Here is a 142,019-nt window from a genome sequence, read left to right as displayed (position 1 = left end):
TGACAAATTCCTCCTCTGGTTGCCACTGGGACATCTGCATTTTCTTTCATCAGAAGATACCCAGGGAAACTTATTAAAAAAAAAAAAAAAGACAAGACAGAGTTTCTCTATGTAGCTCTGGCTGTCCTGAACTCACTTGGTAGACCAGGCTGGCCTCGAACTCACAGAGACCCACCTGCTTCGGCCTCCCCAAGTGCTGGGATTTCAGGCATGGGTCACCACGCTCAGCTGAAGCTCTATTTTTTTACAAGTCTGTGTTTCAATAGTTTAACAATCAAAAAGACAAGTATGTATGTCTCTTTAAAACACTCATTCCTGCCTACACTTTCACCTCAATTTTATGGGCTCATTATGCAGCCTGGCTGACTTGGAACTTGCTCTGTAGACCAGGCTGGCCTCAAACTCATGGAGATCTGCCTGCCTCTACCTCCCAAGTGCTGGGATTAACTCATGCACCACTCCACCTGGCATAGAATTCTGAATACTAGATTCTCTATATCACTGCGTGCTTGAGTCACCTGAGGAATGTTAAAAAACAAAACAAAACAAAACAAAAAGCCAGTGCCTGGGTCCACCTCACCAGTAGAATGAAAGGATTTGGACACAAGTATTTTCTAAAACTCCCAAGTTCCATTTAAGGAGCTACCAGGGTTGAGCTCTGCCAGGAGGAAATTTTTTATTGGGTCATTCTTAGTTCAGACTCTAGAAGGTAGGGGCTGAGGGTCAGCTGACTACAGAGAGAGTAACACAGGGGAGAGCTATTTACACTGGGGGAGTGGTTCTGTTGTGGGGTGTCCACCAGAAGACTGCTGTGACACGGGCTTCAGCCAATAGAAAGGTTTTATTAGCAGGTTGGTGACTGCATTCCATGTTCAGGGTCCCAGGGTAGCCCTGAGCCTTTCTCAGGGTGAGCTTTTAAACACAAAAACCATATCCTGAGCCAGGTGTGGTAACAAACGCCTTTAATCCCAGTACTCAGGAGGCAGAGGTAGGCGGATCTTTGTGAGTTCGAGACCAGTCTAGTCTACAAAGTGAGTCCAGAACCATGTGGTGCTGGAAGCCTAGTTAAGCCATCTTCAAGAGCCATCTCTCCAGCCTCAAGGGCATTCCTGTTTGGAACCCTTCATGCATTTGTTTCTGAGTCGGCTGCTGCTATGTTCCAGAATGCCTCGAAGTCTAGAGGTTTGTGACTGATGACCGACCATTTCTCTGGGCTCCGGTCTAAGGACCATTTCTTTCCCTTAAGATTTATTTATTTTTATTTCATGTGTATTAGTGGTTTCCTTGCACACTTGTATGTGTACCATACGAATGCCCGGTACCCATGGACACCAAAAGATCCCCTAGAACTGGAATTACAAATGGTTTCTGAGCCACCATGTGGGTGCTAAGACCTGAACCCAGGTCCTCCGCAAGAGCAGCAAGCACTCTTAAGAATGGATGGAGTCAGCCGGGTGTAGTGGCGCACGCCTTTAATCCCAGAGCCCGGTAGGCAGAGGCAGGTGGATCTCTGTGGAGAGCCACAGATAGCAGCGCCCCCTGCTGCTTCCCTGGCGCAAGGCGCCCCTTTTTGCGCATGTGCAGTGAGCAAGCCCCTTATGCGCATGCCTGAAGGCATGGCGTGAGGTGGCATGATTCGAACAAGGCATAGCGTGAGGTGGTGTGATCTGAACAAGGCATAGCGTGAGGTGGCGTGATCCGAGCACACCAACCAAGAGTGACAACGTGGCAGTCTCTGATAGGACCAAGCACACTATAAAGGTTCTGTGGGAGCTTTTCCTGGGGTCACTCCGGTAGTCAAGGTTCCTGAATAAACTGCTGCGAGAAGGGTTCCCGGTGTTGGTGTCTTTCCTGCTGGTCGGGGGCAGCATGGACAGATCTCTGTGAGTTCAAGGCCAGCCTGGTCTACAAAGTGAGTCTAGGACAGCCAAGGCTACACAGAGAAACCCTGTCTCAACACCGCCCACTCCCCCTGCGCACCCCCTCCCAGACAAAAAAATTCCAGAAGTTGAGATCCTAATTCCACAGGTTTACCTCATGCTTAAGGTGGCAGGTGTTAGCCTGGGCTTCTAGAACATCCAACTAGTCAGCTATAAGTTAGTGTTCCTAATTTGTCAGAGAAGCTCCCAGAACTCAGGGGGGCAGTTGACTTGTGCTTACTGGTTTCTTATGAATGATCGTTTCCATTCATGAGGAAAGAAAATGAGAAAGGAAGGTTTTGTTATAAGAAGCAATGTGCACAGCAGAGTGTAGAGACGTGCCCTCCTGCTGCTGGTCCTGCTGGTCCCATGCTAGAGCCCCCGGCAACAGACTGTATTCAATTCTACGTTGTGCTGGCTGTCGGAATGCACTGGGCACTGGGCACTGGGCACATCTTTGAGCCCCAGTAAGTCACCACTTTGAAACTGTATGGTGACAAGATGCAACAAGGATCCAGATGTTCCTAGGAAAACTCTACCCAGTGACAGCAGAATGGGACATCCTCAGATGTGGGGAGACATTCTACTGGATGCTAACACAGCTGACATTATGAATACAAAAACTAAACCCCGTGAGTTAGACAGGAAAACCATCCTCACTTCAGTGTTTTATTCCTTTTTCAAAAACATATTTCCATTTCCACCTGGTAATAGTTTGTACTTTGATATCAATATTTTTTAGTCTTTATGATTGTTTTGGTATTATTACTATGAAAGCTTTTGTTTGTTTTTTCGAATCTCTGTATAGCCCTGGCTGTCCTGGAACTCACTTTGTAGACCAGGCTAACCTCAAACTCAGAGATCTGCCTGCCTCTGCGTCCTAAGTGCTGGGATTAAAAGTGCACACCACCACTTTGAAAGCTTTTCTTACTGTAAAGTACATAATTGTCTTCTATTTTTGAAATGCTAGGTTATCAGTTGAGCTATTGTGTGGCATACACACCAGCCTGGATAGACTTCTATGCTGGAACAAGAGTTTCTGACTAGCGCCCCGGGGACTGTGCCCCCTGGGGCAGACCCTGGGCACCCTGGGTTCTTTCCTGTCACCTTCCGTGATACCTGCTGATCTGCAGAAACACTCTCTACCAGGGACCCCACAGCCATCAGTCACTCTTGGCTAGAATCCTGAGTGGGCAACAGCAACCAAAGAACAAACACCCATTCAACAAAGATATGAGATCTAAGTCAAGAAATATTTTGTCCAGCAGTGGTGGCTCACGCCTTTAATCCCAACACTCAGAGGCAGAGGCAGATGCATCTCTGTGAGTTCAAAGGCAGCTTGGTCCAGGACAGCCAAGGCTAAATAGAGAAACCCTGTCTTGAAAAACCAAAGAAGAGGAGGAGGAGGAGGAGGAGGAGGAAAGAAAGAAAGAAAGAAAGAAAGACAGACAGACTTCAGATATTCTAAGTCCAGATGCCTACACCAGAGGCCCTATGGAAACAATTTCACTGAAGCACAAGACAAGGACTTCAGAAAGCAAGAATGAATGTGTTCAAGGTCCTTAAAGAAGATAAATGCCTAAAGGACGGCCTTGAAAATACAAACACTTGAATGAAATAATAATAAGTATTCAAGTCATTAAAGTAGAATTTAAGAAAGAAATAGAATCACTAAAGAAAACTCAACCTGAAATGACTCTGGGCCTGAAAAACTTGTGACGTCAAACAAAAACCTCAGAGATCCCTGCATCAATCTGTGTTCATCAAAGAAGGAGAAGTTCCTGCAGGAGACAAGAATTAGCACCAAAACCACATCCAGACCCTGTGCAGAGGGTAGGAACTGAACATTTTGTCCTAAGTAGGATGTCTTCATCCAAATCCCCGCCCATCCCCATGCCCCCATCCCTGACACACACAGACAGACAGACAGACACACACACACACATCCACGAGGCTCAGGCATCTGTTAGGAAGAGGAGAAGGTAGGACTCCAAGAGCCAGAGAGGTGGTAGATGACTCCACATGATTGATGCACATGAACTCACAGAAGCCAGACAGCACATGCTCAAGCCAGAGGGTCCCAGCACTGAGGGCAAAGTGGACACACCCACCTCTAACCAAAAACCTATTTGTAATTGATTCCTCCTAGTAAAAGGGGAAACCATTTTCTCCAGTGGAGTGCCACTGAATCCACTGGGAATAGCAGGCCCCACACCCCACACTCAGGAGCATTTGCCCAACACAAAATGATCTCCATGCGTTTTTGTGGGTTTTTTTATTTCTTGAGATTTAGCTTTGTGGGCTGGAGAGATGGCTCGGCCGTTAAAGGCTAGGCTCACAACCATAAATATAAGATTTAGTTTTGTGAGTATTACAGGTGCTAAAAGTGCATTTGTATGTTTTAAGAAGATGTGATGAGAAAAACTGTTAAAAATCATCTTGGACACTTGAAGTATTTTTTTAAAGTATTTTTGTCTTTTGGCTGGAAGAGGCGGTTCAGTGGTTGAGAGCAGTTCCTGCTTTTCCAGAAGACCTGTGCTCAGTTCCCAGCACCCATGTAAGGTGGCTGTCTGTAGCTCCAGGGGCACTCACAAACATCTTCCAGCCTCCGTGTCATACACGTGTGATAAACATATATGTACACATAAAAATAGGTTTTGGTTTGTTTTGGTTTTTGTTGTTGTTTGGTTTTTTTTGTTTTTGTTTTTTTGGGGGGTTGTTTTATTTTGTTTTGCTTTGTTTCTAGAGACAGGGTTTCTCTATGTTATCTTAGCCGTCCTGGACTTGCTTTATAGACCAGGCTGGCCTCGAACTCACAACGATGCGCCTGCCTCTGCTTCCCGAGTGCAGGGATTAAAGGCGTGCACTACCATGCCCAGCTCTAAAAATAGTTATATATATATATATCACAAAGATTTTTTTTAATTCCTAAGATGAAATATGACTGCCTAGTTTTTTATGTAAAATCATTAAGTTCAGAAGAGTGGCTGAGATGTCAGTCCAAAGGACCCAAGAGAAGGGCTGGCTTATACAGAGAAATGTCTTGCTCTGTCTGCTCTGCAAACCAAATATTAAGGATTGATTGGTTGGCATTGACTGCAGGAGGCGTGGGGATGGGAGGGGGGCTGGAGGGGGAAGGTTAGTCTCTGTGGTAGAGCATTGCCCAGCATGCTGGAGGCCTTGAGTTCCATTCCCCCCACCCCCACCCCCATCCCTCCACCCCCACACCCCTGCCCCCTGCATCACAGGGGGAAAAAGAAAGTTGATTGCAGGTGGCAGAAAGGACTTCCTGGAGGCTGTTTACCTTGGCAGTGGGAACAGGAACATGCCTGGGCAAGGGCTGCAAAGTTCAGTGTGAGATTAGTCCAGGAACACAGAGTACCTGGGTGGCCCCATCTCGAAGATAGCAACCAGACTTGATTTTGAACATGGGTCCAATTAGCCACCTGGGACCTTATTTGGAGATTCACGTAAAAGATGTTTCTGACTCGAGTGTAGACTGTGTGATCCAGTGTATTCTCAGACACCGAGTCAGAGGCCTTTGCTGCTGTGGTGGCCAAGGGTTAGTAGGTTTTTGCAACAGCCTCTCTGGTCCCTCCTAAAAGAATTGGGACACTTCTGATTATAGACTCTTACACTTGTGCAACAGGCAAGTGGTACCCAGATGTGAGTTGTCCCAGTACTAAGTAGGCAATAAAAATTAGGACAAAAGGCCCCAATGGAATAATTGAGCCTCTTGCTAAATAAAACAAAGCCCCCGGGAGACCTGCACACATAGACAGACGCAGAATTGCTGCTGAGTATCTTTTGTCTGGAGTGTTTAGCTTCCTCCTGGCTGCTGGGACACAGCTGGACACCAGTGTCCTCAAAGGCAGTGACCAGAGCATGTGTTCTCTTGGGTCACAAAGTCTGACACAAAGTGTCAGGATATAAGATGAGAGCAGCATCCCATAATTTTTCTGTTTTGTTTTGCTCTTTACTGTTTGTTTGTTTGTTTGTTTGTTTGTTTGTTTGTTTTAGGGACCCTCAGGAAAGTTTGTGTAAGGTGACATCATGTTTCTGGAGAGATGGCTTAGCAGTTAAGAGCACTTGCTGTTCTTCCAGAGGACCCACGTTCCCTATACCCACATCAGTGGCTCAAAGCCTCTTGTATCTCCAGTCCCAGAAGATACACTGCCCTCTTCCGGTTTCCTTGGTACCTGCATACATGTGGCAAGTACATACGTGGCGCGCGCGCGCGCGCGCACACACACACACACACACACACACACACACACACGCACACGCACACGCACACACACACACAGATGTTAAGGTGGGGGTGGCTGGAGAGATGGCTCAGCAGTTACGGTTGCTTCTTGCTCTTCCAGAGGATCTGAGTTCAATGTCATGAATTGACATGTTGTGAATTGCTAAACCTCTGAACAAAAGGTACTCAGAATGACCCCAAACTTTCCTAGCCCGTGTCAGGCAGCCCACAAGCATCTGCATCTCTAGTTCCAGGAAACCCAGCAGCTACTCCTGACCTCCCCAGGCACCTGCAGTCACGTACATACAACCACACAAAGACATACCCGTGCACACATTTTAAAAAATAGGATGACTCTTTTTTTTTTTAAGGTATTAGGCTGTGGGGAATTGTAAGCCAACCATTCTGCAGAGCCAGTTCAAACAGCAGACTCACCAACGCCAATCCCTGGGCTCCTGCCACGTGCCTCCACTCTTCCTAACAAATGACACAGCAAGATGAGCCGAAGGAAACCAAAGATGAGTCCTGAGAGAAAGAAAGGAGTCTGGAGTTCTCTATAGACCCCCTTTAGCCAAAAACGAACCCAAACCCTAGTTTCTCTCTCCTCATTCTAGTCTGCTTTCTATTTCTGTGATAAAATATTCTTCCCAAAAGCAAATTGGGCAAGAGAGGGTTATTTGGCCTGTACGTCCATGTCACAGTTTATCACTGAAGGCAGGAACTCAAGGCAGGAACCTGGCGTCCAGAATTGACCCAGTGGCCACAGAGAAAAGCTGCTTACTAACGTTACTTCCCATGGGTTTGCTCACCTGACTTTTTAAATTCAACCGAGGACCACCGGCCAGAGGGATGGCACAGCCCACAGTGGGCAGAGCCCTCTCCCAGCAGCCATTAGTTAAGAACAAAACAAACAAAAACCCTGTCCCACAGACTTGTCTATAGGCCAACCTCATAGTTATTTCCTCAGTGGAGGGATCCTCTTCCCAGATAGCCCTAGTTTGTGTCAAGTTAACAAAAAGCTAACCAGCAGCTGGGCAATGGAAGTGCACACCTTTACTTCCAGAGGCAGAGAGAGGCAGGCAGATCTCTGTGAGTTCAAGGCCAGCCTGGCCTATAGAGAGAGTTCCGGGACAGCCAGGACTATCCAGAAAAACCCCACCCTGGGGGGAGAAAGCCAACAGGCACTGGTCCTCATGGCAGGGTTTTAGGGGTGCTACCTGGTAAGAAGTGTTGCCCTTTGCCACTCTTTTGTCGGAGGCCCCAGATCTCAGCTGTAGCAAGCCCCAGGGCAAGCACTGCCCCAGTCTGTGAAAGCCCCATTGGGCTAGGAAAGTTTGGAGTCATTCTGAGTAACTTTTGTTCAGAGATTTAGCAATTCACAACTCTCTGGACAATAATTTTTAGTCAAGAAAATACGTTTGGAATGTAGCAGGTTGCTGATCAGGAGATGGGCTGGAGAGATAGCTCTGTGATTAAGAGCACCAGGTGCTCTTCCAAAGGACCCAGGTTCAATTTTCAGCACCTACATGGAAGGTGTCAGCTGTCTGTAACTCCAGTTCCAGAGGATCTGACACACATACAGACAGACATACATGCAGGTAAAACACCAGGGTACATAATGTATATATATATATATATATATAAGATCCGGGCACATACCTTTAATCCCAGCACTCTGGAAACAGAGGCAGGTGGATCTCTGTGAGTTTAAGGCCAGCTCTAGTCCACAGAGCAAGTTCTAGGACATCTGACTAGACAGAGAAACCCTGTCTCAGAAACCCCCTCCCAAAAAAAAAAAAAAAACAACACAAGACTGTAGACCATAGATTGGTCACTTCTCACTCACCTAATAGAGTCCTGTGCAAGATTTAATGGAAAATTAAATTAAGATCAATATGAAAAATTAAGATATTTATTTTCTATCTTGAAATAATGTCTCTAAGCCCTTTATCTGGAGTACAGGCAGTTTGGATTCGAGAGGACTTATGTGATGTAATCCAGCACTTCCAGACATACAAACAATCTCAAGGGGCTCTTGCAGACACTAATGTTATCACTCAAGCTGGTGCTGGAAGGCCTGGGAAAGCTGGGAGGTGAGACGGCTCTGTGGATAAAGGTGCTTAGAACCTTGATGATTGCTTAGAATCCTGATGATCTGAGTCTGACCCCTGTATTCCGTGATGGAAGGATTGAACGTACTCCTGAAAGTTGTCATCTGACCTCTATAAGTACATCATGGGCCACTTGTGCCCACACTGAAACACCCCTCCAATAATATCGATGCTGCTGCTGCTGATGATGATGATTATATTGTTTTATTTCTATTTAGTTATTTTAAAATAAGGCCTATCTATCCCTGGATATCCTGGACCTCTATATGTTGGACCAGTTTAAGCATAGAGTCCACCTGCCTCTGCCTCCCAAGTCCTGGGTTTAAAGGTATATAGTACCGTGTACAGATATTTATTCTTATTTTATGTATATGTGTTTGTGTGCTTACCTGTGTGCCTGCTGTCTCAAGAGGCACGAAAAGGGCTTCAGATCACATGGAAACTGGAGCTACAGATGGTTGTGAGGCACAGTGTGGGTGCCGGGAACGGAACCCAGGTCGTCTGCAAAGGTGACAAGCATTCCAAACTGCCGGGCCGTTCTTAACTGCTGACCCACCTTTGTAGCCCCAGGTTTAAAGAAGAAAGTTTTAAAATATAGAATACTTCATAAATTTGTATGACATCCTTACACAGGGGACATGTTAATCTCTATATTGTTCCAATTTTAGTATACGTGCTGCCAAAGTGAACACTAAAAAAAATTTTTTTCAGCCAGGTGCGGTGGCGCATGCCTGTAATCCCAGTACTCTAGGAGGCAGAGGCAGGCAGATCGCTGTGAGTTTGAAGCCAACCTGGTCTACAAAGTGATTCCAGGACAGCCAAGGCTACACAGAGAAACCCTGTCTCAAACAAATGAAAGAAAACACAGCAAAGACTGAGAAAGTAACCAAGGACCCACTTGTTTTATTTTATTTTACTGCTTTATTTTTGAGACAAGGTCTTTCTATATAGCTCAGACTGTAACAGGTCCCGCGTCCTTGGTGGAACCCCAGACCTTAGCACAACTGACTCCATGCTGGCGGTACCATTTGGGCTGTAGAACTCAGCACAAGGACTGCAGCACAACCTGCCAAAAGTGAAAACAAAGACCTAGTCCATCAAAGTCCATAGTTCTGGGAAAGTCTCTAAATGCACTAACTTTGCCTTTTGGTTTCAGTAATTCTGCTTCTGGTAACTTTTTTTAACTGAAGTGTGTCAGCTCAGAACATGGTTATTGTGCTTAAAAGCTCATCTTGAGAAAGGCTTGGGGCAACACTGGGATCTCAAACACCAAGTGTAGTTGCCAGCCAGCTAATAATGGCTCTCTGTTGGCTCAGCCCCATGTCTGAGCAGTTTTCTCTGCTGACTAGCCACAATGAGACTCAGGATCTCCAGCCTCCTGAATGTTGGAATTACAGCCTACACCTGGCATGGTTTCACTTCTTCTATTTGGTTTGTTGGTTGGTTTTGGTTTTTCGAGACAGGGTTTCTCTGTGTAGCCTTGGCTGTCCTGGACTCGCTTTGTAGACCAGGCTGGCTTCGAACTCACAGCGATATGCCCACCTCTGCTCCCGAGTACTGGGATTACAGGCATATATCACCTCGCCTGGCAGGATTCCACTTCTGATACCTAAAAATATCAGCCAAAAAAAAAAAAAAAAAACAAAACAAAACAAAAAACAAAAACAAAAAAACCCCAACTTCTCTAAATTTCCGAAAACGGAGATGTTTTATTTTACTAGTTTGACTACCTCTTTGTTTACTTATTTTGCAGCACCCAGAACTGAGCCTAGGATCTCCTGCATGCTAGGCAAAAGCTCCTCCTACTCACAGTTTTATTTTAAATAGCAGCTTGCAGCTGGGGAGATGAAGCAAAGCATGGGGACCTGAGTTTGGATCCCTTGTGCCCACCTGAAGCCAGGCATGGCAGTGTGGTCCCTCACTGATCCCAGTGCTGGGGGAGTGGAGGCCTTTGGGGGTAAGTTCCTAGTTACCAGCCTCTCCAAAAGCTCTGGGTTCAGTGAGAGATCCTCTCTGATAAAATAAGATAGTAAAGAGGGTGGCTAACTTTGATCTCTGGCCTCGAAACATGCTCATGCATGGACAGGCAAGCCTACAGGCTCGCGCATGAGCGTGACATCTACCAGGGGCCAGCTTGTGTAGAAAAAGTTTCTACACTGTCAGCAAACAGATCCAATACCTGGGGAACAGCCCTGATTGACATTTATAGTTGACTGCAAGTGGCAAAAAGAGCTTCTGGAAGCTGTTTATCTCAGAGTTGAGATAGGAACTCCTCTGAGCAAAGGCTGCAAGTTTCCGTTTGTGGCTCTTCCAGAACACTGTGTATGTGACCTCTCATTGGCAGATGGCTATCACACTTGGCCATTGAACTGAGACCAAATTAGCTACCTTGGACCCTTCTTGATTCAGCTCCTGTAAGCATTTATGTTGCAAATGGACAGATAGATTAGTAGCCGCACAAGGCAAGGTCTGGAAAGGTCTAAGTGCAGGAACTTTCCTTTCTATGGAACTGAGCTGTCAGTCTCCCAAGCAGTGGATGTATTCATGCCTCCCAGAAACACACTGACCTCAGTCTATTATCTGTCTGTCTGTCTATCTATCTATCTATCTATCTATCTATCCATCCATCTTGTGTACTGGATGCTTTTGTGTATCAACCTGACACAAGCTAGAGTCATCAAAGAGGAAGAAGCCTCAGTTGACGAAATGCCTCCATGGGCATTTTTCCAATTAGAGACCAACTGGTGAGGGCCCAGCCCACTGTGGGTGGTGCTCTCCCTAGGCTGGCTGTATAATATGCTGAGTTCTATAAGAAAGCAGGCTGAGCAAACTAGGGGAGGCACACCAGTAAACATCTCCCCTCCATGGCCTCTTCATTGGCTCCTGCCTCCAGGTTCCTGCCCTGTTCGAGTTCCTGTCCAGCTATTTAAAATAAAGCTGTGTGAGTGATGGAGCATTTTCCTAGTGTGCACGAGACCTAGATTCAATCCCCAGCGCCCACATGGCAGCTCACAACAGTCTTTAACTTCAGTTCCAGGGGATCCAGTGCCCTCTTCTGCCCTCCACAAGGACCAGGGATGCATGTGGTATGTAGACATACATGCAGGCAAAACACACATATACATAAAATAAATAATAAAAGAAATTTTAAAAGAGGAGCTAGAGAGATGGCTCAGTGGTTAAGAGCACTGGCTGCTCTTCCAGAGGACATGACTTCTATTCTCAGCAGCACCCACGTGGTGACTCACAGTGGGACATAATGGGATTCTGTGCCCTCTTTTAGTTTGTGGATGTACATGCAGACAAAGCACCCATACACATAAAATGAGTTAACTAGTTAAAAAAAGAAAGAAAGAAATCTAAACTTATAAGGCAGGATAGGTTTTTTTAGTTTGTTTTTTTTTTGGTGGGGGGGTGGCACTGAGTTTCACTGTGTCGTTTTGGCTGTCCTGAAACTCACTCTGTAGACCAGGCTGGCCTCAAATTTAGAAATCGGCCTGCCTCTGCCTCCCAACTCACACAGACAATGTGTGGAGAGCAGAAGACAACTTGTAGAAGTCATTTTTGTCTCCCTGGGCTTAAGCTTGGGTCACCAGGCTTGGAAGAAAGCTCTCTTACTCACTGAACCATGATAATCATTTGGGACTGGAGACTTGGATGATGAAAAGTTTCCAGAAATTCTCCAAATCATAAAACCGGAAAACTAGAGTACTCTTTGCAAGTAAAACCAGCTCACAGCTAGTTTCAATGCTGCACGCCTGTAATCCCAACACTCAGGGAGGCAGAGACAAGTAGATCGCTGTGAGTTTGAGGCAGCCTGGTCTACAAAGCAAGTCCAGGACAGCAAAGGCTACACAAAGAAATCCTGTCTCAAAAAAGGAAAACAAAAACAAACCAGCTCACAATCCAAAGGATCCATTTTCACTTCTTTCCTTTTTTTTTTTTTTTTTTTAATCTTTTTGAGTTTGTTTGTTTCTTTGTTTTTGTTTTTTCAAGACAGGGTTTTTCAAGACAGCCCTGGCTATCCTGGAACTCTCTGTTGAGGCTGGCCTCAAACACATAGCAATCCACCCACCTTTACCTCCCTGAGTGCTGGGATTAAAAGTGTATACCACCGTGCCCTGCCAAGACCTTTTTTCTTCATCAGTTCATCAATATGTATTCTTATCCACCAACATTTATGGGTCCGAGAAACAGATGAACTTGCACAGGTAGGACTGCCCTGCACTCTAAGCACAGGGATCCTCAAAGTTATGACAGGTGGCCCTTGGATTTACAAACCCACTGCTCCCTAAAAGAAATGAGGAGACAAAATGGTAAAGGAGAGAGAACTTACTCACAGTTTGGCTAAACCTGAAAAAGACCGTTAGCTTCTGTGTCAGTTTGAATGAGATGCCCCCCATAGTCTCGGACATTTGAATACTTGGTCCCCAGGTGGTGGCGCTGTTTGGAGCAGCTTAGGAGGTGTGGCCTTGCAGGAGGAAGCGTGTCACTGGGGCAGGCTTTTCCTCATCCGACTCTCAGCTTTCTCTTTCTTTAATGTTTGCCAGCTCGCTCCTGCTGTTACAGCTACTTATCCCTTGCAGCCAGCCCACCCTGTCATGATGGACTCCCTTTTTTTTTTTTTCAAGACAGGGTTTCTCTGTGTTATCTCGGCTGCCCTGGACTTGCTTTATGGATCAGGCTGGCCTTGAACTCACAGCGATCCACCTGCCTCTGCCTCCCAAGCATGGTGGACTCTTCTTACTCCTTTGGAACCTTAAACTCAAATAAGCCCTTTCATCAGTTGCCTTCCCTATGTGTTTTATCACAGCAATAAAAAAGTAACCAATACAGTTTCTTTTCACCTCTGCTGTAACAGTGTTACAATTTATAGAAAGGATGAAACAAAAGCCAGGAAGTATGCATATGTTAATTTAAGTTGTAAAACCCTGTGAAATTTTGTCTTGCAATGCTAGTTTCTCCTTTTGCAGGCATCAGGGCTTCAGCTTTTCCCTTCTTCCAGCTCGGGGTTCCTGGGAACATTTTAACTCTTTTGGGTCCGTATTAACCAACAGGTTCTGAAGAAGAGGAAGTCAAAACAAATCCACTCCAAAAAATGCATAAAACATGATGAAGAACACAAAAATACAGCATGACTACCATCCACAACTCATCAGAAACTGATTAACTCCCCTAGAAGGGAACACAAAGTTACAGAGCTATCTAGAATGTTTAAGAATACATTTGGCATGTTACAATCCAAAAGAATTATTGAACATATAGAAGAGTTAAACAAGCAGATGTGTGGATTTAGGAAATCTTTTCAAAACTTTGACAAAACAGTCTCCAAAGGGAATGTAGCAATTGGTAAATTGGAAATGAAAGTCCAAAATATGGGGATGGGGGTATTTAGCAAGGAGGTTGAAACACAAATGAATGATAACATCAATCAAATAAAAGCTACAACAGATACCATTATTAATAGACAATATCATGCAGAAGAATGGATTTCAGGCATAGAAGATCAGGTCAAGAAAATAATACAGACATACAGAAGGAAAAAAATTAAGGAGCATAAATGATATTTCCAAGAAGTCTGGCATACATTCAAAGGGAAAGCTGAGAATTAATGGTGTAGAAAGAGGAACAGAGGTAAAAATAAAATGGAATACACAGACTACTTTGTGTTCCAATTTTACAGAACAAAGCAGAAAGGATATAGAACTCCAAATAGACATGACCAGAGAAGAAATCCTTCATGACATTATAATCAAGATGTCAGAAACACAAATAATCCTAAAACAGCAGGAGAGAGGTAACAACTCGCATGCAAAGGTGGATATCAGAATGACCCAGACTTTTCATCAGTAACCATAAAAGACAGAAGCATGCTTGGAGTGAAATACTTCAATATCTAAAAGTAAAAAACTGTGACTTAAGAATGCTATACCGGCAGGGAGGTGGTGGCGCACGTCTTTAATCCCAGCACTTGGGAGGCAGAGGCAAGAGGATCTCTGTGAGTTCGAGGCCAGCCTGGTCTACAAAGCAAGTCCAGGACAGCCAAGGCTACACAGAGAAGCCTTGTCTCAAAAAAAAAAAAAAAAAAAAAAAAGAATGCTATACCAAGGCCAGGTATGGTGGTGCATGCCTTTAATCTCAGCACTCAGGAGGCAGAGGCAGGCCGACTGCCATGAGTTCGAGGTCAGCCTGACCTACAAAGGGAGTCTAGGACAGCCAGAGCTATTACATAGAGAAACCCTGTCTCAAAAACCAAAACAAAGCAAAAATAATGCTATACCAGCCAGGACGATGGCACACACCTGTAATCCCAGCACTCAGGGAGGCAGAGGCAGAGGCAGAGGCAGATGGATCTTTGTGAGTTTGAGGCAAGTCTGGTTTTCAAATCAAGTCCAGGACAGCCAAGGCTACACAGAGCAACTCTGTCTTGAAAAGAAAAAGATGCTATGCAAAACTATCTTTTAAATCGATGGAGAAATAAAAGCATTTCAAGACGAACACAAAGTAGGGTACTTCATGACAAGCAAGGCAACACTACAGCACTACTTAATAGGGAGGAAGACAAATAATAGTCTAAGAAAAATGTGTGTTAGGCTGTTCGTGGTGACAGCACATGCCTTTAGTCCCAGGACTGAAGAGGCAGATGGGTAGCTATGAGTGAGGCCAGTCTGGTCTACATAATGAGTTCAAGGCCAGTCTGATCTATATAATGAATTCTAGGCCAGCCAAAGCTACACGGGGAGACTCTATCTCAGAAACAAAAAACAAGAAAGAAAAAGATGTGTTAAACAGTACAGTTGGACTTAAAATTCTGCAAAAAGTATCTTAGTAGGTAAGTAAATGGATTTTGAGGGCTTGCATGATGGTTCAGCAGGTAAAGGTGCTTGCTGACAAGCCTGAAGACCTGGGTTCAATCCCCAGGATCCACAAGGAGAAAGGAGAGATAGTGGAAGTTGGTCTGATGTATTTTGATGCTAATTACTGGCTCTCAAGATCTGCTTGCTACCTTGTGTAACCTTGCCTTTCTGTTTGACCAATGATACCTGGACAGGGCTGGAAGAAGGTAGGCGAGGCAACAGTGCACTCCTGTGGGGAGGGAAGGATCTTGGGAAAGGAGGAGACAGCAAAGGAAGAGGAGAAGGAAGGAGGCCACCTCCATGGGTGAAGTGGAGTAAGAAGCACATGGCCAGCATGGATGGAGGATTTGGCTCAGATGACGAACATTAGCAAGTATTTGGGATTATGCATGGGAGGTAGCTCGATAGAAATTATTAGAAGCAGATGGCATGGGATGGGGGCAGGGAGATATGGAAGGTCGTTTAAGGGAGAAGGCTATTTTAAAATATAACAGGTGTCTGTGTTTTTATTGATTGATAGCAGGTTAGAAAATACCGTCATAATAACTATAGGGCTAATAATAAACATTATTAGACCATACCTTTAAATTAATAGCAACAGAGCTAACTCTCTCTCACAAGTTATTTTCTTAACTATTCATGAGATGGACACGTACACACATTCACAAACAAAAGTGTAACAGAGAGTGGGGCTGGAGGAAAGGGGAGAGGGAAAAAGAGAATGTTTTTTAAAATCTCAGATCTGACAGTAGATAGCATCTGGGGTGAATTTGTCATGGAAAATCCAGCCATAAAAATCTAATTTCTGGTTTCTTTTGAAAGGTACTTTTTAAAAAATTATGTATACAGTGTTCTGCCTGCATGTACACCTGCAGGCCAGAAGAGGGCATCAGATCACATTATAGATGGTTGTGAACCACTAGGTGGTTGCTGGGAATTGAACTCAGGACGTTTGGAAGAGTAGGTGGTACACTTAACCCCTGAGCCATCTCTCCAGCCCCTGAAAAGCATCTTTGAAAAAAACCACTTACTTTATGTGTATAACTTTTGCCTGCTTGTCCATATGTGTACCACATGCCTGCCTGGTGCTCATGGAAGCCAGAAGAAGCCAGAAGAGGGTTGGATCAGAGTTACAGACAGTTGTTAGCCATCATAGCTGCCATGTGGGTGCTGGGAACTGAACCCAAATCCTCCAGAAGAGCAGCAGTGCTTTTAACCACTGAGCTGTCTCCCCAGCCCTGTGAGTAAGAAAGAGGTATGTTTAACAGATTGTTTCAAAATGCAAATTTAAGGAAAATAACAGAAATGAACCAATAAATAAGAGAAAGAGGCACGGACAAGCTATATGTTTAAAAGCTTTTGTTGTTGCTGCTGCTTTAAAAACGAACATTTTTAGAATAAGAGAGAGGAGCTGAAGCAACAAGTCAGATTTCAGTCTCCCACAGCAGCCAGGAGCTCAGTGTGGTTAGGAACTCTCCCCTGGAGCCATGCTGTCCTGAAGGGCAAAGATGCAACTGACATTGGAGAAAACAAAATAACAAAGTAATTGAACATTTTCCTGATAACTGGCAACGAAAGCTTTCTTGAGGGTGCTGGAGATAAAATCAAAACCCTATGGCCTGTCACAAGTGTGTCTGGGGGCAGGGCTGGACGCTGAAGTATTATGTACCAATAGGCCCCAGGAAGACCATCAAAGACTCTACTCCCTTATTTGAAAACCCTTTGGGCATAGATTTGGGTTGGATAAAACTAAAGGAGATCTTGCAATTACAATGTGTAGCTGCCCTTGCACATGCGCAATGCCCTAACAAGCGCCACTGCAACTTTAAGAGTACAGGTCTAGCCAGCAAACTGTTCCAGGAAGGAACCACCCTAGGCTAGAACCAACCAAATACCTAGTGTCCCCAGATGTTACAGATTGATTAAGCATTTCGGTGTTAGACTCAACCAATCAATCCTCTAGCGCCAACCCAACTTGCTAAATGTCAACCAATCCTGTATCTGCCAAACTGGAAACTCCCATTCCTTGCTGTAACCACAATAAAATCCCTGCCTAACGATGGTTTGGGGTCTCTTACTCATCTGCTGCTTCAGTGAGGTTCGAGGGTCCCCGGGCTGGAGTTTGAACAAAGGCTACTTGCTTTTGCATATGGCTTCAGACTCCTGGTGGTTTGGGGAGGGGGGAGAATCTAGCGATCTGGGCATAACACTCCTACAAAGGACGAAGGGCTGGAGAGATGGCTTAGTGTTTAGGAGTGCTGACACTTCTGCTGAGCTTTGGATCTGAGCATCCACATCAGGCAGCTTTTGAACATCTGAAATTGCAGCTCCAAGGGATCTGACAACTCCTTCTGGTCTCTGCGGATACCTGGACACACATGTCTGCATACAGTCACATAAAGAAAATAGCTGGGCATGGCGGTGTACACTTTTAATCTCAGCACTTAGGGGTCTTAGGCAGGGGATGCAAATTTGAGACTGGCTGTTGTTGCAGGATATTTGATCCCATTGTGAACCCTGAGACTGTGAACTAAAAAAAATAACTTTTTTGTTGTAGTGTGACTCATGCCTAGCACACACCTTTAACCCAAGAGCTTGCTTGCTTTGGTTTTTTTGTTTGTTTGTTTGTTTGTTTGTTTGTTTTTGTTTTCCAGACAGGGTTCTCTGTGTAGCCTTGGCTGTCCTGGACTCGAATTTACAGTGATCCCCCTGCCTCTGCCTTCCTGAGTGCTGGGATTAAAGGCATACACCACCATGCCCAGCTAAACCAAGAGCTTTCCTTTTATCTGTTTACTGTAAACAATTACTTGTGGTATGGCTCAGTTCTAGCACACACCTTTTATCCAAGAGCTTTAAATAAAGTTAACCCTAGGTCAAGAGGCAGAGCAAGAAAGCAGCTGACAGGAAGTAAATAATGGAAAGGAGGGACACTGAGTTGAAGGGTATGTAAGACAGCGTGGAGAAGGAGAAAGGGCTTTTTCCTTCTGGGACATCAGGTGAGAAGGAAAGTCAGGGAATTTTTTTGTTTTTTATTTTTTGCTTTTAAACAACAAGCTATGCTACATCTTCAGTTCTAGGCGTTCCTGGGTCGCAGAGTAAAACTGTCTAGGAAAAATGGGGAGGACTAAGAGATGGCTCAATGCTCAGAGCATATAGTGCTTTTGCAGATAACCTGAGTTCAGTTCCCAGCTCACGGCCACCTGTAACACTAACTCCAGGAGATGCAACACCTTCCTCTGGCACATGTGTTTACACACACACACTTTAAAAATAAGAAAAATACAACAGTCTGTAACTCCTGTTCTAGGGGATCTGACCCCCTCACACATGCAGGTGAAATATCAATGTACATAAAATAAAAATAAATAAAAAAGAAAAGAAAAAGAAATCTTTTGTTTTGTTGTTGTTTTCAAGACAGGGATTCTCTGTGTATCCCTGGCTGGCCTGGCCTCACTTTGTAGACCAGGCTGGCCTTGAACTCACAGCGATTCACCTGACTCTGCCTCCTGAGTGCTGGGATTAAAGACATGCACTCCCACGTGCAGCCTTAAGAAAAAGAAATCTTAAAAGACAAAAAAAAAAAAAAAAAGCCATGTGTAGTGGTACATGATTTTAATTCCAGAACTTGGAAGGTGGAGGCCATCTTGGTCTATATAGTGAGTTCTAGGATAGCCAGGGCTACACAGAGAGACTCTCAGAAATAATAAGAGGAAGATGAGGAGGAAAAGGAAGAGAAAAGAAAAGCAAAAAAGACATTTTCTTAGTATGTGTAAGTATGTAATCCTTAGGACCACAAAAATAAATACATAAATAAGCAAGCAACCCAGGAGTAAGAGTAACTTCAGCACTGGGGACGTTGAGAAGGAAAGATAGTGGGTTCAAGGCTGGCCTAGGTTACATGTGGAAGTACTAGCTTGAGCAACATAGCTGTGTCAAAACAAGAAAATAGAAACAAAACTAACCAACCAAACAAAAATCCCCTTCTAAATCACTATAACTTTGTCCTTCAGCAGATTTGACAAAATACTTCAGACGTGGAGAAATGATGAATATACTTTGAACTTGAAGAGATAACTATGTGGAACTCAGAACACAAACCGCCCAGAGAGTGGGACCTTGGCATGCTGGCCACTTTGAGCTGAAGGACCTCAGATCACAGTTTCTCTCTACCCTCCTGTTTCCTACGCCCTTTTTCTTTTCCGAGACTCCAGGATTCCTCTTCCCCAAGGCAGTCGATGAAGACTGCAGTGATTTTTATATCTTTGGTATATATTGTGGTAGAAGGTTGGGACTTTAAAAATTGTTGAGTTGCTGGCTTAAGCTTTATAAAAATTTTTTTTCGATTACTTTTGACTAGGGATTAGGACAGAACTTCCAACAATTACTGAAGTGGCCCAAAACACGCATTTGCTATTTTGTATATGAAGCGGTGTCCTCAGCATTGGCAATCATAAAATCAAAGCATTGACTCTGAAAAAATGTTGATAATTTCTGTCCTACTTTGCTCCTCTGGTGCTGTGATAAAACACTGATCAGAAAAATCTTTGCTAGGGTCACTGTTGCTGGGATGAAATACCATGAGCAAAGCAAGTTGAGGAGGGAAGGATTTATTTGTCTTACCCTTCCCTATCACTGCTCATCACCAAAGGAAGTCAGGACAGGAACTCAATCAAGGCAGGAACCTGGAGGCAGGAGCTGATGCAGAGGCCATGGATAGTACCATGCACAATGGGCTGGGCCCCCCTCATCAACCACTAATTAAGAAAATTCTTCACAGGCTTGCCTACAGGCCAATCTTGTGGAGGCATTTTCTCAGTTGGGGCTCTAGCTTGTGTCAAGTTAACATAAAACTAGCCAGCACAGGAGCCAAACCTGGGGGGAAGAAAGGATCCACCACTGAGAGGAGTCAGGGCAGGAAGAAGCTGCTTGTTTTCTTGCTTTTAATGGCTTGCTTAGCTAGCTTGCTTTCTTTCTTTTTCCATATTCGAGACAGGGTTTCTCTGTATAATTGTTCTGGTTGTCCTGTCCTGGAACTCACTTTGTAGAACAGGGTGGTCTCAAATTCACAAAGATCTGCCTGCCTCCACCTCTCAAATGCTGGGATTATGGGCATGCACCATTGTGCCCAGATCTTTTCTTTTTAGACTTATTTTATATGTATGGTTGTGTGTGCCTGGTACCTGAGAAGAGGAGGTTAGAAATGGTGGATACCCTGGAACTTGAGTTACAGATAGTTGTGAGCCACTATATGGGTGCTAGGAATTCAGGTCCTCAGCAGGAGCCACAAGTGCTTGTTTGTTTGTTTGTTTATTGATTTATTCGTTTATTTATTGTGCATAGATAGGTGTGAGGGGTGTTAGAGCTCCTGGAACTGGGGTTTCAGACAGTTGCAAGCTGCCATGTGGGTTCTAGGAATTGAACCTGAGTCCAGCGCTCTTAACCACTGAGCCATCGCTCCAGCCCTGCCACAAGTGCTCTTAATAGCTAAGTTACCTCCTAGTACCTCAATTGCCTTCTTATACAACCCAGCACCACCTGCCTAGGAGTGGTACCACCCACGGTGGGCTGGGTCCTCCTACATCAATCCTTAATTAAGAGAAGGTTGCCTCAAAACAGCAACATTCTCTGGCAGTAAAGGTTTGTGAATTGAAAAGAGCTTAAGACACTCTGATTTAGTGTGCTGGTTAGTCTTTTGTCAACCTGGCACAAGCCAGGGTCATTTGGGAAGTGGGAACCTCTATTCAAAGAATGTTCCCACCAGGTTGGCCAATGCAAGCCTATGGGGACATTTTCTTTATTAATGATTGATGAGGAAAGGCCCAGCTTGAATAAAAAAAAAATGAGGACATGACTACTCCCAGGTATGGTTGAGGAGGTTTATTGTAGATATGAGGGAGAAAATAGCCAGAGGTATCAGGAAAGGTCCAGACTGAACCAGACCATGAGTGGAGGCACAGTTTCTTTGAGACCTAATATAGCCCACTGTGGGTTGTGCAACCTCTGCACAAGTGGTTTTGAGTTGTGTAAGAAAGGCTGAGCAAGCCTGTCAACAGCACTCCTTTGTAGCCTCTGCATCAGCTCCTGCCTCCAGGTTCCTGCTCTGAGTTCCTGCCCTGACTTCTCTCAAAGATGAATTGTGCTGTGTGAAAGCCAAAATAAACCTTTTCCTTCCCAAGTTGCTTTGGTCATGGTGTTTTATCTTAGGAATAAAAACCGAGAAGCCGCTTAAAGAACCACAGCCTTGCCAGGCATACTGGTGCAAGTAATATTGGGCTGATTTTGCTAAGAGACAAGACATCTTTATTAAACCAGCAGGGGGAGACAAGTATGCTAGGTATCCCCTGAGAATAAAGCCTTTTATACCAAAGTGCCTTGGAGTTAGTGTTGCCATGGAGACTTCTGAACCGCTTTAGAAAGAAACACACAAATTGGCATCAGGAGGAATAAATTTCAGATGTTTACATAAAAAACGGATCTGGGAAAGAGCAACATCTCGGCTTTTGCATGCTGTGGTGTCACAGTTAAGAGTGGGATGGTCGGCGGTGTGAAACGTCAAATATGTCTATTCTATCAAACACTGCAAGCTTGTGCTTACAACAAAGAACCCAGATGCTTTCAGCATCCCTAGCTTGCAGTGTCTGTGGAGGCAAGTATCTGATTCCCCAGGAACTGGAATTACAGGCTGTGGACAAAACTGCAAAACCCAGATCCTCTGCAGGAGCAGTGTGTGCACAAACTGCAGAGCCCAGCACACGTTATTTACTATTAAAGACATGAGTAGCTACTGGTGTTTTCCTGCTTGTTTTAGTCTCTGTTTAATTTAGAATGGTCCAATGTGCTGATATAATTAACCTTTAATAACCAATGCTCTCATTATTCATGTAAAGAATTGAAAACAGGGGCTGGAGAAGTGACTCAACAGTTAAGAGCTTGTTTGTTTGTTTTTTAAGAAGCAAAGGACGTGAGTTCGATTCCCAGCACCCACATGGTGGCTCACAACCGTCTGTAACTCCAGTTCCAGCTAATCCAATATCCACTTCTGACCTCCCTGGGTACCATGAATACATGTGGTGCACAAACATACATACAGGCAAAACATTCATACATATAAAATTTTTTTAAATATGAAAAAGAGGGCCAGAGAGATGGCTCAGCAGTTAAGAGCACTGTCTGCTCTTCTGGAGTTCCTCAGTTCAATTCCCAGCAACCACATGGTGGCTCACAACCATCTATAATGTGATCTGATGCCCTCTTCTAGTCTGTGGGTGTATATACAGGCAGAACACTGTATACATAATAATAAATAAATAAACCTTTTTAAAAGTTTCCCCCCAAAAAAAATCTGAAAAAGTGTCGTGTCCCAGCCTGTGGGAAAAATTGAATCAGTGTTCACCTGAAAGAGGGAGTGGGGATTGAAAGTAGGATACAGAGACGCGAGAAATGACGAATCAAGTCAGGAAATTTCTGATCAAGATTCACTTTAATGTCCAACTAGTAAGAATATATAGAGCAAGGTCAATAGGATCTATTCTAATCTCACTTGCCCTAGCCTCCAGGCAAGAATACAGTAGCCTGAATGGCTCCCTGTAAGAACTTCCTTGATCCTCTGGGTGGTTCCAAGTTGGGACTTCCCTACTTCTTCAAAGGTAAATAAATAGTCCAAGACCCAGCACTCGGGAGGCAGAGGCAGGTGGATCCCTGTGAGTTGGAGGCCAGCCTGGACTACAAAGTGAGTCCAGGACAGTCAAGGCTACACAGAGAAACCCTGTCTCAAAAAACCAAAAAATAAAATAAAATAAATAGTCCAAGGATAGCCTGGAACACAAGAGCTCATGAGGCAAAGGTCAGCAACTCGAAGGTCACAGCACACAACCTAAGCACAGCATTTCTGACATGGCAGAATTTGGCATGGCTCACCACAAAAAAGAAATACAACTACTTTTTTAATGAAAACACCTAGAAAGTAATTTCTGATAAATTCTAACTTCCTCATTAGGAAGATCAAAGACAGGTGAGTCTTTATTAAGAAGCCAGACCCAGAGGATACTCTTGAGTCTTGACTGTTCAAAGATGGGGTAAATGTTTCTAGGATTTTAAGCTTTGAGATAGAAAGCTGCAGATGGATGCTGGCTTGGTGTGGGTTGGCAGATAATCCCGGGTGCGGCTAGACCATAGCCAGTGCCAGCTCTTCAGTTAAGATAGCACCTGTTCGCCTGTTCCACTGAGGTTTCTAACCTGGCAAAGGCCGCTGCTTCCTGGGAAACCACAGAGGTGCCACTCCAACCTGCGTCTTTGTGGGATCCGGTCCTCGTGGCTTAGGCATCGGGGGCGTGTCCAGGAAGAGAGAGGACACGTCCACAAAATAGCAAGCGTGTCCCAGGCCCTGGCTAGCTGTGGTCCACCGCGAAACTGCCCAGGGGGCTGGCCGGGGGCGTGTCCGAGCGATGCTGACGTCACAGGGCGGGGCGCTCGCCTACTAGGGCATTGAAGCTGCGGGCGGAGGCGCTTAATTGAGGTCCTGATTTGCAGCGGGTGGCTTCTCCCATAGTGATCCCCTCACTGCCAGTCATGTTCCTGAGGAGTAGCATCTCGCGTCTCCTCCACGCACAAGTGCCTTGCCTCCTGACGAGATCCGTCCACTCTGTGGCTATAGTCGGAGCCCCTTTCTCTCAGGGACAGGTGAGAGCTGCTATCTGAGCTGCCTGGCGGGATAAGGAGCCCCGAGAGAGTGGCGTGGGACCGGGAGGTGAGGAGGGAGAGGAGAAACGCGGGAGGCGGGGGCTCGCGGGTTCCCACGGCGGGCACCTGGAGTGCACGTGGGATTTTCCCTGACCCAGATGGAGATGGTGGAGAGGAGTTGACGGATGGGGTGAGAGAGGGCAGTGGGCATCGAGAGGGTGGGCATCTGCGGCCTCCCCAGGACGACGGAGAGTATTTCCAGCTTGAGGTGATGGAGAAGAAAAGGCAAAGGATTCCATGGAGGAGCTGGAAAGGCAAAACCCGGAGTGTTGGGAAATTGTCGGAGAGAAGGTTTAGAGACTATGACCAGGGATTAAGGAAGGCTTCGGGATCTATTCTTTCGGAAAGAGCATTAACCTGGAAAGAAATCTTTGCTGGCATCTCCAGCTGCGGGAGGACCCGAGCGGCTTTGTTCTGTCTTCAAAGAAAGAAAACTGCTGCCCAAGAGGGCGCACTCACTGACAGGGAAGCTAGGTGCGGATCCAGCTAGCCACACATTCCCAGTCTTTGGATCATAACTTCACTCAGCCTCCTTCCGGATCTGGGACTCCTGTGGTCCAGCTCTCGCCGAAGGACTCAGAAGGTTGATTTGCTTTCAATAATGGAATTTTCCCTCCTCCATTCATTTGCCAGCCCTCTACGGTGGAAGTTTTGATGTTGTGGAAGGTTTGCTGAGGAATCTGTTAGGAACTCAAGTGTATTATCACAGATTTCTGTGTCAAAGTGTTTCTGCCCCTTTCCTCACCTTCCCTTCTATCTGTGGGATTTGTATGCTTCACAGAAAAAGAAAGGAGTGGAATATGGTCCAGCTGCCATTCGAGAAGCTGGCTTGCTGAAGAGGCTCACCATGTTGGGTAAGTGGTTGGATTGCCATGTGTGTTCAAGACGGGGAAGAGACCTGTTCAGGAATCATATCTCTTATATCCTGGTCCTGGGGTCTCTGCTTTGCATCTGTAAGTGGATTGTCCCCATTTGGTGTCCTTCAGATTCCTTCTGCAGATGAACACCCATCAGGTAGTCTTCAGGGGAAGTCTTCTTGCAAATAGTGTTAGAGCAAAGCGGGACAGAGCGACGCAGGTCCTGGGACAAAGCGACGCAGGTCCTGGGACAAAGCATCAATGGACGCCAGGTGCCACTAAGGATGCTAGCTAGCTAGCTCCAGGTCAGCCTTTGCCAATTACATGGTAGCTTTCCTAACCGGGTCCCAAGCTGTAGCTGATTCATCAGTCTCACGTGTTGACTCTCCAAACCGTTTCCTCAGCCAGACATGATGGGTTTTTCAAAACTACCTAGTTATGAAATCATGTGGGTGACTGATCTGTGTGTTTTTACAGGCATTCCTTGTGGCCAGAGTCGCAAGGTTGTGTGTTGTAATTAAGGTAGTATTTAGGCTTTTAGGACCAGAAGTCAACCTGAATCAAAGATAAACACCATTTCTACAGTAGTGGAGACCTATAAGTACCAAGGCACCCAGTTTCAATACCTGAATGATATCTGACCCAAATACCTCTAGCATGTCCCCTAGTGTCACTAGGACCATTCATATTGTCACTAGGACCATATCTTTTCTGGTGCCGTGAATACAAAATTTACAGTAGAGAGCTTTGGCGATGGGGGTGCAGAATCTGGGTGAAGTATAGAACCTCTGTCCACTCTTGCTCTGACACAGTCACTGATCATGAGGCCACTCTGAGGGTTTCTCTCAAAATCAGGAACCATGAAGTCACCTAATGTGCGACCATGATAGGGAATGAGAGACAGACAAAAGTAAAAATAGCCAGCTGGTGAACCAGTGAATTTACTGTTTGTTTGTTTTGAAAAAGCAGAGATTTGTGATGTTTTTGGATGGGCTTGAGTAACTAGATTATAGGTGATTGTGCGAAAAAGAAGTTAAGAAAAGATAGAAAGAAAAGCAGGCTGTTGTTTGAGACATGGCCTCTTTATGTATCCCTGGCTGTCATGGAACGTGCCATGTAGACCAGGCTGGCAATGAACTCAAAGAGATATACTTGCCTCACCCTCCAGAGTGCTGAGGTTACAGGTGTGTGCCACCATGCCTGGCAGAAAACAGATCTGAAGATGGAATAAACTTGGTTTTGAACATGATGGGTTTGCGATGCCTGCAAAAGGAAGATGCAGCACTAGGACAGAGGTGGAGAAGCAAGCCTGGCTTTCTAGAGAACGGTCAGAGTTGGGCCAGAGCTGTACGGTGGGGGTGGGGGGTGGGGGCGGGGCGTGAAGAGCTGTCTCAGCAGCTAAGAGCACTTGCTGCTTTTGTAGAGGACCCAGGTTTGGCCAGACCCACATGGCTGCTCCCAAATGTCAGTAATAACAGGGGATCTGGTGCCCTCTTCTGATAACCATAGGCACCAGGCATGCACATGGTGCACATACATCTGAAAGACTAGGAGAAGACAGACAGACAGATAGACAGAAAGACAGCAGGGCCATGGCTATTTAATAAAGGTGGAGAATTTCCAAGATCAGCCAACTTCTTCCTCACCCTCCCTACTTGAGACAATGGCCTGACAGCTTAAAACAAACACCTTCTGCACCTCTGTCTTCCTCCAGCAGGCACCCTGCCCATGGACCGGCCAGATCAGGACGTGTCCTGCAATAGCAACAGTTTCATGCCAACCAATCACCCAATCGTTTCTACAAACTGACCAATCTTCAGAGACTTAAAAACCCTAGCCCTCAAGAAGAGACTGAGGTTTTTTTGGTCCTTTTAGAGGGTTTTTCTCTGTGAGCCTGTTACGTGTGTGCATTTTCTCACCCCCCAAACACCTTTCTTTAACTACTGATTGTGTCCTTCCCTGTTTGTGGTGTTTCAGATTGCTTTGCTGGGACCTGTTGCCTGTGAGATATGTCCTGCTTCTTAATTCTTGCAGTGTTTGTTTTCTTTTCTTTGAGTCAGGGCTTCTCTGTGTAGTCCTGGCTGTCCTGGACTCACTTTGTAGACCAGGCTGGACTTGAACTCACAGCGATCCACCTGTCTCTGCCTCCTGGAGGGCTGCACCACCACTACTCAGCTGCTTCTTAATTCTTTAACTGGCAGACAAATGAACCCAATCAAGACCCCCTAGACCATAACTGATACACACACACACACACACACACACACACACACACACACACACACACACACGTTTAAAAAAAAACCTCATGCACAGGATGTGACTGGTCGTCTGCATTTGCCGTAATGAGCAAATGCCAGAGATACACCAGTTGGGGGGTTTGTGGATAAGAAGATCTCCCAGGAAAGGACCTGGGAAGGACCAGTTAAGGGAGAGAGGAGGCCGGGAGAGAGTGAAGTGTTAGCCTAAAGAGAAGAACATTTTGGGAACAAAGCAAGCAGCTGTGTGATAAGAAATCCAGCAAAAAGAGGGTGGCAGATACCCGGGCATGAGCTTGCGTTGCTTCATTGGGATGGTGGGAGGGGCCAGGCTGAACCATCACTGTCATACAGCTCAGCTTGCCCCTGTCTTACCTGCGGAAGCAGATGCAGATACTGAATTCACTGATTCCTGTTCTCACACTTAAAAATCTCTGACGTCCAACCGGCGACCTCAGGCTCTCTGTCAGCAATCCTTGCATTATTAAAGGGGATTCCTCTTCTGCTATCTGAAAAAGTGCCAAGTAGATTCAAGAAGAAATGTCTTAGGAAAAATAATGTGAGCTTTGTGAGGAGGGGCCAGAAAAATTCCCAAGTGGATTCTTGAATTCTGGCACCTGTGGCCTACCCACGCTGTCAAGTTCTTTTATATAGCAGCCCCAGTAACTTGTGGCCCGTTCACTATCATAGCTAAGTCACCACAGTAATTACCATGATTACAGCGTGGCACCTCAGAGTGTTAATTTAGGCTCCTTGCTATCTCTAAGAACATTCGTTCTACTTTTACTGGTCAGAGCTTAAGTGGAATGTGGAGCAGTCGGAAGCCCGTGAGCCTTGACAGAGCAGTCCCTGTAGCGTAATGTAGCGTAGTCAGAACATGGCTGCTCTGGTAAGAGATCACAACCAAGGACCTTTTAGGTCTGCATGATCCTGCTGGAACACATACACAGTGGGCGGTGGTGGTACAGGTCTTTAATTCCAGGAGACAGAGGCAAACAAATCTCTGAGTTCAAGTCCAGCTTGGAATAGAGCAAATTTCAGGTAAAGAAAAGCTTAGAGCCGGGTGTTCATGGTGCCCGCCTTTAATCCCAGTACTTGGGAGGCAGAGGCAGGTGTATTTCTGTAAATTCGAGGCCAGCTTGGATTACAGAGTGAGTTCCAGGACAGCCAGAGCTATTACACAGAGAAACCCTGTCTCAGAAAAAGAAAAAGAAAAAAGGAAAGCTTAGGTCCAGGCATGGTGGAACATGTCTTTAATCCCAAACAATGAAGGTAAAGTTTGTAGAAAGAAGCACAGATGTTTGAAAGTGATATCTAATTGAGTGGCAGAAAAGGTAAAATCAGAGAAACGGTTGACAGAATAGAATACGCCCAATTCTTAGGAGAAGAAGGAAGAAAGGGAAGCTACCTAAAAAAGCAGCCCAGAGACCAAGAAGAGAGGAGGCAGTTTTTACCGGGAGACTTTTACAGAGAGAGGTTGCAGAGAGAAAAAACAAGCTAGACTCAGCTGAAGACAGAACGAGCCAGAGAACGAGAAGGAGCCAGAAGATTAGAACAGATTGCTAGGGTAAGTTTGAGGCCACACAGAGCAATTCAGTGAGAAATTGAGTGAAGCCAGATTCAATTAGTCAGCTTGGAGAGGAGTTCTGAGCCAGAATAGCTGGGTTGGGCCAGCCAGGAAGAGGTCAGAAAGAATTAGAAAGGGTGAGCTTATTCGGCAGTAAGTCTCAGCGCCTGAAAGCATTTTAGGCCTAGGTTAGACTGTACAGAGGCTAGAAGCTTCCAGGACTAGGCCTAGGTTAGCAGACAGAGGCAATAAGCCTCTGAGACAACAATAGTGTCAGGCATATAAAAGTTCCTTTTACAAGTGCCTCTCCCTCTCTCATGTTCTTCCGTTGGCACATTCCGCCTTGTTTTCACCGCAGCAAATGCTGTGCTCTTTTGACCTAGGTTGCACCAAGGAAGGCATGCATAGCAAATTTTTATTTGAAATTCACAAGGGACTACCTTCACTGGATCATTCTGTATTGTGTGTGTCATTGTTCCTGGCAAGCATTTAATTAGCTTTTTTTTTTTTTTAACTTGGTGTTTTACTACATAACCTTGGGTGATCTGGAACTCCAGGGTGGCCTCAAACTTGCTGCAGCAATCCTTCTGCCTTTGCCTCCCTAGTCCCAGTTACCATGCGCCTGCCTTTAGACTCTCTTTAATGCTTCTGGGAAGTTGCTTTTCTGCTTAAGCAGGTTTCTGTTGTTTGTCGATTATAAGCTAGTTTACAAGCGCCGATGAGAAGCAGACTGCTGTGACGACCTTGGCTGTAGAGGTTTGGTCCTCTGCTGCTCGCCCCTGTACACAGGTGTGTTCTGAGTTAATGTGACTTCCTGGTTTAGTTTGCTTGGCCTTTCGTCTTGAACTGGATCTCGATCCTTCTGATTCGGCAGCTTCCTGTTCTGAAGGCGCTGTGGCTTTTGAGCTGTCACATTCCTGAATGTGACCTCTGAGAACAGTCGTCTTAAAGTCTCAGTTTGCTTACAGGTATCAAGTTCTCAATGAATGGACCTATTATGATTTGAGTCTTTTTTTTTTTTCTTCATTCTGTTTTTAGTGTGGTGATAGTGGCGATAGGACGATATCGGTCAAAACACGTTGAACTTAAAAATGTGAATTAATATACAGTATGGCTCAAACTTGTTTTGAAAAATCTTCAACATCTTTAGGTTTCTCCCTCCCTCCCTCCCTCCCTCCCTCCCTCCCTCTTTCTCTTCCCCTCTCTTTCAGTAGCTTTTGTTACATATCCCAGGCTTACCTCTTGCCTTGGCCTCCTGAGTTATGGAATTACAGGTGTGTGGCATTGTACCCAACTCTTTTTCTTTTTCTCTTTTCTTTCTTTCTTTTTTGTTTTTGCTTTCCAAAACATGGTTTTTCTGTGTAGCCCTGGCTTTCCAAGAATTCACTCTGTAAATCAGGCTGGCCTCAAACTCACCTGCCTCCCGATTGTCAGGATTAAAGGTGTATGCCACCACCACCTCACAAGTTTACTTTTCTCTTTTCTTTTTCTACTTTATTTTATTTTTCTGAGTTTTTTCTTTTCTTTTCTTTTTACACATACATTTATATTACTATACATATGTACAGCAAACTACCTACAGCAAGAAGAACCACAAAACAATCAGGAATTATATAAATGTTACATTCATAGTGTTTTGGCTATTTGTACTTGGCAGCCTTGAAGAGAACATCTTTACTATCTTGGTGCATCTAAAATTCTGAATGTAAATCAATATCTATCATATCTCATCATTATCAACGTAAAACATCTATCTAGACCTAAAAACATCTTAACTCCTAAACAACTAAGCTTAATTATAAAACTGAACTATCTGGTCTTCAACTCTGTCAGAGACTTGAGAAGGAATAAAATTAATTATCTGAGTAGACAGGAAGTGCAGGTGAGCAGCTTCCAAAATGAGAAAATGACAGGGACAGTTTGATCCCTTAACAGTCACCCAAAATTCTCTATAATGTTGGAGAATCATCTTTAGCCTTCTGACCCAATATAGATATACTTGTGAGGCAGGAACCATTGAGGACTTGCTTACCTTATCTTGGCAGAGTTTGGCCGCTGACTCTGCCTGCATCCAAACTTGCCCATTTGTAGGCAGAATTCTGTCTGTGGCAGAAACAAGGACATTTTGCCCAGTGGCTTGTTTGCCACATTTGAAGCCATCTCCATAAAGAGGTTCATTGATGCTCATCATCTTCTTTGAGGTTTATTTTTCTTAAGAGCATCTTTTAGGCCCTAAAACTATGGTGAGCTGGGCATGGGACACACACCTTTGATGTGGAGGCAGAGGCAGGTGGATCTGTGTGGGGCTGAGGCCATTCTGGTCCATGTAGCGGGTTACAGGGCTAGCTACCGAGATCCTATCTCAAAACAAAAACAAGAACATGATGGTCTATGTGCAGTTGTATAATCTGCATGTCTGCGTTAGGGTGCTGCTAAATTCAAGATGCTAGGCTTAACCCTAGTGACAAATTAAGTTCTTGTTAACAATGTTCTGAGGAGATGTGATTGGAAATGCAAAACCCAGGGAAGTGGATCAGGTGGCCATGAGCACCTACAGAGCTAACAGAAGCCAGAGACAGAGGGACAGCAAAGGGAAGGGGAAGCATTGAATCTTAGAAGTCACTGGAAAGGGGCTGAGTAGGCACACTCTGCCTGGGGAGGGAGAAAAGGAGTCTGAGCAAATTTGGAAGAAGAATATTTTAGGCAGAGAGAACAGTGTGTATAAAAACCCTGATGTGGATCTAGACTCTCAACAGAATGCAGCCTTAGCCAAGACTGGGGTGTTTAAAGGAGCAGGCCTCTCACTTAAGGTTTTCAGCATCTTCAAAAACACCTCCCAGGAAACTGGCATTATTTGACGATTCCAGTAGTCTCTTAGAATGTTCTACTTACAAGGCTGATCTTTATTTGACTAATAAAAAGTCTTTTAAAAATGGTTTCAGGACAACTGGATATCCATGTCCAAAAAAAAATATACATAAACTTTTTTTTTAAAAAAAGGGCTCCTCCTCATAGCATTTACCAAAATTCCTAGTTAACTCAGGCTGGAGAGACAGCTCGGTGGCTAAAAGCACTGGGTTTTTTGTAGAGGGCTGGGGTTTGTTTCCCAGAACCTGCATGGCATCTCCATGTTGTGGTTCCAGTTCCAGGAGATCAACACATTCTTCTGACATCCAAGGCACCAGGCACGCACATGGTGCATATGCATGCATCCATGCAGGCACGCACTCACGTGTGCACACAATAAAAATAAATAAATTTAAAAAATTTTAACCAAGTGGGCATGTCTAAATGTAAGATGATGTTATGAAACTGTAAAATAAACCATGTGAATTTTTGTACATGTGGGTTAAGACTAGACTGTAGTTTCTTAGCTATTTAACTCAGTCACCAAAATCGCATAAGACAAAAATGAAAATAGATCAGTCAGATTTCCTCCAAATTGAACCCATGAGCTTTGAAGACATTCTGCTATGAAAGAAGGCAGGTATAAAAGGCCACTGCTTGGCTCGTTAAGTGTGACCTGTCTGCAGTGGGTGGGTCTTTGGAGGAAGTCTCTTTGTAGTTCCTAAGGGCTGAGGAAATAGGAAGCCACTGAAAATGGACTTGGGTTTTAAGGGGGAAGGTAACTGAAGCTGTTCTAGATTTAGATAGTACTGACATTTTTACAACTTGTTGAATATATTTTAAAAAATGAATTATAAATTCTAGGAATGAATTTCACAGTATTTAAATTGTATCTCTAACTATGTAGACTGCTGTGACTGGAAATCAAATATGGAACTTATGACCTGCATGTTTTATTATATTCCATTTGCTTTACAAACACCATACACACACACACACACACACACACACACACACACACACACACATACACACACACACACACACATATATATGGTTTTTTTCACATAGGCTTTACAAATCATGTCTGTCAACATTGAATTCTTAGGTTACCAGTTTACAGTCTCTAGTTTTTTTGGAAAAAGAGAAAGAATTCTACATTAAAAAAAGATAAAAATTAATATCTTTGGAATGCTGTTTGAATAACACTTGAGTATCTTTGGAACAAAAATTGGTTGCTAGGTTGCATCAGTAGCAAATAGCGAATATCAGAATTTGCTATCACTGGAGGGAGTAGAGCAGGTGTGTAGTCACTTTCACATAATAAAGATAATCTAGCCGAGTGTGGTGGAGCACACCTTTAATTCCAGCACTCAGGAGGCAGAGGCAAGTGGATCACTGTGAGTTCGAGGCCAGCCTGGTCTACAAAGTAAGTCCAGGAGTGAGTCCAGGACAGCCAAGGCTACACAGAAAAACCCTGTCTTGGGAAAAACAAAACAAAACAAAAACACTCTGCCTTTGCAATAGGGAAATAAAAGCAGATCAAATGTCCAAGAGCAGTCAAGCAGAGCTTAGGGTAGGTCTGGATGTGCTGTTGGAAGCTAAGTTGTTGACACAAACTTCTTTAAAATAAAGTTTTGGAGTCTGCTCTGTCACTAACATCATTTGGACACATCTTTAGAAAACCAAATGTCAGGACATGGGCTTTATATTGCTTATAGTCCATTCTGCTTTCATAGAATGCCTGAGACTGGAAGATTTGTAACGAACAGAAATCTATTGGCTGTAGACGTGGAGGCTGAGGAGTCCGTGATTAAGAGACCACATCTTGTGAGGCCCGAGTTTACTGTTTGCCTACGTGTTATGTTACATTTTCAACACATGCATTTTGAAGGGGCACATTCAAAACTATAGCAAGATTAGCGGTAGGCCAAAATACTGCAGAGCTTTGGACCAACATGTCTGAGCCACACTGTCCTCTGGATGGGCCACCCGTCCTAGGGAAATAGGAGCTGAGTCCTCAGTTAAGAAATTGTCTTTTTAGGCTGCCCCACTCCGCTCTCAGGCAGCCCTTGAATGTTACTATTAGTGATCTATTTCTTTTTTTCATTCTTAAAAAAAAAAAACTCATTTGTTTATTTGTTTGTTTTTGTGACTGAGTTTCTCTTTGTAGTCCTGGCTGTCTTGGACTTGCTTTGTAGACCAGGCTAGCCTCAAACACAGAGATCCGCTTGCCTCTCTGCCTTTCCGAGGGCTAGGATCACAGGCGTGAGCCACCATGCCCAACTTCATTTATTTTTATTTTGTGTGTTTTGCCTGTGTATATGTATGTGTGTATGTGCACCACATGGGTGGGTGGTGCCCTTAGAGACTAGAAGAAGGCATCCCCTGGAGCTGGAGTTACAGATGGTGCTGGGAATCTAAGTTGGGTCCTTTGAAAGAGTTTATCAAGCGCTCTTAACTACTGAGCCATTTTTCCAGCCCTTTAAAAACCTTTTTTTTTTTTTTTTTTTTTTTTTTTTGAGACAGAGTTTCTCTGCATAGTCTTGATTGGCCTGGACTCACTTTGTAGACCAGGCTGGCCTTGAACTCACAGAGTCACTTGCCTCTGCCTCCTGAGTGCTGGGATTACAGGTGTGCGCCACCACTCCCAGCACTGGGCACAGTGTGCATGTGAAAGTGAGGGAACAGCTTGTATAGCCTAGCAGGCATAGTGGTGCACACTCAGGAACCCAGTGAGGAACCGGAGGCAGAAGCCAGTTTGGCCTGTATGGTGAGATCTTTTCTCAGAAAAAAAAAAATTAATATGCGTGGCCTTCAACACTCACTGCCTCTGAAGACCCTACAGTGTTCTTGCTCCCATTTCCCTTCTCTGAAATCCCACGCCCTGGCTTTACCAACTCAGATCCAGACTCAGTTCTCCTTGCCATCTTCCAAATTAGTTGTGTTAACAAGAGCCAGTTTTTCCTCTATCATCAGAGTCTGCATCCAATCCCTGCACTGGGTAGCTAAGATTACACATGATAAGAGCCAGAGATGTCAGCAGCTGGAAAAAAAAAATTAACTTCAAGTAAACAATCTGGAAAGAGGTTCAGAACTGGTTTGGTGGCTCTGTCCCTCGGGCGCTGGTTCCTGTGCTGTGGGCGGGGCCTCTGCTTGATGGTCGACTACTTGTTTCTGGAAGCAGGATAGCTGAAGGGACAAAGAAAGCCCAAAGGAGAACTGTTCCGTTTCTGAGAAGCCGTGGCAGGGCACCTCTCTCCACGGACTGTTGGCTGGCACTGTTACTTGGGGGCACATCCCGGTTCTGGGAAAGCCGGTAACTTTAGTCTAAGAGGTTTACTCCAGAGAAAAATCTCTTTGGATGGATGGCCAGAGTCTGGCCAGCCTCCACCACGCTGTCTTCGGCTCTGTATTAGGGCTTTAACTTTTTCTGCTCGTGACTCCTTTTCACCTGAGAATTGTTCTTTCTTCTCCGAGTCAGGGTTTCTTTGGGTAACCCTGGCTGTTGTGGAACTCACTGTATAGGCTGGCCAGGAACCTGGAGTTCAACGCCAGCTTCCCCTGAAGACCCTGCTGTATTCTTGCTCCCATTTTCTGTGACGGCTCCTTGCTCTGCCAGCTCAGATACAAACTCTCTAAATTCTTCTTGTCATCTCCCAAGTGCTGGGATTAAAGGCATGCGCCACCACCACCCAGCTCACTTGAGAAAGTTGTATCCAAGTCTATATGCATAGGTATACAAATCGAACATGTTTCCTAATTATAAATTTGTTTAAAAGCAATTCCTCACAATACGTATTTTAACATTTATTAAAGACAATAGCAAATCTGTACACTAAGTAGATAGATAGATGTGTTTTACATTCAGACGTATCTTGAACCAGGTATGTTGGCTCACACCTATAAAGAGCGCTAAGGTTTAGGAAGCTAAGGCAAGAAAATCATTAAAAGTTTGAGTCTATCACGGGGTGCAGTGAGTCCCAGGCAAACCTGGGTACATATGTGAGACTCTATAGTTAAAGCAAGACACAAAAGCAATTAAATCTTGGCTGAATATTTGATTTATGCAGGACATAGAGTTATTGTTACTGTTTTTCTTAGAGTTGGTCAATATTTTTACTCTATAATCATCAACTTTGAGAATGACATGTGACACAGAGTGGAAGGATTATGTTTGGGGCTATTTCAGAACCCAGCCAAAATTCATGCAATGAATTGGGAGAAAAATCAAATCAGTTTTATATATGTATGTTTTGCTTGCATGTATGCATGTGCACCATGTATGTGCTTGGTACCTCAGAGGTCAGAAGAGGGCATCAGATCCCCTGGAACTGGAGTGAGTGACAGACAGTTGTGAGATGCCGAGTGCATGCTGGGAATCCTACCCAGGTCCTTTGCAAGAACAACAAGTGCTTTTTAACCCCTTACCCATCTCTCCAGCCTTCATGTAATGATTAAACATAAAAAATAAAAGTAAAACTCAAGTCAGCGACCCAAACAGCAGAGCATTTTTATCTTTTAATTATTTGATTTATTTGCTTTGTGTGTTTGGGTCTTCTTACCCAAAACTGTCTGACGAAATGATGCAGACATATTTGACAAACACATTTTGGGAAGTCTTAGGTTACAAGATAAATTTCAAAGAAAAACATAAGAGGAAGCGTGGAAAGAAAAACCACAAAGATGCTTCGTGTAATGTCATCCCCTAGTGTGTTCTGCCCTTCCTCGGTCCTATGTTAACTCTTGTTACCATTTAAACATGACTTGCAGGAGGGGCTTAGACACTCACTGTCCCTTCATAGCCTCACTCTTCTATGAAGTCTGGTGAAGAGGGCTGGGACCCTTGCCCCAGTGGATTTGGTTATAGTTTCAGACCATGAATTTTAAGCCATTATTCTTTGGCCCAAACCTTTTCTTTTCTTTCTTTTTTTTTTTTTAATGTAGGGTCTGACTATGTAGTCCTGGCTGTCCTGGAATTGTTACATAGACCATGCTGGCCTCAAACTGGAACTCAGAGATAACAAACACCACCATGCCCGGCTCAAATATATGTTTGTTACTTAAACCAGGCACGATTAAAATCCACACGTTTTTGACAGGGTGATTTTGCAGGGTAAGGAATTCCTGCTCTGAGATTTGACAAAGTCCTGGGAAGCACTTTCTGCACCCTGCTGGTTGTGTTAAAGACTGTCAGGGTGTTTGAAGAAATGGCAGTCTGGTGGTGAAAGGTCAGGTGAGCATGGCGGCTGACGAAGAACTTCATTGCCCAATTGGCCCAACTTTTGAAGCAACGGCCTTGTGATGAGTAGTGAAGTTGCCGTGTGGAGAACTGAGCCCTGAAGTCCTCCGTAGGCACTGCAATCTGTGGTGTGTCTCATAGGTTTGGATGGCCTGCTCCATGTCCCTTTTTGTTCTTGCTGTCTTGGACCTTGGGAGACCTAGCCTTAGACATCCAAGAGCAAACCCCATAACAGCCACAAGCCTGGTCCCTGAGTCACTGCACAGAGGAACGTCTGCCCTTTACCTGGGTGGTAAACAGACATGGCTGTATTTGAGCTATATTTTGAGTAATTAGATGACTACACTTAGCCTATTCCACCTAATAGTCTTGTGTTTTAACAATTATGTATTATGCATCAAAGTCTTGAAGAATACAGTGGTCAAGTTTGGGGAGTAACGTGGGAGCCTGCACCATTAGATAATTTCTTATTCATTTTCTACAGAGAATATCTATTGCCTATAAGGAAAGAGAGAAAATACACAGCAAAACAGTATTGGTACAAATTGCACTTGTAGAGGGCCTTTTCTTGACTCCAGCAGTCAGTGTTTCTACCCGTTACCTGGTCCTTACGTTGTGAAAATTAAAGAACCGAGTTAGGTGGGGCTTTTAAGATATAAGGATCTTTCAGGGTCTGCTTCTTAGTTTTGTGGAAACACAAGGCAGAGCTCAGCAGGTTTTCTTAGCCAGACTCATGTTGACATATAAATTATCAAAAATGCATGCAGCTGGGCATAATTAGATTGAGAAATAGTCCTTCAGCATGCACTGTCAGGAAGCCCCTGTGGGTATGTGAGGCACCTGGGTAGTGAGTGGGGCAACTGGAAGGCTGTTTGGTGAGAAGGATTCTGTGAGTGGGTAATCTCTCTTTTAAAAAAAAGATTACTGCCAGGTGTGGTGGCACAAGCCTTTAATCTCAGCACTTGGGAGGCAGAGGCAGGCAGATCGCTGTGAGTTCAAGGCCAGCCTGTTCTACAAAGGGAGTCTAGGACAACCTTAAAAAACAAAAACAAACAAAAGATTGCTTTTATTTTGTATGTGTGGCTGTTTTGCCTGTGGGCTTTGTGTCCACAGAGACCAGAAGAGGGCAGCTGATCCTCTAGAACTGGGGTTATAGTTGTGAGCTACCATATGGGCACTGGGAATTAAACCCAGGTCTTTTGGGAGGCTAGTCCCCCACAGCTGTGATCTTAGAGTGTGTATCCAGTATATGGTGAATCTGTTGAACAACCTCTGGCAGCTGCTTAGTGTCAGGGATTAGTCCAGGGACTTGTGGTAAGCAGTTGCTCTATCCCAGAGTTATAGGCTGGCCTCTGAGCTGCACAGTTAATGACCAAAATCCTCCCATGGAGTGCCCTTCCTTGGAGTACTGCTGGAGGATTGACAGATTGTTTTAAGACCTTTGCAGCTCCTCTCTGGGAAGTACATGTAAGTGAGCAGAATACTGCTTTCTGTCAGGCTTACCACAGTTTACACCCTCACGTCCTAGATTGGGCCTGAGTATTTCCTAAGTTCTCTTACTTAATCTTATCCACCGGGACTTTAATGTCCTTGTTTTTCTTACTGGTCATATGAAGAGTTCTATGAGTTAAAGGTTTGGCAAGTAGTTGTCAAAGTTAATATTAAACATTATTATAACCTTTTGATTAGGGTTCTCCAGAGAAACAAGGCTCTCTAGAGAAGGTCTAAGAATTCTGCAGTTCTTTAGCCCTCGAAGCTGGATGTCTGAGCTGGCCTTCAGTGTACACTGGAGTCCTGAAGAGGCAGGCCCCAGTGCCAGGCAAGGGCGGAAGTGAGTGAATGCAAGGAGGGGAAGAGCAAAGCAATCCTTCCTTCTTCCATTGTCCCTATCTGGGCTTCCAGCAGAAGGTGTGGTCTGATTAAAGGTGGAGCTCCCCCCTCGAAAGGTCTGGATTAAAGGTGGCTCTAATTAAACCTCAGAGATCTAGATTAGAATTGGATAGTCCCACTTTAATTGCTTTAATTAAGAAAAAAATCAGAAAGAAAGAAAGAAAGAAAGAAAGAAAGAAAGAAATCATCCACAGGTGTGCCCAGCCATTGAGTTAATTCCAGATGTTCCAGACCAGCAAGTGTTCTTAGCCACCTCACCAGTCATACAGACTGGGATTTGGTTTTTTTGGGGGGAGGGGGGCGCTGTGAGTGCTCAAACTTACTATTTTTTGCATTTATTGTGTGTGTGTGTGTGTGTGTGTGTGTGTGTGTGTGTGTGTGTGTGTGTGCGCGCGCGCGCACCGAGGTACATGTGTAGAGGTCAAAGGACACCTTTTGGAAATTGGTTCTCCACGCACCATGCATGGCAACAGGAGCCTTTACTCTATGAGTCACCTTGCGCAGCCCTCTGCCAGACTTTTTTTATGTGTGTTGCAGCATGCGCCATGTACGTGCAAGAGCTGGAAGGCGTCAGACCACCTTGCACTGGAGTTTGAAGGAGTTATGAGTCACCATGTGGGTGGTAGGAACTAAGCACAGGTCCTCTGTATGAGCAGCAAGTGCTCTTAACTGCTGAGCCATCTCCCCAGGAGTCCCCTACCCACAAGCCTTTTAAAACAACTGTTTTATTTGATCATTTTCTGTTGGTTCTTTAGCTGGCTGGCTATTTTTGTCAGTTTGACACAATCTAGGAAGAGGGGGTGCCAATTAAGAATTGGTCTCCACTAGGTTGGCTTATAGGTAAGTCTAGGGGTCATTTCCTTTTCTTTCTTTTTTCTTTTTGTGTTTTTTTTCCCTTGTGATAGGTTCTCTCTATGTTAGGCCTGACCTAGAATTCCTATGACTATTAGGCTGGCTTGGAATTTAGAGATCCACGAGCCTCTGCCTCCTGAGTGCTAGGAATAAAGGTGTGCACCATTCATGCCCAGTTGTTGGGCATTGTCTTGAATGATGATTGAAGGGGAAGGATCGAGCTCACTGTGGTTGTTGCCTCTCCTGGACAGGTGTTCCTGGCTTGTGCATGAGCAAGCCAAGGAGAGCAAGTTAGTAAGCAGCATTCCTCCATGGCCTCTGCTTTAGTTGTTGTCCCCAGGCTCCAGTGTTGAGTTCCTGCTCTGACTTACCTCAGCAATGGACTGTGACCTGAGATGCGTATGCCAAATAAATAGACTCTTTTCTCCCCAAGTAGACTTTGGTTACAGTGTTTATCACAACAACAGACAAGCCACCTAGAAAAATTCTTGGAGTCTTCAGCATGTCATCATAGTCATCTTCAACTTGCCTTTAGCTGCTGCTGCTTCTTCTTTTTCTCCTTCTCCTTCTTCTTCTTCTCCTTCTTCTTCTCCTTCTTCTTCTTCTCCTTCTTCTCCTTCTTCTTCTCCTTCTTCTTCTCCTTCTTCTTCTTCTTCTTCTTCTCCTTCTTCTTCTTCTTCTCCTTCTTCTTCTCCTTCTTCTTCTCCTTCTTCTTCTCCTTCTTCTTCTCCTTCTTCTCCTTCTTCTTCTTCTTCTCCTCCTCTTCCTCCTCCTCCTCCTCCTCCTCCTGCTTCTTCTTTTAAAATTATTTATTTATTATGTATACAGTGTTCTGCCTGCCAGAAGAGGACACCAGATCTCATTATAGATGGTTGTGAGCCACCATGTGGTTGCTGGGAATTGAACTCAGGACCTCTGGAAGAACAGCCAGTGCTCTTAACCTCTGAGCCATCTCTCCAGCCCCGCCTGTAGTTTCTTCTTACTTGAGTTGGGGCCTTTTATAATTATTTGACAGTTCAGTGATCAAACAGTTCATAAACATTTTTAGCTGATGTCTATCTTCTGAGAAAGGATAGTTTTCTGTTTTGCTTTCAATCTCCATTTTTGTTGATGATTAAGGTCAGCCTTAACCCCCAGGTCTTTGTTGGCCTTAAGATTTCATGTTCCCAGTAAACGCTTCTCGTTTTTACATTCTCTCCAAATTTTTCTTTAGAATGAGTTGGATTAAAGAGAAAAGTTTTTTTTACAACTTTTATTTATTTGTTTATTTATTACATATACAATGCTCTGTTTGCATGCACACCTGCCCGCCAGAAGATGGCACCAGATCACATTACAGATGGTTGTGAGCCACCATGTGGTTGCTGGGAATTAAACTCAGGACCTTTGGAAGAGCAGTCAGTGCTCTTAACCTCTGAGCCATCTCTCCAGCCCCAAGAGGAAAGTTCTTAGCCGTACAGTTTAAATTCAAGATTAAATTGCATTGGTCATAACCAAAATCTTTTTTTTTTTTTTTAAGAGAGACAGGGATTCCCTATGTAGCTTTGGCTGTCCTGGACTCCTTTTGTAGACCAAGCTGGCCTTAGACTCACAGAAATTTGCCTATCTCTGCCCCCCCAGGTGCTAGGATTAGAGACAAGTACCACTGTGCCCAGCTATAACCCAAATCTTTAACCAAGTTCTGCAAATGTTAAGATGTATGGTTTCCCCAGCACTCCAGAGGCAGAGGCAGGTGGGTCTCTGTGAGTTTAAGGACAGCCTGATTTACATAATGAGTTCCAGGATAGCAAGGGCTATACAGCAAGGTTCTGTCTCAACAAAACAATGCTTAAAAAAAAACACATACACACACACAAAAACAAACCCGACACCTTTCAGATGTGTTAGCTGTAGGTTTTTATTTTAGCACTTGGCAGGTGTGTGACCTCAAGCAGGTTCCTTCATCTATGTGTAGGGATTAATTTAGTTGTCTCGTTATTTTGAGTCTGAAATAAAAATTTATGTTAGGCAGTTAGAACAGTGTCTGAGCCTGTAAGTAACAAATAGATAATGTCTCTCTTTGGGTCCTCTGGTTTATTTGTTGTTATTATTTTGGAACAAGTCTTACGGCCTTGGCTGGCCTTGACCTTGTTTATGTAACCAAGGTGACAACGTCTGATTCTCCTGCCATCATTCCCCACGTGCTGGGGTTATAGAGGAGTGCCGCCGTGTGCACTGTGTGTACATGCTAGGCAATACCGGTGTAGTCAGATTGCCTACATTGTCAGCACCTGCATGTATAAAAAGACAAAGTGTGTGTGTGTGTGTGTGTGTGTGTGTGTGTGTGTGTGTGTGTGTGTGTATACTATATGCTATATGTGCTCCAGTGCCTGAAGAGGGCAGGAGAGGGCACTGGATCTCCTGGAGCTGTAGTTACAGGCAGCCCATGTGAGTGCTGGGCACATGACTCAGGTCCTCTGGAAGAGGAGAAAGTGCGCTTAACCCCTGAGCCATCTCCCCAGCCTTAGCTCCTGACCTCTTATTCTAGAAAAATAAAATATTTGAGAATTTGGGTGTTTTTTTTTGCAGCACTGAGGATCAAACCAGGGCCTTGAGAATTTCTACACATGTATTTTTGTCCTGAATTAACAGCACTTAATTTTCTTTATAGCCTGTTGGAATTTTAATTTTAATTCTACTTTATAATTCTGCCATATAAGGTCTATTTGCTTGCTACCTATTTGGTGATTCTTAGGTCAATAATGTCTCTGGGTTTCATTGTCCAGTGTGTAGTTTCTGGAAAATGGTGTTCATAAGGGTTGACCTAACCAAGCTATTCAGGTGATGTTTTGAATTATTCTCAGATAAAATGAGTACAACATGACACTATTTTGTCCCAAGTAATTCTTCGTGGTCTAGGCCAGTCAAAGTTCATTTTGTTGGTCTTCATTTGTTGCAGGATGCCACCTAAAAGACTTTGGAGATTTGACTTTTACTAAAGTCCCCAAAGATGATCCCTACAACAATCTGGTCGTGTATCCTCGCTCCGTGGGCCTTGCCAACCAGGAACTGGCTGAGGTGGTGAGCAGAGCTGTGTCAGGTGGCTACAGCTGTGTCACCATCGGGGGAGACCACAGGTAAGCTAGGATCCCAGGGTCCTTTGGGCTTAATGATTAGCTTATTTATTTCAGTGTCCTTACTTGGAGAAAAATACACACCAGAAGAAACTATGCATGCTCAACACAAGCTCAGAGATAGAGTAAGCAGGATTCTTGAGAAACTGTCTCAAGATGTTTGGGTGGCCATTTTGGAGAACTGATATGATCCATCCATAGACTGAATTTACGTGTTTTTATTAGCATTTCTACTAATTGATTTGTTAGCGATCCTTCCTCGGTATTTGAATACATTTTCTCTCTAGTATGGACACAGTAGTTCTTTGAGTGTTTCTTAAGTGAATTGTTTTTTTTTTTTTTTTCAAAATATGAGAGAAAGCTACTAGGACTAAAATAAATACATGTAGGATGAAAAACTGAAAAAAAATACTGAATAATCCAGAATTCCAGAGAGAGAGGTCCAGACCAGTGTAGTCAGATTCAAGCAGGGGGTGTGGTATGAGCTAAGCAGTGAAAGTAGAAAGAGATACTGCAGGATGGAACACTTTCTGGTACTTTCGGTTAGTTACCTCTCCTTACAGTACAATGAGGGAGATCCGGCTTTATCTCATTTATTGCTAGAAGCTCTGAGGGACAGAGGTTAAATGACTTATTCAAGGCCTAACTCCAGGAAGTAGCAGGGCTGGCATCCAAATCCACTTTATTTCTCCTTTTGATTCAGTCTAGCAATTTCCCCTGAGATGTTCAGAGAACTTTCTAGATAACTATCAGAAGTTAAACCGTTGCTCCAGCTGCAGAAGCAAGTCGATTCCTCATTAGGAATACAAATTCAGGAAGAATAAGACACGAAACGGGCTCAGGCTCCCTAGAGATGACTGGGCACTCAATGGAACCAAGCAGAGGAGAGGGCAGGTTTCGTGCCTCCTACCTCAGGCCTGTCTCTGAATGCTTATTCTCGTTAGATTGTTTTCTTCTGGTCAAGTCTCACTGGCGATCTCATCAGTGCACTGGCGGCCGGCAGCCTTTAGTTTTTCTTTTTGCCTACTGCTGTATATACTATAAGCAGGTTACTTACCTATTTTCAATTCAAAGCCAAAACTGAGGCTGTTATAGCAAGGAGGCTATAAATGCATAATTTGAATGACTTATTCAGTGCATGAAGCTCAATAGAGGTTGCCATGTAACTTTAATGTCTAACAGCCCCATTTTGGGGGTTTTAAGCAGTGTTACCTACAAGCTCTTGCAGCTTTCTGATTGTGTGTGTTGTCTTGGGAATTGAGCTTAGGGCCTCACACACACTAAGGCAAAATGCAAGGCCACTTAGCTACACCTGCAAGTCTGTGTGTACCTTGAAAAGGTTAATGGAAGTTGCATGTAGCATACCTGTAGCCGCAGCTACCTGGGAAGCTGAAGTGGGAGGGCTTTGCCTAAGCTCCTCAGAGAGCAGCCTAGGCAACATGCCAGACTCATCTCAGCCAGGCCGCAGAGCCCTCTAATGTCCCAGATCCCTTGGAAGCTAGAATGCCAGGGATTAGGCAGCATCTCAGACAAGACTAAGTTTCAGTCAGTGGACAAATGTTAATCTCCAAGCTCCTTTTATGGGCCAGAGCTAAAGGACAAGTCAACATGGAGCAGCAGTGACATGTGTCACGCTGCAAGGGCAGCTAGTCACCAGAACTGCCTCCCCTACTCCAACTTTGAATTGTATTTTATGTGTGTGTGTTCTGCCTGCATGTATGTATGTACACCACATGAGTACAGTGCCCTCAGAGGCCAGAAGAGGGTGTTGGATCCCCTGGGACTAGAGTACTAACTCTTTAAAGCCTTACCTTTCTCCGGTCTAATCCACTTAAAAGTTAATCTTTGGAAAGTACAACCGAGGGACTTTTGTCTCACTGCAACCAGCCTCAGGCCAGACCCTGACTTTGCCCTGGGGGACAGAGTGTAGGTAGTGTTGGCTGAGGTTATCTGTTACCGGGCATGTTTGCCAAGCTGAGGGCCTTGAAGATTATTATAGTATTTGTTCTTTGCAGCCTGGCGATAGGTACCATAAGCGGCCACGCCCGGCAGCGCCCAGATCTCTGTGTCATCTGGGTTGATGCTCATGCCGACATTAATACACCCCTCACCACTGTATCTGGAAACATCCACGGGCAGCCACTTTCCTTTCTCGTCCGAGAACTCCAAGACAAGGTAAGTGGGCCAAAAAGAGGCGAAAGGCTTGCAAGGTTATCCTGGGGCTTTGGAACCCTGAGTGAGGCCTGGATGAAGGGTGGGCTGAGTGTACCTACCTAACTCCTCCACTTGTTACGTCCATTGTTAAGGGCCAGGCAGTCAGCTAGCTGCTAGGGCTACAAAGCTCACAGGTCTCTGCTCTTCAGTGGGCTCATAGTTGTCTAGGAAATTGTGTAGTACAGTGATAACTGTAGTGATGGATACTTCCAGAGCCCAAGGACTTAGGTCAGAGGCCACACTCTAAAACACTGACTTAGAGGTAAGTGGCATTGTGTTTACCTTTAGATAACATTTTTTCTGAGCTCTTCAAAAGCCAAGGGAGTCTGTGTTAGACATTCGAGACTCTAAATCTGTACTCAGTGAGAAGCCAAAGCTAGGCCACAGTAGATTAAAGACCCAATCTGTAGCAGGCAAAGGGGATGGGAAGGGCTAACCAGCATATTCCTGCTACCTAGTTAATGAGAAGCCAGGACCATTTAGAAGACATGTTTTTATAGACCCAAGAAACCTGTAGCATTTTGCAGCTGCCCTGCTGAATCATTCCCACTGGACATTCCCACTGGACAGCAGTATTGTACTCTTAGGGGAGCACGTGTGAGAATAAGGATTCCCGACCGATCCGCTTTGTTCCTCTCTTCACAGATGCCACAGATGCCAGGATTTTCCTGGATCAAACCTTGCCTCTCTTCCCCAAGTATTGTGTACATCGGCCTAAGAGATGTTGAACCTCCTGAACGGTATGTTGATGCAGAAGGGCTGAGCTGTATGCCTGTCCTGCCTACCTAGTATAGGTCAATATAAAGTCAAGATTCCCTAAATACACATTTATCAAAACTGCTTTTTAAAACTAATCTTTCCTTTTATCTCACCAGTTTTATTCTAAAGAATTATGATATCCAGTATTTTTCCATGAGAGACATTGATCAACTTGGTATCCAGAAGGTCATGGAACGGACATTGGATCGGCTGATTGGCAAGTAAGTGATGGTCTCGGGGGAGACAGGGCACACTGTACGAGAGCAGCACACTTACGTCCGTATCCTGAGCATAACAATTTCACTTCTCAAATAGAAGCAAAACATGTACATGTATTTTCAGACAGCTCAGAAAGGTGTAGTGTCAATTATACATCATATTCGTCTAGATTTGGGAGGACTAAAGGAGGAGGACTGACCCTTCCCACTCTCATGTTTGTTCTTGATTTTGTAAGCATCTTCTGATGAGAAGCCTTCATTCATTGTTCCAGTGGTCCCGCCCTTCTTAGCACCATTACTGCCTCATCTGAGTTCTGTATGAAGCATAAAGCTGCATGCTCATTAGGATCACTCTCCCGACAGTGGGGCTTATCTTCTGGGTGGTCAATGTCAGAGCTGCCGCCTTGTCACTAAGTTGCTAAGAAGTTATTTGCTATGAGGACACTGATGTTAGTTTCAGTCTAACATGGAATACCTGCACTCAAGTTAGAACTGGAAGGTAAATTTGCAGGCATAAAACTGGGTTATGTGCCGGGTGTGGTGGTGCACACCATTAATCCCAGCACTTGGGAGGCAGAGGCAGGCAGATTGCTGTTGAGTTCGAGGCCAGCCTGGTCTACAAAGCGAGCCCAGGACAGCTAAGGACAGAGAAACCCTGTCTCAAAAAACAAACAAAAAGAAAGAAAGAAAGAAAGAAAGAAAGAAAGAAAGAAAAACTGGGTTGTGTTCAGCTGCAACGACTATATCCTAATGAAACTAACTCAGTTGGTACATGATGGAAGTGAAGCAGTCCCTCTACTGACAGTTACTGGTGTGAGAGGCTCTGGTGCTCTAGGTAACCCAGAAATAAGCACTGGAGTTTATCTGAAGCATGCAGAACAAATGGCAGTATCTTAAAGTACTATGTAAGAAGTTAATGTGTCAATCTCAGGCATCCTCAGGAATAGAATTCCAGAAATAGTGCTGAATTAGCAGAACACTGAGTCTGGAACAAAATCACGTTTGTAGCCACAGAATGAAGACTGCAAGCACAACCGGATATATCTTCTCCTGTCCTTTTCCCTTCTAGAACACAGAGGCCAATCCACCTGAGTTTTGATATTGATGCATTTGACCCTAAACTGGCTCCAGCCACAGGAACTCCTGTTGTAGGGGGGTTAACCTATAGAGAAGGAATGTATATTACTGAAGAAATACATAATACAGGTATGTAGTAGCCAGGCCTTCAGCCTGTTAAATACATCTATGAAACATGCTGAAATCTCCTTCTGCAGGGGATCTATTCTGTGTCACTTTGGTTTTGGCTAAACTTTTATAGCCCAGAATCATATGGTTAGTAGAGGATACAAATAGAAATTTAGAAGCATCTTTCGGTCTGAGGTGTACCAAAATATGCAGGTGTACCAAGCAGGAGATGATGTCACTCATGCACTTAGTAGATCTAATATACAAACAGAATGTCTAACATGCAGTGCCTGTGTCTAAGCTGCCTAAAGGCAGATTAAGGTGAGAAAACAAGGCCAAAATAGCTCACATTCTCTAACTGCAAGAGGCTGTCAGCTCACTAGCAGTTGGCAATTTGGAGTTAAGCTGTCTCATATCTTTTGGGGACAAGGTCTCATGTAGTCAAGTCTGACATGAAACTTCTATTGTTGAGGAGCTTGAATTTTGTATCCGGCTTTGCATCTCCCATGTGCTGAGATTATAGGCATGCATGCACCACCAAGGCTAGCTGTAGAGGAATTTTAATTTAGAACACGTATGGTCTGACAAGGGATCACATCCAAAGACCATCTAGGTCTGTGTGATCCAGCTGACATGCAAACACAGTAGGCAGTGGTGGCACCTGCCTTTAATTCCAGGAGACAGAGGCAAGCAGATCTCTGAGTTCAAGGCCAGCCTGGTATAGAGCAAGTTTCAGGTAAAGAAAAGCTTAGGTCCAGGCATGGTGGTACATTCCTTTAGTCTAAAACAACAAAGCTAAAGTTAGCTTGTAGAAGGAAGCACCCATGTTTGAAAGTGATGTCTAATTGAGTGGTAGAAAAAGAAAATGATGAATCAGTGAAAGGAAGGTTTGACAGAATAGGATGCGCCCAACTCTTGTGAGGAAAGGAAAGGGGAGCGTCTCAAGGGGCAATGCAGGAGAGAGGGGAGACAGAGGGGGCAGTTTTACTAGGATAGTAATAGAGAGACAGGTTGCACAGAAGGAACACAGGTGAAGATAGAATGAGCCAGAGAATGAGAAGGAGCCAGATTAGAAGATTGCTGGAGTTGGTTTGAGGGCAAGCAGAGCAATTCAGAGGCTGAGAGAAAAGCCAGATGTAATAAGTCAGCTGGGAGAGAAGTTTGAGCCCGAACAGCTGAGTTGAAGCAGCCAGCCCAGAGCTCAGAAAGAATAAGTAAGGGTGAGCTTTATTAAGCCGTGAGCCTCAGAAGACTGAAAACATTCTAGGCCTAGGTTAGATAGAAGCTTCCAGAACTAGGCCTAGGTTAGCAGGAGGCAATAATCCTCTGAGACAACTGAAGCAGGAGAATAAAAGTTCCTTTTCTATATGGCACCTTGGAGATGACAATTTCTCCAGGTGACTATAGATCATTTTACATCCAGCTTTTAAGAGTGTCTCTTTAAAAAAAAAAAAAAAAGATTGGGATGTAGGGAAAAAAAGGTGTCTCTTTAAAAAATTTTTTTTAACATGGTTAACCTCCCGTGTCATTTCTCAGGTGCCATCCATCTTGTTCCTTGGATCTCTTTCTTGTATGGAACTCACCGGCTGGGCAGGCTGGTTAGCCAGTGAGCTCCAAGCTTAGCCTGCCCAATACTGGAGTCACAATCACATGGCGTCATGCCTGGCTTGTTTATATGGGTTCTGGGGACTGAGGTCCTCATGCTTGGGCAACAGCGCTCTGCTGAGCTGTCTCCTCAGACTCCATCCTGAAGACAGTTTACATTAGTATCTTTTAAAATCTAAGATAAATACGCCTTCTATAGGAGCTTGTTGGTAACTTTAGTAGGGAGGATACCGTCAGAGGAATGAGTGGTAAGGCGTTAGGTAAGTTCTAGATAATCAAGAATAACTACCACATCATATAACATCAGTAATAATTTCATGAAACTGGGGGACAGAAGCAGACAAAACCCCAAGATCCCAAAGCCAAAGCCTATAAGGAATCCTTTTTTGTTTTTAGCCAGGGTCTCCCTTATGTAGACCAGGCTGGCCTTTAACTCAGAGATCTGCCCATCTGCACACCTCACAACTGACAAGGAACCCTTTAGAAAGTATTTATTGTGTGTGCACACACATGGAAGTCAGAGGACAACTTGTAGTAGTCAACCCTCTTCCGCCATGTCAGTCCTGAAAATAGAACTCAGGCTGTGAGGTTTAGTGGCAGAAGCCTTTATCCTCTACGCCATCTCTCCAGCCATATAAGAAACTCCCAACTACCTGGAAAAGAAATGGGGGGTTGGGTTCTAGAGTCTGCTAGAACCTTAGGAGAGAACTGCCTGTCAGATCTGCCGATAGAAGACGGAATTATTCTTAGATCCACCATTATAAATATTGCCAATGGTCTTTCAGTTAACAGTGAACTTGGAAGTTCAACACTTCATGTTGCTTCATTCAGGAGGGGTTAATAACTTGAGCAAGCAGCTGTGACAGCAGTATGTCTTGTGTTTCCCTTATGTTTTGTTGCCATGACACTGTCAACAAAGACAGCAATTTGCTTTGACTAACATGCAGGAAGGCAAGTCTGGAAACAATGGGCAATACACATTTTTGATGGTGCAAACCTCTTGATTACTATTTTAGGATATGCTAGAAATGCTAGGTTCAACCACTGGGAATGAGACACAGGTCACTAAGCTGCACACAAGGTCATGTGCAGGAAATGGTGACGATGCAATGTTAACATCCTTGGTTATTGTAATTTTGCACAATAAACTCATCGCTAAGAATGTAAGAAACCTTGGACAGTTTGTCATGTACCATAATGGACTGTAAATAAACCATCAGCTATTAAAATATACAGCCACCCTAAATATTCTTAAATACTTGTTACTGAATTTTAATTTGTTCAGATCACTCTTTAAGAGGTAGATTAACCCCAAGGAACTGGTTAAGTTAAAACTCTCTAGGTAAGTAGGCCAGGTAAGGGGTGGGGGGATAGAAGTAGAAGGCAGATATGGGTATATTCTTTCCTTTTCCTCAGCCCCCTCCAGACAAAGGAACAATGCTGAGGACTTGGGCCCAAACTCAGACCCTCAGAGAAGGCAACTGAATCCAGACTGAACCACTCAACATATGGCTGGATCTTCCTTTGACCAGATGCTAAGGTGCTGGGCCACTCAGATTAAGACAAAAATGTGGAACCTGTTCTTAGAACTCAGTCATGAAGTTTTGACCAGCTGTGGGAGTAAATGTCATTCAGGACCCTGAGGCAGGCTGACTGGGAGTTTGAGGGTAGCCTGTGATACATAGCAAGACTTTGTCTCAGAATTTAAAAAAAAAAAATGAAGTTTATGGCAATAGGTGTACTTCTGTGCATGTCGGATAGTACTTTAAGAGATACTGATGGTGAAACTAGGGAGATGGGTAGGTGTTTTGTTTTGTTGGTGGTGGTGTTTTTGGTTTTTCAAGACAGGGTTTCTCTGTGTAGCCCTGGATGTCCTGGAACTCACCCTGTAAACCAGGCTGGCCTTGAACTCAGAAGTCCACCTGCCTCTGCTCCCCAAGTGCTGGGAATAAAGGCGTGCGCCGCCACAGCCTGTTGATGGGAGGTGCTTGGTAAAGCAACTGCTGCACAAACATGAGGAGCTGAGTTTGGATTCCCAGAGATGGCATAAGCCTTCAATCCCAGTGTTCCATGGCAAGATGAAGGCAGGAGACTCCCCCAAAACTTGAGGGTCAGCTATCCTGCAACTAACAGGAGACCCTGTCTCAAGGTAGAAATGAAGGCAAACATCCAAGGTTGTCTTCTGACCTCCACATGCACAGTGGTAGATGTACACACACACACCTTAACACTAAAGAAAATAAGTACGGAGGGGTTGGAGGGCAGCTCAGTGGTAAAGTATGTGCTTAGCATGCATAAGACCCTGGTTCAATCTATAGCACAGGATGGGAGGGGAAAGGATCAATAACGCCCCAGACGAGGTGCCTAAAAGCCTAACAGCTATGCTTATTACAGTGGCTGAACAAGATATAGTTTATAATTTCTTTGGAATTAAGAGTTACAGACATGTTTAAGCCACCACGGGAGTGCTAGGAACTGAACCTGGGTCCTCTACCAAAGGAGCAATTGCTCTTAACCACTGAGCTATCTTGTCAGCCCTTCACGGTTTGTTTTTGTTTTTTCTTCCAAGACAGGGTTTATCTGTGTAGCCCTGGCTGTCCTGGAACTTGTTCTCTATCTGTAGACCAGGCTGGCCTCGAACTCAGAGATCTACCTGCCTCTGCCTCCTGGGATGAAAGGCATGCACCACCACTGCCTGGCTGGTTTTGTTTTTAAAGTTAACTTTGCTTCCATTTGTTTGTGGGGAGCATGAGCACATGAGTCAGTAGACAGCTTGCTGGGTTGGCTCTCGTACCATCATGTGTGGTCCCGGGATAGATCTCAGGTTGTCAGGTTTGGCAGAGGAGTCTTCACCTACTGAGCCATCTTGCCAGCTGCGACAACCCGTACTGAAAGTAGCAAGCAGAGTATTGTGTAAGGTGTTCTCCTACCTTTTGTTGTTTCAGGGTTGCTGTCAGCTCTGGATCTTGTTGAAGTCAATCCCCATTTGGCCGCTTCAGAGGAAGAGGCCAAGGCTACAGCCAGCCTAGCAGTGGATGTGATTGCTTCAAGCTTTGGTCAGACAAGAGAAGGAGGACACATTGACTATGACCACCTTCCTACTCCTAGTTCACCACATGAATCAGAAAGTGAAGAATGTGTGAGAATTTAGGAAATACTGTACGTACACCTTTCACAGTGGCATTTCTAAGGTGCGAGGCATTTAAGGGGTCAGATATTAAATGGCTGTCTGGATCAACACTGCCTTAATGAGAACATCTGTGCACTCTCACAATTGTAAGATTTCCCTCCTCTATTTTGATGCCCAACACTACTACTGTAAATGTATTTGGTTTTGTTTGATGTTTACAAGATATTAATGTTATACATGTAAATTTGAAGGGGTCATAAACAACATTTATTACCTTAGTACTGGTCTTGTTGCTGTCCCTTCACATTTATATGGTTTTCCATCGCCCTCCCTCCCATAGTCTGGCTTCACAATGCAGTGTTGTACTGTTAGCCCACAGCAGCAACACACATCACTAACACTGTACATTCAGAGTCAAAATTCTGGTCCACAGCCCCTTTCCTGGAGAAGTTCAATGGTGTCGAAAGAATTTGTAGTACACCAGACCGACCAGGATGGCTAGCTCCAGCAAGATGATGATGGAGAGCAGCAGCTTGTTGGTTGTCACTCTACAAAGACAGAGTAAGCAGACATGAGTCTGGGTAACTTTCTTTCTTTCTTCGTTTTTCTAGACAGGGTTTCTCTGTGTAGCCCTGGCTGTCCTGGACTCTCTTTGTCGACCAGGCCAGCCTCACACTTACAGATCCGCCTGTCTCTGCCTGCCAAGTACGGGATTAAAGGCATGTGCCACCACACCTGGCTTTCTAGCTGTTTGTAATGCTAGATATAGTGAGGCAGATGGAGTTGGTGTTTGCTCACCCAGCCACTCAGAAGCAAGCACTAAGTCCTTTGGCCAATAACAATTCATGGTGCTCTTCAGCTGTAGCTGAGAAACAACACTGACTATATCACAGACATGTGGAAACAGGAATATAAACACTAAAGCATAAATGGCTTTTTTGGGGAGGGCTGAGGGAGAGTGCTTAAGACAGGGTTTCTCTGTGTAGTCCTAGCTAGCCTAGAATTCACTAAGTAGACCAGGCTGGCCTTGAACCAAAGATCTACCTGCCTCTGGAGTGCTTGGATTATAGGTGCCACCACCAACTGGCTAAAAATGGCTTCTTGATTCTTTTTTTTTTTTTAATATACTTTTATTTTATTACACATGTGTAAAACAAACTATACACAGCAGGGAGAACCATGTGACAATCATGAGATTACTGAGTACTATATATGTTACATTCATAGTGACTTGGCCATCTGCATTCGTTTCCTTTGAAGTAAGTATTTTGCTTCTTGATTCTTGGGTGTGGTAGTGCATACCTATAATCCTAGCATTCTGGGAGGCAGAGGCAGGCAGATCTGAGTTCGAGGTCAGCCTGGTCTACAAAGTGAGTCCACAGCAGCCAAGGCTACACAGAGAAACCCTGTCTCAAAACAAAACAAAACAAAAAATCTTCCACTTGTATTTCTGCTGCTTTAAATAAGGTCCTATTAGCTATGCATACGCTTTGAGTATACATTGGAAGCAGGCACACTCTTTGGTGTCAAAGTTAACTAAGCATCTGCATGGGTCCTGCTTTTAGGGCAAGCAACTAGTAGCCTTGAGTACTGCCTTTCAGGGTCTTACAAACTTCTCTTATTCTTCCTCATTTCTCCCTCTGCTCTGCTACCCTAATAGTCACTCTCCAAAAAATTTACTTCAGACATCATCTGGTTTCTCCTTATTTCACAAGGAGGTTACCAGTGTCTGGGAAAATTCTGTTCCAACTGCTAGTTGTATAAATAGATTACTGTAGTTTTTGTTAACTCACATGTAAACGAGGACATGCCACACTGCTATGCACCAAGTTTAGCCCCAGTGTCAATACCTATTAGCTACACATGTGCTTTGAGTACGTGGTGGAAGCAGGGTTTGGGGTATACTCTCTGGTGTCAAAGTTAGCTAAGCTCATGCATGGGCCCTGCTTTTAGGACAAGTAACTGGTGGCCTTGTTTGGCCTCTCTTTTGTCTTGTTTCTTAAATTAGTGCATGCAGGCATGGGCATCCTGCCTCAGTTCACTTGTGGCAGTCAGAGGATGCCTTTGGAAACGGTTCTCCCCATCAGCTCAGGCTGTCAGGCTTGGGCTGCAACACCCTTTCCCTGCTGCTAGCTTGTTTTCATAGTTCTTGCTAACAAGACAGAACTCCCAAAAAGGGCCTGCCACAAAAGGCAAGAACTAAGCAATATCGGTGTTCACAAACATGTTCCGGGGGCTATAAGAGCTCGATTAGTTTCTTAGGTCTCCCCTAAGAAATGGAAACTGGGGCTAGTTGTTCAGCAGACAGGTTTTCCACTGCTTTATGTTGGAAAAGAGCTTATCCTAAGATATTTGACTCACAAAACCATAGTTGTCTTCAGAGGGTAAGTGGAGCGTACTTGTGTAGCACTAAAGGAATTTACTAGGACACTTGTTAAATTTTCTTAATTGAAATACATTAAATATCAAGAATTGTGGTTATTTGAAACTTACTTTCTGGACATTGAACGAAGAATCTTTCGGCTTTTGCTCAAGTTTTCATTTGTGTTTACCAGCTGCAAGAGAAAATAACAATCATTTCCTTTCAACAAAAAAAATTCTATAGCCGGGCAAGGTGGTGCACACCTTTAATACCAGCACTGGGAGGCAGGCGGATCAATGTGAGTTCGAGGCCAACCTGGTCTACAAAGTGAGTCCAGGCTAGTATGTACATGCCCACAGAAGCCAAAAGAGGGCATTCAACTGGCTGGCCAACAAACACCAAAGATACAACTCTGGGGTTTCAGATGCATGAGCATCTATACTGACTTTTATTGACTAGCTTGTCTCCTTAGCCCTATAAATTTAATCATAAGGGGAAATCTCTTAGACAAGCAATTTAAAAATTGAGAAACGTATGTATGACACACACACATGCAGAGAGAGAGAGAGGAGACAGACAGAGAGACAGACAGAGAGAAAGAAAAGAACTGCTGTCGTGTCTGGCCTTAGTGTGGAGCCGGGTATGGAGGACCCGCCTACTTTACACACTGCGCAGACTTACTCTACTCTTGGTTCGTTCCAACTGGTCTCGTTGCTCCCCCAGCTCCTCTATGATCTCTGAACCAATCTGGTCAGTTTCTGTGGCAATCCGATGAGAGCGCTCAATGCTTTGGGTGGCCCGGTTTAGGCTTTCAGTGCCTTGTAGAAGCAATGCTCTTTGAGACTGTAGCCGATTCTGACAGAAGTAGGGGAGAGATGTGTTAGGCCTCTTCCATTACAAATTTACTGTCAATACATTATTCTTGTGTAAAAGGGATATACTGAGCAATCATTTCATCACAGTTTTCCCTTTATATCTGCAGGTCACTGGTTCTAGGATACTCCTGATGAAGTCCTATGTATAAAATAGTGTATTACCTATGTAAAACATATACATCCTCTTAATACATTAAATTATCTTGAGATTACTTATACCTGATAAAAGGTAAATGCTATGTAAATAGTTATTTTAATAAAATATACAGTTTTAAATGATTAGGCTAAAGAAAGAGCAAGAAAAGATAATCACATGGCATAAATCAACCTCAGACAGGCATGGTAATCCTACTGAAGGCATATGTGTTATCTGTAATCTCTTATGGACTTGGGTGATGTGGGAATGCCTTCTGGCCCCAGCTACTCAGAAGGCTCAGCTGGGCATCTGGGGCCAGTCTGGGCAACACAGTGAGAATCTCCTTTCAAATTGACTTACATGTTTTGAAATTAATAAATTTAAAGCAAGCATTTGAACTTGTCAAACCTCCTTTTTGAGGGGGAAGGTAGCAAACGACCAGAGAAATTTTTACAATTTTTGTTTTAACAAAATCTATTTGCCTTTGTTCAGCCTTCGTTTACAGGTGTACGCACATGTATCCATTTCAAAGTTGCTTTTTTTTTTCTTCAAAAAATTGTGCATAAGCCAGGCATAGTGGCACATGCCTTTAATCCCAGCACTTGGGAGGCAGAGCAGGTGGATTGCTGTGAGTTTGAGGCCAGCCTGGTCTACAAAGGGAGTCCAAGACAGCCAAGGCTACACAGAGAAACCCTGTCTCAGAAAAAAAAAAAAAAAAAGAAAGAAAGAAAGAAAGAAAGAAAGAAAAGAGAATTGTGCATAAAAAGCCAGAATTAAATGTAGGGCCTGTTGCTAAAGAAGATTCCTCAACTCCAGATCAGCTACTAAGTAAGGTTGTGCACACCTCGGGGACTTGGGCAAGCATTTGCAGGTCAGGTTGTACGCTGGAGCAAAGCTGAAAAGCTCCCTTATCTTGCTTGGGTTGGTGGTCTCTGAGCAAAATGCCTGGCACTGTTCTTCAGTCACCACTTCGCCATACAGGGCATCCAGCACCCCATCAATGTCTGTGATTGTGTGTGTGTGTGTGCGTGTGTGTGTGCGCGCGCATGTGCACAAGGAAATCTAGACATATAGTTTAGACAGACTGGAGTTAAAAAGAGCAGCTACCAGAGGGAAGAATGGCAGCTAGCTGTAAGAAAGAGGACAAGTATAGGAAAACAAACTCCTGAGGCTCCAATATGCACTGATAACACAGACTGTCTGTACCATGGGCCCTTACAGGAGAAGTAGCTAACACTTACCAAATGCTCATTTTCAAGGGCATATGTGCCATACTTCATGTCTCCTCGGCCTCCGGGTGTGGCGGTCAAAGGTATACTTCTCACCTCACGGTGGAGTTTAGCAAGGTCCTTCCGGTAGTTTCTCAGCTTAGACATCATGGGGTTACGGAAAGTCAGGGGTGCATAGCGCAGTTCTTCCTCCATCTCTGCCAACTAGGAAGGCAGAAAGGGGTAAGGAGACAGCCTGGTTTTTCCCTAACCTAGGCATAGACTATCCAAAATAACAGCTGTATTTTGTGGCAGGGGCCACAAATGCAAGGTTCACTTCAAGTGCCTGAAATAGTTTCTAGCAGACACTCACTCAAGAAAGTATGTGACAGGGCTGGAGAGATAGTAAGGTGCTTGCCTTGCAACTATGAGGACCTAAATTAGATGCCTGAAACCCATGTAAATAAAACTGGGGATGGAAGGGATGGGATAACAATTGAGATATAATATGAATGAATTAATAAATTATTTAAAAAACGGGATGGTACTTATAATCCCAATGCTAGTTGGCCAGTATAGCCTACTTGGCAAGTTCCAGGCCAGTGAGAGAACTTGTTTAAAGAAAGAGAAAAGCTGGGAGCTGGAGAGATGGCTCAGCGGTTAAGAGCACTGTCTGCTCTTCCAGAAGTCCTGAGTTCGATTCCCAGCAACCACATGGATCTGATGCTATCTTCTAGCATGGAGGTGTACATGCAAGAAAAGCTGGACGTGGTGGCGCACACCTGTAATCCCAGCACTCAGGAGGCAGAGGCAGGTGGATTGTTGTGAGTTCCAGGCCAGCCTGGTCTACAAAGCAAATCCAGGACAGCAGATTCTACAGAGAGAAACCCTGTCTCAAAAAAACCAAAACCAAAGGGGAAAAGAGAGAGGGGGGGGGGGGGGAACCTGAAGAATGAGATCACATGCCTCTGCACCCACATACACATATATACTTCCACAACAAACCTAAGTATTTGATGAATGAGCTAGTGGCAGTGTGCCCACCTCCCACTAGACAGGAGGCCGCCATAGGGTAACATGGACCAGGAGCACAGGGCCAAGAACACCTTACTCTGAGGATGGGCCTGATGGAGCAGAAAAAAGCAGCCCAAATGGGACATGTGTAAGTGTTATGGGGATGGTGGCTGGGAAGGAGAAAAGATAGCTCAGAGGGCTGATATCTGCCCCGCTGTAGTGCTTTAAGGCTTATTATAAATCTAAAAGGTCTCTGTGTCTTTTATTTGGAAAATAGCTGGTTTAGGAAAAACTGCTGCCATAAATAATTTCCTGCTTTAAGTAATATATGCAGAATATTAAATTCCAGTACCAGGCAGGAAAAAGTTACCTGTTATGAGGTCATACTATTTCTAGAAAATACCAAAATCAAGTACAAAAAACAAGGATCTGCTTCGTGTCTCACCGTTTCATTGGCTTCTTGTTGCTTTTCATCAAAATCTCTGACCAGCTTCTTCTTCTCTTCTAGAAAAGACAGGTACATTTCAAACATTTCTTACTGCTTCTGTACTATGTAGAGGCACTCTGCTTAGAATAACCTTCCCATTTTTCCCTGAGTAGGGCTAGTAACACTTAACCACCCATAGAGGCTCAGACACACTTGGAGACCTGCTCTCACTGTGCCTGAAGGATGTCTACTGTGTTGGCATTTAGTACCCAGGGAAATACTCCTGCAGACAACAAAGTCTATCCTAACAATTATTTGGTTCTAAAGCCAACAGCATCCCTACTACAGGCTTAAACTAATAATCATTCTTAACCTTTTCTCCTCCTTCATGGAGGGGCAGGCACTCTCATCAATATGAATGGCTATCAACACCAGTTTCCAGAGTGAATCCATAACCACCACTGTTCTACAAAATAAACTCAAAATTCACCTGCTCTGCTCAATGGTGTGGTACCTCTCTCTCCCCTATGGAGGCATGCATAATGACTTGCCCATGAGACTGCCATTTCCCTGTCAGCCCTTCCCATCTCATCTTAACTGCTGCACTAATTAGTTTAAGTGGGTTCTCCCTATGTTGGCAAGGTTGCCTTCAAATCTGCACTCTTCCTGGCTTAGTCCCCTATATGCTAGAATTATAAGTGAGTACAATTAGAATTGAGTACAATCACTACTGGCTGGTTTTGTCTTTAATAGGAATTGCTGATGTTCCTTTTTAGCAGTAAGAGAACAAGCTTCAGTTTCAAAGTAATAATGTCTAAATGGATATTATTTCACCTTTACTATGTTTCTTCTGATCATTTATAATACGAAGATTTTCCACTCAAAATATAACTTCCTTTAAAGCTACTGAATTAGACACATATATTTTACAAGAATATACTGATAAGGGGAGAATGTGTAATAGTAAAAATGGCACCTGACATAGTAAAAATTACTAAGGAACTTGAATGCTGTCACCTGGTAAACCTTTGTAGAGGGGAGAGCCCTGGTTAGTCGGGGGGTTAGGCTCAGGCACCAATGTTGGACCTGCCTTAACATGAAAGCATGGGTAATTTTCATCTCTTTAGCTATAAAACAAGGAAGCAGATCATTCCTTTATATCTAACAAGCACCAATCAGCTTCATTTGTGAAAATTTTGAATTTAAAAAAAAATGTAGCCAGGTGATGGTGGCACACGCCTTTAATCCCAGCACTTGGGAGGCAGAGGCTGGTGGATCACTGTGAGTTTAAGGCTGGTCTGGTCTACAAAGCAAGTCCAGGACAGCCAAAGCTACAGGGAAACCCTGTCTTGAAAAACAAAACAACAAAACAAAACAAAAAGGATGAGCCAGGTAGTAGTGTGCATGCCTTTAATTCTAGCACTTGGGAGGCAGAAGCAGGTGGATCTCTGAGTTCAAGGACAGCCAAGGATATACAGAGAAACCCTGTCTTCAAACAATGTATGCATTCACTGGGCATGGTGGCTCTTGCCTTTAATCCCATGCAGAGGTGGGCAGATCTCTGAGTTTGAGACCAGCTCGGTCTATATAATGAGTTCTAGGACAACTAGAGCTACATAGTGAGACCTTGTGTCCAAAACCAACCAACCAAACCAACAAAAAAGAAACACCACTCACCTGATTATCTACAATGTGGAAATCTACACATAATTTACTTATTACAAAGTTACCATTGCTTACAATAGTTTCTTTTTCTTTTCTTTCTTTCTTTCTTTCTTTTTAATTGGAGACAGGGTCTCAGGTAGTTCAAAACTCACCACTTACTTTGTAGCCAAGGATGACCCCCTCTTGCCGCCACCTCCCATCTCACCATGGGCCACCCAGTTGTTTGATACTCCCTTAACATACACAAGGCACTCCCACTGAACTAGTCTTCATACTGCTTACAAAACAACAAAAATCCTCAAACAAAACCCAATGATCCATTAATTTAAAAAAAAGAAAAAGGAAAAGTTTATCCCTGACAAATGGCACACACATCTTTCACATCTTTACCACCAGCGATGTAATTGAGATCTGAGGGGCTGTGCTTTTAGCCACCAATAGTTGAAAAATAACACGTGCAGTCAAGAATGGCTACCTCTGCCAGTTGGGCATGGCACATGCCTTTAATCTCAGCACTCAGGAGGCAGAGGCAGGTGAATCTCTGTGAGTCCAAGAATGGCCTGGTCTAGGCTAGCCAAGGCTGCACAGAGAAACTTGTCTTGAAAAACAAACAAACAATGGCTACTTCTACAGAGCAACACTGCTCTATGGTGAAGATGTGCCACAAGAGCTGGGTTACTACTCCTAGGACAGAGAGTATTTCCAAACTCAAGTGCACCCTCTTCCTGATCCAAACTGGGCAGCATGCCCCAGTACCACATACATACTTGCATCCCTTTTCCTAGCTTGGGTTTCTACGACGGTGCCATTCTTTATCTTCCGTGCTTAACTGATCTGAAAGTCTACACTCCTCAAGAGGCGAGTTCTAGAATGCTTCAAGAAAAGTACGTCAATGAAAGAAGCATTGGGGTGGGCTGGTAGCAGTTTGATGAAGGGAAATGCTTTCACCAACTTTGCTGTGCCAGTGTTATTTTCATTCACTCTGGAGCTGTAGTCCTGCCTGACTTTATAAAATGCATGTGTCTCACTATGAGTGCCCTACAGCTTATATACTATACATGTGGGAAATACACTACCTTTTAAAATGGAACTTCGCCTTTGAGCTCCTTTCCTAGATTTTAAAAAAAGGGAAAGTCTAAGAAACCATTCCTTCTGGCGAGGAAGCTAGAAAGAGCTCTTTCCAGTCTCAGCTTCAACATGACCAAAAGAAGAAACAACGGACACACCGAAAATGGCTGCAGTGATGTGAGGCGCTCACTGTATTAACTGCTGCAGCGATGTGCAGGTGTTCACTGTATGAATTGCTGCAGTGACGTGAGGTGCTCACTGTATTAACTGCTGCAGCGATGTGCAGGTGCTCACTGTATGAACTGCTGCAGTGATGTGCAGGCTCTCACTGTATGAATTGCTGCAGCGATGTGCAGGTGTTCACTGTATGAACTGCTGCAGCGATGTGAGGTGCTCACTGTATGAACTGCTGCAGGGATGTCAGGTGCTTACTGTATGAACTGCTGCAGTGATGTGCAGGCTCACTGTATGAACTGCTGCAGCGATGTGCAGGCTCTCACTGTATGAACTGCTGCAGTGATGTGAGGCGTTCACTGTATGAACTGCTGCAGTGATGTGAGATGCTCACTGTATGAACTGCTGCAGTGATGTGAGGTGCTCGCTGTATGAACTGCTGCAGTGATGTGAGGCGTTCACTGTATGAACTGCTGCAGCGATGTGCAGGCTCTCACTGTATGAACTGCTGCAGTGATATGCAGGCTCTCACTGTATGAACTGCTGCAGTGATGTGCAGGCGCTCACTGTATTAACTGCTGCAGCGATGTGAGGTGCTCACTGTATGAACTGCTGCAGCGATGTGAGGTGCTCACTGTATGAACTGCTGCAGCGATGTGCAGGCGTTCACTGTATGAACTGCTGCAGCGATGTAAGGTGCTCACTGTATGAACTGCTGCAGTGATGTGCAGGCATTCACTGTATGAACTGCTGCAGTGATGTGAGGTGCTCACTGTATGAACTGCTGCAGCGATGTGCAGGCGTTCACTGTATGAACTGCTGCAGTGATGTGAGGTGCTCACTGTATGAACTGCTGCAGTGATGTGCAGGCTCTCACTGTATGAACTGCTGCAGTGATATGCAGGCGCTTACTGTATGAACTCCTGCAGCGATGTGCAGGCACTCACTGTATGAACTGCTGCAGCGATGTGCAGGCGCTCACTGTATGAACTGCTGCAGTGATGTGCAGGCTCTCACTGTATTAACTGCTGCAGCGATGTGAGGTGCTCACTGTATGAACTGCTGCAGCGATGTGCAGGCTCTCACTGTATGAACTGCTGCAGTGATGTGAGGCGTTCACTGTATGAACTGCTGCAGTGATGTGAGGTGCTCACTGTATGAACTGCTGCAGCGATGTGAGGTGCTCACTGTATGCAATGCTGCAGCGATGTGCAGGGGTTCGCTGTATGAACTGCTGCAGTGATGTGAGGTGCTCACTGTATGAACTGCTGCAGCGATGTGAGGTGCTCACTGTATGAACTGCTGCAGTGATGTGCAGGCTCTCACTGTATGAACTGCTGCAGTGATATGCAGGCGCTTACTGTATGAACTCCTGCAGCGATGTGCAGGCACTCACTGTATGAACTGCTGCAGCGATGTGCAGGCGCTCACTGTATGAACTGCACCTGGTGCATGCCCAAGAACAAGGCCACTAAGAAGTCCCAAACACTGTAAAGGCTGCTGCCATCAGGGACATTTTCAAAGTGAGTGTCTTTGATGCTTCTGTGTTTCCCAAGCTCTATGTCAAGCTGCATTACTTGGGAGCAGTGCCCTTCCCAGCAAGGTAATAGGAATCGATCTCATGAAGCTGGAAGGACCTAACCCCCCCCCACCATGATTTAAACCAGCTGGTACTGTCCCTGGCCCTCCACCAAAGCCATTAGGGACAGAAAAACAACTGAGAAAATAGATGCTAAAAAAGCAAATATTCAGAAAAGCAAATATTGTCTCTACTCAACTGAGGGGTCACTCGCTGCTCTTTTATGCTTTAGTCTCACACACCAATCAACATTAGAGCCAGGATGGATCTCAGAGATTATCAACTTCATTTTACAGCTGTGGAAACTAGAACCTGGACAACACAGTGCATTCCCTAATGCCACAGTAACACGCATATGGCGACATTAGCTTTAAGAATGGAGTGTCTTGACTCTGCTGTACACGGCCTGGTACAACTGAAGGGCATTTGGGTACTCTTGGAGTATACGTCCTTTAGCAACCAGTAAAACATGCTAAAATAAGAAAAGAATCTTTCACCTCCTTTTAGGGAACTAGAATCAACCACACACAAAGCAGAATGGCACAGTGAATAGGACAGACTCCAAACAGAGAGCGAGCCACTTTGGAACTGCACGCCTCATCTGTCAGCTGTGAGGGGTGGGCGACCAACTGCTCCACTTGACAAATGGGCTAGCACCATAGTCTGCAATAAAATGGAAACAGTAGGCTTTGAGAAGCACTGAGAAAGGGCTCAAATTAGTGTACCATTAAGACTGGTGGTCCCTTCTCCGTATGGAACATTGGCTCATTAGATGATGAGAAACCTCAGTTTCACCAAGAGTTTTAAAACACAAGGCTCATTTGCTTTTAGGGCCCTAGTGTGGCATTTCTATGACCTCCAGCCTCTATCTGTAGACTCATGGTATACTTATGTCATCTGACATAAGACAACAGAAACATCAGCTCTCTGAACCAGTTTCCTTGAAGTGCATTGCACTTCAGTGCAGTCCTGACTGCAAAGGGCCCCTGGTAAGGGCCGGGCACAGTAAGCCTTCAAATACTAGGAACTACCACTGTTTCTCAAAGAAAATCCACAGACCTGGAGCCGAACAACATTCACTAAGTATAGAGTTGAAGTAACTGGAATTCTGTAACCTGTGAGTGACTAGTGCGTACCAGCCTGTCCTGGATGGCACTTCGTAATGTTCTCTTCCTAGCTCTAAAACCGTGGAGTCTCAGGGCTGGAGAGACGACTTGAGGGGTAAGGGTGTTTGCTGCAGCCTGGTAGCCTGTTTACTTCTGAGGACCCCTGCACTGGAGGAGGGTAACAGAGGCGGCCTCTCTGCACACAGACACACAACACAAACAAACCTGAACTCTTGAATACCACTGATACTGGAATTCAAGCAAATTAAAATGGAAAACTGTCAATAATTCATGTCTACCGGTACCATAAAACCAAAACTTGAAATAATGACCATAAGCACTTAACATATTAATCAGATGACAAATTCCATCACTCTGAGGCTTTAGAGAACCTCTTCAAATAATGCACAGCCAAGACTATAAATTACAGCTGTAGGTGATGAACGCTATAAATAGGCTAATGATTCTCAAACATGGTAAGACTGTCGCTGTCACAAAAACTTCCTACACTAGGACACACAGTGACAGCTATCCTTCAAGGGCCAAGAAAGAATACAGACTACACTTTGGGGAAAGAAGTACATCTTTTGCTTTGGTCATTTTAATATGTATATGCATCAATTTGAAGAGTAATGAAAATGTGAAAAAAAATTAGAGATAAATTATTCTGGTTCAATACTCAGCTTTTTTCCTCTAAGAACTAGTACCTTTAACAACCAAAAACTAAGTTTTACAATAACTTAACAAATATATACGTAGTTTGTTTACTTTTTTTTTTTTTTTTGGTCTTTTGAGACAAGGTTTCTCTGTGTAGACTTGGCTGTCCTGGACTCGCTCTGTAGACCAGGCTGGCCTCAAACTCACAGCGATCCGCCTGCTTCTGCCTCCCGAGTGCTGGGATTAAAGGTGTGCGCCACCACGCCCGGCTTGTTTACTTTTTGAGACAGGGTCTCACTGTGTACCCTAGGCTGGCCTTGAACTCTCAAAGAATCCGTGCCTCTGCCTCCTAAGTGCTGGGGAAAAGGGCGTGCTCCACCTCCCCAACACATTTAGCAAATATTAATCAGATACCTAGGATGTGCTAGATACTATTCCTGGGAACTTAGGACACATACTAAACAAAACAAAATATGATTCCACTTCCAGCTCATTGGCTCCCAACGTAAGCCAGCACTAGAAACCTTCCTGAGCGCAGGTAAGACAGACTGCCTGTCACAGCGGGTTTCTGATTCTGTTCATCTGGGTGGGGTCTGAGAATGCGCAGCTAGCAAGTTCCCAGGTGCTGTCGATGGTGCTGGTGCAGAGACCACACTTCCAATAAACTGATCATAAATATGCAAAGTGCGAGTACATTAGAAAATATTAGATGTATTATCAGAAAATAAGTGTTCTGAGGCCAGACAGTGGGGGCATGTGCCTTTAGTCCCAGAACTTGGGAGGCAGAGGCAGGAGGATCTTTGTGTTGGAGGTCAGCCTGGCCTGCAGATTGAGTTTCAGGGCTGCCAGGGCTACACAGAAAAATCCTGTCTTGAAAAAACAAAACAAACAAACAAAAAACAAAGGAAGAAAGAAAGAAAGAAAAGCAATCCTAAGAATAACTGTATAATATTTTAAATTTAAATAAAACAGCAACTTCCCATATAAATAAGAGCTAGCTGGTAGTGCTGACTACTGCCAGGGTTTTTTGGAGGTTTTTTTGGTTTTTTTTGGTTTTTGGTTTTTTGAGACAGGGTTTCTCTGTGATACCCTTGGCTGTCCTGGACTCACTCACAGCGATCTGCCTGCTTCTGCCTCCAGAGTGCTGGGATTACACCTGGCCAGATACTATTTTTAAGGGCAAACTCTTGGGTTTTACTATATTAAATTATTCGGGGTTTTTTTTGTTTGTTTGTTTGGGGTTTTTTGTTTTGTTTTGTTTTTTTAACAAGACAGGGTTTCTTCTGCTTTGGCCCTGGCTGTTCTGGCTTTGTTGACCAGGCTGGCCTTGAACTCACAGAGATCTGCCTGCCTCTGCCTCTCATTTTATAACGTTTTTAATGGCAGAAAAATATTTTGTCGGGCTAGATGTAGAATACCCAGTTATCTCTAATCTACAGGTAGGCATTCTCATCTACAACTTAAAGGAGTCTGCTCCTCTAGCTAGAGCCAGAGTTCATGCCATCAACTGGTCACGTGAGAAAACACGGACCCTCTTCCGTCTTTCTTCCTACCCATATCCACCGGTCTCATCAACCTCTGCCTGGGAGCCACCTGTTGGAGTTCATGCTCACTGTCCAGATGCCCATGCTTACCTAGTCAACTGCCACGGAAGCTCCTAACACAGCCTCTTACATCATCCTCACATCCTCTATCCAGCTACCGCGGCCTGGCTTCTAAAATGAAATCCACATTACTCAGCTGCTTATGTTCCTTACTGATTTCCCCTATAGCGTCCAAGAGTCTTAAAGTGAGACATTACGGTTCCTCTTCAATGTGGCTGTTTTACTCCCCTCCCCTCCCGCACTGTCTCAACCTATAAGCAAAACTCTATGATTAGAATTACTTTTTTAGAGAACTGCCTACGAAACTATCAAACTCCTACATCCCCAACCCCAAATCTTATGACTTTTAAAAAGTCGTCTTACTGAAATAGCACTGCAGACTTAAGAACCGCCCCCCACCCCCCGTGCTGCTGGGAGAGGCATAAGGGAGAATTTGGGGGGATAGGACATAGGAGGCTCCTTAGGAGACGGACACCCTAATGTTTATCCCTATGCATGCCCCCCAGGCACCCCAAGTGGCTGTAGGAGACCCTGGGCGCCGGGGGTCGGACAGCAGCACAGGGTGTACCCCATTGGGAAGCGGGGAGGAGCCCGGCGGCACTCAGCTGAGTTCTCCCGGTTTGCTCCCGCCCCCGCCTCACCGGTCCCCGCGGTCCCCAGCAGCCGCTCCGGCACCCCTCGTAGGTCTTCTAGGAGGCCACGGAAGATCTCGTGCAGCTTCTCGAAGTGCTCCGAGGAGGCGGCGGAGGTGGCCATGGCGCAGGCTGCGTGTGAGCGGCGGCCACTGAGATTCCGGGCACAGGGCCCACTCCCACCTCAGCGATCAGCTGCCCAGCCCCAGGCCCGAAGCCATCTTTGCGACCGCCCCACCTCGGCAGCCCGGAACCAGGCGCTTCCGGGGTCCTCCGAGCCGGACGCCCTCCCTCCAGCTGTCACCGCGCGGCCGCCGGGCGCCAAAGCCTGACGGAAAGCCTGGGCGGGGAAAAGTCCGGATTACTTCGAGGGCGCAGCGCCGCGCAGGGGGAGAGCGTCTGTCTCCGACCTAGACACAGTCAGTGGGCACTGGGGAGGTACCAAGGCGAAGGGCCTGAGGGGTCCCGCGGGACGGGCGCTGCGGCCGCCTCACCCCGGCCCGCCGGTCCTGCAGTGCATGCTGGGGGTTGTAGTTAAGTGACTTGTGTCTTGCCGCTGAGGGATAGAGCCCTGTTGGGCAGTGACAGGAAAGCAAAACCCCTTGTTGTCATCCTCCTTGTCGTCTTAGTTCGTTCTCCCACCTGACTTGAGCTCATATCTCGACCAAATGTTCACTCTCCGACCTTGAGAGATAGCATCCTATCAGGGTCCTATCCTGCTTGCCCTTGGATGTTAAAACACTAATATTGGTGAGAGTAAGTGGCCAGGGTCACCATGCTTTCAGAAAAGTGGGCCCCGTGATCCCAACACACACACACACACACACACACACACACACACACACACACACACACACACACACACACAGCTTCTAGCAACTGACCCAGTCTAGCTCCTTAGCCTGCCTCTGGGTCACCATGCTTTCAGAAAAGTGGGCCCCGTGATCCCAACACACACACACACACACACACACACACACACACACACACACACACACACACACTCCTTAGCCTGCCTCTGGTTCTCATTCACAACAGGTTAACCACAGGCATTGTGCAAAGACTAAGTCACAAGTCGGTCAAAATAGAGTTTGTCTCTGCTCTTGGGTAGTTTGTTTGTGTGGAAGGCAGATGCATTTTACCAGGTCTTCCATTAAGTGAAATATATCAACAATTATGAAGTCCTTCCTGGCCTTCCATGCGTATGAGAAGTTCCTATGTATATTGATGGCATGGTTTGCATTAAGAGCCCACTCTCAAAAGTTTGCATGGGACCATGGAAAGATATATACGGGGCCAAGGGTGTAAGCAAAGTCCTACATAACATCTTCCACATTGTGTGTGGAAACAGGTTCCTAGTGAGTTTTGTCTTTGAGGCCCTGGGTTTTACAAGCTTCAATTCATTGACCAATGAATTCAATAAATAAAATGTGATATGCATTGTGCAGAGATGACAACGTCTGATGTTGTTAAGAGTGGTGCCAAACACTCAGAGGAAGGATAGCAGGCTATCAAGAAGAGACTTGATACCCTATGAGCATATACAGCGGGAGGAGGCGCTCCTCAGTCACAGTCATAGGGGAAGGGAATGGGGGGAGAGCAGGAGGGAGGGAGGAATGGGAGGATACAAGGGATGGGATAACTATTGAGATGTAATATGAATGAATTAATAAAGGAAGAAAAGAGTGGTGCCAAGTCTTTCATTTCTTTTTAGTATAAAATTAAAAGATAGACCCGGGTGGGTGGGGGGGCACACGATTTTAATCCCAGCACTTGGGAGGCAGAAGCAGATGGATCTCTGAGTTCAAGGACAGCCTAGTCGACAGAGTAAGTTCCAGGACAGGCAGGGTCACATCTGGAGCCCAGGAGAGGGCGCTGAATCCTCTAGAGCTGAAGTTAATTAAGGGTGGTTGTGAGTTGCCTGCCTTGCACTGTAAGAATAGTATGTGATCCTAAGAGCTGTGCCATCTTTTCAACCCCATCTTATATTTATCTGTCACAGAAATAAATAGGTACCATGACCAAAAGATGTGAGAACAGTGGCTTTTGGACAGTGGCATATAAGATAAGTGAGAAATAGATGATTTGATGATTTGTCCAATGACCACAACCCAAACTATCAGCACATGAGTTTCAGTTGTCCTATAATGATTCTGGGACACACACAGCCACTAAAATGGGAAATAGCTGCATAACTATGAGAGTTTTCTCTTAACTACAATGAAACTTTTAATTCTTAAAAATCTGGAACTAAAAACGTGATAATGGAAAAGAACCTTTATTTTCATTGACAGGTGAATACAAATTCAGTAAAAATTAATTCAATTATTCACTGCATTGTCAAAAGTTTTCCAACTTACCCATAAATTAACTTTTAAATGTATAGTTTATTGGTCAGAATAAGCTCACAAAAATTATTAATTTACAAATATTGCAAGTTAAAGATTGTGGTCCTACCAGTCTTACAGTCAAGCTTGAAATATAATTGTCAGGCCAAGAAAATGGCAAGCTCTCTTAGAATAGCATCCTCCAAACAAGGGATGGGAGCACGAGGGGTTCTGACGCCTTTACCTGAATTGCTTTTCATGAAAGCTGTACAATAGAGTGCAGAATTGTAGGAAATTGAAGCTATCTCTTTCTTTTGCAGTGCTGAGATCAAACCCAGGGCCTCACACACGCCAGGCAGGAAAACATTCATCCTCCATCCTGGAATTGACAGCTTTTTAAATTTTTATTATTTTGCAAATTTATTTATGTGTGGGAGCCTGCGTTCCTGCAGCACCCCAGGGAGGTAGATGAGGGTGTTGGATGCTCTAGACCTGAGGTTATACATTGAGAGCTACACCATGTGGGTCCCGGTATTTGAACCAGGGTCCTCTGGAACATCAGCCAATGCTAAGCCATCCCATCTCTCCACATGCCCCCCGCCCGATCCCTGCCCAAAGTTGGCATCTTGTTAAGCTAATGTAAGAACTGGTCTGAAAGTTTAAGAAACTGACTGTAATTCCCAGCATCAGTCCTTAGGATAAATTTTCTAAATAAAGACTTGGTAATTTTTCGCTCTTGTGCTTTGGACTTTTTCCTGCCTGTTACTGCCTTTGGCTGTGGCTTTAGATCCTGGTCCCTGCAGTCTCCTGCATCACCTCCCAAGAGTTTTCTTTCCTTCAACGTCTTCCCTGCTGCATCTGTGCTGCTCAGTGACCAACCACCACACTTACAGGGCCCCCTCACTTTGCAACTGGACTCATTTACCAAAGACTCCATAGTGCTTTGCATCGTCTCCGGCTGTTTATCGTACAGTCTGATTTAGGGGTTTTCCTTTGTGGCTGTTGAGAATTTTGTGGGAACACCCTCAACTGCATGAATGCACAAAATCAACACGCTAACAATGAAAAAGCCTGTCCTTTTCTCTTCTAGTTTTCTAAGAGAAACTAAGGCACACAAAAAAGAGGCCTCCATGGATCTGGGGGTCAGTAACCAAACCTAGGGCCTCATCCCATTCTTTTATTACCTACTTACTAAGGAAAATGACAACTTGGCTTTATTTTTATTTCTGCCCTTCAAATTCCACAAACTTCCTAGAGAAGGAAGCTCCTCGGTGGTCTGAACTTGGGAAAGTATTTCAGCAGCAAGAACTTCAGACTGCTAGATTTAGTAAAGAGTTTCCTTGAGAATCCAGATCTTGGGGTGCAGAGGCTTGCTCTTGAGCCAGCTCATTGGACCCTGCTGAGGTTACAATGGAGTTCTTCAGAGAAAGGCTGCTTGGCTGGGAGAACCTCCACCTAACCCACATCGCCATGCACCAATCCTAATAGTGCTCCCACAGGTCTAGGTAGGAGCAGGTTTCCAAAGAAAAATAGAAGCTGTGTAGGTCCTATGAGGGTCCTCTGTTGGTGACAGCGCTAAGGAAGCTGGCAGGAGCAGGACCAAAGTCAGTCAATACAAACTCAAGATGTTTTGAGGAACCGGCAGTGTGCTGGGGTTTAACTGAAGGGAGGCCAAGCAGGCAAGGCTGGACGTTCTGTGCTTTGTGTTCAAGGTTTTGGCCACTTTGAAGAACAATCATCTTTTTCTCCAATCTTCTTTTTTTTTCTCTCTCTCTCCAGTCTTCTTTTGTGTCCAAACCACCACTTACCAATCCATCGGGAGGCCCAGCAGGTCACAGCTGACATCCCACAGCCGCCTGGCTATTGTCTCATTACGAGCTTGCCTAGAGACCCATCCCAAGTGGCAGTCGCTGGGAGGGAAGAAACAGAGAGTCTTGAAACACAGGGATTGAAAATGGATTTTTTTTTTCTTTGCATGGTATAAAGGCTATGCTAGGAAACAATCTAGAGCTCACAGGTCCCCAGGGAGCTTTACAGGGACAGTGCTATCCTATTTCTTCATTTTCTTTTGCTTGTATCTCTCTGTATCACCCAGGCAGGCCTGGAGTGCTTGCTCTGTGGCTTAGCCTGGCTTCAGACTCTGCCTCCTTCTGCCTCAGTGCCCTCCCCACAAATGCTCTGATTTCAGATACACGCCACGGCATCCAGACTATTCGCCAGTCTTTTCCCCAAGAAAATATTTCTATCCTCCCGCTATGCTATTTCTGATCAGGATGTGTTGTCTGCTATATAATGTGATCTACGTCCATGTGTAACTCTATCAGTCAGTGCCTGTACTCCAGACGCCTGTACAGGTCCATCTGCTTCCACTGAGGCCTGATGTCTCAGGAGCCACACCCCTGCTGTTCACACTGGCTGCAGAAGGCACTGTTACATGAGTGAAGAAGGTTGGGGAGCTAGCTCAGAGGTTGAGCGCTGCGTGGCACACTGTGTGGGGACATGGAGAGAGGAGGAGAGGAAGAACAAAAACTGTAAAAGCGAGCAGGAGGGACAAACCACTTTCACGATACCAAACCCACTCTGTACTAATGGCAGCAACAGTCCATGGTCTTGATGATTTCAATTTTCAACACCGTTGTGTTAGAAATACATTCAAGGCACAGAAAGGTAGTCATATGCCTGCTCTGCATTACAATAACTCTGCAGGACAGACACCCAAACTCCGTACCACCTAGAAAATTCTTTCAAGGACAAGTCTTTTATTCATTTTATATTCTCTGCATCTAATACATTTTGTGTGTGCCTACATGTGTCTACACCATGCATGTTCACATGTGTACATGTGCATATGTGTATCTGTGTATGAGGAAGGCAGAGGTTTATGTCAAATGACTTCCCCAATCACTCACTCTCCACCTTATTTTTAGGACAGGGTCTCTCGCTGAACCATAGGTCACCAATTCAGCTAGACTGGCTGGCCAGCAAGCCTCAAAGATCATCCTGTCTCTCCCCTCCCAGTCCTGGGGTTACAGGTGCGTACCACTGCCCTTGACCTTTCCATGGGTGCTGAGGAATGAACTTAGGTCCACGTATGAGATGTGCTGGCCATATAAGAATCATTTCATCTAACCATCCTTCAAGAAATGCTGGTGGGAACATGAACAAAGGAACTCTGGACAAACCAAAGTGTTTCCCAACTGAGCAACCTCCCTACCCCCTCTAGAACATGTTCAAATTGGGATTCTCTTGTCCTTTGTCCTGGCTTTGTCCCCCAGGACAGTGGTTCTCCATCGGGGTGATACCCCTGCTACACTCAATTAAGCATCCACTAAAAAGGCAGGCCTCTCTCACGGAAGCTCCATTTTTCATTCCAGTTATCATTACTCGAACCAGAATCTCTGTATCTTACTGGGTTACTTATTCATTCATTAAAAAAGAATAAATGCTTTGTTTTTCTTTCCCCCCGCCCCCCAAGACACAATCATATTCTGCTTCTCTGTTGAGCCAATTTCTGTGGCTCCTCCACAAGTCTGACATTATTAGCCTTTTGTCATCTGTACTCCTCTTTCTGCAGCAAGAATTCTGGACTTTGGGTTTCTTTTAAAAACGCAGAAATATTATAAGAATATGTTTTTGTCTTAAGCCCAAGTGTGGGGCTGTGGGGCTGCTTCAGACTGCACAGCTGACTATGATTTGCCTCGTGCTCTAGCAGAGGTGTGCTTTTGCCAGCTGTAGATAAGTTTCCACTATTGTGTGACATTTGAGACTCTGGCAATTTGTCAGAGGGTATATAAATGCTAAGGCCCCAATAGAGTTGTTGGATTTTTGTTGGGTCATTCAGGAGAGTTGGTTGTAGTTTGTTAGTAACTGTGCTCAAAGAAGAAACAAGAAAAAAGAAATTAGACTCAAGGATCTCTCTCTCTCTCTCTCTCTCTCTCTCTCTCTCCCCCCCCCCCCCGTCTCTCTCTCTCTCTCTCTCTCTCTCTCTCTCTCTCTCTCCCTCTCTCTCTCTCTCTCTCCTTTCTCTCCTATTTAGTGATAAGGATGAAACTGGGCGTCGGGGTGTGGATAAAAGGTAGGAAAAAGAAGAATCCACAAAGTAGCAAAGATTGGCTACATCTATCTTTTTAATTTAATACTATCCACAGCCTCTTCTCTAAAATGGGGTTATTTCAACAATATCATGAAGGTGGGAGTAAGACATATATTTAATCTTTGACACATGTGATTTTCTTTATAAAAATATGATGATGAGCTAAGGATGAGAAAGGGGCAGGTTTGGCCATTGGTTATTGACAGCTGAACCTGGATAGTGGGCATATAAGGAGTTAATATGCTATTTACTCTCCGACATATGTTTAAAAGTTTCCACAATAATAGCTGAGGCAGAGGCAGGCAGATTGTGAGCGTGGGACCAGTCTAAGCTACACAGCAAAAAAATAAGTAAGTAAATAGAAACTAGGGCTGGGAGATTAGCCTAGTTGGTGAAGTCCAAGCCTTGCAAGCATGTGGTGACATGCTTGTAATTCCAGGCAGGGTGCCTGAGACAAGTGGGTCCCTGGGGCTCTCTGACCAGGTACCCTAGCTTTCATGGCACATCTCGAACCAAAGAGAAATACTGTCATTCTCTGTGTCCCACCTGTAAAATTGATTTTCATTCTCCTGGCTCAGTTGTGGTCTGGGAGGCTAACTGTCTCCTTCTGCTAACCTAGGCCTAGTCCTGGAAGCTTCTAGCCTCCATAATCTAACCTAGGCCTAGAATGTTTTCAACCTCTGAGACTTACTGCTTATAAAGCTCACCCTTAGTTGTCCTTTCTGAGCTCTGGCCTGGCTGCTTCAACTCAGCTGCTCTGGCTCAAACTCTTCTCCTAGCTGGCTTACTTGATCTGGTGTCTCTCTCAGCCCGGAATTGCTCTGCTTGGCCTCAAACTAACTCAGCAATCTGCTTTCATCTTCTGGCTCCTTCTCATTTTCTGGCTCATTCTGTCTTCACCTGAGTTGTCTCTCTGCAACCCTTCTATTACTCTCCTGATAAAACTGCCTCCTCTCAAGTAGTTTCTCTTGGGGCTGGAGAGATGGCTCAGTGGTTAAAATCACTGACTGCTGTTCCAAAGGGCCTGAGTTCAATTCTCAGCAACCACATGGCAGCTCACAACTGTCTGTAACTCCAAGATCTGACATCTTCACACAGACATACATGCACGTAAAACACCAATGAACATTAAAAAAAAAAAAAAGTAAGTTTTTTTCTCTCTCTCATGAGAGTTGAGCATATCCTAGTCTGTTAAATCTTCTCTGATTCATCACCTTTTCTGCCACTCAATTAGACATCACTTTCAAACATGGGTGCTTCCTTCTACAAGCTAACTTTACCTTCATTTGGGATTAAAGGCATGTACAGCCACACCTGGACCTAAGCTTTTCTTTACCTGATGCTTGCTCTATACCAGGCTGTCCTTGAACTCAGATCTGTTTGCCTCTGTCTCCTGGATTAAAGGCGTGCTTGTATTCCATCCAGATCACATAGACCTAGAAGATCTTTGAATATGATCTCTTGACAGAACAGCCATGTTCTGAATTAACATTCCTTTACATCCAAGTCCTTCAAAATTGGACAGCACCTGAAGTTGTGCTCTGGCTTCCACATATACACACACGCATGCTCCTTCACTGCCCCTTCACACATACAAACACACATACAACATACCCAGAAACCAAAAATTGGACAGGGGATATAGCAGCGATAGAGCACCTGCCTTAGCAAGAGGCCCAGGTTCCATCCCCAGCACTGATAAAATAATAAAATAAAAGGGAATTGGTACTATTTCCAGCTTGAAGATAAGAGCGGAGTACAGATTAAAACCAACAGAAGTTGGGGTCCAAAAAGAGAAGAAAACAGTGTTGACATGAGAGAACAAAAACAGAAAAAAACCATAATTATTAGTATTAAAGATGGTATAAAAATAAAATCAAACTTAGCAGGTGCCAAAATCAATGTGAACAGGTCAAATTCTCTCTCTCTCTCTCTCTCTCTGTCTTACTTAAGTATTTATTCAGATTTTATCTCATTTGTTCAAATTCTCTTTTAAAACAGAAATCTTATAGAGACAAAAAACAAAAGCTATTTTAGGGCATGTACTTAAAAATTTTAATTTATTGCTCTTATTTTATATGCGTAGATACATATCTACATGTATGTCTGTGAACCATGTACATGCCTGGTGCCCATGGTGGCCAGAGGGCAATGTCAAATTCCCTGGAACTACAAACAGTTATAACTGGGTGCTGAGGACAGAACCCACGTCCTCTGGAAGAGCAGCCTGTGCTAACACAGCTGTCTCTCCAACTCTGGAAAATATGCTTTTTACAAAAAAGCATATACTATAGTACCCAACCCAAGCAGTAACTACTCATTTGAAAAACAGATGCCTTCATACCTGAAGTGACTGCCACTAAGGCTCTCAAGACCTTCTGTTAAGGCACAGTACAGGCTCGTCTGGGCTCCCTCTTGAGGGGTCTTGATGAAGTAGTAGAAAAGCTGCCACACCAGCCTCAGGAAAAAGGAGTTCCGAGTCAATTCAGAATGGACTGTTCCAGGGTGGACAGAATACGTCGTCACTCCAGAGCCTGGTGGAGGCAGGTGCCATGTCAAGAAGAGAGACAAGATTTGGTTTTACCAACTAGACAGAGAGGGCAAAGCTTGTGAAGGCACACAGGACCCCCACAGACGGACTCCGTGCTCCTGGTGGCATCACATGCACTCCTCAGTGTGACGCATTTGAGCTGCACAGTTCACTCTAGGGTTGGGAGCGGCTTTTTGCTGCTCTAGGGTGGCAGAGCCACGCCCTAACCTCTCTGCAGCTCTCCAGGTTGTGGGCCAACCCCATCCCTCCCTCTTAGGCTTCTTTTCTGCTGCCTTCCATGGCCCCAGGCCTCTTCCAACGTCCTTAAACCTTAAGGTACTTTGGCTCATTTCTGGATGTCCTCATACATCACTTTCTACCCAAACACCAAACCTTAGAATCCTCACGGCTCCCTGTGCTCCCATCTGACAAGTTTTGGTGCTCACACTTTTTGTTGTTGTTTGTTGTTTTTGTTTTTCAAGTTAGGGTTTCTCTGTGTGGCCTTGGCTGTCCTGGAACTTGCTCTGCAGACTAGGCCTCAGACTTAGAAATCAGCACACCTCTATGTCCCGAGTGCTGGGTTAAAGGTATGTGCCACCACTATTCGGCTGGAACAATTTTAGGAATGACTTGTTTCTGTTTTATTTATGTGTATAAGTGTGTGTGTGTGTGTGTGTGTGTGTGTGTGTGTGTGTGTGTGTGTGCATGCAGAGGCCAGAAGATCCCCTTGGAGGTGGAGTTAGAGGCAAGGACTGATTCAGAACCTGTGGAAGAGCAGCAAGTCCTCTTAACTGCTATGTGATCACATAAACCTACACCCCGATCTTCTTCTTCTTCTTCTTCTTCTTCTTCTTCTTCTTCTTCTTCTTCTTCTTCTTCTTCTTCTTCTTCTTCTTCTTCTTCTTCTTCTTCTTTCTCTCTCTCTCTCTCTCTCTCTCTCTCTCTCTCTCTCTCTCTCTCTCTCTCTCTCTCTCACACACACACACACACACACAGAGCAAATGTGCAGGAAAATGAGTGGCAGCTGCTGACAGTGGTCATTTGAAGAACTGGGGGATAATGGAGGCTTTTTGTCCTTAGCTCTGTCTGTGTACTTCTAATCTATTAGAACTTCTTAAAGTGACTGTGATTCACCTATAACTAGAGTGACTTTGCATGTGTTGGTTGTGCAAACCCTTGTTAACAGTTCTCTCCCCAACTAGATGTAAACCAAATAAAGGAAGTGCCCGAACCTGTCTTGTCCTATATTTCATCCTAAAGCTCAAACTAGGCCATGGGGTGCATGTCTGCAGAAGAATGACCAATCCTCTCGCGCAGCAAGGTTCCTCTGTATACCACTGTTTTCCCACAGCTGCCGGGGCTCCCTCACCAGTGGACACTCTGCTTGTGCCCAGCTCTCACACTGGAAGCATCTCCCTACCTCTGCACCATTTCACTCCCTAGCCAGCCCTTTGGTAGGTCTTACTATCATTTCTCCTTGCCCATCCTGAGCCAATGAAGGATGCCCTCATGCCAGCACAGAGTGGGCACTGGGCCTGGGTTGACTGCCAGCTTCCTTCCTCTTATCTTGCAGTTTTGCAGCTGTCCATGTAGCTTGATTACCTAGTTCCAACAGTGACGCTGAAGCTCCCAAGTGTTTGAACTTCAGTTCTGTCTTGCTCAACTCTGAAGCATCGCCCGCCCACCCCTTTCTCAATATTAGAAACCCACAGAGGCCATGCTAACAGCCTCTGTTTACTTGTGACTAGAAATTCTGTTTCTCAGGCATATCTTCCCTTTTATTTCTTGCCTTAAAAAAATAACTAGTTATGAGTGGGTTGCCTGCATGCATGTATGCACACCATGTGTGTGTGTCTGGTACCCAAGGAGGTCAGCAGAAGGTACAGGATCTCCTAGAAGTAGAATTGCAGATGGACGAGCCACCACATGGATGCTGAGAACTGACCCTGGGTCCTTTACAAGAGCAATAAGTGCTCTAAACTGCTGAGCCATCTCTCCAGTCCCTTAATTGTCCCTTTGCTATTAGAGAGATGCCTCCTCCCCCTGTCCACCAATCCCAGCGCATGTTTCATACTGATGACCATTATTAAGAACCGTCTCCCTTGTCACTAGGAGTGAAAACCCTGCCTTGCTTTGGAGGACTTAATGGGTTCTAACAAGCTGTGGAAAAGTTCTCACTGTCCCTAGGAGGAACTAAATCTTGGAAATCACAGACACTTGCTACAGGCCACACAGCAGGAAGCAGTGAGGTGAAGTCTTCAGATTCAAAGTCAGGATTGCCCTGTCCCCAGCCAGCCACCTCCAACTGTTCAGTGGAGGCTACTTACTCACACCACAGCCAGTCATACTCATGGAAGCAGGTCCAGTCCAGGTGAAAAGTGTTACCACTCTGTGGCTTCTCACTATTTCCTGCTGACTCCTGTGTCTCAGACTGCCCACTCCCGTTACTCACCTTTCAGCCTCCTGGCCAGCTCCTGAGTGAAGAGAATGTTGGCGAGTTTGCTGTGGCAGTAAGCCAGACCTCCATTGTAGAACTTCTCACCCTGCAGGTTATGGAAGTGGATCTTTCCCGCACAGTGTGCTAAAGAGGACACATTAACCACCCTTGATGGGGCCGATTCCTTCAGCTTCTCCAGCAGCAAATGGGTCAAGAGGAAGTGACCTGTTGAGAGAAAGCAGGACTGACAGGGCTGTTGGGCACCCATGTCAGGATGAGACGCACAGTGGCAAGCAGAGCTCAGATACGGGAGGGAGGTAGCTGCTGTGGCAGCTGTGACAGGTGAGGTGGCACTCTATAAACTAGAAAACTGTCCAGCAGGGATTCAAGGACCCAGAAACAGCCAAAGCCATGAGACACCCTTATCCGAGGCGTGTCTGTGCTAAGGCTACGAGTCCTGTTTCGTTTCGGCAGAGGCTACCATGACTCTTGGAGAACAGATACTGTACACACGTGTAACCTCAGCACTCAGGAGGCTAAGGCAAGAAGATTACATTGGGAGGTAGTTGGGGCTGCACAGCAAGACCTTGTCCCCAAAACAAATGAACTTGGCCTCTTCCTGACGCTGACCATAAAGATCACTCCTGAGAAAAGCAACTCAGGCCTCAGTGTAATCAAGCTGTTCAAACAGATCCCTAACACAAACCAAACCTGAATGACAGATTTTATAAGAGAGGGGTTAGAGAGATGGCTCCACAGTTACGAGTGCATCTGTTCTTCCAGAGGACCCAAGTTTGGGTCCTAGTACCCATATGTGGAAGCCCACAGCTGCCCATAACTCTAGCCCCATAAATTCTGATGCTTTCATCAGCTTCTGCAGATGTACATATACATATAGTGCACACCTGCACAGACACACATGTAAATACACACACACACACACACACACACACATACACACGCACACAAACACACATACACACACATACCTGCCTCAGGATCAGCCCCTCAGCTTTCAGGCAGTTCTCAACTATTTATTCTACATGCATGGTTGACTACAGCCCTGAGCCCCAGAGATGCCACAGAGAAAGTTCGAGCTGACTCCTGCATTTTCTGAGAGGTTTAGGTTCCCTTTTGCTTTGGAATGGAGACAGACTTCTCACCCAAGTGGTTGACCCCGAAGTGCATCTCAAAGCCATCTGCAGTCTTGGAGTACGGTACCATCATCACTCCTGCGTTGTTGACTAGAATATGGAGGCACTCTTCCTCTGCGGGAAGAGAAAACGGCCATGGTGCTCACATCTCAGAAACCCTCCTCGCAAGCCAGGCCCCGGCCTCCGAGGAGGAGAAATGAAAGCAGGGAAGTAAGACTTTACTCTTTGCCCCTAACCCCTCCAGGGACTTCGTATTGTTTTTTGTTTTGTTTTGTTTTTTAATTGCAAGACTTGGGCTGATCTCACATAGTTTTAGAGGGCAAAATTCCATTGTCCACCACAGAATAACATATCCAGGCTCTCCAAGAGCTCCTTGCTCATTGGTTTGAGGGGAAGGGTTCCATTAGCCTCTCCCAATAGGATGAGAAGGATGTTTCAAGAGTATCCATAGTTCTCGGATTCAGGCCCTAAGAGAAACCTGCCACCTCTCTCTTGTGGTTCATTTCCTTGTGTGACTTGTAATTTACGACTGTAAACTCCTAAGGGTGGCAGTTGTTTTCCTTAAGGAGGTCTAGATCCCCGGGTGATGGGGGTGTGAGCCCTCAGCTGCTCCTGCTGCCATGCCTTTGTTCTTCTATCGTGGACTCTTAACCTTCCAGAACTGTATTGTCACAGCAAGAGAAAAGCAACCAATATACCAAGAGGTGGTGATAAGCTGCTTTAGTGTGTCACTGAGGTGGTGGCTAGGGCCTCTGCTTTTCTTCTCAGTATTTATACCATGGATCAGATGGCTCTCTATGCATCTCAACCCTCTATATAGCTCCAGCTCTCAAGGGACTGAGGCCTCATCACCTTCCTATCCTACCACGGATATTTATGACAGACCCTACCAAGCCCATATTAAGTTCTGATGCTCCTGCTACAGTGTTGACTTTAGCTCTTGCTCACTGTGGTGATTTTTGGGCTCTGTGATGCTTTGAATGAGAATGGCTCCCATAGGCTCCCATATTTGAATGCCAGATCCCGAGTTGGTGGAACTCTTTGGGAAGGATTAGGGGGTGTGGCCTTCTTGGAGAGGGTATGCTTTGAGATTTAAAAAGCCCACACCATTCCCAATTAGCTTTTTCTGCCTTGTGGTGACAGACCAAGATGTGACCTCTTAGCTGCTGCTCCAGCACTATGCCTGTCTACCTGTTGCCATGCTCCTCGCCATGATCATCATAGGCTCTAGTCTTCTGGAACTGTGAACCCCAAATTAAACACTTTCTTTTATACATTCCCTTGGTCATGGTGTCTCGCCAAAGCGATAGAAAGTAACTAAAACAGGCTCTCTGTTTTGTTTCTGCATCCTAAAGTCGTCCCTTTGACATAAGTCATGACCCAGTGATCAGAATATCGTCTTTGTCTCCACTTACCAGCTAAGAAGTCCTGGGCAAAGGCTCGAATAGACTTAGTATCAGCTAGGTCCAGTTTCCGTACCAGGACCTGATTGTTCCCTGTGGTGGCTTGGATCTCGCTAGCCACCTGTTCCCCCTTTTGCACATCCCGGCAAGCTAAATACACGCGGGCTCCTGTCAACCAGATGAGAGCAAAAATGGTCAGTTCTGTTTGCAACTGGTTTGAGAGAATGAACACAGATGCCGAATGCCCCTGATGTTTTACAACACAGGGATCTTTGTCCCTTACATCACAATGGTGGTATCTGAAGCAAATTAGCGAAGGAAAAAAATGGCACTTGCTGGGTTTTAAGTTTTGTGTCAGGTGCCCATAATGTGTAGAGCATCATACTAATTGAGACTATGCCAGGCGATTAATGAGATACTTGGAGTGCTCTTACAGTCCAAATCTGGGAAGACACATTGGGCACTGTAGGGAGCAAAATATCAGCATGGGCGTGTTGGGAGCAGGCGTACTTGCCTCTTCGGGCCAGGTCTTTAGCTGTCTCCATCCCAATGCCTGTGTTAGCACCGGTTACTATGGCTACCTTCCCAGGAAGCTGGACATTAGAGGTACACACCCCACTGGACAGCATTTTCCTAGAGACATAAGAAAACATATTAGTTTTACATTATCCACTCCTGCTGAGAGCTCCTGAGACTCTATCCACCTTCCAATCAATCGGCTGAGTTTGCTTTTATTTCTCTCAGTGTTTTTCTTTTATAAGATTAAGTTGGAAAATGACAAGGCCAGCAAGATGCCTTAGCAGTTAAGCACACATGCCTCTAAGCCTGTCAACTTCAGTATAACTCTGGGACCTACATGATAGAAACAGAGAATCGATTCTTGAAAGCTGTCCTCTGGCCTCCACATATATGCCATGGTACACACGTATGCACCCACACCAGCATACCCTAAATGACATATGCACAATAAATAAATATTAAAAAGTAAAAAATAGCCAGGTGGTGATAGTGCACGTGTTTAATCCCAGCACTCAGGAGGCAGAGGCAGGTGGATCAGTGTGAGTTCTAGGCGAGCCTGGTCTACATGGTGAATTCCTGGACAGCCAGGGTGATGTAGAGAGATGCTATCTCAAAGAACTGAAACAATCAAAAAAAGTAACAGCTACTTCCCAAGTACAAGTTCTAGATGAGTGCTCACTTGGTCAGGCACCTGACTTCAGGCTGAGCTTCGCATCAGGCATTTTTGGCTTAGGAAGTCATAAGACTCAACCAAGCAGAAGAAAATTGGTCATTGCATGCCAATACATGACAATTAGCATTTTATAATCTTAAGAATGGCTAATCCAATTCAAAGAGTAGAAATCATAAGCTTATGAATCTAGGTCAAAAGTAAGAAAAAGATAGCACACTCACACATTTTTAAAAAATACATTGGGGGCGGAGAGGATAGAGAGATGGCTCGGTGGTTAAGGGCACTATCTGCTCTTCCAGAGGTCCTGAGTTCAATTCCCAGCGACCACATAGCGCCTCCCAAATATCTTTATTCTGGGATTTGATGCCATCTTCTGGCATGCAGGTGTACATGCAGATGGAGCACTCATATACATTAAATAGAAAATGTTAAATATATTTAAGAATGTAGCTCAGAGTAAAAGTATGTACATAACATGTGCAAAGGCCTGTGTTTGGTTACCACGGCCACACAATATTAATACAACAACAACAACAACAGCAGAACAGGGTTACACAGGCCGAGTGAGGTTCCGCGCTGTGTCTGTCTAACTGGAGTCCTCGTGCCTCCGCTGCATGTTGGACAACAGCCTTTCCAAACGAATGAGGCACAAACATGACCCCCTCCCTCTCCCCCAGTTTCCCTCTTCTCTTCTCAACAGTCTCGGGACTAAAAGGATCTGTTGACTTAAAGAACATTTCAACCTAGTCCACTGAACTTGTTAACTGCAAGAAGCCACTGCTTTAGGCAAACTAACATGGGGTGCACAGCTGAACCTCTCTTCTCAGGGATCAAGGGCCCTTGCTCTGCCTCTCACAGCCCTTCAGGCTGAGCTTCAACCCTGACGAATCCTGGGGACCAGTAATTGCCTCTTTCTCGGTAATCAGCAAAACCAAAAGAGACAGACAACCCTGAAAGCCCAGCTCTGGCCCCATTCTCACACGCTAGCTCACCGGGGTTCTCTTCTCAGACACATTTTGCTGGACACAGTTCTGGTTCAGATTTTGATCTGATTCTATGTGGATGTGAAGATCTTATGGTAGAAAGAAATATGTTTTCGTCGGAGGACAAGGCCCATGTGTGCCAACATGTGGGCGCCAGGGAGTATTCAGAAAGGAAAACAAAACAAAACAAATGGATGAAGGCCACCAGAACAAATGGAAGAAGGCCACCAGAGAGAGAAGGAAAGTTAAAAAAGAGTGGGAAGCCAGTCTTGATAAACCACTTAATATGTTAAGAAATGACCAGAGGGTCTGGCACAGCCTCAGGTCCAATAGGAACTCTGGCCATATGCCCAGAAAGAAGGAGGCTTTTTTTGTTGTTTGTTTATTTTGTTTTGTTTTGTTTTTTACTGGTCCACGGCCACTCCTGGTGATTTACTCTGAGCCAATCAGTGGGCTGCCCCTTGTGTAGCCAGCCACTGAATCTCTCAGGTTTGTGGCCAGCTTTGGGCTGATCTGACACACCTGATCCAGAGACTAGTTCGCCTTTCTTCACCCAGTCCTTCCTCTCCTGGACCTTAGGAATCTAATTCAGGCAAACACACCCACCCTTGCTCCAAAGGCAAAAGAAAGCACTCTCCCCCCCCGTTCAATTCTCTCTAACACCTGGACAGATAAGTGACTGCGAACAACAGCCCAAGACGGTATGCAGTGGGGCCACACATAACACTGGCACCGGGTTCAGACAGCAAAAAGTGCAGTCGTTCTGTATTTCAAGGGCTGGAAGCAAATAACTAGACAAAGGCTGGTCCAAAGGGTGGGGGTGGAGGAAATAGCATCCCATGCTATGCTCTGAGGCCCGCCTTGCTCTGGGCCTTTCCGGGGCCAGAAGCAGGTGGTGCTAGAGGAAATAAGGCAGGCCAGAGAGAGCAAAGCAGGTTGCTGGGGACCGCAGCCCTTCCACGACTACCTAGGGTCTGGCGTCTCGCCATGCCCACCCGGAGCTCGCCTGAAGTCTACCAAACTGCAGATTTTGGCTAACTGAAGGACTCCTCTTGGAGTTTTCCTAGTCTTCCTTTAGGAGAATGGGGGCGATGGAGAAGAGATTCAGTGGGACGACCTGGCAAGAAAAGGCAATACGTTCTCACAGACCTGATTTTTGGCGTGGCGAAGTACACGATGAAGGGAAGAGAGAGCAATAGCAGGATCCCAACCATCTTAACACCACCGTAGCGCAGTCAAGGTTGAGGGTCCAAAGCTGGTCGCTGACTATGGCTTTCTTTTTTCTAGACACACCCAGGTTCAATTGCAACCGCCCAGGAGCAAAGCCCTATGGGAAGTGTAGTCCAGGATTGGGCGACCGCGACACATTCACTCAGGGTGATGCTTCTGAGTACCATGTGAAGTTGAAAAACGCAGCCCTGAAGCAGCAGTCTCAAATGGTCCAGGGCCCAGCCATGTGGGATCGCTGAACCAGCCCATCTGCCTTGAAAACCACCCCAGCTGGCTATCTCCTAGGGCCAAAGTCCAGTGCTTGGTTCAATTCCCCCTAATCATTATTAGGAAATTACCACATTTGTCTGAGAAATAGCATCTGGAAAGTATCCTGAGCCCATTTCACAGGACAGGAGCCGTTAGTCTGACAGTTGGTGAGGTGGAAGACGTCCTTCCTCAGAAGGCTACCTTTGTCTACTTTGAGCTAGGATAGGATCCATCACAGTTTCCCAAGAACTTGATGGTTATTTGATAATAAAATAAATAAGTTTTTTTGAGTGATTGTATCACATATTGCTCCTCAAAAGTAACAATGAATCTCAGATTGGCACAGTTGGCTTTCTCAGCTTATGAAAGTACTTAATCCTGTCTTGAACTAAGGCCAGGAACATTTCTCTTACAATAGATAAACTCCCTGTTTAAGTTCTTCTTTCATTTGAGGCGTACTTTGTGGGGATAAACATGGATTATCATGTTTAACAAGTCATTATCTTCCTGTGGTTTCCCACTTACACTAATAGTTTCTGGTTCTTTTGAATAATTTCCATTTAATTGGATTCCACCTGTTCAATGGTCAATTTAGAGGTTCATGTTGTATAGCAACTGGGGAGGAGACTCCTTTACACAATAATCTTTTTTTTTTCTTTTGAGACAGGGTTTTTCTGTGTAGCCTTGGCTGTCCTGTACTCCCTTTGTAGACCAGGCTTACCTCAAACTCACAGCGATCCACCTGCCTCTGCTTCTGGAGCACTGGCGTGTGCCACCATGTCCTGGCTGCTGCTGCTGCTTCTTCTTCTTCTTCTTCTTCTTCTTCTTCTTCTTCTTCTTCTTCTTCTTCTTCTTCTTCTTCTTCTTCTTCTTCTTCCTTATTTATTTATACGGTATTCTGCTCACATGTGTGCCTGCACACCCGGAGAGGGCACCAGATCTCATTGTAGATGGTTATGAGCAACCATGTCGTTGCTGGAAATAGATCTCAAGACCTCTGCAAGAACAACCAGTGCTCTTAACCTCTAAGCCATATCTCCAGCCCTACAATACATATTCTTACATTGGCATTAGATTATCTAGTAATCACCAGCTTTTGTCACTGTCTTGACACTGTGATGTCTAGTATTTGGAAAGCAGCTCACAGCCTTTTGTGTGTTCTACTTCTTACACATTTTACAAATGTTTGCTGGTATTCCTTTGGTGAATTGGACTGTGCTGAGGCATAGAGGGAGCCAGACAGACATAAGCTCTTCCCCTCAATCTTATAGGATGTCAGGGAAAGCCTTTCAAGTGGATTACCATATTTTTTTTTGGACAAGAAGACACTCCCAGTTGTTAGAGCTGGGAGTTGTTAGAGTAAAACAAGAAAAAAAAATTCTGATCCAAATTAGTACTAATATAATAAAATATTATATTAAAATATAAAAAATATGGTAATATTAAACAGTGTTAACTCAACAAGAGGAAAGACTTAGAGACTCAAGCACTTTTCTAGTTTTCTGGAAAATCCCAAAACTCATCATTGCTGTGATGAGAATTCAGGAAGCTCAGTTGCTGACAATCATTTGTATCACTTTCTTCCCTATCTTCATATCTGATATTATCTTCAGTTCCATCTAAGGCCTTGCTAATGCCACATGTTTTTTGAATGATCAAACAATGATTTCCTCCTTCACTGACTGCCATGATGTTTTAATGCATTCACACATTTGAGTGATAGTGGGCCTCTTCATCCTGTTGGAGTCAGATCATGGTTCCCAGCAGCCATCCATTTGTTCCACTCTTCTCTCATAAAGACTGCAAATGGTTTGTTGATTGGAACATCAAGAGGTTGCAACTGGCTGATAAGACCCCCAGGAATTACAGCTAGATGAGTCTTCACCTCTTTAAATCTGTTTTTGTTGTTGTTCTGCTAATATGTGCTCTGAACTGGTTAAGCACTAATGAAGAAGATTTTGTCAGAAGCCCTCCAGGATGTTTGGGCCACACTTTTTCCATTCCATCTGTCTTCTCACATATGCAGAATGAACAATTCTGTCTTCTCCCATATGCCCAGTAATAATTTCTGCAGAGCAATATGGCCCCACGGGAGTCAAGGATGGACACATGGTGGCTAGCGCTTCCTTATTGCTACACGTTACTGCACTCCTCCCTGCCCTGCTCCTTGCAGCAAGCTGACTGGCACCTGCTTACCTGGCAGGCTGAGCTTGGCATTCAGCTCAGATCGCCATGATAGGGGTTGGGTGGAGTGGAGACCAAACTCTGTGTGAGAAGGTATTTTGGAGCTACCCGCAAGCCCCTTTTTGTTATCCAGGACACATTGAAGCCTGCACACGTTCCTTGACTGGCAAACTGAAGACATCAGTAAGTGACCTCTTTGTTGATGCCTGACGGACAGCAATTGGACCATAAGGTGCACCCTAATTCCCCCCAACTTTTGGGGCAAGGGGGGGGGGAGTGTGTCTTATGATGCAAAAAATGCAGCACTTCAAACAGATCACTGGAAGGTTGTGGAGAAGAGAAAACGCTTTGGCAGTTGACAACAGGCAGGGCTCTTCTGCTCTAGAGATGAGTAAGGGCTACTTTGAGAAAACCACATTTGAGCAGAGACCTCAGGGGAGGTGAGATTAAAGTACATCAACACAGAAGTGCACAGAGGAAAGAAAGACTTCCCCCTACCACCAAAGGGATCAGGGCATGGTAAAAGGGCCAGGGAAAGAGCTCCCTGACCCTGACTTGTTCCCCAGCCCAAGCCCAGGGTTAAGAAAAAGACTCCCACTGAGTGTTGAGAGCTCAGTGGGATGTTCTGTGGGAGTCTGGAAGATAAGAGAACAGAGGCGAAGATGGAAGGCCAGATTGTGAAGTTTTAAAAGGAAGTTTAAAGGCTCTACCAGGGCTGTTTGCTGTCTTGAATCAATGGTCTATCATCCTGGTCAGTTGGGGCTGAAGACTCAGCTGTGATTAAGGAGAGACCAGCGCCATTAAAGTAAAACCTTAGATTGCATTGCTGGCACAATTGATGCTGGTTAGCTGGAGCTGAGAAATTAGCCATGAGCCAGGCATGGTGGCACACGCCTTTCAAACCCAGCACTCAGGAGGCAGAGGCAGGGGAATCTCTGTGAGTTCAAGGCCAGCCTGAACAGCCAAGGCTACACAGAGAAACCCTGACTTGAAAAACAAAATGAACAAAAAAAGAAAGAAAGAAAGAAAAAGAAAAGAAAAGGAGAGAGAGAGAGAGAGAGAGAGAGAGAGAGAAGGACCAGGGCACAGTCAGAATCTGAACAAAGCAAAACCAAGTTCTAACAGTGCTAGTAACTCAGTGTCCAGTATCTAGGATTCACTCTTCCAGGTGATCCAAGGGGCTTGGGTCACTTCTGCTCCTCCCTCTGCAGCACACACAGCTTGTCCTCTAGGCTCCAGCTGGCTCTGTGCTGCTGTTGCTGCTGTTCTTGGTGGTCATCCCATGGTACCTGCATCTCCAAAATGCTGGGGTTTCCCACGGCAGCTGGGCTGCACTTTCACCTATAGCCTCTCCTAGGCTCCCTTCATGGTGCCAAGCCTCAACTTCTCTGCATAGCCACTTCAATCCAGAGCCCTCCACTGCTACTGAGGCCATGCCTTCCCCAATGAATGGCCTCTCCTGGCCTCTCACAGCGCCAAGCCTCAGCTGTTCTCCATGACCTCTTCATGCCTTCGATACCAGCGCCATCCGAGTGACTCTTAACTACCAGAGTGAGGTACAACTGTGGCTGCCTCTGGAGCACAGCTTCTGTATGCTGTCTCTTAGGAAACACTTCCTAGAAGATTTCACCTTAACAATGCTGGTCTCTTCTTAATCATGGCTAATGTCTTTCTTTCTTTCCTTATTTATTAAAGAATTATTGGATTGAGCTAAAAATGATCATAACGCGTCAGTTAACCCAGAAGCAGAAAGACTAAAACAGTATATACTCACTTATATCTGAATACTAGCCCAAAGGGCATGTCCCACAAAAGCCTTCACTTACCAGGAAACTGAGACAGAGAGGAGGACATCCTATTGGGACTCTAGATGAGAGAAGCATGGGAGAATGCAAAGTAGAAGGATCCAGAGGGTCCTCGAAACCTACAAGTAGAACATTATGAAAGGCAGATTTGGGCCCAAGGGTCCCACTCAAACTAAGGCACCAGCCAAGGACAATACAGGTGGTAAACGTTAAACCCCTACCCAGATCTAGCCAATGGACAGAACATTCTCCACAGATGAGTGGAGAGTGGGGTATGACTTTCACAGGAACTCTGGTGCCTCATATTTGACCATGTCCCCTGGAGGGAGAGACCTGGTGGCACTCAGAGGAAGGATAGCAGGTTACCAAGAAGAGACTTGATACCCTATGAGCATATACAGGGGGAGAAAATCCCCCTCAGGAACAGTCATAGGGGAGGGGAATAAGGGGAAAATGGGAGGGAGGGAAGAATGGGAGGATACAAGGGATGGGATAACCATTGAGATGTAACAAGAATAAATTAATAAAAAAATTTTTTAAAGATTAATTTATTTATTTTATGTATATGAGTGTTCTATATGCAAGTACACCTCCATGACAAAAGAGGATATCAGATCACATTATAGATGGTTGTGAGCCACCATTTGGTTGCTAGGAATTGAATTCAGGACCTCTGGAAGAACAGCCAGGGCTTTTAACCTCTGAGACATCTCTCTAGCCCCTAAAGTTAGTCAGATTTTTTTTGTTTCAGATTTTGGTTTTTTCAAGACAGGGTTTCTCTGTGTACTCTTGGGTGTTCTGGCCTCACTTTGTAGACCAGGCTGGCCTTGAACTCACAGAGATCCACCTGCCTCTGCCTCCTGAGTGCTGGGGTTAAAGTCCAAGACTGTTGGACTGTTAAAGTTTATTAAATGTCTTATGTTGTAATGTTGATGTTAATGTGTTATCTTGGGATGAACAAGAAAGGAATGGTGAGGGCTGAACAGTGGTATGTTTGTATGTCCAGTTGACAAAAGGGCCAATAGTCCTGCCTAGCTTTATCTCACCTTGATACCAACTAGAGTCATCTGAAAGGAGAGAACCTCAATTACCTCTGTAAATCCAGCTGTAAGGCCTTTTCTTAATTAGTGATTAATGGGGCAGGGGAGTTCAGCCCATGGTGGGTGGTGCTCCCACCAGCTAAGGCTGGTGGTCCTAGGTTCTATAAGAAAGGCAGCTGAGCAAAGCCACGTGAGCAAGGCAGTAAGCCCTCCAGTGCTGCATCAGCTCCTGCCCCCAGGATCCTGTCCTGATCTCCTGCAATGATGAGCATTGTTGTGGCCTCCAGTTGCTTGTGTCATGCTGTTTCATCACAGCAGTACAAACTGTAACTAAGATAGATGTTCTACAGTGTGCCTGAGTCTGGATCAAAGGGTAATGTGAGCAGAGATCTATGCAAGTCTATGTGTGCTGTATTACTCACGACAGCTAAGATATGGAACTGCCTGGGTGTCCTGAACTCCTTTCCTAGACCAGGCTGGCTTCAAATTCACAGAGAGTCACCTGCCTCTGCCTCTCCGAGTGCTAGAATTAAAGGCATGAGCCACTGCACCTAGATAAGGTCACAACTCTTAATCCTTCCCAATAGTTCCACCAACTGGGCACTGACCAAGTATTCAAACATATGAGCCTCTCATTTGCAACCATCAAAGTGATACAAATGCATGATGGGATTTTACTCAACTATAAAGAAGAATGAAATTTTGTCATTTTTAAGAAAACGGATGGAACTGAAGATCATGTTAAGCCAAGTGAGTCAGATTCGGAGAGACAAATATCTTGTTTTCTCTCATATACATAATCTAGATTTAAATACACACACACACACACACACACACACATATGATATGAATATAAGGAAGACTATTAGAGGGAAGGAAACAGAAGGAAGAAAGAGGAACAAGACAGAATCCTCCATGAGGGTTGTAGAGGAATGTTAATTCCGAACATGCCTGTTCTGTCAGGAGCTCACATCCAAAGACTTTCTAGATCTATGTGATCTGGCTGACAAGAGATCACATCCAAAGAGCTTCTTCTAGGTCTGTGCCATCCAACTGGAATGCAAACATGCCTTTAATCCAGGAGACAGAGACAAACAGATCTGAGTTCAAGGCCAGCCTGATCTAAAGCAAGCATCAGGTAAAGAAAAGCTTAGGTCCAGGTCTGGTGGTACATGCCTTTAATCCCAAACAAAGGTAAAGTTAGTTTGTAGAAGGAAGCACCCATGGTTGAAAACGATGTCTAATTGAGTGGCAGAAAAGGTGACAAATCAAAAAAGATTTGACAGAATAGCATATGCCCAACTCTCATGAGAAGACAGAGGAAAGGGAAGCTACGGAAGGCGGCAGTTTTACAGAGAGGGGAGGCAGTTTTTATCAGGAAATTAACAGAGAGATGGGTAGGAGAGAGAGAGAGAGAGAATAAGTGAGCCAGGAGAATAAAAGTTACTTTTACAGAGGGTCACACACACACACACACACACACACACACACACACACAAGAAAGCATTGGGGAGAAGCAACCAGTGAGGTAAGAGGAGGGATAAGAGACGATAATAGAGGGGCACATATTATAAAGGATATGATAATATGTATATTAAAATGTAAAATAACCCATTATTTTGTTTGCTAATTTTAAAAAATTAATTTATTTATTATGTATACAGTGTTCTGTCTGCATGCCAGAAGAGGACACCAGATCTCATTATAGATGGTTGTGAGACAGCATGTGGTTGCTGAGAATCGAACTCAGGAACTTTAGAAGAGCAGACAGTGCTTTTATCCTCTGAGCCATCTCTCCAGGCCCTTGTTTGCTAGTTTTAAACATTCAGAAGGGTGGGTACAAGCAAGAATGGCAGTTAAGGCCAGAGGCATAGACAGCAGCCAGGAAAAGTGTGATAGGCCTGGAATGCAAGCCAGACTTACATTTTTATTCACATCAAGCAGTGAGGGGTTGAGGGAGAGCGAGGCACTGAGTTCATGTTCTACTTCATCCTCTAAAGAAATTACATTGCTCAAAAAATCCCATTTCTCCACTCATAGCTGTTTCGCACCCACCCATCAGCTACCTTTATCTGGATGTTCCTGTCCTCTAGTTTTGTAGCTCTGCTGAGTGCCACCATCCTTCTGTGTGCCTCAAGGGAGCATGACGGTTCTGTTAGGGGCTATCTCTGCCTTGTGTAGGTTGGAACCTGGCAAATCGCCCCTCTGCAGCTGTAACCCAACATCATGTTCATTAATCCGTGCTGGTAAAGTGGCCTTGAGAAAGAAATGAACAAACTTATCATCTAGGCAACAAGCTGGCTTCCAGATAGCATGGGTTTATAGGTTAATATCTTCCTCTTTCACATTTACTTATAGACATGGATTCGAGGAGAGAAAAATCTTTGCTTTACTGCTTAAGGTATATTTACTTTGGAAATGCAAGTTGAGCAAGAGTTCTCTAGGCCAGCTCTGTAAACCTTTGCTCCAGTTTTCTATAGTTGGGTAACAATCCACCCACGCTTAGGAATTAAACAACATTTGCCCTAAAATGGCCATGATCCGGTCATGATTAGGAGTTCAAGAGGGCTGTGCACAGTCATTCTTCTGCAGCCTAGGGACTTGATTATGGTAGCTTCCTGGGGTGCGATTGATGTTTGGATGGTCTGGGGAAATTCAAGAAGGTAGCCCTCAGATGTCTCAAGTTTTGGCAGGAATCACTAGACTGAGCTTCGCCAGGGCTGCTCTCTCCTCACAGTCTCAAGATCTCTCTATGGTCCTCCTCAGAATGCAGGTTGGTCATTTCCTCCTCCTCTTCCTCCTCTTCCTCTTATTTCTCCTACTATCCGTTTTCTTCTCATAATTTGGGGATTTTTTTGTGATTTACAAACTCCTTTGCATATGTTAATTATAAGCAAAAACTAAGGCAATAGGAAACTGATGATGTCCATACATAATGGAATATAATTTTAGCTATGCATGTAGGTCTTGTTTGTTGACTTTCTGATAAAATGTCATTGGTTTCCAGGAGTGACAGTCAAGAGACAGTGTAGGCTTTAAACTTTTTCAAACCTACTTTTTTCGGTGTTCTTTAAAGCTTATACCTCCCTTCCAACCCACCTATCCTAGATAGGGGAGAAAAGAGATTAATGGGAACAGGAGAAGTAGATATTTTTAGACGCAGTTTCTTGGAATGATTCCATATTTCATAGTCAGGATTTCAGCAGAGCCTTTAAACAGCAAACCAGAAATTCAGCAAAGGTGACTGCAACTGCAGCAGCCATAACCTGGAGCAGCAGCTGGAACCTCAAAGCGTTCGCTGGAATGGTTCTCTCTAGGAGCACCTCAAACAATAGGAAACAATTCCAAGACCAAAAACACTCAGCCTCTTGTTTTGGGCATGTATACATACATATACCTTCGCAGAGTCCATACTAGGATGTTTATCAGCTGTCAAAGACCATGCCCCTGAAAGAAGCAGTACCTCTTCCAGTGGACAAACATCACCTGTTCTCTCATAAGTCTGCACACCCTCACACAAGTCTGTTTAACATCCCACACTTGGGATTAAAAACAAAATCATGTTTACCTCCACCACCTAGCCCCCTTTCTATTAAAACTAAAGTACACACAATAAGAACAATTATGAGAATTACCCAGTAAAAGTTACATTTACAAGGTCCGGCCATTTGTATTTGACAATCTCGGCCAAAGTATTCTACTATTTATCCTATACTTGTGAGTCCTGTCCCAATGTCCAATGTTTCCTTAAATCACTTTCTTATCAAAGCTTACATTTATCAGTCTAAAAGTGCATCTTTATCTCTTAAATAACTAAAGCTTAACTGTAGTAATGCCATAGCTATCTAATCTTCAACCCCATCAGAACCTTAAGAAGGAAATATTATCTAATATGTAGGAAGTGCAGGCAAAGAAGTTCCAAAAGTGTAGACACAACAGGGACAGTTGACTGCCTGGACAGTCACCAGAATTTTTTCTGAACCATTAGGGCATCCAATCTTCAGTCCGCTGGCCCAGATTAACTGACAGGCTTTTCCGTGAAGCAGGAATTTTGAAGGACTAGCCCATCTAGTCTCTGCAAAGCTGGACAGTCAGTTTCCCAGTGTTATGCTTGTTCATAGTTTGGACAGTCAGTCTGCTATCGGCAGTAGAGATAAGAACAGTTTTTTAGTCCAGTGGCCATTTGGCCACGTTTGTTTCTTTGATGCTCATCATATTCATTGAAGTATATTGGAGCTACCAGGAGCAGATGTGTCTCTCTGTCAGAAAAGCCCTTTATTACTAAATGCCATATTCTATAGACCTCTAAAGTGTTTGAAGACCATCTACTTATTTATTATAGTATCTATCTATCTATCTATCTATCTATCTATCTATCTATCTATCTATTATTTGATTCATCTAGATTTATATATCTATCTCAGTATATATAAATAGATAAACACTGCTTGTTTCTAGCTATGTACTATCTGCTTAACCTTGAAAACATATACAAGAGACCAAATAAAGCTTATTTCTGTAATTAACTAAACTAGTATCTAACAAGACCACAAGTAAGATTTATAGGTGGCTAACTACTAACTTGCCTCTCCAACCATCCTGAACAGTTTGCAATAGTTAGCTTTCATAAGACAATAACTTTACATCCCATTTTCAAATAAGTTGCAAAAGTTGGACAAAATAATCTTAAATTTCTATCAATATATAATACCAATGTAAAATATTTGAGGCTAGTAGATTCAATAATCTACTGTTTATCCTATAATTCTATATGCCCTCGTTTGTTTTGTTTTGTTTTTGAGACAGGATTTCTCTGTGTAGCTTTGGCTATCCAGGACTCGCTTTGTAGAGACAGGCTGGCCTTGAACTCAGAAATCCTCCTCCCTCTGCCTCCCAAATGCTGGGATTAAAGGTGTGCGCCACTACACCCAGTTCTATATCTCCCCTTTTATCATTATTTATTTCTCCTTTTCCCTAACTCTAGATAGGATAAAAAGAAAGAAAAGTGAGGAGAAAAAAAGAAATCCCTAAATGTAACCTTTACTAATTTATAACCAACATCCCCAGACAACAACAAACATTGATAATCCACCAAAAACACCTGCCCCGCCTATTGGAAGTGAGGATGTTATGTTCTTAGAATTACTTTTTGTTGTCTGGGGGTAAGTAAAAACATCTTTTGGGCACCCTTAGAAATTGAGGATGTTAGCCAAGTGCTGGAAAAGGGAAAAGCTAGCTGTATTTGTGTGTGTGTGTGTGTGTGTGTGTGTGTGTGTGTGTGTGTGTGTGTGTGTGTCCAGTCTTTTTTGGGATTGATCATTTGGGCTAGCCCTTTTGAAGTTGATATTCATGCAAATTGTTAAGAACACGGTAGCTGAGGGAGTCTGTGAGGCTGATTCACCTGGGCTACTTGATTAAAAAAAAATATTATCTGGTCTTTTGCTCTGAAAATAAACGAACTTTTAAAAGTATTAGTATAGGGTATAGGTACATTTCTATATGTATACCTATATGGAATATGCAAGGTGCAAAATCGTCTATAGATACATTTCTGCCTTATTTTTGAGCAAGTGTAGGCATCAACTTTATACATCTGTTTGAGCTGTAATAGCCATGCCTTAGAAAGAATGGCATGTCATGAGGACCAGGTAGCCCATAAGATTCCCTTGCTATGCGAACATATTCATGTTTCAGATCGTAGGAGGTCTTTCCTGGTCAGATCTAATCTTTATAGCTTTATTGGTAACCATATTGTTTCAGTTCTTGTAGATAAATAAGCATAACCATGTCTCCATCTCAAAACTATGGCAGGTTTCCATTCCATTATCAACAGATCTTTATAGTGTATTGGTTGGCCTAGTTCCTCAGTTTTTTCTATAATCCAATGTGTCTCAACTGCTGTTTCTTTTTCATCAACATTAAGAAAATTCAGAGTCAACAAAGCATTATTTAATCCATTCCTGAGGGGCTTTATCCTTCCTTTTTGTTTAATAAACATCTCTTTTAAGGTACGATTAGCTCTTTCTGTAAATGCTTGTCCTACATGATTGTGAGGTATACCAGCAATGTCCTTTATATTATAAAATGCAAAAAAAATTCATCTTATTAGATACATATGCAGGAGCATTGTCAGCCTTAATTTGTGCAGGTATCCCCATAATTGCCATTATTTCCAGTACATGTGTAATTACACACTCAGCCTTTTCAGAACTTAAAGCAGTTGCCCATTGTAACCCTGAGTACGTTTCAATGGTGTGATGAAACATGTCCATCTGCTAAATTTCATTCCTTTTGGTACCCCTAGGGTTACTTCCAGCAGGCAATGGTTTGGTTATACAGAGAGAGAACACACAGAATATTTTAAAACGATTTCTTTGGCTTGGTGCCAAGTGTTAAGAGATTTTTTTCTTTAAACCTTTACTATTAACATGATGCTTTTCATGAAGTTTTGAGGCTCATAAGACATTTCTTATTAGTAATTAGTCAGTTTCCTCATTTCCTTGTGCCAGTGGACCTGGTAAACATGTATGAGACCGAATATGAGTAGTATACAAGGGATAGTTTCTACTTCTGATGGCCTGTTGCAATTCCATAAATAACAAAGTCAATTCTGAGCTACCAGGAATAAATTCAGCAGTTTCTATATGCAAAATAACTCTTTCTGCATATTAAGAGTCATTAATTATATTAAGAGATTCAGGAAAATCTAACAGCACCATAAGGATTGCATACAATTCTGATTTTTGAACTGAGGTATGAGCACCTTGGTTATTTTATCTGACTTATAACCTGCCATTCCCATCTTGTTTGTATCAGTATAGAATGCTGATGCCTCTGGAATTGGTGTTCTCTTCACATACATGAAGAATCTAATTAGTTATTTTTATAAACTGTATGTGTTGCTTTTTGGATATTTTTATTAATTTCTCCCAAGCAGTTTCTATAAGCTCTTTGTCAGTCTTCATTAATTATCCACAATGACATAATCTCGGCAGTAGTAAGAGGCACTACAATTCCAGCCTGCTGACACAGTCTTATTCTACCTTTTATAATTAATTCAGAAATGTTTCTATGTATGTCTTCAATTTTTGACTTTGTTTATGTGCTAAGAAATCCATTCCATAATTTTATCTTCCCTTTGCATAATGAGCCCAGTCGGAGAATAAGTTGAAAGCATTAAAATAACCAAAATACAATCAAATTTAGGATCAATTAAAAAACATGTTTACATCCACTATAAGACAGGAAGACTCCTAAATCTGAACCTAGAAGGCTGCATGGTGCCACTTTTGTGTGGTCTGTTGTTCAAGAAAGCGACATGGAGGTTACTTGGCCTTTTGAGACTGAGGAGAAGGGGACACAGGTAGAGGTCCTTCTCAGTAGCCAAGAGACTGGGCCCTGAGGCTGTGTGACTCTGGTGAATTTGGCCTTTTGTTTCTCTGTGAAACAGCCATGGTTGTTCTCATGCTAAATGTTCATGAAGGCATTTGAGTCTGGTCATTTATGTTCTTATTGTTGTGTGTGTCAATAGAGGTCAGAGGACAGCTTTCCCCAAGTTCTTTTCCTCTACTTTATGTGGGTGCTAGGGTTCAACCTCGGGCTGGCAGGCTTGGGTGACAAGAGCTTTGCCTGCCAAGACACCTTTCTAGCATAAACCTCTTGTGGTTTTTTGTTGTGTTATTAAAACTTTATTTTAAAAATTTATTTGTATGTATCTGTGTCAGTGTGTCCTGTATGCCACTCGCATGTGGGTGTCGGTGGAGGCCAGAAAAGGGTATCAGCGATCCTGGAGCCGGAGTTGTACGTGGTTGTGAGCGGCTGCTGGGAACTGGAGTTGGGTAGCCTCAAGAAGAAGAAAGTGCGCTTACCTGCTGAGCTATCTCTCTAAACCTCCTAAAGATTTTTTAAATTATTTATTTATTTATTGGTTTTTTGAGACAGGGTTTCTCTGTGTAGGCTTGGTTGTCTTGGACTCACTTTGTAGACCAGGCTGGCCTTGAACAAGATTTTTATTTTTAATCAATGAATTGTATTTTTATTTGTGATATAGTTGTCACAAAACCAATGCATCTTTAAAGATGTAATTTTACTATTGTTGTCTAGGCTGGATTCCAAATCTGCAGTCCAAGTGATCCTCGTTTCAGCCTTGTGAGTATTGTGATTAATTCATCCTTTAAAAAAGTAAAACGTAGGGGCCGAAGAGATGATCCAGTGGCTAAGATCATTTGTAGAGGAACGGGGTTGGGTTTCCAGCACTTGCGTGGTGGCTCACAGTTCCAAGGAATCTGGCACCTTCTTCTGGCCTCTGTAGGCACCAGGCAGGCATGTTGTGGGGTGCCCACCAGGAAGACCATTCAGACAGTGTTTCAAGCTAATAGAAAGGATTTATTTAGGACAGTGATGACATCAACTACAGCAGTGTGACCCATTTGACAAATTCTCAACAGAGGTCAAATCAGAGAGCAGCTTCCTGGCTCTGTTTCACAGAGCATGACCTCCACAGGCCCCACTGCTGTGTCATCCCATGAGTCTGGCTGACCTATTAATTACCGGAGGTGAGGGGGACAGAGGGTCTTTGCGGAGGTTCACAAGTGACAATCACTCCCATTGGATAAGGGAGTAAACTGAGATAGCAGAAAAGCTGGATAACTTGCCCAGGACCACGAGTTTGATGGATGATGAACTGGGAGGCACGCCGGGACTCTAAATCTAGCTCTATGCCCTTCTCTTGACATGTCATTGGACGTGGTGATTTTGTCGAAATATAACATAAAGCGCGCACGCAAAATGCCCAAATCAAAAGAGTCTGACTCAATGGGTGTTCACAGTGAGCGAGCCTGTGTTCTAGCACACAGATCAAAGATCAGGACGCTACCGGCCCCACGCCCTTCAGCCACCCCCACTTCATCCTATTTCTTATATGTATTTAAATTTTTGCTTATTTAATTGTATGTATGTACCGGCAGGAATGTGTGTGCTACGGCACGTGTTGGAGGTCACAGGATAACTCTGAGGAGTCAGCTTGTGGGATCTGGGAACCGAGCTCAGGTCATCAGTGGCTATTTGTTGTTGCTGATACCTGCTGGGCCATGTCCCTGCTTATTTATTTTGGGATTTCCAGGGACATGCATATGGAAAACAGAGAGAAAATTTTCAGGAGTAAAGTCTCCTTTTGCCTTCTCTTTGAGGTAAGTATGTATCTCTTTGATTCTGTGGCAGTTAAGGTTCCTCCAGGCCACCTGGACTCCGAGCTTCTAGGTTCCATTCTGCATTAGGATTACTGTGGCTACAGCTGGCAGCTGCCTCTTCTGGCCTGAGCTACCACATCTGGCTTCTACATGGGCTCTGGGTATTAGACTCAGGTCCACAGGCTTGCACGGGAAGTGCTTTTACCCACTTAGCCATCTCTCGGATCCCTAATCTTTCACTTTAATTCACACATATTTCACGCACCATCAGGTCTCGGGGTTTTTTGTTTGTTTACCTGCTTACTTTTTTTTTTTTTTTTTGACACAGGGTCTTGATGTGCGGTTTAGGCTGGTCTTGAACTTGTAGGCTGAAGTTATCGTCCTGTTTCAGCCTGCCAAATGACTTGGATTATAAGAGTGTGTAGCTATGTATGGCTTTCATGAAGTCTGATGATAAAGTTTAACAAACTCTATCTGGAAGATATAGTGCTGGGGGGGGCTGCCGGGTGGAAGGGGGGGCTCAAGTTTCCCCAGATTCTCTCTGCCAGTGAAAGGCAAAGCACTGATCTTTCCTTAAGCCCCACCCGCCCCAGAACTACATCTCCCAGCAGGCTGTGCTCTGGTGGCTCTCAGATTTAAGTAAGATTCTGGGAACTGCTTAAAACAGCTGGTTGCGGAGTGCCCTGGAGTGAGAGGAGCCAAGATTCAAGAACAGAAGCTGCCAGGAATTGGAGCCAGAGAAGGATCCTGAGGCCAGGTCGAGGGTGGAATGCGAAGCCGCAGCAACAGCAGCAGCCGCAACTGGTTTTTTGAGACAGGGTTTCTCTGTGATACTCTTGGCTGTCCTGGACTCACTTTGTAGACCACGCTGGCCTCGAACTCACAGTGATCCGCCTGCTTCTGCCTCCAGAGTGCTGGGATTACAGGCATGTGCCACCACACCAGGCCAGACATTATTTTTAAGGGCAAACCCTTGGGTTTTACTATATTAATTTCTTCACATTTTTTTTTTTCCGAGACAGGGTTTCTTCTGCTTTGGCCCTGGCTGTTCTGGCTTTGTTGACCAGGCTGGCCTTGAACTCACAGAGATCCACCTGCCTCTGCCTCTCACTTTATAACATTTTTAATGGAAGAAAAATATTTTGTCGGGCTAGATGTAGAATACCCAGTTATCTCTAATCTACAGGTAGGCATTCTCATCTACAACTTAAAGGAGTCTGCTCCTCTAGCTAGAGCCAGAGTTCATGCCATCAACTGGTCACGTGAGAAAACACGGACCCTCTTCCGTCTTTCTTCCTACCCATATCCACCGGTCTCATCAACCTCTGCCTGGGAGCCACCTGTTGGAGTTCATGCTCACTGTCCAGATGCCCATGCTTACCTAGTCAACTGCCACGGAAGCTCCTAACACAGCCTCTTACATCATCCTCACATCCTCTATCCAGCTACCGCGGCCTGGCTTCTAAAATGAAATCCACATTACTCAGCTGCTTATGTTCCTTACTGATTTCCCCTATAGCGTCCAAGAGTCTTAAAGTGAGACATTACGGTTCCTCTTCAATGTGGCTGTTTTACTCCCCTCCCCTCCCGCACTGTCTCAACCTATAAGCTAAACTCTATGATTAGAATTATTTTTTTAGAGAACTGCCTACGAAACTATCGAACTCCTACATCCCCAACCCCAAATCTTATGACTTTTAAAAAGTCGTCTTACTGAAATAGCACTGCAGACTTAAGAACCGCGTCCCGCCCTACCCCCAAAACCCCGTGCTGCTGGGAGAGGCATAAGGGAGAATTTGGGGGGATAGGACATAGGAGGCTCCTTAGGAGACGGACATCCTAATGTCTATCCCTTTGCATGCCCCCCAGGCACCCCAAGTGGCTGTAGGAGACCCTGGGCGCCGGGGGTCGGACAGCAGCACAGGGTGTACCCCATTGGGAAGCGGGGAGGAGCCCGGCGGCACTCAGCTGAGTTCTCCCGGTTTGCTCCCGCCCCCGCCTCACCGGTCCCCGCGGTCCCCAGCAGCCGCTCCGGCACCCCTCGTAGGTCTTCTAGGAGGCCACGGAAGATCTCGTGCAGCTTCTCGAAGTGCTCCGAGGAGGCGGCGGAGGTGGCCATGGCGCAGGCTGCGTGTGAGCGGCGGCCACTGAGATTCCGGGCACAGGGCCCACTCCCACCTCAGCGATCAGCTGCCCAGCCCCAGGCCCGAAGCCATCATTGCGACCGCCGCACCTCGGCAGCCCGGAACCAGGCGCTTCCGGGGTCCTCCGAGCCAGGGGCCCCCCTCCCGCTGTCACCGCGCGGCCGCCGGGCGCCAAAGCCTGACGGAAAGCCTGGGCGGGGAAGAGTCCGGACTACTTCGAGGGCGCAGCGCCGCGCAGGGGGAGAGCGTCTGTCTCCGACCTAGACACAGTCAGTGGGCACTGGGGAGGTACCAAGGCGAAGGGCCTGAGGGGTCCCGCGGGACGGGCGCTGCGGCCGCCTCACCCCGGCCCGCCGGTCCTGCAGTGCATGCTGGGGGTTGTAGTCAAATGAGGGAGGGCGGTCATGCCTTGCCACTGAGGGAATAGAGCCCTGTTGGGCAGTGACAGGAAAGCAAAACCCCTTGTTGTCATCCTCCTTGTCGTCTTAGTTCGTTCTCCCACCTGACTTGAGCTCATATCTCGACCAAATGTTCACTCTCCGACCTTGAGAGATAGCATCCTATCAGGGGCCTATCCTGCTTGCCCTTGGATGTTAAACCTAAAAGTGGGCCCCGTGATCCCAACACACACACACACACACACACACACACACACACACACACACACACACACACACACACACACACACACACACACACACACACACACACACACACACACACACACACACACACACACACACACACACACACACACACACACACACACACACACACACACACACACACACACACACACACACACTCTAGCTCCTTAGCCTGCCTCTGGTTCTCATTCACAACAGGTTAACCACAGGCATTGCGCAAAGACTAAGCCATAAGTCGGTCAAAATAGAGTTTGTCTCTGCTCTTGGGTGGTTTGTTTGTGTGGAAGGCAGATGCATTTTTACCAGGTCTTCCATTAAGTGAAATATATCAACAATTATGAAGTCCTTCCTGGCCTTGATGCGTATGAGAAGTTCCTATGTATATTGATGGCATGGTTTGCATTAAGAGCCCACTCTCAAAAGTTTGCCTGGGACCATGGAAAGATATATACGGGGCCGAGGGTGTAAGCAAAGTCCTACATAACATCTTCCACATTGTGTGTGGAAACAGGTTCCTAGTGAGTTTTGTCTTTGAGGCCAATGAATTCAACAAATAAAATGTGATATGCATTGTGCAGAGATGACAACGTCTGATGTTGTTAAGAGTGGTGCCAAACACTCAGAGGAAGGATAGCAGGCTATCAAGAAGAGACTTGATACCCTATGAGCATATACAGCGGGAGGAGGCGCTCCTCAGTCACAGTCATAGGGGAGGGGAATAGGGGGAAAGCAGGAGGGAGGGATGAATGGGAGGATACAAGGGATGGGATAACTATTGAGATGTAATATGAATGAATTATTAAAGGAAGAAAAGAGTGGTGCCAAGTCTTTCATTTCTTTTTAGTATAAAATTAAAAGATAGCCTGGGGGGGGCACATGATTTTAATCCCAGCACTTGGGAGGCAGAAGCAGATGGATCTCTGAGTTCAAGGACAGCCTAGTCGACAGAGTAAGTTCCAGGACAGCCAGGGTCACATGGAGAAAAACTGCCTCAAAAATAAAATATAAAATTAAGACTCATGGGGGGCTAGTGGGGTGGGGCAGGTGTGTGTGAACAATGTGTGCCTCTGGAGCCCAGGAGAGGGCGCTGAATCCTCTAGAGCAGAAGTTAAGGGTGGTTGTGAGCTGCCTGCCATGCACTGTAAGAATAGTATGTGATCCTAAGAGCTGTGCCATCTCTTCAACCCCGTCTTCTATTTATCTGTCACAGAAATAAATAGGTACAAAAAGAAGGCCAGCCATGACCCAAAGATGTGGGAACAGTGGCTTTAGGACAGTGGCATATAAGATAAGTGCGAAATAGATGATTTGATGATTTGTCCAATGACCACAACCCAAACTATGGGCACATGAGTTTCAGTTGTCCTATAATGATTCTGGGACACACACAGCCACTAAAATGGGAAATAGCTGCTAACTATAAGAGTTTTCTCTTAACTACAATTAAACTTTTAATTCTTAAAAATCTGGAACTAAAAACGTGATAATGGAAAAGAACCTTTATTTTCATTGACAGGTGAATATAAATTCAGTAAAATTTAATTCAGTTATTCACTGCTTTGTCAAAAGTTTTCCAGCTTACCCATAAATTAACTTTTAAATGTATAGTTTATTGGTCAGAACAAGCTCACAAATATTATTAATTTACAAATATTACATTACAAGTTAAAGATTGTGGTCCACCAGTCTTACATAGTCAAGCTTGAAATATAATTGTCAGGCCAAGAAAATGGCAAGCTCTCTTAGAATAGCATCCTCCAAACAAAGGATAGGAGCACGAGGGGTTCTGACGCCTTTACCTGAATTGCTTTTCATGAAAGCTGTACAATAGAGTGCAGAATTGTAGGAAATTGAAGCTATCTCTTTCTTTTGCAGTGCTGAGATCAAACCCAGGGCCTCACACACGCCAGGCAGGAAAACATTCATCCTCCCTCCTGGAATTGACATCTTTCAAAATTTTTATTATTTTGCAGATTTATTTATGTGTGGGAGCCTGCGTTCCTGCAGCGCCCAGGGAGGTAGATGAGGGTGTTGGATGCTCTAGACCTGAGGTTATACATTGAGAGCTACACCATGTGGGTCCCGGTATTTGAACCAGGGTCCTCTGGAACATCAGCCAATGCTAAGCCATCCCATCTCTCCACATGCCCCCCGCCCGACCCCTGCCCGAAGTTGGCATCTTGTTAAGCTAATATAAGAACTGGTCTGAAAGTTTAAGAAACTGACTGTAATTCCCAGCATCAGTCCTTAGGATAAATTTTCTAAATAAAGACTTGGTAATTTTTCGCTCTTGTGCTTTGGACTTTTTCCTGCCTGTTACTGCCTTTGGCTGTGGCTTTAGATCCTGGTCCCTGCAGTCTCCTGCATCACCTCCCAAGAGTTTTCTTTCCTTCAACGTCTTCCCTGCTGCATCTGTGCTGCTCAGTGACCAATCACCACACTTACAGGGCCCCCTCACTTTACAACCGGACTCATTTACCAAAGACTCCAGAGTGCTTTGCATCGTCTCCGGCTGTTTATCGTACAGTCTGATTTAGGGGTTTTCCTTTGTGGCTGCTGAGAATTTTGTGGGAACACCCTCAACTGCATGAATGCACAAGAAGACGCACAAAATCAGCATGCTAACAATGAAAAGGCCTGTCCTTTTCTCTTCTAGTTTTCTAAGAGTAGCTAAGGCACACAAAAAAGAGGCCTCCATGGATCTGGCGTCAGTAACTGAAGCTAAGTGACCTACAGCCTCATAATGTTCCTTTTTTTACCTACTTACTTGGCTGAGAAACAGAAGCAAAATGACAACTTGGCTTTATTTTTATTTCTGCCCTTCAAATTCCACAAACTTCCTAGAGAAGGAAGCTCCTCGGTGGTCTGAATGTGGGAAAGTGTTTCAGCAGCAAAAGCTTCAGACTGCCAGATTTAGTGAAGACTTTCCTTGAGGATCCAGATCTTGGGGTGCAGAGGCTTGCTCTTGAGCCAGCTCACTGGACCCTGCTGAGGTTACAATGGAGTTCTTCAGAGAAAGGCTGCTTGGCTGGGAGAACCTCCACCTAACCCACATTGCCATGCACCAATCCTAATACTTAGGCACGGGCCTAGGTAGGAGCAGGTTTCCAAAGAAAAATAGAAGCTGTGTAGGTCCTATGAGGGTCCTCTGTTGGTGACAGCACTAGGAATGCTGGCAGGAGCAGGAACAAAGTCAGTCAATACAAACTCAAGATGTTTTGAGGAACCGGCAGTGTGCCGGGGTTTAACTGGAGGGAGGCCAAGCAGGCAAGGCTGGACGTTCTGTGCTTTGTGTTCAAGGTTTTGGCCGCTTTGAAGAACAATCATCTTTTTCTCCAATCTTCTTCTTCTTCTTTTTTTTTTTTCTTTCTCCAATCTTCTTTTAAGTCCAAACCACCACTTACCAATCCATCGGGAGGCCCAGCAGGTCACAGCTGACATCCCACAGCCGCCTGGCTATTGTCTCATTACGAGCTTGCCTAGAGACCCATCCCAAGTGGCAGTCGCTGGGAGGGAAGAAACAGAGAGTCTTGAAACACAGGGATTGAAAATGGATTTTTTTTTTCTTTGCATGGTATAAAGGCTATGCTAGAAAACAATCTAGAGCTCACAGGTCCCCAGGGAGCTTTACAGGGACAGTGCTATTTCTTCATTTTCTTTTGCTTGTATCTGTCTGTATCACCCAGGCAGGCCTGGAGTGCTTGCTCTGTGGCTTAGCCTGGCTTCAGACTCTGCCTCCTTCTGCCTCACTGCCCTCCCCACAAAATGCTCTGATTTCAGATACACGCCACGGCATCCAGACTATTCGCCACTCTTTTCCCCAAGAAAATATTTCTATCCTCCCACTATGCTATTTCTGATCAGGATGTGTTGTCTGTTATATAATGTGATCTACGTCCATGTGTAACTCTATCAGTCAGTGCCTGTACTCCAGACGCCTGTACAGGTCCATCTGCTTACACTGAGGCCTGATGTCTCAGGAGCCACACCCCTGCTGTTCACACTGGCTGCAGAAGGCACTGTTACATGAGTGAAGAAGGTTGGGGAGCTAGCTCAGTGGTTGAGCGCTGCGTGGCACACTGTGTGGGGACATGGAGAGAGAAAGAGAGGAAGAACAAAAACTGTAAAAGCGAGCAGGAGGGACAAACCACTTTCACGATACCAAACCCACTCTGTACTAATGGCAGCAATAGTCCATGGTCTTGATGATTTCAATTTTCAACACCGTTGTGTTGGAAATACATTCAAGGCACAGAAAGGTAGTCACATGCCTGCTCTGCATTACAATAACTCTGCAGGACAGACACCCAAACTCCGTACCACCTAGAAAATTCTTTCAAGGACAAGTCTTTTATTCATTTTATATCCTCTGCATCTAATACATTTTGTGTGTGACTACATGTGTCTACACCATGCATGTTCACATGTGTACATGTGCATATGTGTATTTGTGTATGAGGAAGGCAGAGGTTTATGTCAAATGACTTCCCCAATCACTCACTCTCCACCTTATTGTTAGGACAGGGTCTCTCGCTGAACCATAGGTCACCAATTCAGCTAGACTGGCTGGCCAGCAAGCCTCAAAGATCATCCTGTCTCTCCCCTCCCAGTCCTGGGGTTACAGGTGTGTACCACTGCCCTTGACCTTTCCGTGGGTGCTGAGGACTGAACTTAGGTCCACGTATGAGATGTGCTGGCGATTAAGAATCATTTCATCTAACCATCCTTCAAGAAATGCTGGTGGGAACATGAACAAAGGAACTCTGGACAAACCAAAGTGTTTCCCAACTGCGCAACCTCCCTACCCCCTCTAGAACATGTTCAAATTGGGATTCTCTTGTCCTTTGTCCTGGCTTTGTCCCCCAGGACAGTGGTTCTCCATCGGGGTGATACCCCTGCCACACTCAATTAAGCATCCACTAAAAAGGCAGGCCTCTCTCACGGAAGCTCCATTTTTCATTCCGGTTGTCATTACTTGAACCAGAATCTCTGTATCTTACTGGGTTACTTATTCATTCATTAAAAAAGAATAAATGCTTTGTTTTTCTTTTCCTGCCCCCCTAAGGCACAATCATATTCTGCCTCTCTGTTGAGCCAATTTCTGTGGCTCCTCCACAAGCCTGACATTATTAGCCTTTTGTCATCTGTACTCCTCTTTCTGCAGCAAGAATTCTGGACTTTGGGTTTCTTTTAAAAACGCAGAAATATTATAAGAATATGTTTTTGTCTTAAGCCCAAGTGTGGGGCTGTGGGGCTGCTTCAGACTGCACAGCTGACTATGGTTTGCCTCGTGCTCTAGCAGAGGTGTGCTTTTGCCAGGTGTAGATAAGTTTCCACTATTGTGTGACATTTGGGACTCTGGCAATTTGTCAGAGGGTATATAAATGCTAAGGCCCCAATAGAGTTGTTGGATTTTTGTTGGGTCATTCAGGAGAGTTGGTTGTAGTTTGTTAGTAACTGTGCTCAAAGAAGAAACAAGAAAAAAGAAATTAGACTCAAGGATCTCTCTCTCTCTCTCTCTCTCTCTCTCTCTCTCTCTCTCTCTCTCTCTCTCTCCTTTCTCTCCTATTTACTGATAAGGATGAAACTGGGCGTCAGGGTGTGGATAAAAGGTAGGAAAAAGAAGAATCCACAAAGTAGCAAAGATTGGCTACATCTATCTTTTCAATCTAATACTATCCACAGCCTCTTCTCTAAAATGGGGTTATTTCAACAATATCATGAAGGTGGGAGTAAGACATATATTTAATCTTTGACACATGTGATTTTCTTTATAAAAATATGATGATGAGCTAAGGATGAGAAAGGGGCAGGTTTGGCCATTGGTTATTGACAGCTGAACCTGGATAGTGGGCATATAAGGAGTTAATATGCTATTTACTCTCTGACATATGTTCAAAAGTTTCCACAATAAAAGCTGAGGCAGAGGCAGAGGCAGGCAGATTGTGAGCATGGGACCAGTCTGAGCTACACAGCAAAAAATAAGTAAGTAAATAGAAACTAGGGCTGGGAGATTAGCCTAGTTGGTGAAGAACAAGCCTTGCAAGCATGTGGTGACATGCTTGTAATCCCATGCAGGGCGTCTGAGACAAGTGGGTCCCTGGGGCTCTCTGACCAGGTACCCTAGCTTTCATGGCACATCTCGAACCAAAGAGAAATACTGTCATTCTCTGTGTCCCACCTGTAAAATTGATTTTCATTCTCCTGGCTCAGTTATGGTCTGGGAGGCTAACTGTCTCCTTCTGCTAACCTAGGCCTAGTCCTGGAAGCTTCTAGCCTCCATAATCTAACCTAGGCCTAGAACGTTTTCAACCTCTGAGACTTACTGCTTAAAAAGCTCACCCTTACTTGTCCTTTCTGAGCTCTGGCCTGGCTGCTTCAACTCAGCTGCTCTGGCTCAAACTCTTCTCCTAGCTGGCTTACTTGATCTGGTGTCTCTCTCAGCCCGGAATTGCTCTGCTTGGCCTCAAACTAACTCAGCAATCTGCTTTCATCTTCTGGCTCCTTCTCATTTTCTGGCTCCTTCTGTCTTCACCTGACTTCTCTCTCTGTAACCCTTCTATTACTGTCCTGATAAAAACTGCCTCCTCTCAAGTAGTTTCTTTTGGGGCTGGAGAGATGGCTCAGTGGTTAAAATTACTGACTGCTGTGTGCCCCTTCAGACATACAAACATACCCAAAAAACAAAAATTGGACAGGGGATATAGCAGCGATAGAGCACCTGCCTTAGCAAGAGGCCCAGGTTCCATCCCCAGCACTGATAAAATAATAAAATAAAAGGGAATTGGTACTATTTCCAGCCTGAAGATAAGAGAGGAGTACAAATTAAAAACCAACAGAAGTTGGGGTCCAAAAAGAGAAGAACACAGGGTTGACATGAGAAAACAAAAACAGAAAAAACCGCAATTATTAGTATTAAAAATGGAATAAAAATAAAAACAAACCCAGCAGGTGCCAAAATCAATGTGAACAGGTCAAATTCCCTCTCTCTCTCTCTCTCTCTCTCTCTCTCTCTCTCTCTCTCTCTCTCTTATTTAAGCAATTTACTGATTACATCACATTTGTTCAAATTCTCTTTTAAAACAGAAATCATATAGAGACAAAAAACAAAAGCTATTTTAGGACATGTATTAAAAATTTAAATTCATTGCTCTTATTTTATATGCGTGGATACATATCTGCATGCATGTCTGCGAACTACGTACATGCCTGGTGCCCATAGTGGCCAGAGGGCAATGTCAGATTCCCTGGAACTACAGACAGTTTTTTCTGGGTGCTGAGGACAGAACCCAGGTACTCTGGAAGAGCAGCCTGTGTTAACGTAACTGTCTCTCCAACTCTGGGATACTATAGTACCCAACCCAAGCAGTAACTACTCATTTGAAAAACAGATGCCTTCATACCTGAAGTGACTGCCACTAAGGCTCTCAAGACCTTCTGTTAAGGCACAGTACAGGCTCGTCTGGGCTCCCTCTTGAGGTGTCTTGAGGAGGAAGTTGAAAATCTGCCACAGCAATCTCAGGAGAGGGGAGTTCCGACACAATTCAGTATAGATTGTTCCAGGGTGGACGGAATACGTCGTCACTCCAGAGCCTGGTGGAGGCAGGTGCCATGTCAAGAAGAGAGACAAGATTTGGTTTTACCAACTAGACAGAGAGGGCAAAGCTTGTGAAGGCACACAGGACCCCCACAGACGGACTCCGTGCTCCTGGTGGCATCACATGCACTCCTCAGTGTGACACATTTGAGCTGCACAGTTCACTCTTGGGTTGGGAGCGGCTTTTTGCTGCTCTAGGGTGGCAGAGCCACGCCCTAACCTCTTTGCAGCTCTCCAGGTTGTGGGCCACCCCCATCCCTCCCTCTTAGGCTTCTTTTCTGCTGCCTTCCATGGCCCCAGGCCTCTTCCAACGTCCTTAAACCTTAAGGTACTTTGGCTCATTTCTGGATGTCCTCACACATCACTTTCTACCCAAACACCAAACCTTAGAATCCTCACGGCTCCCTGTGCTCCCATCTGACAAGTTTTGGTGCTCACACTTTTTGTTGTTGTTTGTTGTTTTTGTTTTTCAAGTTAGGCCTTGGCTGTCCTGGAACTTGCTCTGCAGACTAGGCCTCAGACTTAGAAATCAGCACACCTCCACCTCCCGAGTGCTGGGTTAAAGGTATGTGCCACCACTATTCGGCTGGAACAATTTTAGGAATGACTTGTTTCTGTTTTATTTATGTGTATATGTGTGTGTGTGTGTGTGTGTGTGTGTGTGTGTGTGTGTGTGTGTGTGTGTGCAGAGGCCAGAAGATCCCCATGGAGCTGGAGTTAGAGGCAAGGACTGATTTCAGATCCTCTGGAAGAGCAGCAAGTCCTCTTAACTGCTATGTGATCACATAAACCTACACCCCAAACTAGTCCTTTAAATGGGGGTAATTTATATTCATTACATGGAAAAGACCACAGGGATCTTGTTCTCTCTCTCCCTCTCTCTCTCTCTCTCTCTCTCTCTCTCTCTCTCTCTCTCTCACACACACACACACACACACACACACAGAGCAAATGTGCAGGAAAATGAGTGGCAGCTGCTGACAGTGGTCATTTGAAGAACTGGGGGTTAATGGAGGCTTTTTGTTCTTAGTTCTGTGTACTTCTAATCTATTAGAACTTCTTAAAGTGACTGTGATTCACCTATAACTAGAGTGACTTTGCATGTGTTGGTTGTGCAAACCCTTGTTAACAGTTCTCTCCCCAACTAGATGTAAACCAAATAAAGGAAGTGCCTGAACCTGTATTTCATCCTAAAGCTCAAACTAGGCCATGGGGTGCACGTCTACAGATGAATGACCAATCCTCTCGCGCAGACCGGTTCCTCTGTATACCACTGTTTTCCCACAGCTGCCGGGGCTCCCTCACCAGTGGACACTCTGCTTGTGCCCAGCTCTCACACTGGAAGCATCTCCCTACCTCTGCACCATCTCGCTCCCTAGCCAGCCAGCCCTTTGGTAGGTCTTACTATCGTTTCTCCTTGTCCATCCTGATCCGATGAAGGATGCCCTCACGCCAGCACAGAGTGGGCACTGGGCCTGGGTTGACTGCCAGCTTCCTTCCTCTTATCTTGCAGTTTTGCAGCTGTCCATGTAGCTTGATTACCCAGTTCCAACAGTGACGCTGAAGCTCCGGATTGTTTGAACTTCAGTTCTGTCTTGCTCAACTCTGAAGCATCGCCCGCCCACCCCTTTCTCAATATTAGAAACCCACAGAGGCCATGCTAACAACCTCTGTTTACTTGTGACTAGAAATTCTGTTTCTCAGGCATATCTTTCCCTTTTATTTCTTGCCTTAAAAAATATCTAGTTATGAGTGGGTTGCCTGCATGCATTTAAGCACACCATGTGTGTGTGTGTCTGGTACCCAAGGAGGTCAGCAGAAGGTACAAGATCTCCTAGAAGTAGAATTGCAGATGGACGAGCCACCACATGGATGCTGAGAACTGACCCTGGGTCCTTTACAAGAGCAACAAGTGCTCTAACTGCTGAGCCATCTCTCCAGTCCCTTATTTGTCCCTTTGCTATCAGAGAGATGCCTCCTCCCCCTGTCCACCAATCCCAGCGCATGTTTTATACTGATGACCATTATTAAGAACCGTCTCGCTTGTCACTAGGAGTGAAAACCCTGCCTTGCTTGGGAGGACTTAATGGGTTCTAATAAGCTGTGGAAAAGTTCTGACTGTCCCTAGGAGGAACTAAATCTTGGAAATCACAGACACTTGCTACAGGTCACACAGCAGGAAGCAGTGACGTGAAGTCTTCAGATTCAAAGTCAGGATTGCCCTGTCCCCAGCCAGCCACCTGCACTGTTCATGGGGGCTACTTACTCACACCACAGCCAGTCATACTCATGGAAGCAGGCCCAGTCCAGGTGAAAAGTGTTACCACTCTGTGGCTTCTCACTATTTCCTGCTGACTCCTGTGTCTCAGACTGCCCACTCCCGTTACTCACCTTTCAGCCTCCTGGCCAGCTCCTGAGTGAAGAGAATGTTGGCGAGTTTGCTGTGGCAGTAAGCCAGACCTCCATTGTAGAACTTCTCACCCTGCAGGTTATGGAAGTGGATCTTTCCCACACAGTGTGATAAAGAGGACACATTAACCACCCTTGATGGGGCCGATTCTTTCAGCTTCTCCAGCAGCAAATGTGTCAAGAGGAAGTGACCTGTTGAGAGAAAGCAGGACTGACAGGGCTATTGGGCGCCCATGTCGGGATGAGATGCACAGTGGCAAGCAGAGCTCAGATACGGGAGGGAGGTAGCTGCTGTGGCAGCTGTGACAGGTGAGGTGGCACTCTATAAACTAGAAAACTGTCCAGCAGGGATTCAAGGACCCAGAAACAGCCAAAGCCATGAGACACACTTATCCGAGGCGTGTCTGTGCTAAGGCTACGAGTCCTGTTTCGTTTCGGCAGAGGCTACCATGACTCTTGGAGAACAGACACTGCACACACGTGTAACCTCAGCACTCAGGAGGCTAAGGCAAGAAGATTACATTGGAAGGTAGTTGGGGCTGCACAGCAAGACCTTGTCCCCAAAACAAATGAACTTGGCCTCTTCCTAATGCTGACCACAAAGATCACTCCTGAGAAAAGCAACTCAGGCCTCAGTGTAATCAAGCTGTTCAAACAGATCCCCAACACAAACCAAACCTGAATGACAGATTTTATAAGAGAGGGGTTAGAGAGAAGGCTCCACAGTTACGAGTGCATCTGCTCTTTCAGAGGACCCAAGTTTGGGTCCTAGTACCCATATGTGGAAGCCCACAGCTGCCCATAACTCCAGCCCCAGAAATTCTGATGCTTTCATCAGCTTCTGCAGATGTACGTATACATATAGTGCACACCAGCACAGACACACACATAAATACACACACACACACACACACACACACACACACACACACACACACACACACAAACACACATACACACACGTACACGCCTCAGGATGAGTCCTCTACTTTCAGACAGTTCTCAACTATTTATTCTACAAGCATGGTTGACTACAGCCCTGAGCCCCAGAGATGCCACAGAGAAAGTTCGAGCTGACTCCTGCATTCTCTGAGAGGTTTAGGTTCCCTTTTGCTTTGGAATGGAGACAGATTTCTCACCCAAGTGGTTGACCCCGAAGTGCATCTCAAAGCCATCTGCGGTCTTGGAGTAGGGGAACGTCACCACTCCTGCATTGTTGACTAGAATATGGAGGCACTCTTCCTCTGCGGGAAGAGAAAAGGCCATGGTGCTCACATCTCAGAAACCCTCCTCGAAAGCCAGGCCTAAGCCTCCAAGGAGGAGAAATGAAAGCAGGGAAGTAAGACTTTACTCTTTGCCCCTAACCCCTCCAGGGACTTCGTACTGTTTTTTGTTTTGTTTTTTAATTGCAAGACTTGGGCTGATCTCACATAGTTTTAGAGGGCAAAATTCCATTGTCCACCACAGAATAACATGTCCAGGCTCTCCAAAAGCTCCTTGCTCATTGTTTTAGGGGGAAGGGTTCCATCAGCCTCTCGCAATAGGATGAGAAGGATGTTTCAAGAGCACCCACAGTTATTGGATTCAGGCCCTAAGAGAAACCTGCTACCTCTCTCTTGTGGTTCATTTCCTTGTGTGACTTGTAATTTACGACTGTAAACTCCTAAGGGTGGCAGTTGTTTTTCTTAAGGAGGTCTGATCCCCGGGTGATGGGGTTGGGGCACACGTCCTTTCGGTGAGATACCACAGCTTTCTGAAAAAACCAAATGTTATTGCATTTATTTATCTGGGTGAGAGAATACATGACATGGAATACGTGTGGTCAGAGGACAACATGTGGTCATAGGCTCTGGTCTTCTGGGACTGTGAACCCCAAATTAAACACTTTCTTTTATACGTTGCCTTGGTCATGGTGTCTCGCCATAGCGATAGAAAAGTAACTAAAACAGGCTCTCTGTTTTGTTTCTGCATCCTAAAGACGTCCCTTTGACATAAGTCATGTCCCAGTGATCAGAATATCATCTTTGTCTCCACTTACCAGCTAAGAAGTCCTGGGCAAAGGCTCGAATAGACTTAGTATCAGCTAGGTCCAGTTTCCGTACCAGGACCTGATTGTTCCCTGTGGTGGCTTGGATCTCGCTAGCCACCTGTTCCCCCTTTTGCACATCCCGGCAAGCTAAATACACGCGGGCTCCTGTCAACCAGATGAGAGCAAAAATGGTCAGTTCTGTTTGCAACTGGTTTGAGAGAATGAACACAGATGCCGAATGCCCCTGATGTTTTACAACACAGGGATCTTTGTCCCTTACATCACAATGGTGGTATCTGAAGCAAATTAGCGAAAGACAAAAATGACACTTGCTGGTTTTTAAGTTTTGTGTCAGGTGCCCATAATGTGTAGAGCATCATACTAGATTGAGACTATGCCAGGGGATTAATGAGATACTTGGAGTGCTCTTACATTCCAAATCTGGGAAGACACATTGGGCACTGTAAGGAGCAAAATATCAGCATGGGCGTGTTGGGAGCAGGTGTACTGTGGAAAAGATTAAGCTTTGTCACAGGTGGAAGCAATCTTGGTGGGCTTTACCCTTGGGGCACCCCATGAATACCTTGTGACAGACTGTTTGGAGCCTTCCTGGGCTTGGAATTCAGGAAGCTGACCTGGGAACCCCACCGTGGCTATTGTTTTCCTAATTGACCCTCAAAGGGAGAAGGAGACCGCCCTTTGCATGTGACTGGGAAGGTGGGGAGAAGAAAAACAAGTTGAGGCAAGGAGAGAGTGCGAGGAGAGCAACCGGGCCAGACCAGCATGCGCGACAGAGAGACACCTGTGGAACGGATACCGGAAGGTTCACTCTTTTGTCCCTTTAACCTTTCTTTTCCTTCTTGTGTATGCTCGTTGGGTTGTATAATAAAGTTTAATTGTTAAGAAACAGAGTGTACTTGCCTCTTCGGGCCAGGTCTTTAGCTGTCTCCTTCCCAATGCCTGCGTTACCACCGGTTACTATGGCTACTTTCCCAGGAAGCTGGACATTAGAGGTACACACCCCACCGGCCAGTATTTTCCTAGAGACATAAGAAAACATATCAGTTTTACATTATCCACTCCTGCTGAGGGCTCCTGAGACTCCATCCACCTTCCAATCGATAGGCTGAGTTTGCTTTTATTTCTTTCAGTGTTCTCCTTTTATAAGCTTAAGTTAAAAAATGACAAGGAAAAAAAAAAGAAAAAAGAAATGACAAGGCCAGCAAGATGCCTTAGCAGTTAAGCACACATGCCTCTAAGCCTGCCAACTTCAGTATAAATCTGGGACCTACATGATAGAAAGTGAGAATCAACTCTTGAAAGCTCTCCTCCTGCCTCCACATATATGCCATGGTACACACGTATGCACCCACCCCAGCATACACTAAATAACTTATCACAATAAATAAATATTAAAAAGTAAAAAAATAGCCAGGCGATGGTGGCACACACGTTTAATCGCAGCACTCGGAAGGCAGAGGCAGATGGATCACTATGAATTCAAGGCCAGCCTGGTCTACAGTGAGTCCAGGACACCCAGGGCTACACAGAGAAACCCTGTCTTGAAAAACAAAACAACACAACAACAACAACAAAAGGTAAAAAAAATAAATAAATAAAGAAGATAGTCTTCTGCTCTTAAGCCAGGTACAATCTTATTACTCAGAAGATAGATGAATCGAGTTCAAGGCCAGCCTGGACTACAGAACAACTGTCTCAAAAAAGAAAACAAAAAATGTATGCTCTTGCTTAAGGACAAAAAGTGATAGCATTTTAAAGACAGAAATTAGATTGTGCAGGGCGTGGTGGCTCTCACCTTTAACCTAGCACTTGGGTGGCAGGCAGATCTTTGTGAGTTAAAGGCTAACCTGGTCTACATGGTGAATTTCTGGACAGCCAGGGTGATGTAGAGAGATGCTATCTCAAAGAACTGAAACAAACAATCAAAAAAAGTTACATCTACTTCCCAAAGTACAAGTTCTAGATGGGTGTTTGGTTGGTCAGGCATCTGACTTCAGGCTGAGCTTCACATCAGGCATTTTTGGCTCAGGAAATCATAACACTCAATCAAGCAGAAGAAAATTGGTCATTGCATGCCAATACATGACAATTAGCATTTTATAATCTTAAGAATGGCTAATCCAATTCAAAGAGTAGAAATCATAAGCTTAGAATCTAGGTCAAAAGTAAGAAAAAGATAGCACACTCACACATTTTTAAAAAATACATTGGGGGCGGGGAGGATAGAGAGATGGCTCGGTGGTTAAGGGCACTATCTGCTCTTCCAGAGGTCCTGAGTTCAATTCCCAGCGACCACATAGCGCCTCCCAAATATCTTTATTCTGGGATTTGATGCCATCTTCTGGCATGCAGGTGTACATGCAGATGGAGCACTCATATACATTAAATAGAAAATGTTAAATATATTTAAGAATGTAGCTCAGAGTAAAAGTATGTACATAACATGTGCAAAGGCCTGTGTTTGGTTACCACGGCCACACAATATTAATACAACAACAACAACAACAGCAGAACAGGGTTACACAGGCCGAGTGAGGTTCCGCGCTGTGTCTGTCTAACTGGAGTCCTCGTGCCTCCGCTGCATGTTGGACAACAGCCTTTCCAAACGAATGAGGCACAAACATGACCCCCTCCCCCTCCCTCTCCCCCAGTTTCCCTCTTCTCTTCTCAACAGTCTCGGGACTAAAAGGATCTGTTGACTTAAAGAACATTTCAACCTAGTCCACTGAACTTGTTGACTGCAAGAAGCCACTGCTTTAGGTAAACTAACATGGGGTGCACAGCTGAACCTCTCTCCTCAGGGATCAAGGGCCCTTGCTCTGCCTCTCACAGCCCTTCAGGCTGAGCTTCAACCCTGACGAATCCTGGGGACCAGTAATTGCCTCTTTCTCGGTAATCAGCAAAACCAAAAGAGACAGACAACCCTGAAAGCCCAGCTCTGGCCCCATTCTCACACGCTAGCTCACCGGGGTTCTCTTCTCAGACACATTTTGCTGGACACAGTTCTGGTTCAGATTTTGATCTGATTCTATGTGGATGTGAAGATCTTATGGTAGAAAGAAATATGTTTTCGTCGGAGGACAAGGCCCATGTGTGCCTACAAGTGGGGCCAGGGAGTATTCAGAAAGGAAAACAAAACAAAACAAAACAAATGGAAGAAGGCCACCAGAAAAAGAAGGAAAGTTAAAAAAGAGTGGGAAGCCAGTCTTGATAAACCACTTAATATGTTAAGAAATGACCAGAGGGTCTGGCACAGCCTCGGGTCCAATAGGAACTCTGGCCATATGCCCAGAAAGAAGGAGGCAGGTTTTATGGGGGGGGGGTTTGTTTTGTTTTTTGTTTTTTCCTAGTCCACCACCACTCCTGATGATTTACTCTGAGCCAATCAATGGGCTGCCCCTTGTGTAGCCAGCCACTGAACCTCCCATGTTTGTGGTTAGCTTTGGGCTGATCTGACACACCTGGTCCAGAGACTAGTTTGCCTTCCTTCACCCTGTCCTTCCTCTCCTGGGCCTTAGGAATCTAATTCAGGCAAACACACCCACCCTTGCTCCAAAGGCAAAAGAAAGCACTCTCCCCCCGTTCAATTCTCTCTAACACCTGGACAGATAAGTGACTGCGAACAACAGCCCAAGACGGTATGCAGTGGGGCCACACATAACACTGGTACCGGGTTCAGACAGCAAAAAGTGCAGTCGTTCTATAAGTATTTCAAGGGCTGGAAGCAAATAACTGGACAAAGGCTGGTCCAAAGAGTTGGGGTAGAGGAAATAGCATCCCGTGCTATGCTCTGAGGCTCGCCGGGGCCAGAAGCAGGTGGTGCAAGAGGAAATAAGGCAGGCCAGAGAGAGCAAGGCAGGTTGCTGGGGACCGCAGCCCTTCCACGACTACCCAGGGTCTGGCATCTCGCCTGAAGTCTACCAAACTGCAGATTTTGGCTAACTGAAGGACTCCTCTTGGAGTTTTCCTAGTCTTCCTTTAGGAGAATGGGGGCGATGGAGAAGAGCTTCAGTGGGACGACCTGGCAAGAAAGGCAACGTTCTCACAGACCTGATTTTTGGCTTGGCCAAGTACACGATGAAGGGAAGAGAGAGCAATAGCAGGATCCCAACCATCTTAACACCACCGTAGGGCAGTCAGGATTGAAGGTCCAAAGCGGCTCACTGACTATGGCTTTTATTTTTCCTTGACACACCCCTGTTCAATTGCAACCGCCCAGGAGCAAAGCCCTATGGGAAGTGTAGTCCAGGATTGGGCGGCCGCCATACATTCATTCAGGGTGATGCTTCTGAGCACTATGTGAAGTTGAAAAACGAGCACTGGAGCAGCAGTCTCAAATGGTCCAGGGTCCAGCCATGTGGGATCGCTGAACCACCCTTCTGCCTTGAAAACCACCCCAGCTGGCTATCTCCCAGGGCCAAAGTCCAGTTCAATTTCCCCTAATCATTATAAGGAAATTACCACATTTGTCTGAGAAATAGCATCTGGAAAATATTCTGAGCCCATTTCACAGGACAGGAGCTGTTAGTCTGACAGTTGGTGAGGTGGAAGACGTCCTTCCTCAGAAGGCTACCTTTGTCTACTTTGAGCTAGGATAAGATCCATCACAGTTTCCCAAGAACTTGATGGTTATTTGAGAATAAAATAAATAATTTTTTTTGAGTGATTGTGTCACATATTGTTCCGGATATTGCCGGAAGGTTGTGGAGAAGAGAAAGCGCTTTGGCAGTTGACAACAGGCAGGGCTCTTCTGCTCTAGAGATGAGTAAGGGCTACTTTGAGAAAACCACATTTGAGCAGAGACCTCAGGGGAGGTGAGATTAAAGTACATCAACACAGAAGTGCACAGAGGAAAGAAAGACTTCCCCCTACCACCAAAGGGATCAGGGCATGGTAAAAGGGCCAGGGAAAGAGCACCTTGACCCTGACTTGTTCCCCAGCCCAAGCCCAGGATTAAGAAAAAGACTCCCACTGAGTGTTGAGAGCTCAGTGGGATGTTCTGTGGGAATCTGGAAGATAAGAGAACAGAGGCAAAGATGGAAGGCCAGATTGTGAAGTTTTAAAAGGAAGTTTAAAGGCTCTACCAGGGCTGTTTGCTGTTTTGAATCAATGGTCTATCATCCTGGTCAGTTGGGGCTGAAGACTCAGCTGTGATTAAGGAGAGACCAGCACCATTAAAGTAAAACCTTAGATTGCATTGCTGGCACAATTGATGCTGGTTAGCTGGAGCTGAGAAATTAGCCATGAGCCAGGCATGGTGGCACACGCCTTTCAAACCCAGCACTCAGGAGGCAGAGGCAGGGGAATCTCTGTGAGTTCAAGGCCAGTCTGAACAGCCAAGGCTACACAGAGAAACCCTGTCTTGAAAAACAAAATGAACAAAAAAAGAAGAAAAAGAAGAAAAGGAGAGAGAAGAGAGAGAGAGAGAAGGGGAGAGAGAGAGAGAGAGAGAGAGAGAGAGAGAGAGAAGGACCAGGGCACAGTCACAATCTGAACAAAGCAAAACCAAGCTCTAACAGTGCTAGTAACTCAGTGTCCAGTATCTAGGATTCACTCTTCCAGGTGATCCAAGGGGCTTGGCTCACTTCTGCTCCTCCCTCTGCAGCACACACAGCTTGTCCTCTAGGCTTCAGCTGGCTCCGTGCCGCTGTTGCTGCTGTTCTTGGTGGTCACCCATGGTACCTGCATCTCCAAAATGCTGGGGTTTCCCGCGGCAGCTGGGCTGCACTTTCCCCTATAGCCTTTCCTAGGCTCCCTTCATGGTGCCAAGCCTCAACTTCTCTGCATAGCCACTTCAATCCAGAGCCCTCCACTGCTACTGAGGCCATGCCTTCCCCAATGAATGGCCTCTCCTGGCCTCTCACAGCGCCAAGCCTCAGCTGTTCTCCATGACCTCTTCATGCCTTCGATACCAGCGCCATCCGAGTGACTCTTACACTACCAGAGTGCGGTACAACTGTGGCTGCCTCTGGAGCACAGCTTCTATATGCTGTCTCTTAGGAAACACTTCCTAGAAGATTTCACCTTAACAATGCTGGTCTCTTCTTAATCATGGCTAATGTCTATCTGTCTTTCTTTCTTTCTTTACTTATTTATTCAAGAATTATTTATTCATTTTACGTATATGAGTGTTCTATATGCAAGTACATCTGCATGCCAAAACAGGACATCAGACCACATTACTGATGGTGGTGAGCCACCATTTGGTTGCTAGGAATTGAATTCAGGACCTCTGGAAGAACAGCCAGGGCTTTTAACCTCTGAGACATCTCTCTAGCCCCTAAAGTTAGTCAGATTTTTTTTGTTTCAGATTTTGGTTTTTTCAAGACAGGGTTTCTCTGTGTACTCTTGGGTGTCCTGGCCTCACTTTGTAGACCAGGCTGGCCTTGAACTCACAGAGATCCACCTGCCTCTGCCTCCTGAGTGCTGGGGTTAAAGTCCAAGACTGTTGGACTGTTAAAGTTTATTAAATGTCTTATGTTGTAATGTTGATGTTAATGTGTTATCTTGGGATGAACAAGAAAGGAATGGTGAGGGCTGAACAGTGGTATGTTTGTATGTCCAGTTGACAAAAGGGCCAATAGTCCTGCCTAGTTTTATCTCACCTTGATACCATCTAGAGTCATCTGAAAGGAGAGAACCTCAATTGCCTCTGTAAATCCAGCTGTAAGGCCTTTTCTTAATTAGTGATTAATGGGGCAGGGGAGTTCAGCCCATGGTGGGTGGTGCTCCCACCAGCTAAGGCTGGTGGTCCTAGGTTCTATAAGAAAGGCAGCTGAGCAAAGCCACGTGAGCAAGGCAGTAAGCCCTCCAGTGCTGCTGCATCAGCTCCTGCCCCCAGGATCCTGTCCTGACCTCCTTCAATGATGAGCATTGTTGTGGCCTCCAGTTGCTTGTGTCATGCTGTTTCATCACAGCAGTACAAACTGTAACTAAGATAGATGTTCTACAGTGTGCCTGAGTCTGGATCAAAGGGTAATGTGAGCAGAGATCTATGCAAGTCTATGTGTGCTGTATTACTCACGACAGCTAAGCTATGGAACTGCCTGGGTGTCCTGAACTCGTTTCCTAGACCAGGCTGGCTTCAAATTCACAGAGAGTCACCTGCCTCTGCCTCTCTGAGTGCTGGAATTAAAGGCATGAGCCACTGCACCTAGATAAGGTCACAACTCTTAATCCTTCCCAATAGTTCCACCAACTGGGCACTGACCAAGTATTCAAACATATGAGCCTCTCATTTCCAACCATCATAGTGATACAAATGCATGATGGGATTTTACTCAACTATAAAGAAGAATGAAATTTTGTCATTTTTAAGAAAACGGATGGAACTGAAGATCATGTTAAGCCAAGTGAGTCAGATTCGGAGAGACAAATATCTTGTTTTCTCTCATATACATAATCTAGATTTAAATACACACACACACACACACACACACACACACACACACACACACACGATATGAATATAAGGAAGACTATAAGAGGGAAGGAAACAGAAGGAAGAAAGAGGAACAAGACAGAATCCTCCATGAGGGTTGTAGCGGAATGTTAATTCAGAACATGCCTGTTCTGTAAGGAGCTCACATCCAAAGACTTTCTAGATCTATGTGATCTGGCTGACAAGAGATCATATCCAAAGATCTTCTTCTAGGTCTGTGCCATCCAACTGGAATGCAAACATGCCTTTAATCCAGGAGACAGAGACAAACAGATCTGAGTTCAAGGCCAGCCTGATCTAAAACAAGCATCAGGTAAAGAAAAGCTTAGGTCCAGGTCTGGTGGTACATGCCTTTAATCCCAAACAAAGGTAAAGTTAGTTTGTAGAAGGAAGCACCCATGGTTGAAAACGATGTCTAATTGAGTGGCAGAAAAGGTGACAAATCAAAGAAGATTTGACAGAATAGCATATGCCCAACTCTCATGAGAAGAGAGAGGAAAGGGAAGCTACGTAAGAAGGCAGTTTTACAGAGAGAGGAGGCAGTTTTTATCAGGACATTAACAGAGGTATGGGTAGGAGGGAGAGAGAGAGAGAGAGAGAGAGAGAGAGAGAGAGCACTCAGGTGAAGACAGAAGTTTAGAGCAGATTGCGGAGTTAGTTTGAGGCCAAGCAGAGCAATCCTGGCCAAGAGAGAAGCCAAATTAAATAAGTCAGTGGGGAGAAGAGTTTGAGCCAGAACAGATGAGTTGAATCAGCCAGCCCAGAGCTCAGAAAGACCAAGTAATGGTGAGCTCATTAAGCAGTAAGTCTCAGAGGCTAAAAACATTGTAGGCCTAGGTTAGATCATGGAGGCTAAAGCTTCCAGGACTAGGCCTAGGTAGGCAGAAGGAGACAATAAGTGAGCCAGGAGAATAAAAGTTACTTTTACAGAGGGTAGGAGAGAAAAAAATAATGGATGTCTTCTTTCCTAAGGAATCTGGATTTAACTCTTTTTCTGTGTATCCTATCTATCTACCTATCTGTTTCTCTATCTACCTAGCTATCTACACACACACACACACACACACACACACACACACACACACACAAGAAAGCATTGGGGAGAAGCAACCAGTGAGGTAAGAGGAGGGATAAGAGAAGATAATAGAGGGGCACATATTATAAAGGATATGATAATATGTATATTAAAATGTAAAATAACCCATTATTTTGTTTGCTAATTTTAAAAAATTAATTTATTTATTATGTATACAGTGTTCTGTCTGCATGCCAGAAGAGGACACCAGATCTCATTATAGATGGTTGTGAGACAGCATGTGGTTGCTGGGAATCAAACTCAGAAACTTTAGAAGAGCAGACAGTGCTTTTAACCTCTGAGCCATCTCTCCAGGCCCTTGTTTGCTAGTTTTAATCATTCAGAAGGGTGGGTACAAGCAAGGATGGCAGTTAAGGCCAGAGGCATAGACAGCAGCCAGGAAAAGTGTGATAGGCCTGGAATGCAAGCCAGAGTTACATTTTTATTCACATCAAGCAGTGAGGGGTTGAGGGAGAGCGAGGCACTGAGTTCATATTCTACTTCATCCTCTAAAGAAATTACATTGCTCAAAAAATCCCATTTCTCCACTCATAGCTGTTTCGCACCCACCCATCAGCTACCTTTATCTGGATGTTCCTGTCCTCTAGTTCTGTAGCTCTGCTGAGTGCCACCATCCTTCTGTGTGCCTCAAGGGAGCCTGATGGTTCTGTTAGGGGCTATCTTTGCCCTGGGTAGGTTGGGACCTGGCAAATCGCCCCTCCGCAGCTGTAACCCAACTTTATGTTCATTAATCCGTGCTGGTAAAGTGGCCTTGGGAAAGAAATGAACAAACTTATCATCTAGGCAACAAGCTGGCTTCCAGATAGCATGGGTTTATAGGTTAATATCTTCCTCTTTCACATTTACTTATAGACATGGGTTTGAGGAGAGTAAAAGGAGAAACAATCTTTGCTTTACTGCTTAAGGTATATTTACTTTGGAAATGCAAGTTGAGCAAGAGTTCTCTAGGCCGGCTCTGTAAACCTTTGCTCCAGTTTTCTATAGTTGGGTAACAATCCACCCACGCTTAGGAATTAAACAACATTTGCCTTAAAATGGCTATGATCCGGTCATGATTAGGAATTCAAGAGGGCTGCACATAGTCATTCCTCTGCAGCCTAGGGACTTGACTATGGTAGCTTCCTGGGGTGCGATTGATGTTTGGGTGGTCTGGGGAAGTTCAAGAAGGTAGCCCTCAGATGTCTCAAGTTTTGGCTGGAATCACTAGACTGAGCTTCGCCAGGGCTGCTCTCCCCTCACAGTCTCAAGATCTCTCTATGGTCCTCCTCAGAATGCAGGTTGGTCATTTCCTCCTCCTCTTCCCCCTCTTCTCTTATTTCTCCTACTATCCATTTTCTTCTCATATATTAGGGATTTTATTTGTGATTTACAAACTCCTTTGCATATGTTAATTATAAGCAAAAACTAAGGCAATAGGAAACTGGTGATGTCCATACATAATGGAATATAATTTTAGCTATGCATGTAGGTCTTGTTTGTTGACTTTCTGATAAAATGTCATTGGTTTCCAGGAGTGACAGTCAAGAGACAGTGTAGGCTTTAAACTTTTTCAAACCTACTTTTTTCGGTGTTCTTTAAAGCTTATACCTCCCTTCCAACCCACCTATCCTAGATAGGGGAGAAAAGAGATTAATGGGAACGGGAGAAGTAGACATTTTTGACTCAGTTCCTTGGAGCAATTCCATTCTTCATAGTCAGGATTTCAGCAGAGCCTTTAAACAGCAAGCCAGAAATTCAGCAAAGGTGACAGCAACTGCAGCAGCCATAACCTGGAGCAGCCACTGGAACCTCAAAGCGTTCGCTGGAAAGGTTCTCTCTAGGAGCACCTCAAACAATAGGAAACAATTCCAAGACCAAAACACTCAGCCTCTTGTTTTGGGCATATATATCTTCTCAGAGTCCATACTAGGATGTTTATCAGTTGTCAAAGACCATGCCCCTGAAAGAAGCAGTTCCTCTTCTAGTGGACAAACATCACCTGTTCTCTCATAAGTCTGCACACCCTCACACAAGTCTGTTTAACATCCCACACTTGGGATTAAAAACAAAAACATGTTTACCTCCACTACCTAGCCCCCTTTCTATTAAAAATAAACTATATACAATAAGAACAATTATGAGAATCACCCAGTAAAAGTTACATTTACAAGGTCCCGTCCATTTGTATTTGACAATCTTGGCGAAAGTATTCTACTATTTATCCTATCCTAGTGAGTCCTGTCCCAATGTCCAATGTTTCCCTAAATCACTTTCTTATCAAAGCTTACATTTATCAATCCAAAAGTGCATCTTTATCTCTTAAATAACTAAAGCTTAACTGTAGTAATACCATAGCTATCTAGTCTTCAACCCCATCAGAACCTTAAGAAGGAAATATTATCTAATATGTAGGAAGTGCAGGCAAAGAAGTTCCAAAAGTGTAGACACAACAGGGACAGTTGACTGCCTGGACAGTCACCAGAATTTTTTCTGAACCATTAGGGCATCCAATCTTCAGTCCGCTGGCCCAGAGTAACTGACAGACTTTTCTGTGAAGCAGGTATTTTGAAGTTGGGCAGTCAGTTTCCCAGTGTTATGCTTGTTCATAGTTTGGACAGTCAGTCTGCTATCGGCAGTAGAGATAAGAACAGTTTTTAAGTCCAGTGGCCATTTGGCCACGTTTGTTTCTTTGATGCTCATCATATTCGTCGAAGTAGATTGGAGCTACCAGGAGCAGATGTGTCTTTCTGTCAGAAAAGCCCTTTATTACTAAATGCTATATTCTATAGATCTCTAAAGTGTTTGAAGACCATCTATCTATTTATTATAGTATCTATCTATCTATCTATCTATCTATCTATCTATCTATTATTGGATTCATCTAGATTTATATATCTATCTCAGTATATATAAATAGATAAACACTGCTTGTTTCTAGCTATGTACTATCTGCTTAACCTTGAAAACATATACAAGAGACCAAATAAAGCTTATTTCTGTAATTAACTAAACTAGTATCTAACAAGACCACAAGTAAGATTTATAGGTGACTAACTACTAACTTGCCTCTCCAACCATCCTGAACAGTTTGCAATAGTTAGCTTTCATATGACTATAACTTTACATCCCATTTTCAAATGAGTTGTAAAAGTTGAACAAAATAATCTTAAATTTCTATCAATATATAATACCAATGTAAAATATTTGAGGCTAGTAGATTCAATAATCTACCGTTTATCCTATAATTATATATCCCCCTCTTTTGTTTTTTGTTTTGTTTTGTTTTGTTTTGTTTTGTTTTGTTTTGTTTTTGGTTTTTCGAGACAGGGTCTCTCTGTGTTAGCCTTGGCTGTCCTGGACTCACTTTGTAGACCAGGCTGGCCTCGAACTCACAGCGATCCGCCCGCCTCTGCCTCCCGAGTGCTGGGATTAAAGGCGTGCGCCACCACGCCCGGCAAAAGCTATCATTTGTTTTGTTTTTGAAACAGAGTTTCTCTGTGTAGCCTTGGCTTACCAGGACTTGCTTTGTAGACCAGGCTGGCCTCGAACTCACAGAGATCCACCTGCCTCTGCCTCCCGAGTGCTGGGATTAAAGGCGTGCGCCACTACACCCAGATCAGGCTACTTGATTTTTAAAAAATTATTATCTGGTGTTTTGCTCTAAAAATAAACAAACTTTAAAAAGTATTAGTGTAGGGTATAGGTACATTTCTATATGTGTATATATATATGGAATATGCAAGGTGCAAAATCGTCTATAGATACATTTCTGCCTTATTTTTGAGCAAGTGTAGGCATCAACTTTATACATCTGTTTGAGCTGTAATATCCATGCCTTAGAAAGAATGGCATGTCATGAGGACCAGGTAGCCCATAAGATTCCCTTGCTATGCGAGCATATTCATGTTTCAGATCGGAGGAGGTCTTTCCTGGTCAGATCTAATCTTTATAACTTTATTGGTAACCATATTGTTTGAGCTCCTGTAGATAAATAAGCATAACCATGTCTCCATCTCAAAACTATGGCAGGTTTCCATTCCATTATCAACAGATCTTTATAGTATATTGGTTGGCCTAGTTCCTCAGTTTTTTCTATAACCCAATGTGTCTCAACGGCTGTTTCTTTTTCAACATTAAGAAAATTTGGAGTCAACAAAGCATTATTTAATCCATCCCTGAGGGTATTTATTTATTTATTTATTTATTTTTAAATTTCTAAAAAATTTTTTGGTTTTTCGAGACACGTTTTCTCTGTGTGGCCTTGGCTGTCCTGTAATCACTTTGTAGACCAGGCTGGCCTCGAACTCACAGCGATCCGCCTGCCTCTGTCTCCCAAGTGCTGGGATTAAAGGCATGCGCCACCATGCCCGACTTATCCCTGAGGGTCTTTATCCTTCCTTTTTGTTTAATAAACATCTCTTTTAAGGTACGATTAGCTCTTTCTGTAAATGCTCTTCTTATAGGATTGTGAGGTATACCAGCAATGTCCTTTATATTATAAAATGCAAAAAAATTCATCTTATTGGATACATATGCAGGAGCATTGTCAGCCTTAATTTGTGCAGGTATCCCCATAATTGCCATTATTTCCAGTACATGTGTAATTACACACTCAGCCTTTTCAGAACTTAAGCAGTTGCCCATTGTAACCCTGAGTACGTTTCAATGGTATGATGAAACATGTCCATCTGCTAAATTTCATTCCCTTTGGTACCCCTAGGGTTACTTCCAGCAGGCAATGGTTGGGTTATACAGAGAGAGAACACACAGAATATTTTAAAATTATTTCTTTGGCTTGTTGCCAAGAGATAGAGGATTTTTTTTCTTTAAACCTTTACTATTAACATGATGCTTTTCATGAAGTTTTGAGGCTCCTAACACATTTCCTATTTGTAATTAGTCAGTTTCCTCATTTCCTTGTGCCAGTGGACCTGGTAAACATGTATGAGACCGAATATGAGTAGTATACAAGGGATAGTTTCTACTTCTGATGGCCTGTTGCAATTCCATAAATAACAAAGTCAATTCTGAGTTACCAGGAATAAATTCAGCAGTTTCTATATGCAAAATAACTCTTTCTGCATATTAAGAGTCATTAATTATATTAAGAGATTCAGGAAAATCTAACAGCACCATAAGGATTGCATACAATTCTGATTTTTGAACTGAGGTATGAGCACCTTGGTTATTTTATCTGACTTATAACCTGCCATTCCCATCTTGTTTGTATCAGTATAGAATGCTGATGCCTCTGGAATTGGTGTTCTCCTCACAATATATGGAAGAATCTAATTAGTTATTTTCATAAACTGTATGTGTTGCTTTTTGGATTTTTTTTTATTTCTGCCAAGCAGTTTCTATAAGCTCTTTGTCAGTCTTCATTAATTATCCACAATGACATAATCTCGGCAGTAGTAAGAGGCACTACAATTCCAGCCTGCTGACACAGTCTTATTCTACCTTTTATAATTAATTCAGAAATGTTTCTATGTATGTCTTCAATTTTTGACTTTGTTTATGTGCTAAGAAATCCATTCCATAATTTTATCTTCCCTTTGCATAATGAGCCCAGTCGGAGAATAAGTTGAAAGCAAAATAACCAAAATACAATCAAATTTAGGATCAATTAAAAAACATGTTTACATCCACTATAAGACAGGAAGACTCCTAAATCTGAACCTAGAAGGCTGCATGGTGCCACTTCTGTGTGGTCTGTTGTTCAAGAAAGCGACATGGAGGTTACTTGGCCTTTTGAGACTGAGGAGAAGGGGACACAGGTAGAGGTCCTTCTCAGTAGCCAAGAGACTGAGCCCTGAGGCTGTGTGACTCTGGTGAATTTAGCCTTTTGACTCTCTGTGAAACAGGCACGATTGTTCTCGTGCTAAATGTTCATGAAGGCATTTGAGTCTGGTCATTTATGTTCTTATTGTTGTGTGTGTCAATAGAGGTCAGAGGACAGCTTTCCCCAAGTTCTTTTCCTCTACTTTATGTGGGTGCTAGGGCTCAACCTCGGGCTGGCAGGCTTGTGTGACGAGAGCTTTGCCTGCCAAGACACCTTTCTAGAATAAACTTCTTGCGGTTTTTTGATTTGTTATTAAAACTTTATTTTAAAAATTTATTGGTATGTATCTGTGTCAGTGTGTCCTGTATGCCACTCACATGTGGGTGTCGGTGGAGGCCAGAAAAGGGTATCAGCGATCCTGGAGCCGGAGTTGTACGTGGTTGTGAGCAGCTGCTGGGAACTGGAGCTGGGTAGCCTCCAAGAAGAAGAAAGTGCGCTTACCTGCTGAGCTATCTCTCTAAACCTCCTAAAGATTTTTTTAATTAATTATTTATTTTTTGGTTTTTTGAGACAGGGTTTCTCTGTGTAGCCTTGGCTGTCTTGGACTCACTTTGTAGACCAGGCTGGCCTTGAACAAGATTTTTTTTTTAAATCAATAAATTGTATTTTTATTTGTGATATAGTTGTCACAAAACCAATGCATCTTTTAAAGATGTAATTTTACTATTGTTGCCTAAGCTGGATTCCAAATCTGCAGTCCAAGTGATCCTCGTTTCAGCCTTGTGAGTATTGTGATTAATTCATCCTTTAAAAAAGTAAAACGTAGGGGCCGAAGAGATGATCCAGTGGCTAAGATCATTTGTAGAGGAACGGGGTTGGGTTTCCAGCACTTGCATGGTGGCTCACAGTCCCCATAACTCCAGTTCCAAGGAATCTGGCACCTTCTTCTGGCCTCTGTAGGCACCAGGCAGGCATGTTGTGGGGTGTCCACCAGGAAGACCATTCAGACAGTGTTTCAAGCTAATAGAAAGGATTTATTTAGGACAGTGATGACATCAACTACAGCAGTGTGACCCATTTGACAAATTCTCAACAGAGGTCAAATCAGAGAGCAGCTTCTTGGCTTCTACATGGGCTCTGGGTATTAGAATCAGGTCCACAGGCTTGCATGGGAAGTACTTTTACCCACTTAGCCATCTCTTGGACTCCTAATCTTTCACTTTAATTCACACATATATCAAGCACCATCATGTCTTGGGGTTTTTTGTTTGTTTTTTTGTTTGTTTGTTTGCCTGCTTACTTTTTTTTTTTTTTTTGACACATGGTCTTGATGTGCTGTTTAGGCTGGTCTTGAACTTGTAGGCTCACGTTATTGTCCTGTTTCAGCCTGCCAAATGACTTGGATTATAAGAGTGTGTAGCTATGCATGGCTTTCATGAAGTCTGATGATAAAGTTTAACAAACTCTATCTGGAAGATATGGTGCTGGGGGTGGGGGTGGGGGTGGCCGTGGCGGGGGTGGGGGGACGACTCTAGTTTCCCCAGATTCTCTCTGCCAGTGAAAGGCAAAGCCCTGATCTTTCCTTAAGCCCCACCCGCCCCAGAACTACATCTCCCAGCAGGCTGTGCTCTGGTGGCTCTCAGATTTAAGTAAGATTCTGGGAACTGCTTAAACTAGCCGGTTGCGGAGTGCCCTGGAGTGAGAGGAGCCAAGAGTCAAGAACAGAAGCTGCCAGGAATTGGAGCCAGAGAAGGATCCTGAGGCCAGGTCGAGGGTGGAAAGCGAAGCCGCAGCAACAGCAGCAACAGCAGCAGCCGCAGCAGCTAAGGAGGTTGAGAAGATGCTCACTATCCTAGGACTGCTCACGTCCTTCCTCTGGATCTTGTATCTGACAGCTCCATCCATCAGGTTTGTCTTCATCCAGCAACTCAAGCGTACTTTACGAAGCCCTGCAGTGGGAGCAGGTTTTGCCCGCTAAAAAGAAGAGGAAAGGCAGGCGATGGTGATGGAGAGATGAGTGCAGCAAAGAGCAGGAAAGGAGGGGTTATGGATGCCGCGGTGGAAAATGAGGAGGGAAGCACCTGGGTAGGAGGAGGTGGGGCTGATTTGAATTCTGATGCCAAGGAAAGGCGGAGTGGGTGACAGCTCTTTCCTCTGACTCCTTCAGGTTTCTCCGATCTTTTCCTTTTCTGTCCCTAGGTAAGGTGGGGTGTCATAGGGACATCGTTGTCAAGTAATAACTACTCTGGGAAGGAAACAAACTCCCTTCCTTTGATGCTCTTTTTTCAATAAGTGTGTTGAAATGGCTCTTTCACTGGGGGTTTCGGAAGGTGTCAAAGAAATGGCTGCTCCGAGCGGAGAGTTTAGAATTTGCTGCTGATTAAGGTTAGAGAGGAGCCAGGTGTGGTGATGCACGCCTTTAATCCCTGCACTCAAGAGTCAGAGACAGGCAGATCTCTGAGTTAGGGGCCAGCCTGGTCTACAGAGAGAATTCCAGGATAGCCAGGGCTACACAGAGAAACCCTGTCTTGAGCACACACCCCCTTAGAAATAACTTTCAACATATTTGGGCTTCAGGGTTCTTTTCCTTTGTGATGTAGAAATAATACTGAAATGGCTGAGGAGAGTCATATGATGACACACGGCAAGATTGCATGTATGGACAATGACTGTACATACAGTGAGTGCACAAAGTGTCTAGCCTGGGAGGGCTATTGTATAGAAAGTGGCTAGCTCAGTGTCTGTCAGCCAGGGATGCTCAGGAAGTATTCTGGCTTCTCTGGTCTTGTTTTCAACAAGAAACTGTTCCCTATGTGCCAATGGTCTGAATAAAATCTTTAACACAATGGCAGGAAGTCTCTTAGGATGCTCTCTGTTCTAACACTGAAGAGGTAGCTGAGGGAGGCAGTCATATGTGGAGCCCCACGTGCTGTTTGCTGGTTTCTATGGTTACTATTGGAGTAGTAGGAGCATTGGGTCCACTAATGTTCATCACCTGTGTGATTCCAATGTAGGTCAGTGAAGGAAGCTGACCTATGGGAGTCTAGAGATAGATTGATATCTTTGTTATCTGGCAAGGAATGTCTCCATTGGCCCTGGCTCAGGGGCACTTTCTCTGCTTGCTCAAGTGGCTAATTTTAGCTTCTGGACACATAGCCTTCCAATCCATGCCTATGAACTGGCTACTACCTTGCCCAACCAAAGCCCATGCATGGCCCATGTGAATTAACCTCTAAAGATGATTAACATTTTATGACTCCAACTTAAAGACCTCCTCCTTTGGATTTACATGGCCTTATTTCAGCATGAGATTGGAAAAATGGCGTATGATTTTCCTCCCTTTGACAACAGGAAGTTCTTTGCTGGTGGAGTTTGTACAACGAGTGTGCAGATCCCTGGGAAGGTAGTGGTCATCACAGGCGCCAACACAGGCATTGGCAAGGAGACAGCCAGAGAGCTTGCTCGAAGAGGTGAGTCCTTCCCCTCTGCCTTTGCAAGGCCACACCCCCTGTCCTCATCACTGGGGTTCTGCCCGAATGTCCTTGTCTTTCTACCTGGGCTTGGAGGCTCTGGTGAAAATTCAAGGAAACCGGAGTCCAAGTCCAATGTGACACTGACTTACTCTGGCTTTCAACATGGCTCCCTTCCTCCCGTGTCTTCCCGATTTCAGAGTGTAGCATTGGTCGAGTCAGTTATTCTAATGTAAATACCAAGCAGAATTAGATATTAGAGTGTAAAATGAGAGTTCTCAGCCCTCCTGTGGGAGTCTGGAAGTGGCAACATGGCCATCCCACTGCTGTAGGTACAGCTCTACACAAGCTCACTTCCTGTCCCTCTGTACACATCGACCTTTTTGCTTGGGCCCCAGGAGCACGAGTGTACATTGCATGCCGAGATGTGCTGAAAGGAGAGTCTGCTGCTAGTGAAATCCGAGCAGATACCAAGAACTCCCAGGTGCTGGTGCGGAAATTGGACCTATCTGACACCAAATCCATCCGAGCCTTTGCTGAGGGTTTCCTGGCAGGTAAGGTTCCAGTGAGTCGCCAGGTAGGCAGGGAACCAAGTGTGGGAATGGCTGCTCCACCCAGAACTGTCTATGGCCCTTGCATCATACCCATGATCCCACCGGACAGGTTTAGCTACATAAACCAGCAGGACAGGGAATTGGCAAAGGGATGGCAGGTGGACAAGCTGGGCAGGATCCTTATCGACATTTTGCCCCACAGTGGGAATCTTGGAGGTGTCATCTCCATGTCTGAGCTTGTACCTTGGCATAAGGTGTGGCTCTGATTCTGCTCTTTTCTTTCATCCAGAAAAGCAGCCTTCTGTGACTACAGGCCCTAGATGAGTCTGTGCCATTGTCAAAACGCTCCCACGTCTTGGGAAATTACCAGCATATACCAAGAACTACAGATCCATGGGGGGACAAGACTTACATGTGCCTTGTTTCACTCTGTCTCCCCAAGGCCCCATCATTGGCGGGCCTGCTCTACAGCTGGTAGTTGGTACTCTTTGCCCATAATGAACAGATGGTGTCCAAGATGATATCAGCAAATAAAATGAAACCCAGTGACATTGGTGATTCCATATCACATAGACAGGCCCAATAGGGGAATAGTGATTGACTTCTGAGTCAACACCTTCTCTTAGATGACAGGAGAAAGATGCATGATCACCTTGCTCGATAGAGAGTGCTCACAGTTGAATGCCTGGGGACAAACACTCAGGATGGTGAAAGGTGGCTAGGGAGATGCCCACAGGTCTCCCTGATTGTTCTCAACAGAGGAAAAGAAGCTCCATATTTTGATCAACAATGCAGGAGTGATGATGTGTCCATATTCTAAGACGGCGGATGGCTTTGAAACGCACTTTGGCGTCAACCACCTGGGTAAGTATCCCAGGAGACTCAATAGTGAGTTATAAACCAGCTTGTCCTCTGTAGGAGGATGGCTCGTGCATCAGTCTCAGGATCTCCATTGAGCCTATAGAGCCTCACAGGATCCTCACTGAAACCCCCTACACTAGACACATTGCTTGCTTGTACCTTTCAAGGCAGTCAAAGATGTGACTCTGGGAATCCTATTCAGAAGCCCCCATCTCAGAAGATGCTAGGGAGGACAAAACAATATCATCCTTGGATGGGGCACTGACAATGCAGGGATGGCTGAGCAGGGCCCACCTGTGGGTATTCAGGAATCCAGATTTTTTTTTTCAGGGGAAGTAGCATCCATATGAGAATCCAAAGAAGCCTTGGGCTACTCTGTGGGGGTAAAGTGGACACTGAGAAGCCGACACACAAGATAAACTGGTGTTCAGAGTTTAAGGTTCTAGGCCGGGGAGCATGTGGCATATTCTTAGATCCTAGGCAAATGTTGTTTTCCCCGACTACTGTAGCTTTCTTTCTGTATGAGTATATGAGGGCCCACATTGTCCAAGGACATTGGAGGCTAACAGAGGGGTATATAAACAATATGTACAAAAATATAGATTAAATATTGTCTTACTACAGTCTAGCTTTGGCCTTTGCTTTGGAGAATCTGCTAACTTGGAGTAAGTGACCATTTGGCACTGGGTCACTCATGGGTCAACAGTGAGCTGATTTGGCAGTCCTGCCTTCAGTCCCCAGGCCCTGAGCCACTCCTTCTATCCTTGAGTTTCCCTTTTGGATTTCTTTACAGGCCACTTTCTTCTTACATACCTGCTTTTGGGGCGGCTGAAGGAGTCTGCTCCTGCACGGGTGGTAAACCTATCCTCACTGGTCCACTTTGTTGGCAAGATGCGTTTCCATGACCTCCAAGGCGAGAAGTCCTACAACCGTTGCTTTGCCTATTGCCACAGCAAGCTGGCCAATGTGCTTTTCACTCGAGAGCTTGCTAAGCGGCTCCAAGGTAAGTGTGGAGAAATAATAAAATATTTAAATATTTTATTATTAAAAAAAAAAGCCAGGCAGTGGTGGCTCATACCTTTAATCCCAGCACTTGGAAGGCAGAGGCAGGTGGATTGGTGTGAGTTTGAGGCCAGCCTTGTCTACAAAGCAAGTCCAGGACAGCCAAGGATACACAGAGAAACCCTGTCTTGAAAAAACACCACCACCACCAAAACAAAACAAACCAGCCAAACAAACAAACAAATAAACAAACAAAAAGCAGGGGCTAGAGAGATGGCTCAGAGGTTAAGAGCACCTGTCTGCTCTTCCAACGGTCCTGAGTTCAATTCCTACTACATGGTGGCTTAATAACCATCTATAATGAGATCTGGCATGCAGGCAGAATACTGTATAAATAACAAATAATCTTAAAAAAACCAACCAACCAAACAAACAAACAAAACCAGGATCCTTGGTCCAGGTTATAGGTTCATAGAAACTTCTGGAACCAGACTGTTGAACATGAGCATTTTAGTACTGTTTTGTATAGTTCAGAAAATGATCTATGATAGCCCTGCTTTTTTTTTTTTTCCCTCTGACCAGGCTGGCCTCAAACTCACAGTGATCCACCTGCCTCTGCCTCCCGAGTGCTAGGATTAAAAGCATGTGCCATCACGCTCGGCATGCTTTTTGTTTTGAATAAGTGAGTTTATTAAGTATATAGCAAGCAAAAATAAAAAGCAAGTAGCAGGTAGAAGCAGCAGATAGATACTAAAACATTATCAAACAGAATGCTAACAACATCGAGCGAGTCAGCTAGAGTCACCCATAGAGAGAACAAACGAAAGGTGACACCCCAACCACACTGGGCGCTTGCAGACATCTAGCAGAAGTTAACCGAGGAGGCCCATTGCCTCAGATAAAGGCAACAACGGAATCAAAGCCGGCACCTACAGCATTCAGCAGGAGCCGTACTGAAATCAAAGGTGCTAGCTGGAATGCCCCTTGGAGCTTTTTCTCCATGGATGAGCTTCCCGAGGCTGAACTTCTGGCTCCTTGTTCCTGCTCCAGGCATTTTATTTTATTTTATTTTATGGGCTAGACAATAATAACCTTGTGGGAAATACTTTACCTTCTAGCTGTTCCTAGCCTCAAAAACACAAAGGTTGGTTTGTTAGTTTGCCTGTTTGTTTAGTTTGTTTGGTTATTTGGAGACAAGGTTTCTCTGTATAGTGCCATCTGTCCTGGAAATCACTCCAGGCTGGCCTTGATCTCACAGAGATCCACCTAAAGGCATGTACCACCACCTCTTGGCTAAGAACAAAATGTTTTTAAAAATACTCTTAGCTGCTTGGCATTTTTCCCTCTCCCCATTACAGAGTCAGGAGCTATCCTGACCCAGGAAAGGACAGGGGTTTGTTGGAAGACATTCGGCTTGAGTCTGAAGGGGGCAACTCAGCTTCCAGAACTGGCTTCTCAGTGTCCAAACAGCACATACAAATTTACCAGTATAGTGTGCATTACAAGAGGGAACTTTTGTGTGCTGAGAATGAGGTTATGCACAGAGTCATGCCATTGTCCCACAGAAAGCAGCATATTTAAAAGGCATTGGGATGCCATACTGCCTTATATTTGTTGCATTTTTGGCTCCTATTATTTCATTTTGTTTTCACAACAGCCCTTTGTAGCAGTCAGAGTAGGTATTGTTTTTCCTATTTTATACTCAGAACTGAGATCTGTGGAAAAGGCCAGCTCAGGATTATATGGCAAATGGAGTCATTAATCTGTACCTCAAGGATTACTTCTGTAGTGCATAAAGGAGTGAGCATGGGAACGTGGGCTCTCTGCTTTAGGGTCATTGCCTACCGTTGAGGAGGTAGGTCTAGATTCTAGGTCCCTGGGTCTGAGTTCTTACTCTTCCACATACTAAGCCTGTGTATATGTAGACTTGTTCCTTTCACTTCCCCAACTGCCTCCTCATCTGTAACATGATTAATAATTATAATTACTACTAATTCTGCACTTCCCTGGGGTCTTGGTAAGCTATGGGCTCTCATGTCTCTGAGTCTGGGGAACTTGATATTATGAATAATTTGGAATTTGGGAAGAACAGTCTATATCAGAATGCTAATGCAGAAGAATAGGATAATTGTGGCAATAAATAATAATAATAGGGTTCTTTGTGTGTCTGGCCCCATATAAGCCTAGAAATGTTTGTTCTTATGTGGTAAGCAGTATTATTTTCCTCGCTTTACAAAGGGAAGAGAAAGGCACAAGTGTATTAAGGAATGTGTTCAAGTAAGTTTCCTAGCTGAGACAGTTCTCACTCAAGAACCTAGCAATGGAATTCACACTCTTTATATTCCGTGAACACACCAGACTATGATCTGCAGACTACTAGGTGTGACCTTGGGAAACTTATTTAAACTCTCTGTATTTCAGTTTCCTTAGTACATGAACACCTTAATGTTACGTACTGCATAAGCCTCCTTTTAGAATGGAGACACGACTGGCCTCTGTCCCCTGCTCTCCAAGCCCTCCTGCCTCTGATTAGTTGAGTAAAGAGGCGCCATTCCAAAAAGGAGAAGGAAAAGAATTGCTTGTCCTTGGGCACAGTGTCAAGTGACAGCTGTGTTAGGTAGAGTTGGTGTGAGACGAACCATCACATGATCAAGAGTTTTGGCCAGACCTTTGGACACATATAGAGGCATGGAGGTGGGAAAAAAAAAAAAAGACTACATGTTGAAATGGATTACTAAGGAACTTAGTGCCTTGTCCCATAACCCTCCCTACGATGTTCTGTAGGTCAGTGGAGGATGATGCTCTTTGACAAGCCACAATTAAGGAGCCTGATGAGAGGCCACAGCAGATCAGTGTATTCTTTTTTGGCAATGCATTTTCCCACAGAGCTACCTTTCTCAACCAGCCAAGGCTGCATTTACTACCAGATTTATCGTCAAAATATTAACCGGAATGGCATCATTTGCCTCGGTATTCTGAGACAACAGCAGTCTCTCGCTTGAATCATCTTCTAAGTTACCTTCTCCATTTTGTCCTCTGCTGAGTGACCCTTGTCCCCCAAGTGCCAGAGGCGATCTACAAAACAAACAGCACTGTGGACAACAGCGCATCCTAGGAATGGGCTCTGGAAGGATGCCCGTGCAACGTCACCTTAAACTCAGGATAGCTGGGATCAGGTCTAAAGTGCTGCCCCTCTGTTGATTTTCTTATCCAGCATCTTCTCTGGCAGATCTCCCCTTTACTTCCTATTCTCCCAACTTGGGACAATAGCTGCTTTCTAAAATACTTAAACATGAACAGTTGTCCAAGATTGGTAACTATTTGTTTGTTTGTTTATTTATTTAGGCTTTTCAAGGTAGGGTTTCTCTATGTAACAGCCCTGGCTGTCCTGGAACTCTCTTTGTAGACCAGGCTGGCCTTGAACTCATAGAGATCATCCTGGCTCCGCATCCCAAGTGCTGGGATTAAAGACATGGACCACCATGCCCAGCTAATAAGCTTTATTTTTTTTAATAGAACGTGTGTATTGTGTGGTCAATATCTTTACTTTAACTTGGTTGTGAGAGCTACTCTGTTGTTACCTCAAAGGAAGCAACAGTACTTCAGCGGTGTCTGTTCTTATTTAAGGCAGCCACTGTTAGAGATCAGTTCTTAACTGATGAGGCTGCAGAACTGGTATTGAATTTATAGCATTATCAGAAGGAAAAATATGATATAAGTTACAAGTGTCAGTAAAGAAATGACTGCTCTTTTTTTGTTTTATTTATTTGTTTTGTTTTGTTTATTTATTTATTTTTGAGACAGGGTTTCTCTGTGTATCCCCGGCTGTCCTGGAACTCGATCTGTAGACCAGGCTGGCCTCGAACTCAGAACTCAGAGATCCACCTACCTCTGCCCCCTGAGTACTGGGGTTAAAGGCATGTGCCACCAAGGTCCAGTGGAATGCCTGCTCTTACTTTAAACAGAGTGGAAACTGAAAACCAAACACCCTCTGCCTTTTAAATTAGAATCTCAAAACTTTTGTAATTTTCATTTAAGTTTCTAGGAGACTTAGAGTTAAAAGAAAGAAAGAAAAAAGAAAGAAATGGAACAACACAGGGAAAGTATACAGTGCAGCCTTGCATGTAAAAAAGTACTGAAAATGGGGTGCTCTCAGAGTCGTGTTTGGAGGCAGCTTAAAACCCCATAATTTCCACCAACACCCCTCCATCCACACCTCATAAATGTGCTTGCCCAACTAGCCCCTACACCAACCTTTCAGATTGTTGTCCCAAAGCTCCTCTTATAGAAATGGCAGAGATACTGCTATCAATAATTAACACTGCTGCTTCCCACATGTTTTTACTAGGAGGATGTAAGGCCCCGGTATAAGATAACATTGAAACAGAACTCTTCTTTTGGAGCCTAGAAAGCTGAGACGCCTATGTAGATCTTTCTCAGAGAGGTTAATTCATTACTAGACCGGGCGAGTAGAACCGTTTGAAGCCCAGGCTTGCGTTTCCCAAGTTCCTTCTTTAATTAATTAATTAGTTAATTAATGTTATATCCTGACTGCAGTTTCCCCTCCCTCCTCCTCCCAGCACTTCCCCGTTCCTCCCCTCTTCCCTCACCCAATCCCTTCCTCCTCAGTTTCTCTTCAGAAAATGGCAGGCCTCGCCATCGATAGCAGGTTGTGGTAAGAGTAGGCACAGTCCCATGCAGGCTCCCTGATTGGCAGTTCAGCCTCTGAGAGCCCATGCGAGGCCAGGTTAGTTGATTCTGTGGGCTCTCTTTTCATGCCTTCTACCGACAATTTGTCCTGCTTCCAAGGCACGCTGGGGTAAAGGCAGCACAGAAATTGTGGGAGTGGCCAGCCAATCACTATTTCAGGCTGAGACCCATGCCTCGAGAGGGAACGCACCACTGACACTGCCTGGAGGGCCAGGACCCAGAGCCCGGCGGATAGCCTAGTGACCTACAATAGACCCAAACACAGCTTGAAAAAAAAAAAAAAAGTCAATGAAATGATTCCTAGTGCTATTCTGCTGTACTCATAGATTGGTGTCTAGCTCAGTTGTCATCAGAGAGGCTGCACCCAGCAACTAATGGAAACAGATGCGGCAGAGATCCGCAGCCGAACATTAGGCTGAGCCTGGGGAATCCTGTGGATGGAAGGAAGGATTGCAGGAGCCAGAGGGATCAAGGACATCCCATTTCCTTCTTTTCATTTGGGCATTTTGGCGAAGGGCTTAGAGTGTGCCCTCCGGTCTTATTCTGTCCTCTTTGTCCTAGGGACGGGGGTCACCGCCTACGCGTTACACCCAGGTATCGTCATGTCTGAGATCGCTCGGCACTCCGTCATACTGTGCCTGTTGTGGCGTCTCTTCTCGCCCTTCTTCAAGTCTACTCGGCAGGGGGCTCAGACCAGCCTGCACTGCGCCCTGGCAGAGGATCTGGAGCCCCTGAGCGGCAAGTACTTCAGGTAGGAGCTGGCAGTGCAGGGTGTACCTGCAAATCACAGTATCCGTTAGACCCCTTGTGCCTGATGACGGAATCCAGGCTTGGGTCAGGCCTGTAAACCAATTGCTGTGAGTTGTCCAAAGAAACTTCAGTCAGCAAGAATTGCTTTTGTGGTTCTGTTTTATCCCAGTGTGCCACATTTCTGTGCCACTGTTGCGTTCTGAAAGCCATGAAGGCTTTACCTGTTGGTTATGCGGTGACAAGAACATTAGCAGGCCGTCTGGATTCTTTTCAAGACGTTTGAATTCTTTGATATCACTTTGGCATAAAATGCTACGCGGAGGGCTGGAGAGGTGGCTAAGCGGTTAAGAGCACTGGCTGCTCCTCCAGAGGTTCTGAGTTCAATTCCCAACAACCACATGGTGGCTCGCGACCATCTATGATGTGATCTGATCCCTTCTTCTGGCCTGCAGATGTACATGCAGGTAGAGCACTCACGGACATAAAATAAATCTTTAAAAAAAAGTGCTACGAGGAAGGTCATGTGTGTCCAGTAGGAAGGCTCCCGCTCAGTGTTGCCACGATTTGCCTTGCCTGTGTAGGAATGGGAATTTGAGTGCCACATATAAACACAAGTCCACGTGCAGCCAGAGCCTCCTAATGAGTCCAAGATGAAGGCTCCTTCCCTTCTTGTGATGTAATCGATCCCAGTCCATCCTACTGTCCATTGCAAAGTGGGGCACCACTCAGGAAGTGGAGAACTGGGAGTAAGTTTACTGTCTGCGGCAGAGGAATGCATGAGTCATAGGAGCCAATATCGCTTGAGCTCTTGGAATGTGTTTGGTACTCATCTGAATGTGTTGTGTTTATTAATTCATAAGGTTATCTCAGCTAGCTCAAATCAAGAGTTCCTACCTGCCTCTGCCCCCCCCCCCCCCCCACGAGTGAGGCAGTTTCTCACTAGGCAGTCCAGTTTGGCCTCAAAACTTAGGATTCTGCTGTCTCGGTCTTCTGAGTGCTGGAATTACAGCTGTGCCCCAGCAGGCCTAGTTTTTTGTTTTTGTTTTTGTTTTTAATGTGGCCACTAGAAAATTTGAATTCTTTATGTGGCTCATGTTTTTGGTTTACATCTCGTTTTTGTTTGTTTCTTTATTGGAGCCAGGGTCTGTTTATGCCATCCTGGAACTCATTATGTAGACCAGGCTGACCTTGAACTCACAGAGATCTGCCTGCCTCTGCCTCCCATCTGGCAAGTGTAGGGAATCAAGGTGTATGCCACCATGCCTGGCATACAGTCTACGTTTATTGAACAAATCTACCCCACAATGTGAGCACTTACAGATATTATATAGTCCTTTAATATGATTTCAGAAAATATTTAATTGATAAGGGATTTTCAGAATACAATGTTATGAGAAAAAACAGACAGACAGACAAACAAACAAACAAACAAAACATAGAATACCAAACTAGGAGCTGGAGACATGGCCCAGAAACTAAGAGTACTTCCTGTTCTTACAGAGAACCCCAGTCCAGTTCTCAGTTCTGGGTGTCCCACTACTGACACCCTCTTCTTGCCTCCACAGGCACTCGCTCATATGTACAAACCTGCACACAGACACACATGCATACGTATAATTAAAAATAAAATTCATGGGACTGGAGAGATGGCTCAGTGGTTTAGAGCATTGTCTGCTCTTCCAAAGGACCTGGGTTCAATTCCCAGCACCCATATGGCAGCTCACAACTGTCTGTAACTCCAGTCCAAGGCATCTGACACCTACATACCAGTGCACATAAAATAAAATAAAATAAGCTAAATAAAAAAATTATTTAAAAAAAATTCATTTAAAAACATGTGTGCATTCCTTACAAACACATAATGAACAGTCTAGAAAGACCAGCCAGAGAGTAGTCATAGTGACTTCAAAGCAGCTTGAGAAAGAGGCAGGCGAGGTATGAAAGAGGATTGCAACTTCTTAGTCTGGGCATTTCCTTATCATTTAAAAATGTTTCTAGAAGACTGTACATTTGTTTGCTATCTACATAATTAAAATACATTTTAACAAGAGAAAGACTTTTCCTTAAACCAAATACAACATGATCTTGCTTTTGAATAAAAGGAAAAATATTTGTGGACTGGAGAGATGGCTCAGCGGTTAAGAGCACTGACTGCTCTTCCAGAGGTCCTGAGTTCAATTCCCAGCAACCACATGGTGGCTCACAACCATCTATAATGTGATCTGATGCATACTGTATACATAATAAATAAAAAAATTTGTAAACATATATATATATATGTTATATAATGTTTACATAAATAAACAAGGCTGAAAAAAGGGCCAGTCAAATGATAGGCTTTTCTTTTTCTTTTATTTTTTATCCGATTTATATTTTCCAAACATCAAATAGAACTTTTGTAATTATTAAAAAAAATTATAAAAGATTATAAAAGATGGGGCACTCTTTCACTCTTTCATTATTCTTCCTGTCCTTAGTCCTGCTGATCGCCTTAAAACAGGGCAGTGCGTACGTTGGTCTCCCAGGGCACAAGTGACTCCAGATGAAGTTCAGTTTCTTTAAATTTACTTAGTAAGAGCATAACTGTGATGTCATCTGTGACATTGCCACCACGGGGCTCCCGATGTTTTCATGTCACATGGAATTATTGCACATATTTCACAATGCCTCTTTTGTTCACAGTTACTTTGAAGTAGTTGAGTACCAGCCTAGTATTACGTTTTGTTGTAGACCGTATTAACAAAATGCCTACGTATTACTACTATTCAAAGTTTGTTTACGTTATATCTTGTATCTGGGCATACATGTTTATATTTTGGGTTTTAAAAAAAAAGGTTGTTAATTGTACGTGTCTGTGGGAGTGTGTATGTATGTGTGGGAGGCCATGGAGGCCGGAGAGGGTATTGTGTCCTCTGGAACGGGAGTTAGAGGAGGTTGTAGGCTGCTTGACATTGTGCTGGGAATCAAATCTGGGTTCCCCGGAGGAGCAGCAAACATTCTTAGCTGTGAACTCATCTCTCCAGCCACTATATTTTGGTTTTTCAAGGCAGGGCATAATTGTAGATCAGGATAGCCCCAAAGTCACTCTGTAGCCAAAGATGGTCTTGAACTCCTGATCTCCCTGCCTCTGTTTCCCAAGGGCTAGGATGATGTAGGCCACTGCCACCACACCTGGCCCTCAAATACTTAACAATCCATCTCTGTGTAGTTTCTTTAAGTCCGGTGCACATATTTTATATAATTAAAAAAAAAATCTATTCTGAGAAATTATTTCCAAGATCATCAGATTTTATTCTAACGTTCACTCTCTCTGCCCCAGTGACTGCAAGAGGACCTGGGTGTCCCCAAGGGCCCGGAATAAGAAGACAGCTGAGCGCCTGTGGAACGTCAGCTGTGAACTTCTGGGAATCGACTGGGAATAGTTGGCCTGAAGACCATGGCCTTTTCAGGCCTAATCCATGCCGTAGTAACAGGGGACCAAAGAGAAGGCCAAGCGGAAAGGATTATCCTCCTGGCCTACTGCTGCTGTGACCCCTGCCTACTCAGAAACTTCTGGAACCCTTTCTACACACAAACCTTTCTGTGAGGCAGGA

At 44.7% G+C, this 142,019-nt stretch overlaps 5 protein-coding genes across 11 annotated transcripts in view; 2 read left to right on the top strand and 3 right to left on the bottom strand.

Moving 5' to 3' along the window:
• The first annotated feature begins 23,607 nt into the window (after positions 1-23,607).
• Positions 23,608-51,890, top strand: ARG2 (arginase 2). The gene is made up of 8 exons (XM_084793542.1): positions 23,608-23,815; positions 24,657-24,729; positions 42,327-42,504; positions 44,517-44,676; positions 45,361-45,455; positions 45,591-45,695; positions 46,762-46,898; positions 51,428-51,890. The coding sequence occupies exons 1-8, from the start codon at positions 23,705-23,707 to the stop codon at positions 51,631-51,633; spliced, it is 1,065 nt and encodes a 354-aa protein (XP_084649668.1). The 5' UTR covers positions 23,608-23,704; the 3' UTR covers positions 51,634-51,890.
• VTI1B (vesicle transport through interaction with t-SNAREs 1B) lies at positions 51,857-66,563 on the bottom strand. 2 transcript variants are annotated; one of them, XM_084793554.1, is made up of 7 exons: positions 66,129-66,561; positions 65,518-65,598; positions 57,653-57,711; positions 56,227-56,418; positions 54,656-54,829; positions 54,106-54,167; positions 51,857-52,160 (listed from the first exon to the last, which is right to left on the bottom strand). In XM_084793554.1, the coding sequence occupies exons 4-7, from the start codon at positions 56,407-56,409 to the stop codon at positions 52,064-52,066; spliced, it is 516 nt and encodes a 171-aa protein (XP_084649680.1). In that variant the 5' UTR covers positions 56,410-56,418; positions 57,653-57,711; positions 65,518-65,598; positions 66,129-66,561; the 3' UTR covers positions 51,857-52,063. The 2 variants fall into 2 exon arrangements, with proteins under 2 accessions (XP_084649680.1, XP_084649679.1); XM_084793553.1 differs by lacking the exon at positions 65,518-65,598 and having other exon boundaries at positions 66,129-66,563.
• Positions 66,564-68,381: 1,818 nt separating this feature from the next.
• Positions 68,382-100,210, bottom strand: RDH11 (retinol dehydrogenase 11). 5 transcript variants are annotated; one of them, XM_084791608.1, is made up of 8 exons: positions 99,939-100,210; positions 99,316-99,396; positions 80,578-80,696; positions 80,076-80,231; positions 78,670-78,774; positions 77,522-77,731; positions 74,884-75,073; positions 68,382-70,356 (listed from the first exon to the last, which is right to left on the bottom strand). In XM_084791608.1, exons 3-8 carry the CDS (start codon positions 80,690-80,692, stop codon positions 70,251-70,253), a joined length of 882 nt encoding a protein of 293 aa, XP_084647734.1. In that variant the 5' UTR covers positions 80,693-80,696; positions 99,316-99,396; positions 99,939-100,210; the 3' UTR covers positions 68,382-70,250. The 5 variants fall into 5 exon arrangements, with proteins under 5 accessions (XP_084647734.1, XP_084647736.1, XP_084647735.1 ...); XM_084791610.1 differs by lacking the exon at positions 99,316-99,396 and adding an exon at positions 90,813-91,002; XM_084791609.1 differs by lacking the exon at positions 99,316-99,396.
• A 1,999-nt stretch (positions 100,211-102,209) lies between these two features.
• On the bottom strand, positions 102,210-117,263 carry LOC311602941 (retinol dehydrogenase 11-like). 2 transcript variants are annotated; one of them, XM_084791605.1, is made up of 7 exons: positions 117,243-117,263; positions 113,682-113,800; positions 112,770-112,925; positions 111,871-111,975; positions 110,714-110,923; positions 108,129-108,318; positions 102,210-104,231 (listed from the first exon to the last, which is right to left on the bottom strand). In XM_084791605.1, the coding sequence occupies exons 1-7, from the start codon at positions 117,245-117,247 to the stop codon at positions 104,126-104,128; spliced, it is 891 nt and encodes a 296-aa protein (XP_084647731.1). In that variant the 5' UTR covers positions 117,248-117,263; the 3' UTR covers positions 102,210-104,125. The 2 variants fall into 2 exon arrangements, with proteins under 2 accessions (XP_084647731.1, XP_084647730.1); XM_084791604.1 differs by lacking the exon at positions 117,243-117,263 and adding an exon at positions 116,832-116,986.
• An 11,454-nt stretch (positions 117,264-128,717) lies between these two features.
• The window catches only part of RDH12 (retinol dehydrogenase 12), a 13,727-nt gene continuing 425 nt past the window's right edge, over positions 128,718-142,019 (top strand). Inside the window, exons 1-7 of the mRNA XM_084793347.1 lie at positions 128,718-128,987; positions 130,431-130,549; positions 130,948-131,103; positions 131,863-131,967; positions 132,758-132,967; positions 138,238-138,427; positions 141,746-142,019. The exon at positions 141,746-142,019 is cut by the window's right edge and continues 425 nt beyond it. Coding sequence (XP_084649473.1) covers positions 128,920-128,987; positions 130,431-130,549; positions 130,948-131,103; positions 131,863-131,967; positions 132,758-132,967; positions 138,238-138,427; positions 141,746-141,848 — 951 coding nt within the window. The 5' untranslated portion in view covers positions 128,718-128,919 and the 3' untranslated portion in view covers positions 141,849-142,019. The remainder of the gene's footprint in view (positions 128,988-130,430; positions 130,550-130,947; positions 131,104-131,862; positions 131,968-132,757; positions 132,968-138,237; positions 138,428-141,745) is intronic.

Source organism: Acomys minous (assembly GCF_964271855.1).
Source record: "Acomys minous genome assembly, chromosome: 8".
Classification (NCBI taxonomy): domain Eukaryota; kingdom Metazoa; phylum Chordata; class Mammalia; order Rodentia; family Muridae; genus Acomys; species Acomys minous.
The sequence above is the reverse complement of the archived record's forward strand: the minus strand, read 5'-3'. Positions and strand labels throughout refer to the sequence as shown.

Excerpts from the sequence above, each read along its gene's own strand:
- LOC311602941 (XM_084791604.1), bottom strand. The coding sequence starts at position 116,896 with ATGGTTGGGATCCTGCTATTGCTCTCTCTTCCCTTCATCGTGTACTTG. Across the intron at positions 111,976-112,769 it reads TGCCCAGGACTTCTTAGCTG|AGGAAGAGTGCCTCCATATT; the intron begins GTAAGTGGAGAC and ends CTCTTCCCGCAG. Across the intron at positions 110,924-111,870 it reads CTTCGGGGTCAACCACTTGG|GTCACTTCCTCTTGACACAT; the intron begins GTGAGAAATCTG and ends TTCTCTCAACAG.
- ARG2 (XM_084793542.1), top strand. The coding sequence starts at position 23,705 with ATGTTCCTGAGGAGTAGCATCTCGCGTCTCCTCCACGCACAAGTGCCT. Across the intron at positions 23,816-24,656 it reads CCCCTTTCTCTCAGGGACAG|AAAAAGAAAGGAGTGGAATA; the intron begins GTGAGAGCTGCT and ends TATGCTTCACAG. Across the intron at positions 45,456-45,590 it reads GATGTTGAACCTCCTGAACG|TTTTATTCTAAAGAATTATG; the intron begins GTATGTTGATGC and ends TTATCTCACCAG.
- VTI1B (XM_084793553.1), bottom strand. The coding sequence starts at position 66,243 with ATGGCCACCTCCGCCGCCTCCTCGGAGCACTTCGAGAAGCTGCACGAG. Across the intron at positions 57,712-66,128 it reads GCTGGGGACCGCGGGGACCG|AAGAGAAGAAGAAGCTGGTC; the intron begins GTGAGGCGGGGG and ends TGTCTTTTCTAG. Across the intron at positions 52,161-54,105 it reads CTTCGTTCAATGTCCAGAAA|AGTGACAACCAACAAGCTGC; the intron begins GTAAGTTTCAAA and ends CTGTCTTTGTAG.
- RDH11 (XM_084791606.1), bottom strand. The coding sequence starts at position 83,452 with ATGGTTGGGATCCTGCTATTGCTCTCTCTTCCCTTCATCGTGTACTTC. Across the intron at positions 80,232-80,577 it reads TAAAGACCTGGCCCGAAGAG|GAGCCCGCGTGTATTTAGCT; the intron begins GCAAGTACGCCT and ends TCTGGTTGACAG. Across the intron at positions 75,074-77,521 it reads GCTGGCCAGGAGGCTGAAAG|GCTCTGGAGTGACGACGTAT; the intron begins GTGAGTAACGGG and ends TGCCTCCACCAG.